Genomic DNA, 143,766 nt, shown 5'->3' on the forward strand with positions numbered 1-143,766 from the left:
CAAGGCCGAAAATCTGGAGCGAGAAACAAACAGAGAACATGAATTGTTAAATGAACAGTTAGAAAAGATGGATCATGATGTAAAAGAATAGAGATTAGTAATAAAGATTAAAACTTATTTAATCATGTAAAAACACCTCTTTGAACAATTCTGAAGCACCTTTTGGAATCTTGACAGTAAGATTTCAGTAAGCGCAAGGCGGAAATCTGAAGCGAGAAACAAACAGAGAACATGAATTGTTAAATGAATAGTTAGAAAAGATGGATGCGTGATGTAAAGATAGAGATTAGTAATAGAGATTAAAACTAATTTAATCATGAAAAAGCACCTCTTCGAACAATTCTGAAGCGCCTTTTTGAACAATTCTGAATTTGGAACGAGAGTTTAGCGAATTGTGAGAGAGTGAGCGATCCAGGTTTTATACTATTAAAGGAGCAACGTAAGGGAAAAAGCATTGTTGTTTTAATGGTTGCTCTAATGGCAGTCAAAGCTGGTTATTTGGGAAGGCCAAATGAAGAGAGGAGTTACGGTCTATGTGAAATTAGACGTTGAGGATAGTCATTTTTTTGAGGTTGTGAAATTAGCCGCTGTTAAATTAATTCCTTTTGTTTCTTTGAGCTTGGAAGGTGGGAATGAAGGAGGAGAGAGGCGAGCGATGCAATTTCGTGTAGTAAATTTGGGGCGGGCGTTTCGCAGCCCAGCCCATATCCATAATTATTTATTAAATTGGTATATTTAGCATGGAAATGAAAGAGGAGAGAGGCGAGCAGAGACGGTGCAATTTCATTTAGAAAGTTTGGGTGTTTCACAGCCCAAGCTCAGCCCAGGTTCCTTTAATATTTATTAGATAAATGCTAATCAGTGGTGGCGTGAGAGGAGGGTGGAGAAGAGAGAGGGAGAGAGAGTTAGGGTTTGGTTGAGAGGGAAAGGGAGAGGGAGAGGGAAGAAAGGAGTGAGAGAGAGAGGGATAGGTGAGGACAGACAGACAGAAACCAACCAACTTAGTTTTTGTCCGCATAACACCTCCCCTCTGCCTAGATCATTCGCTCCGCTCACTTGATTAATTTGGTATAGGCATAAATGTCCATTAAATCAATAATTAAAGCTCTAAAGAGATCAACGCAAATCCCTATGCACACCTAACTCATATCCCAAGATGATTCCAACTTCTCTTTGTCTATCCATTTTGTTTTATTATAATAGATGCTCAGCAACAAATTTCGAATGCTGTGGTTCCAAAGAATATAATGGCAGACCCCCACTAGAGCCAAATATTGCATGCACTTCAAACAGACACAAAGGCATGTGGAATTCCACAAAATATGCCACCACATCAGGTGCAATAGTCTCTATTATTTCAATTCAACAATGTCTTTTATTTGTACTGTGTCAGGACCTCACTTCAGAATTACCTGTCTTATCACGATGGGGACGAGATATATTCCTTGGTGTCCGATCTCATTCACTTCTGGCTTTGGGGTGCATTTGTCTCAAATGTTTCCATCATATTAATGCGTATGAAGTGTGAGGGCAGCAGCATTCATACGGTTAATGCTGGAAGTAGCTTAGATAACATTTGTTAAGAAGTTGGTGTTGTTCCTTCAGTTTAACTCTGTCATGCATTCTGATTTTCTGTATCTTATAACATGATGCATGTCTTCTCATGCGCCCAAGGTAGTTTACTCCCGTGTCTATACGTATGTGTGTCAGATGGGGTGTCTCCTGTTGATCATGGAGGTTTCCCACTATGCGCTTATCTTTTCCTTTCTATGGATTCCTAACTAAGGGCCTGTTTGTTAAATTTTAACTAATGGAAAGGAAAGGAAATAAGTGGTCCACTATGGAAAGGAAAGGAAAGGAATGGAAACAGTTTTAAAATTGTGTCTGTTTGGTAAATTGTGGAAAGGAAAATAAATTGTGCCTATTTTTTTTTCCCTTTTCCTTTCCCTAAAATTTTTAAGTCTGGACCATGGACTCAAAACCATTTCCATTTCCCTAGTTTTGTTTTCGCACGGAAAGCAACCTTTCCTTTCCATGGGCAAACAAACAACAAAAAAACTATGGAAAAGGTGGACCACACCTCTTTTCCTTTCCTTTCCCTAGCATTTCCTCCATAACAAACAGGCCCTAAATTCTCCAACTTTACTGTATTGTTCCTTTCAGTTGATGCAGCATAATACAAATCAAGGTCTCAAATGCATGTCAAGTACATTAAAATTGATTACCCAAGGTATTATAACCCTGGTATTATAAGTCCATTACCACTTGATGCTCATGCCAGTGTTCTGATCCACTTTCAATTCAGAAGCTTGTGGCTAGTGTGGCTTCTGCCTATCCAGAGCAAGAACACTAGGTATATAGTTTTGTCCTTAACGGGGTAAGCGTTGTATGACACTTATTTCTATCTCATTTGCAACTTACTCGTTGCAGTCGTATTATGTCCTTCTGTTATCCAGATCTTGATTAAGTTCACCTACCTATGTGCTTTATTTGTGAAACTTATCCATAACATTGATAATTGTTTTTGCTTTCGCTGGTTCCTTTCTTTTTATACTTTTCTCTGCAAGCGGCTCATGTTAATACTACAATTTCTTGTGCCGAAACTGCAGTTGTTTGGAGAGCGGCGGTCTTTGTCGGAGGAGGAAATTACTGGTATGGTAAACAAGAAGGGGTTCATCTCAAACAGTCCCCAGATGCAGTGATAGACAGTTGGTGAAGCCATGGATGATCCCCGTCCCCAGTTAGCTGTTTGGGATCTGATGCTGCAAAACCAAATTACTGTGATTAACTGAACACGGACTACAGCGTCCAATTTTTATATTTAATTTGGATGGGGAAGCATGGGATAAGGCAGCTGTATTTTCTGTTATATGAACAAAACATTAAATTTCTTTATACAAGCTGGTTCTTGAATATTCTTGCGTTCCTTTCTTGCCATACAGCGCAAGTGAGATTTTAGTACCTTTTTATTCCACAGTGAAGAGTCACACATCCATAGGACTAGATTATCCACAGCACTTGTTATAAATCTCCAACATCACAAAGCCTTCAGAGTCATTGGAAACATGTAGTGTTAAGGTTGTGTTCATTGAATTATCCCCTTCATCATTTGCTGTTCAAGTCGAATGTTTCGTTTTCTATTCTCCGAACGCCCTGGGGTATTGATGCCTTGGCAAGGATTAATGTCAGGCCACCACCGCGTCGTTGTAGTGCACTTGGTGGGGCGTTTTCTATTGAAAGCGTCAATCTGGCGATTAGGACCTTCGGGTCTTGGTTTTTGAAGATGCAGTTTGGAGATTTGAGCATTGAATGGATGGGAGTGGTGGTAGTAAGGTGGATACAGCTAAAACATCCCATGTTTATTGGTGGCGGATTAGATGTGATGCTGTTAGGAGAAGTTTACATGGTTGTAGAATTAATGTATTTGTTATGTTATTTGTTCCTTGTAACCTATTTTGGCTTGTGTGCTTACTGTAATCGTATTAGTTCATGAATGACAAGTATTGGTTTATCTCCAAAAAAAAAAAAAAAAAAAAAAAAGTTTAGACCCTCTAAAATCTGAAATCATTTTTGTACAGGACTACAAATACAATGTGATCAATTAGACTTTGACCCACCTCAATTTAACAAAACACTATCCGTTTATTATTTAAAGATCAATGAGACTTAAAACATTAGAATCTATCATTCTTTTCATATCGATTTTGGTTGGTATAAGCATAGTATAAAATATTACGATATTTGGAGATATCTATCGAGATTTCAGAGAAAAATATATAAATATCATGATATGTTCAAAGATATATACGACTATAAATATCGGCTATATTTTAATGATATTTGCGATATTTGGCGATATTTTATATAGATAATAATTTTATTTAATATTTATCATTATATTTCAAATAAATATAAATAATATATTATAATATATCAAAAAATATCTACAATATCTATAATATTTGCATGTAAAACAATGTCAAATATCCCCAAAGAAAAGAATATATCCACGATACATATCGAGAAATTGAATATCAATAAATACTCATATCATGATATTTTGTACTATGGTAGGTATGAGCCCTTCGAAATCTATTGAATCTTCATTCAGTCAATCGATACAGTTCATAAAAACTAATTTCCGAGTGATTCTGGTAACTTGGTAAGAAACCCAACCGACTTAAAGCGGATTAGTTTGGTTCCGTTATGTGGTTTGGGCCTTCTGTCAAATTTCATGTCCAACTGAATTTGGGCCTAATGTTGAAGTTAGCTAACACATTGAAAACGAGCTTATCTATTTGTTTCATACTTTCATTTTGTAGTTGATTTTCACCAAAAAAATTTAAGCGTACTCAAACGTTTTTTGTGTAGTTGGAGACGTGCCAATTAATTCATTCTGTCAATGCAAGTAACAATTTGTTACCTCTACATAGGCGCTATATAGGACTATTTTCCCTCATCGTTATTTTCTTGGTGAGAAGCTACTAGGGGTTGCCCAATGCAAAAGTGATTTTAAATTTCGGACGAAATGTTTTATTCCGTTTGAATGTAAAAAATGAAAAAATATAAAAAAAAAAAAACACGCCGGACGAAATGTTTTCGCAAGACAGAATGAAACATCCCGTATGAGGGGAACGCAAGACGGAATAAAAGGTTTCGTCTGAAAATCAAAAGTCGGCAACTATCTCGGTAGCAAGTGCTACCCTCATTATAATTTAGTGAAAAACTACCCTCATTGTCACCTTTACATTGGGCTATTATTTTTGGCTCATAAGAATGACAAATTGCTATTTCCCCTTAAAGTAATTTGCATTGGGAATGCTATTATTAGAGATATTGGTGGCACTGTGGCACTCCATAAGACAAATCCACAAAAAATAATGAGACTAACTAAATGTGCTGAATTGCTTTTTGGACAATATATCAGGAATTCAGTTCATCAAATTGAAGGGATTGAGACTACGACTATGTAACAATTTTTAGGTACAGGAACAATCATCAACTCTGATACGTCAATTGGAGTTTACAAGAAATTGGTCCAAGGCCCTTTTGGAGTGAAAATCACTTTTAGAATCAATGTTTTTTTTTAATCACTCTCAAGGACAATTTTCAGGTGAAAATAATTCTGAAAACCAATTTTCGAGTGAAAATAACCTATAAAGACAAATAGTCTGGCCAGATTTGAAATAAATATTTTTTGATTTTACTATTTCTGTCGTTTTAATATGAACAATGAGTGTTCATAACTTATGCTCAAATAGATAAACGTACCTCATACAATATATTAATGTATGAACAATGATTGTTTATATGAACAATGAGTGTTCATAACTTATGCTCAAATAGATGAGCGTATATGAACAATTAATGTATGAACAATCATTGTTTAATTCTTATTCTTGCTCAACATTATGTTGTGGTATGAACGTTGATTGCTCATATCCCATATATATAACGTATTTTCATAACTTGTTAATGATTAAATTTATATTCCAAATAGGTGTTTCATTTCGATTGGGGTACATTTATTATTTAAGCATTAAAAATACATTGATTCAATCATAATCCCAAATACGTAATCTTAACGCGATGTTCATAACTTGTTAATGTATAAATAATGATTGTTCATACTCTAAATGAGTATAACACCGAAGTAATTTGGCCCGATTATTTAACTTTAAAAAATATACTTGGCTCGTTTCGAAGTTTCAATCATTCGATAGTTAAATGAGTTAGCTGGGGAATTTGGCTTAATAAACGGCGGGGTGAAGCTTGGCTTATTATTCAAATAACATCATCAAAAAAATATACTTGACGTTTCAATCTACGTTATAAATATGAGCCCGATCTTTTAAAGCTTCGTTTAAATAAACGAGTTGAATTAAAAAAATATAGTTATGAGAGTTATTCTTTTCCGGATCTGTCGTGGAGTCACTCCCTGTTGGAGTTTAACCCCGATGGTATCATGGTATGACCGTATGATACAATCTCGAGTCTTAAGTAGGAGACCACTCATTGTGCACTGTCGATTGTGAATCGAGACAAACAATATACAGAAATGCTGGGTTGTTGCACAAGTTGTTATGTTAGACTGTTGGTATCAAGTGTTCTAATTGTTCACTGTTGCGTTCTTGATTTCTGGTCCATATTTCTCTATCAATTAAGATTGGGTGCAATGGCTCTCCATTCCTTTAAAAACAGAAAGAGTGACGGTGATTTTTTTCTTCTCTTTATATAACTCTCTGTATATAGAGTATTATTGAAGAATATAATGCATTCTATGCGAGTTGAAATAACGTAATTTGTAAAAACCCAAATAGCACCATTTAAAATGATGTAGAATGCAAAATTCAATTTTATACTGCACTATTTGAAGTGGCGTAGGATGTTTTTTTTTTTTTTTTTTTTTTTTTTTTATTCTGCACTGGTCGAAGTGGCGTGAAAAAAAATGGGTTTCAACCGCGCCAATTTTTTTTTTATTATTATTATTATTTTTTTTTTTTTTTTTTATTTTTTTTTTTTTTTTTTTTCGCTAGCCCGCACCAGTTCAAGTGGCCTAGAATTGTTCAAACCATTGCTCACCCAAACTTATTCTCTATCCCGTATAACACTGTTATTTTAAGAGATAGAAATAAAAATGGCAGACCAAGCCTAACCTGAAATTTTAGTGGGTGCCTGCTGTGCACAGCTCAGATCCAGCATATAGAGCGTTTAAACAAGCTCAAGTGTCAATTATTAAAATCATTATTATACGCGAAATAATCATTCCGCCACACATTTCACCTAATTTTCGTCGATAGACTCCGCCCCACATAACCCATGTAAGGGAATCCTTGTTCAGTTGTTCCAAGTTTCAACTTTCAACCGCAACATCAACATCAACATCAAAACCACGCGGTTTCCCTCTTTTCCCATAAATAAACAAAACCAAAATCCATGCACTGTTGCCAGCAGAGAGTATAATGCATATCAACGAACAACGTATCCATACAAGAACTATATGAGAGAGGGAGAAATGGACAAAATAAGAAAAATCTTGTTGAACGCATTTTACAAAAGATAATTTACAATTTTTGGCTGGCTTCACTATAAACACAAAAAAAAAAAAAATCTTCTTTTATTCCCACAAGGCCACAAATGTTTCTGGTGTTATACCTTTTATTTTCATTTAGAGTGGGTAATAAGACTCCCCCCACTCCCCATCTCCATCATGTCTCCATCACATATGTCTTTCTTCTAGAACAAAACCATACAAAACCATCTCTTTAGTAAAAAAAATATCATATATTTACTTTGAAACATCTTTTCATGACTAATTAACAATGACTTTTTTGTTTTTTTACTCAACGGGAAGGCGGAAACTTTGCAAGGTTAAAGCCAACCACATAAGGTAAACTCATCATCCTTCCTGACTTCCAAGGTTTCCCACAGCTGTAACGCCCAAAGAACGAAAGAAGAAAAATAAGAAAAACCACTTTTCCTTGCAAGCCTTCTAACCGTCTGAGTGTTTATACATACTTTGGTTTCATCAAATATGGAAGAACTGCTGTAAAACATACACACGGATGAACAAGTTAGCACAAATGAAGGGTGGGCATGAACTGTTTTGACCAACTAGCTATTAGGACTTTGTGGTGGTAACATATTGTCTCGACTCTCGACACTATAATTGGTAAGAACGGCGAGTCGGTGGTAAGATTTTTGTGGCGAAAATACTTTAGCTCCACAGTAATAAGTTAGTACATAAGACTATAACAGAGTTAATACAGTAGTACCATTACCATGAGAAGTGGGATTTACCTTTGGTATGCGTTTGGTTATTTAGAAGTGGGATTTTCATTGGCAAGTAGTAAATCGAGAATCTTGACCAAAAGCTCCTAGCATACTACATGCTACTTCCAGCAATTTTCCTGTAGAATAAAATAGTAAAACCAATTAAAATACATTATGACAGCAATAAAAGAACATTAATAAACCAAACTCTAGTTAGTTTGAGATATAACTTAATTAATTTTCTTGTAGAAGAGAATTTTAATAGTGGATTATATACTATTAAGTAAAGAATGTAACTGTAAAGCACATGCATAATATATTATACCTATAATTGAACATCAACATTGACAATAAAGCTGAAGCCAGTATAATACAAAACAAAGCATATTTAAGGGATAAAACAAAACAGATCATGGAAATTATAATTTAATAATAAAAGTAAGACGTCGCTGTTGGAGTTGGCGAAAGGCTAAGTCAAGATTCCTCCTACAATAACCTCCATACTAAAACTAAATACCAAATTAGTACCATCCACTGCCAGAAGTTTGTGTCTGTCAAACTGCTCTGCATGGCTTTATTTATTTTGCTCCCAGCCTTTATTTGGTTCCTCACCGACAGCCCCTCAAATCTCCATTGCTGGAACTACCCTAAAGTCTTAACCGTGACATATTACAGGTTTATATGAAAAGAATATTGCTGTCGCTCCCTGACAAATTAAATCTGCAAAACTCAGCAAGTTGGGTCTCTACTCTCTAGGCCTAGAAATGTCTAGTGTGGGCTATCTGATTATGTTGCATTTAGCTAACGAAAAAACTTAAATCAGGCAAACCCTCTTCAACGAAATTAAAATAACAGAGAACCATCTTAGATGGCAAGCAATCAGGCAATAGGAATACTACCAAAGCTAGATTAATTGCGCTGCATACTTTTTATGTGAAGAGTTCAATTTGATGTATTCAGGGACCATTAGGATACTCAATGAAAAATCTAATGAGCCTACAAACGACTATACAGTAACATATTAATGAAATGGGCATGTCATCTACTAACGACTATATTTACATACTTGATTATAAACTAATATTCATATAAAATTTAGTAACATACTAATGAAATGCATGTCATCTGCATGTCAAATTTGCTGATTACTTATAAACATTTTCTACTAGGTAAATTCAAGAAGTAGTTTTTAAACAAATTCTAGATGATGCATGCTATTGACAAAATATATCATTCTATTATGCATTTATTATATCCAATGGAAGAACCACCTTCTCCATTGAACTTGACATCAATAGCATGCATCATCTTAATAATCATACATGTACCTATCGTACATAAACACCAACCTAATTGACAAATATTATGGTCCTTGGGTCCATGGCATTGCTGTACCGTGACTCTGTGAGAACCATGTGAATACCATAGAATCATTCCTTCAAACCAAAGCACAACCCTTAACTACAGACGGGATTCCCAACGTAGGTCCCAAAAACCTTATAACTAAATTCTTAACTTAGAACTGAAGGCACATAATAGTAATTCTTAGTAAAGATGAAGGATATTTATGGTAATCTCAAATAACAGTGATGTATAGTCACGGACTAAAAACAGACAATACTAAACAAACACCACAATAAACCAAAAAAGCAGAGTTAGCTTTTGCTGCATGTGACTGAAATCTGTCCCACCGACATTATTCGCTACCGGAACACAAACTATACTCGTAAATATCAAATTCCGGTCGCTGCGACACCACATTTCACTCTAACAACAAGAATGATCCAAATTTAACAAAAAGAAGGAATTAAATTTTAAAAATGCAACAAGAAACGCACCTCTTCTCGGCTTCAAATCAATCTTACTAGCTTGCACAGATTTCGTCTCCGATTTCGGCACTTGAGCCTCAATAGGAAACAAGACCCCATCAATCCCTTGAACAGAAATCCTCCCATCAGTATAAATATCAGGATCAAACAAATAAGCCGCTCCATCCCCTTCTCCAAATTTGACAGATCCATCAGCTTCTTGAGCCACAACTTTATTAGGCACCCTCAAAGTATCATAGCTCACTTTACCAAATCTCCTCACAGAATTATACATACTTTCCTCTGTCTGATATTCAGGTATGATATGGTAATACATAATCTGTTCTGGTGCACCCGGTTCGCTTAGCTGATCTGTAGTCAATTTCCCCATCGCTTCGTCGTTGGGTGCAAGAACTGTAATCACATATCCCTCTGATACTAATCGACCCATCTCTGTCGCTAACGATGTTAAGTTTACAAGAATATCTGCCATCTCATTATACCCACCGTAATGTAGGAGGGTCTTAATGAAGTCCTTCACTTGACTCTCTCCATCGAAATGTCCGCGTGGTCCACCTGGACCAGGCGCTGGTGCTGGGGCTAGAGAAGGCCCTGGGGCCATTGCGTCGAAGATGGGCAGGGCTGGTGGAGCACCAGCAGGTGATGGAGGGGCTGGTTTCTTCAACCTATTAGTTCTTGGATCGACTTCAGGTGCTCCTTGAGGTAAAACAGCTGAAATGGAACGTAAACTACGTCGACGATTAAAATCTTCTTGAACAGATCTTGGCACTAAAAGCTTTTCAATCCCATGAATAACTCCATCAGGTCGGATTATAGCATCTGGGTGAATTACCATTGCGGACTCTACTCGTTTTCTTGAATCTTTCATTACAGTAAGCTGAACATTCTCTCTAATAAGTGTCGTCTCACGACGATGGGGCTTTTCTGGTTGTAGTTGCCAGCCATTTGAAGAAATTCGCTTAGGAACGATATGATACATTAACAGAGTTTGTAGAGATTTAACATTCCCAGGTTCAAGTAGAAATCTTTTGAATTCAGGATCAAGATCTCTTTCCAATGCTTCATTCCTTGGTGCAAATATTGTAATGTTATGTTTACCTACAGCATCTTCTAATGTCTGTAAAAGAAGAGCTTTCTCAACTAGCTCAGCTAGTTCAGTGTAATGTGAATCCAGTAACGCCACCAGAACTGAGTTTGAGTTAATTTGGGTTGTGGAATTTAAGGTTTTTGTTGAATTAGAAGAATTTTCCGGCAATGCTGAGGTAGAAATGAAGATGGAGATAAGGAAAAAGGTGGAGACATAGACATGGAAATGATTTTCCATGGCTATTGAGAAAAAAAACAAGGAAACTATTGGAAATGAAGGTTTGGTTTGTAAATGAAACCGATTTTGAAGTGAGGATATTAATTTGGGTTGGTAGAAACTCGTCGGTTCCGCTAAGGAAAGGAAGAATAGAGAGAGGGTGGGTGTGTGGCAAATTGAAGGGTGAAATGCGGCACTTCAAGTTTTCCAGAAACAGGCTGTTGTGGGGTCCACTCATTACTGTCTTAAGGGTACATACATTACTTTGCACTTCACTCGTTTGTGAGATGTAAGTTCGTGTGTGTGCTGGATGTGTTAATGTGTTTGACTAATCACTCTGGGTTTTGAGTAAATGACTGTTGTGGACATTGGTGTTACTTGGGTAACTGAGTAATAAGTCACGTGGGAGTACAGTGTATTGGTACTGTTGTGAAATACTTTGACGAACCATGTGTTAAGCATTTTCAGTGTTTTTATTGTACAGGGAAATGTACTAAATATTGGTATAGTTTGAAAATACTCCAATAAACATGAATTTCACGCGTTTATCCATGTTTTTATCGTTGTAAAATTTTAGGAAAATGTACTACAATTACTATCATTTTGAAATACTCCAAAAACCATGTATTTTCAGCGTTTGCTATGGATTTACTATATCGTTGTCATTTTCACTTTTGTTTGATTAAAAAATATTTGTGTATTATATTATCGGCTTCAATTAATTTTATTTTATTTTCCATCGTAAAACTCTTTTAATTTCTTGTAATTTGGTAATGTTCACTTTGAAATAAGTTGGTTTACAAACATAAGAAAACAATTTCAGCGTAATTACCTCAAACCAATGCACATTGAAAATGCCATATTTGTTTGTGTTAAGTACACATGTGCAAAATGTGGAAACATATACAAATAATATGTGATCATTTCTTGAATTTTGTTATCAACCAATAACCTCAAAATGCTTCTTCACTGTAAATTGCTCATGCCACCAAAATACTAAATGACGTATTTACAGTTTTTATTTGTCATACTAATTTTTGTAGTTTTACTGTGACCTATAGTTCGTGATTCCGAACGAAACTCTGGAATTCCGCTTTGAATTTCGGTTTTTAAAAAAAATGGAATTCCGAATATAGAGTCGAAAAATCTGAAATTCCGAAATTATCCGAAATTCCGAATATAACAAGGATCGAAATTTAATGAATTTCGGTTTTTAACTATGCTGTGACCTAAAATGAGGATACTTTGGTCTTTCACACATTTAGCTAAACGTATTAGGCTTACCAGCTCAAAGTAAAGCCAACAAAAAGGTTGAGTAGGGACCAAAAAAAAAAAAAAAAAAAAAAAGGTTGAGTAGGGACCAGCAGTCTTGCGTCCCTTCTACTTTAGAAGATGAAAGCTGAGTTGTCACTGTCTACCATTTTCCCATGACAATAAGCTTACCTTCACATTTTTATTTTTAATTCTTGTTTTTTTGATATTGTCAATTTTCAATTCTGAAAAACTAAAAGATATAATAAAAAACTAACGGAGCTACTGACGGCGACGTTTCTCCTGCTGGTAGACCGTTTGTCTCCGTCAGAGTTTAAACCATTGTTTGATTAGGTACAGAAAACCAAGGTTAAAAATCACCTTTGGTTAGGTAACAGTGTTCCATGGATTGTCGGTGAGGTTCTTGTTTGTGGCATCTTGTGCAGTTCCCTCTTCTCTTTCTTATTAGCACTTTAGGGAAACTTCTTAATGAGACTTGAATCTTTCATTAGTGGTCTTTAGTAAAGCCAATAGTGTCTTGCTCAATGACCCTACCATCTTAAATAGTGATGTGGTTCATTCATCTTGTTGTGATTATGATCAATATTCAATTTGATCTTTCATTCGTAGCCATATGATTGGGGGAAATGATTTTCATGAGCCCATTGACTTACATTATTCATGTTAAAAAGACACAGTACCTAATGTAGTTGGTATTATGAGTCGGCATAACAAATTAGTAAGTTTTGTTGCAATTGTGTTTTATGGCCAAATTATATTTCCGTTGCAAAATGCAAAACTTTTAGCAGCTTTCGTTTTTCACTAGTTGTATATGTCAGAGCATTTTGAAGACATAATGGGAGATTTTAGAACAACCCTACACTATTTAATTACTTAACGGACCCGAATCTGACCTGAATCAAACTGAACCCGATCGGATAACATTAAAAATTCAAAAAAGACACAAAAATTATATCCGAACTTGAATCCAACATATCCAAATCTAAACCCAAACCCGAATAAATAAACCGATGTGAAAATCGATCTGAACCCAAACTATTCAGGTCAAGTCATATTCGGGTCAAACCCGACCCGATTTCCTGCCCTACTCAAAAGTCATCCCTTGTAGTTTGGTTTGGACTCCCTTCGAGGGAAGAGTCAAAGCCTAAATTTTGAAGCCTTTTCAACTTTAACTCAGCCCCAACCCGTCATCTTTTAGCTTATTTTTATATCATCTTGAAATTTTCTGTATGGTGCATACCATAAATTCATAATGCCAAACATTTTCGAGAGTCCACAGTCCAAACCTTCTCTCTACCTATTTATTAGCCATATAAATATGCCAACATTTAGTTGCATATATATATATATATATATATTGGTGTCAAATGGCCCGGCCTGGCGCACAAACAATGAAGCTCTTATGTTTTGAAGGTCGGGTCAGCCCTACTCTCATTTACTTCGAGAGTCGGGTTAGGTCAGGCCAATACTTAAATCTCGAAACCTTTACCTGTCTCTCAACTCTCTCGAGAGGGCTTGAGGGCCAAACATGAGGGTCAGATACTATGTTATACATTTAATTTACAAAATAAATTTAGAAATATTAGTTAAAAATGATAAAATTGAATGCACTTCACAATTAAACCTTCAAACTAGTGTAGTCAAGGTAACATTGACCAAGCGCATAAGGCGTTTTTTGTGTTTTTTTGCACTTTTTGTTGGTACAAATAAAGGCCTTTTATTAACCTATTACAGTTTTTTCGTTTTTTCTTACAATTTTTGCTATACGTGACACATTTACACTCGATCCAATTGTTGTATGATATAAGAAATTGTACAAATTTAATAAATTTCATTGTGAAGTACACTTTAAACTTAATTTTGGCTAGTTTTTGTTAAATTGTATGGATTGAGAGAAGACATAAAAATGGATTAAATTTTAAATGAAGTTTTACGGGATTCTAAAATTGAATCATGTATTCTATTTTATGAAGAACTCATTTGACTCAATTCGATCGGTTCATTATTTTAGTCTATTGAAGTTGAGCTAGATTGTATTGAGAGATACGAGTTTTATTTTGCTCTTTACTTATTGCTTAAGATTTTTTTTTTAAATGACTACAATAGTTTTATGTTTACAATCACATAAAATTAATTTTAAAGTTTGGCTAAGCAAATCAGTGATAATTCATGTCATATTTAATATTTATTTTATTTTTTATTTGATATATCTATTTTTTTATCACTCTCCTCACTTCAATCAGGCCCGCCACTTTTACTCCTAAGGTACAAGAGGGTGTTACTTTAGGAAGTTTTTTAACGCTTTTACTACTACATCGCTCAAACTACTAAAAAAACTTGTTAAAGTTGTATTAGTCAATTAAGATCAGTTAAATTTATTTCATAAAATATTATAATGAAATGATAAGATTAGCAAACTTAATAGATAAACGTTCTTTTAAGTGATTTTTAACATATTAATGTTAAAATGAAATATATTATAAAAAAAAATTATTAAAATATATGTAATAAATGTTGAGGGCCCAATGAGAGTCGGGCTTAAGTTTCAAAGTCTAGGCCCTTACCCTCCCCTCAAAGGCTTGAGGGCCGGGTAAACCCAACCCACGAATGTATGATGACCTCATTTTGAGAGTTTTTCAGCCCATAGGCCGGGTCGGGTCGGGCGCTCAGAGTTTGAGGGCCATTTTGACACTTCTCTGTATATATCTATATCTTAATATTAAAGCTCCCACAAGGAATATGTATTTTTCGAACTCTATTAAAATTTAACGTTATCAACTTAATAATTAACTTAAAACGGGAAACTCTTTTTCTTTTAGAATCCAACTTCAAACGAAAATCTCTTTTCATTTTAAAACCAAAACTCAAATAGTAGTATAAAAACTCTTTATTTCTAAATTAAAATGATATCCCTCCCCCAACTAAAAAACACGGGTTTTTAAAACATAATTAAAATAATTTGTTAAGAAATTAAAATGGGTTTTTAAGACTTGATTAAAACAATTTATTAGGAAATTAAAATAGGTTAGCGACGAAAATAGAAATTACGATTTGTTATGATTGTTGAGCAAATTTTTAAAAATAGCCGGTGCGTATGCACGGTTCTACCTTCTAGTATATAGTACTTTTGTTGAAGGGACTTTTCCGACGAGATTAGTAAATATGTTTAAAATTTTAATACGATGCTAAATGCTCCAAGCCAGCTGCACGGAGATGCTCACAATCAGAAAGAGGATTGTGTCGCGTTGCTTGCAACTTGCATGGCACATGATCATACAATAATCACAGACCAAATAATGTCCACCAAGCAATTCATACAATAAGATCTTTGTCAAAAAAAAAATTATACAATAATATGCATATTATATATCTCTCTTTCTATATATGCGCCTGCCGAACAAACCAAATCGAACTACAATGATACATCTGTTCAACAGAAAAGTAACAAAGTAAAGGGCCGATAGATTTTTTTTTCTGAATTTTAAGCAATTATTGATCAAGATCTACTGCTACGTGGAACAGAGTCGATCTTTAGTTATTATTAGGAACCCTTATTATTATTAAGTGGCAATATAAGTTAAAGTTTTTGTTAAAGAGTGGTACCAGTGTACAATTGGCCCACGAAATCACATTATTTTGTTAATCTAAATAAGCACTTGATTCGACTTTTGATCATCATTAAAATGTAGGTCTGTGAAAATGAAGTGATGGAAGTGGTGGGTTCCTAGTTCCTAGCCTCCTACTTATACCGGTATATACGTGGTTCTAAGTTCTAACAAGCTAGAGTATTAATTGAAACTTGCTCAGCTCACTCTCATTGTCTCAATTTAACAATTCTAGTAGTGTTGTTTACATTGATCTTAAGTACTGATTTCACTTTTATTAGACGTGTAATTCCTCTTAATTAGAAAATAATTTTTTGTTGGCAATTTGACAAATCTGGCGTCTTTCAAAATGATATCAAACACTGATTTTACTTTTATTAGATGTGTTGAGCTTAGAGAACAGTTTTTTTTTGTTCCAATTTAACAAAATAAGTATTGTTCATAATGAACTTAAACACTGATAGTACTTCAATTAGACGTGTAATTAAGCTTAGAAAAGCACATTTGTTGCGCATTTGGGGTGCTTGCTTGACCTCTACTTCAAGAGATTGATTGAGTAGCATTAGAAAGTAAGAAAAAGACAAAAGGCAACTTGGAACAAGAACACCTATTCTCTCACTTTCAGTCTGTATAACACATGGTTCTGAAAGACTCATACCATTTCCTCAGGAATAGATGCTCTACCCAATTTTCTTCAAGACTTCAGAGTTATCTTTCTCTAATAATTCTAGTTTCTCAATAAACGAATGTTTTCATATAACTTGTGTTCTTTCTGTGTTTCTTTCATTTTTATTATCTTTCATACCAAGTCCAAAGCATGCATCATACATGCAAAAGGAACCAAAAAGAAATGGGCCCTTGGTTGTCTAGGAGTGTATCTGAGCCAGTATACAACGAAGCATGTAAGTCCACTAATAGCCTCTAGGCCCAGAGTTTTAGTTCCCCTTAAGATGTCAACTCCCTCTTCAAAAGTAACACCTGTACACTAGATTTATACTGGCATGTCTGCTCAATTTCACAAGAATTTCACAAATTGGATGTAACCATCTTACGGTTCATTGAATGAGGCCGGAGATATTAAGATTTTGAATATGCTTACACAGTCAACAACATTAGGCAAAGACATGGTCTACTCCTCCTTTCCTGCTTTCCTTAGGTGAAAGTGTGAAACTTGAAAGCATCTCTTCCAAGAAACTATGTCCATACCCACGCTTAAATTTTCACCAACATCGATTTCAATAGACTTTATTGAGCACATGGTCGCAGTATTGTTTGCTTCAGAAGCATTTTTGGGACCAGTAATTTTTATACCAACCAACCTATTTAGATTTGTATGAATGTCTTTAGATTTACTTCAGATCTTTCGATGTATCAATTTTTATAGCAAAGTTACTGGCGAACAATGTGTCCTTTCAGAATGTCTCTAGGAAAAAGTATTCAAGGATTTCATATCTAATTGTCTGTATCATGTATGTTGGGACTTGGGGTGCCTTACTACCTTAGTTACTTCAGTTGAGAATTTGGATTAACAATGTTAATCACCATTTCGGTTTGGTTGTTATCGGTTATCACCCATTTAAAAGAAATCAACCAAAAACTGTTGCATGGGAGCAAATTGATCTAAATTTTGAGTACCAGTAAAATGAAATCTTTAATGGTCCAATGTTGCCGCAAGGTTGAACAACAAAATCACACTCCACAACCCAGATGCCTAAAATCGGCCAATGACAATACATGTCACTCCACGCCTAGGCTAAGAGGCTATAATCTCCCAATTTTCTTGTACTTATCAGGCAAAGTATTTCTATACATACCAAGTATACCACAAAGCCTGTAGTCTTATAACTTATATTATCGCCAAAAACACACCACTTCAAAATCACTAGCAATATCGTGCAGTCACAGAATTGATACAAGTACAAACAAGTTGAGAAATCATCATACTACAGTATATCCTAAGGCGTGACTTTGATAACAATATAATAAATCTGTTGGCTATAATTCATATCACAGAAGAAAGGACCGTACAACGATATAAGTTAGCGTTCATATAAATATTTGATACGAAACCGTCAATTCAGTTTTAACAATCTTAGCCGTTGCACTTTATTCAGAGTGTCTCTCCAGGGTAAGTGTTGCTACACTTGGATACATCAAAATAAGAGTATAAACAACTATACAGGTATATAGCAAGTCCGAAAGTTATTTGGAATTCTATTTCAAGCGTCTTACTGAAAATATAGTTGGCCACTGCCCTGAAAGCAAGTAATGTGCGTCCTCAGCATACCATTCCTGGGAAAGAAAGGGTCCCACCTGAAAATTAATAACAATGAGTTGAGAATATGTCGTTCTTTTTGTTGGTTTTTCTTCCTAGGAAATTAAGAAACAGCACTTGGATCAGTTCAAGAGCTATTGAGATTGGAGACTCAGAACTTGGAGCACAAAAATGGCTATCAAACTCAGGTTATACTAGGGTTATGCTCCCTTGTGCTAATGGCGATCAAACTCTGAGAACTCAATGAAGCTCTCTGAGCACACATACAACTGTCAACCAACGTGAAATCATGCCCTTCAAAACAATTTCCACAATTCAACTTTCTCCAGGGTGCTCTGTCAGTCACTGATTAGTCACTGACTCACTGCCCTATCAATCAAAAGAGATAATCAGACCTAGATTTATAAATCACATGTCCACTTATAATGCCCATCTTAATCTCTATCCCACCAACTAATAAGATTGTTTAAGTGTTTAAGTCAAGGATACTCTATTGAATTCTAGAGAGAGCTTGCATGTCACTCCCCAATGTAGCTCAATAAGAGGATCTTTCAGACCGCAATAGTTCAAAACTCTAAGGGTAGGACACCTTGTAGAACTCCCCAAGTTCCAGAGACAGCATAACCTGTAGCCAGTCTAGGACCAATTTATAATTAAACCAGCATAAATCAAGTGCTTTCCTCAACCAGAAGAATCCAAAAAGATGAACCCCTGTACATCACACCATATTCAATGACAGCACAGATGACTTCATTATGTCTAGCAATTAAGTGAAAAAATTCTCTTTTTTTTGCAGCAAGGTCTGCCTATTGTTCTAGCTTATCTGGAGTTCTGGACATGCCATTAAAAAAAACAAAAAACCTGTGTCGGATACATATTCACGCGTCCGTGCCAGACACAACACGGACACATGTTGTATGTCATATACCTCAATTTTTGAAATTTCACCGTGTCAGACACGTTGCATCCCTGTCGGATATGGACACACGTATCCAAGTCAATGTAACTTGGCTATTATTCACTGATCCCCGTGAAAATCTGTTAAATCACTTCACTCACCAAAAGAGGGTGCACCAACCCCACTCTAGATCCTTTCAAATCTTAATTTTTTCCTACTTGGGGGGTAATAAAAAGCTATAGCAGTCTGCTAAATCTATCATATACTGAAACACTGGAGAGAGAGAGAGACTCACAAAATTATGGTCTTCCCAATTACACTTACAATGCAAGACACATCGGCACAATTTTATTTTATTTTTTTGTCATGAGATTATGGAACCTAGTTAGACACCAATAGTCACTTTCCATTTTCCAGCATTAGATGGCAAAAGAAAAACCGACTATTACATGGCTACAAAATTAATTCACTTTTACAGTTTTTTCTATTGCATGCTACTATGCTAGCCTAGTAACAATAGAGAATTTATTGAAAACCTTGAATAATTAGTTATACATGATTTTCACAAAGAACAGAAATGCATTCCAACCAGACTGCATACCAAGAGATTGTACCAATAGTGTGCACCAAATGATGTGGACACCTATTTTTAGAAATATTCCCAACTAACAAGTGTTTTTTATTTTCTAAAAACAAGTAGCCACATCTTGGTACAATCTATTTGTATGTGTGTACTATTATTCTTCCAAACAGAACAAGACCAAAACGTCCCAGACTAGTAAGCCAATAAGTCCGGCAAAATGGAAACTTTAGTTTCTTAATAAACTCATATTGTGAATACTCTGTAAAACTATCAATAGAGAATAAAGAGATTGAAGCAAATATAACTAGACTCACCTTAAAGCTGAAATGCTGAGGAGGCACAATATTGCTCAGATAATCGATGATAACTTAATTTTGACCAGAGCTTGCAGCACAAGAAGGTGAATTATTGCTATCATTCAAAGGGTTTCTTACATGAGTCTCAGTACTTCTCTGATTATCCGGTTCTGTAGCTGAATCCACCAAATTATCCGAACCAGAAGAACCAGTGACCCTACTATTCTCTCTAGTGTCAAGACGCTCCATAAGGCGAGACACACTAGCAATTCCAGCATTGACCTCTCTCCTAACTTCCGAGCCAAGATCAGACATGGAAGTGTTTCGGGAAAACAACCTCTCTTTCCATCCCCTTGTGTTCTTTGTAATCGACTCTTTGTATCTGTAATTAAAGAGAGAGAGGGGGGGGGGATTAATAAAAAAAAAAAACACAGACAAAGAAAACCTGTATCTTAACCACAACAAAAATGGAAAATATAATTGACTATAAGCAAGGTTCTAGAGGGTAAAGAAAAGAAAAAATAAATATCTCCATACAGACTATACCTTGTGGAGACAGCACTAAATCGAGATTTTAGAGATTCTGAGATGGACTGGAGTTCAGATGGTCCTGCTCTATCTTGATTAATAGGAGAAGATTGACTAGCAGAGTTCCTATGAATAAATTGATATGCAAGATAATCTTTAGATCAAGTTGCATTCGGGAACTGAATAGTGCGAAATCATCAGTATCAAAGCAATGGGTTTCATTCTTTTGTACCTGTTATTAATGGAAAACCTAGATTGGTTTGAAGCCAGAACACTGGAACCAGACGCAGGGGCAGGACTCGGTTCAGTATGAGCATGAAGCAATTGTGGGATGCCTTGTGAGGTTTCTTCTCTTTCCGTGTAAGTGGAGTAGATAGACTAGTTGAAGTGATTGTGGGAGCAGGTTCATTCCTTCCTCCCTGATCTGGAGGGGAAGAGATTGGACTGGTAGGAGAAGCATTAGGATTGGCAGAGAACACCAAGAACTGAGGGCGACCCTGAGCAGTTGACCTACTCCGTTGACCCTCCCTTCTAGCCATGTGATGTGATCTTCCCATTGCAGCAGCAGCCAAATGCTGGATTATACGTTCTTCAAGTTCAGAGTCATTGACCCCAACTGGTAACTGCAGTAAATAGGGAGGAAACAAGTGAATGTAAACAAAATCTTATGTTACTTCTAAAGGCTATAAGAAGCAAACAAGTAAAGGCTTTGCAGTTGAAAAAGTGCACTGACATGTTGTAACTCAAATTCTCCAAGGGCGGGATGATGAAATATTGTAGCATTTCGTGGGGGATTAAACCTAAGTTTTCGCTCATGTTCCACAGCGTCGAGCAATTCTTGGCTGCATGACAAGCAGAGAGATAATTCCCACAAATGGTAAGCCCAACATTAGCATAAAGTAAGATCAAAGAAAGAAAACAAGTACAAACCAGGTGGGATCCTTCAGGCTTATTGATTGCCAACACATGGGACACTGTGAGCTCCTTTGGCACCTATAACATGGGAAAAACAAAGATACAATATTACTTCTTTTTATGCTCCACCAGTATTAACTTCAATAAAAACGGTATTTTCTTTTCCTTTATCTTGCTTTTTGATTGGTGATAACAATTGTGGTAGTCAAAAACATGAAGAATACAAGAGGACTATGCATTTAATTTTAATTTGTTGTGGTTTGATGATCAGTAACCGTGAGCTTATTTTGCAAACTCCTCCAAGTACACCAGTCCATTTCATTCTTTCTTTCCACTCTTTCAGCTTACTGTTGCCAATATCGCCATGATCAGTCTACGTAACGCATGCAATGATGTGAAAATCTACTCATGGGCAGTGATATTAAAACTAAGCAATTCAATTTTTCTATTGGATCCAACTTATGCAATAACATCAACAAGTGGACTCTCACGCTTTCCGCCTAATCAACTTCAACTTGAGGAAATATTAAATATAAATAAAATAAGGAGAAAAACCTATTGCACAACGACAAATCAACCAACTCATCATTGTAAGAAATGATACCAATGGTTTGCAGATGTGTATCATGGCAACTCATCAAGTGCACACGGACCTATCAAAAGCTAATGATTTGTCCCTTGAAGGACAAGATAATGTTCCACATAGGTGCAATGTTTTTCTTTTTCTGCTGGCCCGTAAAAAGAAGGAAAGTTTCCCCTGAGAATCTGAGGAAAATCCCTTTAAAATTCATTACTAGCAAGTAAAAACAAGAATCAAGTACTTATATCATCCTAAGTTCCTAACCTCCACAAAACTACAGAGGAGGCCTGATTGCCGAAAGAGTGAATGTGAAGTCAGTAGTCTAGACACTGCAACCACATATTTGCAAAAGTATACGTCGAGATCATGTATTTTAGGTAACCAGCTAAAAATTTATGTAGGAAAAGTTAAACAAATAGGCATGTAAAAAGACCAATTATCATGAAATTATCAAATCACGTGGTCTCCATAAGTCCATAACAAAAACAAGACCAAAAAGTTTCCAATTTGAATATAAACAAGCAGATTATATACCATTCCAGAATGCACTGAAGATGAAACTCGTGCTTGCAACAAGTCACCTGCACATAAACAAAAAAATTAGTTCTCAAAACTTCTCAGACTGCACATAAAAACGCACTTATAAATAAGGAAACGGTATACCGTGGAAGGATCGCTATCGCAGAAAGCTTCAAGGCAAATGCTACATGCATCATCACATGCATCTTGTATTCCTCCTTCAACAAAAGCAGCAGCAGATGTCAAATGATTCTCTTTCATCTTGCCCTCATCCATCCCCGAAGCCTACCAATACCCAAAAATCATGTACTTTCAACCACCTTTAACATATCTATTAAACATCATATATATATATATTTCATCCTAAACACTAAAGATAACACCTTTAACATAATTCAACCATACAAAATCTCAAAAATCATGAAATTAATGAAATTTCAATTGAAAAAAGGATAAAGAAAGTTTATTTACCTCCATGAGATGAGATGATGGGGAAATTGAGGGGTTAAATAAATCGAGAGAAAAATCGACCCAAGATAGAAATTCAAGAATCGATTGAAAACTCGATGCCCATCACACCCAAAAATTAAAAGAGTAGTGAAGAGCGAAAATGATAATAACCCCACCAGAGCCTTGATTTCAGAGACACGGTGAAATAAAATGATCACCTTTTTCCACAAAACTAGTCTATAGCTTTATACTACTGTAGTCACGTATGTAGGTTACTTGGTTTTCGTGAGAGAAACGTGGATTTATTGTCCTTTTTTGCCTTGTTTTGAGTGTCTCAGATGAGGGTCTCAATGTCTGATTCCTCCTTAATGTTTTTGTCTGATTTCAGAGACTTAGAGACACACCCATAAAAACACTATTGTACCCAATAACTAATTAAAGTTTTTGTGGTACTTAACAAATGTAACAATCACTTCAATCCAATAATATTTTTCAAAATAATTTAGAATATTTTTAATAATGACAAAAAAAAAAAAAAAAACTCTTTTTTTTTTCCGACAATCTTCTTTTTTTCTCTATTTATTAATATTTTTTATTTTTTTTTTTTTTATTTTTTATTCTCATTAGAATTAGGTTGGTATTCATCTCCGTTATTTTGGTATGGTTGATTCAAATTAAAAATAGGTGCTTGCATATTTATTAGTGAGAGAAATATTACTAAAGAAAATGTTATTGGAGAAAAAATCAATATTATTTTTTTTAATAGAAAAAAAAAAAATATTTTTGTTATTTTTCAATTACAAATGAAAAACTTATAATATCTATAGTTAAGTATTGGGTTCTTAATATATTTTAATAAATAAATTGTTTTGTTTTGGGTACGCATAATGAAAAAAAAATAGGAATATAATGTGTCTAAAATAATTTTATTTATTTATTTTAAAATTATGACATAAAATTATTTTTATGAGTGTGTCTAAAATCACTCTAGCTTTTTGCTTTTTTGTTTTTGTGCTTGTGTTTGTGTTAATTACCCATCTTTACCGATGTAGGGTCTATGAAAATGTGGAGCCCAACTATGTTTGTCAAATTCTTTCCATATAATTACAAACAGTTGATGTTGATTGGTTATGGGTAGTGGTTATATATTATTTTCAAGATAAGAGAGTTCGTTTAGTGCGAAAATAATGTGTTCTTGGTCAAGAATTAAGAAAATATGTGCTTCCACTATCGCGACTCTCAAACTCACCACTATTGATTTGTATCAGGACTCAGGAGACGCAATCAATTATATTTCAAGAGATGCAAACCAACAGTATGAATATAAGCATTCGGACAACTTGACGAACGATCATTTCCACTATTTTCTTCTATGTTTTAAAATCGTTATGTAGTATATGTTTTTATTAATTGGTGGCTAGATGCAAATAATGCTTGACACTTGTACACACCACAATGACCACATTAGCAAAGAGGGGTATAATCCAAGCAGCAAGTGGAGGGCCGGTTCAGATTCAAAAGGAAGACTTTTTCTCTGGTCCAACATACCCGTGAAGAAGAGCACTCAAAGTCTCGGACAAGTCCAAAACTCTTTATTCTTTGCTTTCGGTGTCCCCCGTGTTAAAGGGGCAAAAGACCACATTATTTAAAGTCAAAATTTCTACATTCCACAGTACTGCCCTTTCACACAGTGGAAGATCGATTGTACCCCAACCTATAAATTCCTCTTCTCCCACGCATAGTTTGTGATTCCGAATGAAACTCTGAATTCTGCTCGGAATTTCAGTTTTCCAAAAAACCATAATTCCGAATATAGAGTCGAAATATCTAAAATTTCAAAAAAAATTTAAATTCTAAATATAATAAGGTTGAAATTTAATAGATTTCGGTTTTTGGATTTATCGAATTCCAAAAATTCCAAAATCCCGAACTATGCTCCCACGTATAACTGCCCAATTGTATAATCAATTTTGGTTAATATATTGGTACAGGACACAATAAAGACACAATTTCTAACCTAGAAAAAACATAAATATTGGGAAAAACGATATCAATCGATCCCCATTAAGATAACTTGCAGTTAAAGAATACTTTTATGATATCTATACTTCTGATGAACCTGATATTAATAAAGATATTTTTAATCTGTTCTCTCCTTGCATAACTAACAGAGAAAATGAAATTCTCACTGGCTGCTCTATTAGGTAAGATATTTGGAATGTGGTTAAGAATATGGGGGTTCTAAAAGCCCCTAGACTTAATGGTTTCTATGACTGTTTCTATCAACAGTGTTGGGATGTTATTGGTCCTTTCATTATTGATTGCGCTAAAAAAAAATTACTCAAGGTTGCATGAACCCTAGTTTCAATGAAACTTTTATTACTTTAATTCCTAAAATCTTTAACTCTTATCATATGTCAAAGTTTAGACCTATTAGTCTATATAATTTATGTTATAAGATTATAGCTAATATGCTTAAAGCTCATATAAATAAGATTGTCTCTCCTTTTCAATGAGTTTTCATAAAATGTAGGAGTATAGGTGACATTATTGGTTTAGCTAGTGAGATCTTTCACAATATGAATCATATGAAACCCAAAAAAGGTTTTATGGCCCTTAAAATGGATATGGCTAAAGCTTATAATAGAGTAGAGTGGTCTTTCATAGATAATATCTTTTAAAGGTTAGGGTTTAGTGATAAGTAGAGACTCCTCATCTTCCAATGTATCTCAACTGTTTCTTATAGGGTGTTGTTGAATGGTTCTCCTCTCGAGCAGTTTAATCCTGATAGAGGCCTGAGACAGGGAGATCCTCTATCCCCATACCTGTTTATTTTGGTGTCTGAAGCTCTATCAAGGATGCACTTTCACTAGAAAAGGTGTTTACTAACAGCTATATCCGTTACTTATATTTTTACTAACGCTTATATCTGTTAGCTCTGGGGTGTTACAATCACTTAGGCTAAATTTAGTAACGGATATAACCGTTACTTAAAGTAATCTTAGTAACACTTATATCCATTACTATAATTCTTTGTAACGGATAGCCAATTGTTGAATCTATTCATTTCTAACGGATGTTAGTGTTAGTAACGTTTGGCGCTTCTTTAGTTACTTTTCTAGCGGGAAATCAATTTTCATATGTCACGGATATATCCGTTAGTAATAGGTGTGCCACTTGCTATTAATATCGATTAGTGTAACGGATATATCCGTTAGTAATAGATGTGCAACTTACTATTTATATCGATATTTGTAACGGATATATCCGTTAGTAATAGATGTGACACTTGCTATTTATATCGATGTTTGTAACGGATATATCTGTTACTAAAGTTTTGTTAGTAAAAAAAATATATATTTATTTATTTTGCAGATCAAAATGTCTAAAAAAATTCACCCTGCACATCTAACTCTAGCACATATGAATATTCCATCTTATAGAGATATCACATTCCACAAACTTAATCAACATATAATAACAAAAAACAAAACCACTAATCAATTAAACATTAATTAGTATAAAAATATAGACACCAATCCAAATCAAACTTATATAGAAATGACTTCACCTAACCTAATCTTGGGATGTCTAATATGCCGTCATAGAATATCCCATTGTATTGGTCGTCACTGCTCGCCTGTTATTGCTCTCTCAAGTGTTCCCCCATCAGTTTCAGGGGTGCACATCTGCAATTCCCATAACTTCTCCCACAATATCACCACTTATTTGACAAAGCCTAGCAAGAACTGAAAAAAGTGAGAGAAACATTACAAAATTTCTTAAGAAACTTTTCATCGGGTTATGAGAACTAAAGAAATTATGAGTAGGTTAGTGTGGTGGGCTAATGTCAGCTCTTGCAGTAGCACTTCCTCAGCTATTAGACCACTATTTGAATAAAGCTTATGGATAAGAACAACTAATTTCTATGGACAAAGGCATACTTTAAGCCCATACAAATCACTTCAAGCTGACCCACAATGGTTTTTGTGACTTTACTAGCTCTAGTAAAATGTTTTTTGACAAAGGCATTAGGATGGAATACTGGTAAAAAAATGTCATAGAAGTTAACTAAACGGATAGTATTAGACAAAGATAAACACCTGGAAGAGAAGAGACCGCTGCTTTGTCTCCAGATCAAATTGCTTAGTTACCCGGTAGCCAGGCCGTCCAATTTTGACTGCAAGTGAAAGAAATAAGTCAAGATTATGTTAAGGATACAAATTAATAAAGGTTTATTCATGAACCACACAAGGGTTACAAGTAGACACCTACTTATGCCGACCAATTTTTTTGCACTGGGATTATGACCTATAATCTCATTATTGTCACTGAAAAGCACGTATCTCGATTTGAATGGTGCACTGGTAGCTCCAATAATAGTGTTGAAAGCAATATCTTGAAAAGGACCACGCTGATGAGGTCATTTTTGCTTATAAAACGTGGCTCAGGAAAGCAATAAGATACTACGGTCCATCATAAACAGCTACTGATGCTATCTCACCGGCAGGTGACGGCGTCCCTGGTGACTATTTAATCTAAGACATAGAAAATGCACTCACCTTTAAGATCCCCAGCAAGAAGAAAACGACTCTGCAAACTATGGACAAACTTAAGGCAATCAACAGTCTTTGATGCTGCAACCAAGGCTTGCAAATCGCAGAACATTTTAGAGATACAGTGCATTAAGAATTCTGCGAAAAAAACTATCTATTAATAAAACATCAACTAGATATTAATGTATTGGTAGCGTTGATCACTTAGGCAAATTCATTTGAGAAATTATCGCTGCCATGTGCACCTTATGCAAAGAATCACTAAATCTACTACTGGCTCACTATAGTTTACTAGATCTGTATAGTATTCTTCTTCTATTTTAAGGATCTCTTTGTTTCTGCCACAAATCTTTGGCAGATGATCTAAAATGGATTTTGTTGCAGATAAAAGCAAAAAAAGAGTTTGTTGCATTTGTAGTTGTTCCTGATCTAGGATTTGAAAGAAATGGGAGGCACTCTAAAGGAAGGTTCAAAAAGAATCTTATTGTGTCCATTCAAGCGTTGAAGTTGTCATTCTTGTGAAAGTTAACTCTTCAACAAGTTTAAGTATTTTTATATCAAAATTTTCGGTTCTTAGATGGAAAATGGATTATTTTCTTTGTTAGATTTTGAAAGCTACTTGCATGTTTTTAAATTTTAATATCGAGTTTCTTCTCAGATCAGACTATACTCCAAAAGATAAGATTGAAAAGAGAGATATACATAGTTGAGACAAACTGAAGTAACAAAAACGAAGACTATAACAGACCTGCCCAACCAGTTGTCCTCCAAAAACTTGTGCAAACCTCGGACCATCTCGCAAAGTGAATCCATGAAAAGTGTTGACCTTAAAAAGACAGAAACAAAAAGGATGAGTACAAATCACAATACTGGTAAATTATATCTTACTCATGAAAAAGTTGTGTTCATCTAATATATAAATTAATTAGATTGTGGTTTTTTTTGTATCCTCTCCTAATACCGAGATGGTAAAATAATCGAATAATGAAACTTTACGCCTATTGGCCCCAACCGCAGTAAATGTTCCAACATTGAGCATAGTGTATCATCAACATTCCATATCGATTTTGGCTTCATTAAAGAATCAGATCTATTAGGGCAACACCAAGCGGTGAGCTGCCATCATCAAATTACAATGCATCGATCTAATCTATCTCGTCCCTTGCTTTTCGGTGTGCATGTGTTGGTGGGGGTGTAAATATGCTAAAATTGACATAATAACACCGGTATTGAAGAAAGTAAATACCTTAGACAAAACAATTACATCCGCCTCGTGAACAGAGTTACAATACCTACAAGATCATTGATTTAGCAACATCAATAAACTTGAACAGTTACATCAATAAACAACAACATGTTACCTCTCCATCCCATATGAAGTAACATCTTCTTGAGAGATGAACTAGGGAGTCTCTGTAGCAACGGAATGTGTCCCAGAAACTCCAGTACTGAATCTGAAAAAAATGGTAAGCATCAATTGAATCAGCAATAATAATGGCGGCGATGACGGAAGCAAATTCTTTCGCCTCAATACCCAAATCAACGGCGGTCTCTCAAAAAGCGGTTTGGTTTCCGACATCTCCTAATGGTGATATCAAAATGATGTTTCCAATCATGTGCCCTGCATTTGTGCCAGGTTTAATTCCTATGCAAAATCAATAACAACAGACTAACCTTGGTGCTGGTCTTTATGATGTGCCCACTTTCCCATTTATGCCTCCAATGTCTGGAATTCCTTCCAACACACTAATTCCTCTTAACTACACTATACCCACAAGGAGAACTACTGCTGAGGGTGGAGCGATGACTGACGAGCATGGATAAGAGGGGCGGCAACAACATGCACCACAAAGACAAGTTGTTGTAAGGAGATTTCACTTCGCATTCCAACTTGACTTGCTGCTGATACTGAAGTTGGCTGCTGTCATTTTTGTGTTCAACCAAGATGGATCAAAACAGAGACTTGCCCTGCTTCTGGTTTTCGCAGCACTGGTTTATTTCTATCAGACTAGAGCTCTCACTCCTTTGATATAGTGGCTTTCACAAGGCATGCATAGGGCAGCGGCACCTCCACAACCACAACCTCCTATTAGGGCTGAGAATGCTCTTGGTGCTGCTAGGCGGATGGTGAAAATGCGCTCTCGAGGGACAACCTGGAGATGAGAATCAGGGAGAGAATGAAAATTGACCAGTTGAAAATGATAACCAAGTGGAACCCGCTGAACAGAACGGCTTCAACTGGAGGGTAATTGTAAAGGAGATTCAGAAATTCAGAAATACTTTGGGAGGTCCCTGGCGTTCCAGAAAGAAATGCTGCAAGATCATCTCTTTCGTCTTCATCTAAATGTACCCATTGAAGTGATTGTTTCTCCTGGTTGAGTGATTCTCTTAAGGCTTTTTCAACTCGAGATATTTGATCTTCCATGGCATCAACAAATTGCCTGTGCATGTTTGTTGTATTGTCTTGGGAGCGATATCCATGACTCAATTGAACGGCTCTCTCAAATTCCTCCAACTAATTCATCAACCATATTAAAATTAGTACAAAGCAATTAAGATATCACAACAATTCTAAGAACAAAGAGACTTGAGGTGTAAGATTAACCTGCCATTTTGCAGTTCCTAAGGCCATTTGAAGCTCCCCACGTAAGTCGACTGAATAATCAAGTTCTTGTCCTTCCCTTCCTCCGCGTAACCACATCCTATACATGGATTCCATTCTAGACCAAGAAAACAAATTAAATTAATGACCCCAAAAGATTATTGCTAATTGAAACCCCGAATATCAGTTATTGAAAAATCAAGACGCGTTTCATCATCCACGGTTGAAAATTGCATTTAGAACGGTGGGCGGCTTAAGATACATATAGTTATTGAAAATTGCAAGGAAGTTGACAAGGCTAAGAATTTCGAAATGACGGGCTTACTTTTTGGTCCTAAAATATTAAAATCGGGCCAAATAAAATTTCATGTTATATGCTTTTGCATCCAAAGAAGTTGGAAGCTAACCTAGAAACATTCTCAAAACCCAAAGGACAGAAACTAATGAATGAAACAATATGCAATTAAATCAACAAAAAGAGAGACATGAAAAACAAGATAGGCGGAACATACATATCAACGGATTGTTGGACCTCCTCGGCAGCAGAGAAGAAAACATCCTTTTGCCAGAGATCAAAACTGTTATTGTTAGCGACCAACATCATCACCTGACCCTCCCAAACAATATTCAGTTCGAGATGGAGGAAGGGTATTAGTTCGAGATGGAGGGAGAGGGAGAAGGTGGGCTGCCTATTCTCGTGCCCTTCACTACCCGCTAAAAAACTATTACTTGTGTTGGAAGGTTGACACTCAACAGCATTTCTCCAACATTATGAACCTCGCATGCATCAAAAAATTACACATTTATTAGTGATATAAATGAAAATAAGAACTTCATATTAAAATAGCTAATAGAAAAGAAGAAGAAAATAAACAAAACTAACTAGGGGTTTACGCATCCCCCGGGTGACTACTAATTGCTCCAAGTATCTCGACATCGCCATCTGCACTTAAACTTAAATACACAAAAGGCCTTGGTTTGTTTACAACAAGGCAAGTCCGACATAAAACCAATAAAAAGATTTGACAGACTAAAGAGTTTGTTATATTATTACAACTACCCAAGACTAACCACATAAAAATTTCAAGGCATGACAACGCACCCAAAAGTTCCAAGTCATGGCAACCACAACCACATAAAAATATATGTCTTGAGCTTAAACTAAAACAGAAGAGCAAAAAAGTAGAGAAATCCACAAAAGGTCTAAAACCTACAAACATCAATCCTACAAACATCAATCATACTTCAATCGCCCCATCAAGCCAAGCTATATACCCTCCTTCAAGCCAAGCATTCAAAGTTTCATTACCATCTTGTGGACCATCATAAACAAGAAAGATCGGGACCATTATTTCATCAATATACACTCTTCTCTCTCCACCAACCAGAATTCTGCCATGACAAATTTTTGCACTTACATCAATAGACCCTTTAGCAACTTATGTACCAAACTTATCTAGTAATGTGACTCTAGGCTGTTCAAGCGACCCAAAAGCAAGAGTCAAGTTCTCGAGGGGTTCTTTGGAGAATGGCGTTGAGCGGAACTAGAACCAATTTCAGTTAAGGTGTAGCCACATCCATATGTGGTTCGGCATTGGTCATCACATTATTACCTCTTTGTAGTATTGCCTAGTTGTTGTTGAAGGAGAACCCGTGGGTATAGATGATGACATGATAATTTTAAAGTGTGGATTACATATTACTAACTCTAACCATTAACCGTAATTGCCAAGAAAAAACTGACCTTGAGCATTGATTTGACCTCAGACATGTCTGTCTCGACCTTTGATTTAAATGTAGCCACATCGGCCTCAACCTTTGCAACTGATGTAGTAGCCATTTGGTTGAGTAAAGCGCTTGCGACAACAGCATGTTGTAGCTGCTTCCTAGTGATATTAGAACCAACTCCACGAACACGGTTCTTCTTATCCTTACCAAGTACTTCAGCCAATGCATCGGAGTCGATGTCTCCCGTGTCAGTCTTTCCAGATGCTAGTCTTCTTTCTTTAACTGCTTTCACTTGATCCTGCATTTATTTGTTTGTTTTTTTTAAATGGCAATCAAATAGCCCAAAATATACCCGGTAGCAATCAAAAACTGAAGTTATCAAATAGATAGCAGTAAAACTTCTACTCACATATTTTTCCCGAGCACTTTCCAAAACTGTTCCATCACTGCGTTCACGGCCCTTAAGCCAATCATCAACTCGAGTTATTTTTGCTTGAGGGTTTTGTTGTTGCTACAGGCAAATAATCATTGCTTAGTAATAGTGGTTCAAAAAGGACAACAATAGTATTCATATCTATATACATAATCAAAAGGCTTAATAATTTAGAAAATGATACATACCAGATCATTATGCCTTTGGGAGAAGGTTCTCCTACCATTAGTACTACCAATAGTATTCATGGCCCTATTTGCTGCATTTTTCGCATTCCTTTCTTTTACTTTAGTTTAAAGTTCATAGTCGACAAAATCTACCCAAAGAGCTGGATTAATAGCAGGTGGGCAGTTTGCCTTAGCTGCTTCAATGTTTTCAGCTTTCTCCAAAAACTTTGACCTATATGTCGCTTTCTGTGTCCTAAGTTTTTGAGAATAATTTGTCTCGACCAACGGACGAGCTTCAAAGTTTTCGACATTAAATTCGAATTCCTCCTATCATGAGTACAGTTGATAAGAAACAATATATTAAAACATAGCTAAATGGTAAAGTTGATTATTTAATTAACACATTAAATAAATAAATAAAAATAATTACCGTCAAGGCTTTCCAAATTGCATCCTTAAAGCCATCATCCACTAGTCTCCAATCCTTGGTGTTGATAGGGATATTAAGCCTCACTTCGTTCCCTATTGCAGTTTTGAATTTGCTTGCATTTTGTCCAACAATTTGGCCATTAGGCCATAACTCAACAAGCACTTTCCCGGAGGGACCCATTAATTGTGTCTTCTTGGATGACTGAGAAGTACATTGACTTGCGGGAGAAGAGGCATCTGATGCACTAAGGTGTGCAGTTGTACCACCTGATTCCATTATTTAAAAATAGCCTAACAATTTCCAACAATATTTGAAAATAAATTATTAAGGATTTCATAACACTTAAAATATGACATAACCAATTATTCAAAAAGAACGAAAAGAAATAAAAGAATATGCACTATCAAAGTAACCATAATATCCAAAATTAATTTTCCAAACTACTAGAAAATCTTAAGATGATCATCAAAAAAGGAAGACAAGCATTTGAACATATTTTCAAAATTATTGCACACTACAATCAACGACGTGGTTCTAACAGTGATCTCAAATGAGGTTGCTCTGTAAGAGTAGATTGGAAGTCTTCTGGTTCTGGTGCTTCTAGCTTGTCCACTTCGCTAGTCATTCGCCTTGGTGAATGTATGACCACCCACCAATCAGGATATTTCAAATCCCTTGAATAGAACACTTGATGGGCTTCTTTAGCACAAATGGCCGGCTCATCTAACATTTTGTTGGAACTCTTAAGCCGATTAAAATTTACCACCACCAAGTTAGAGTCTGGGCATAGCTTACATCCATTGGTCTTATCTTCCACCCTAACCCAGTCACAATAAAACACCACTTCCTTGAAATTTGTGTAATTCACCTCTAGTATCTGTTTGATGACTCCATACCACCTAGCGAGGCGATCGATAGGATTTTTATCTTTCCTACTTGATGTAAATGTAGTAATTGCACTCATGCAAACACCACAGTCTTGCGTAAGAACGGTTTCATCGTGAGACTTAGTAGAAAATACATAACCATTTATGCGATACTTTCGAAAAGTTTTAGCTTTGAACAATGGCCCTCTAGCAAAGAACCACAATTCAGATGAAGTGTCGCCATTCTCCAACAACTACAGAGAGAACATACCACAATTCAAAAAGTGAAAATAACATAAAAGCATAACTTACTATCCTAATTAACAAAGACCTTATTATATAACCAGTCGATAAAATCTGTTTGTATCTCTACTTTTGTCTTTGCTATTCCTTTTCTGCTACCTCGGGAACTAGATTGCAAAGACTCACGATACTCACTATAATTTATTCAAAGAAGTTAGTATATATGTGTGAATTTATTAATAGGGAAGTAAACATTCATGCCAAAAACTAACACCTGTAGTGATCATCAAGTCCATCGACTTCCAAACGGAAAAGTAGCCATCTACGGATTTGTACAAATTGCTCCTTCGACAAAATCACATCTTTACCTTCAAGCACATAACCCTCATCGCTATATTCATCATTTTCATCTAGAAACACTTGACCAGTGGTTTTGTGATTATTGGGCTGTGAATTTGGAATGTACTCCATTGCATACCTAACAGACTCTGAGACAAGATACGACTCTGCAATCGATCCTTCAACAAATCGTTTGTTACTGGGTATATTTTTGCACTCCTTCATTGACCTAATTAAGTGATAAACCCATGAATGCATTTATTAATTTTATTTAAAAGCAAGGAAAAAAAATTGGGATTGAAAGAAGAATTATTTACCGCTCAAATGGATACATCCAACGATCTCGAGCTGGTCCACACATCAATGCCTCATCAGCTAGATGCATAACAAGGTGAATGCTAATATCAAAAAATGATGGTGGAAAGTACTTTTCCAGCACGCACAACGCCTCTGCAACCATGTACTTGGCATCTTGGATTTCTTTCCTAATTACAACTTTCGAACACAAAAGGTTAAAAATAAGCTTATCGATGAAGAGCTTTCCGCAAATCGGGATGAGTTGGAAAAGCATGTTGAAGTAGCACGGGCAAAAGATATTGCATAATCACATGATAGTCGTGTGACTTCATTACAAGCAAACCAAAAGCGGATCAAGGCCGACAATGTTACTTTCGAGATTAGATGAAAACCCGAAGGGAGCCTCAAAGTTTTCAAAGTTTTAAGGAAATCCATCTTCTCGCCTTATCTAGGAAGAACGGTCTTTGTAGGGTTTAACTTGTTTCCCACTTGTGGTCGGTTTGCATCCATCGATCCCGGTGTATGCCAAGTTCCCTCATATCCTCTCGTGCACGGATCAGTATCTTTCGATTTGTCTTTCTTATTAAGGATCATGTCTAGTATGTGCTCTCTGCAACATTCTTTTCAATGTGCATCACATCAATAACATGACGAAACTTTGTGATAGATCCAAGAAACAAGAAAAATAATATGGACTTTCTATACCATGCCGATGTAACTTCATTACCTTCATTGTCGTCAACCACAATTTGACCACCTCTCTTCCGCTTCGACCCGGTTTTATACTTCACATAACTCAATGTTTGCAAAAGTACATCGCCATTTAATCGTTGAGGAGGAGTTCTACGCTCTTCTTTCTTGCTACCCATTAGTCCCAAGTACTTGTCGTTCCTGAACGGGTGATTACCTTTAAGGAATATACGGTAATCTAAGTATACATTTTTCCAACTATACTTCAAATATATGGAAGAAGTATTGTCACCACAAACAGGACAAGCTTTGTAACCATGTGTTACGCAGCCCGCTAAGTTTCCATATGCAGGCAAATCATGGATACCCCACATTAGCATAGCCTTCAAAGTGAAGTTTTCTCTTTTGTTCATGTCATAAGCCGGCACTCCTTCTCCACAACTCTTTCAACTCATCGTACAATGGTTCAAGAAAAACATCGATGTCTCTTTTTGGTGCCTTTGGACCGGGTATAAGTAAAGACAACATCTGAAACTCTGCTTTCATGCACATAGAAGGGGGGAGATTGTAAGGCACAGTGATAACAGGCCAACAACTATAACTAGTAGACTGAATGCCACGCGGATTAAACCTATCGGTTGCAATTGCAAGCCAAACATTGCACTGCTCATTAGCAAAGTTTGGCCACTTTTCTTTACAAATTTTCCACTGACCTGAATCAATTGGATGACGCATATAAGTCGTAGAAGTCTTTGCTCGTGCATGCCATGTCATCTCATGCGCTATCCACGGTATAGTATACAACCGCTTGAGTCTTGGAATTAAAGGAAAATGTCTTAGTACCTTGTTATGCTCCTTGGAATTCTTCTTCCCTTTACTCCCCTCCTTAACTTTAAACCTTGGTGCTTGGCACTCGGGACATTCTGTCAAATCTTTGTTCGTCTTCCAATATAAGATACAATTGTTCTCCTGCGCATGAATGCACGTAGCCTTCATCCCTAAGTCTTTCAACATCTCCTTCATTCTTGGATATTTCTCGGGGAGGGTGTTACCTTTAGGCAACCATCGCCTCAACAAGGATAAAGTATCTTGTCATACCGGTTCGGACCAACCAAATTCCTTCTTTACATTATGAAGTTCTACAAGTCTTTGAGAGAGTTGTCTCAGGACCCTCACATGTAGGATACAATTTTTTCAGTTGCTTTTTTCTTATAATCGTAATACCTCTTTCCTAAGTCCGGTTCGAGAACATAAGGTTCATCAAATTCAATTCCCAAACTGCCATCACCACACCGCATCACCGTGTAATCTAAAAAAGCGAGTTGACAAAATTTCCCATCCCAATCCCGACATCCCCAATGGTTTCTTCCTCGGTGTCCCCCATCTCAAACCCATCATCAACCGAGGTTTTTTCCCCAATATTTGCAACCAATGGAGGATGAACAGCAGCGTTAGATAAGTTCTCACCGTGTAAAGTCCATACACGATAGGACTTCTCTATACCTTTTGAGATTAAATGGTATCCAACCTCTTTATAAGTCAACCAATACCTATTCCGACACTTCTTGCACGGACAAGGACACTTCTTCCCGCCCAACTTCCACAATGCAAATTTAAGAAAAACCTCAACTCCCAATGAATAGACTAGACTACCCTCTTTTCGTTTTCACTCATCCATTCTTTGTCTATTGGTTCTGACATTCTATACTATATTTAGAAACCAGGGAAAATAATAGTCAACATAAATACCAATTAGCTAGTTTTCCAACTATGTATAAACAAAAAATAAGAAAGAAGCGACATCATAAATATAAATAATATACACTTTACATGTGTAAAATAAAAAACTAAATAAAAACAAGTAAATAAGTCCATTCAATCCTAAATACGACATGTTTTTATTATAACTAAGGAATAATACTCTTCAAAGAAATATACACGGTCCCTTTCACCAAGTAAATATTTTTTCAGTTGAAAAGATAAGATTCAAATGTAGGTAACATTGTTTTCAATCCATATGGGCAGCAACAGTTAGAACACTAATTAATTTTGCAGGTGTATAGCTCGTCGCTTAATGCAACATATAATTTCCACCATATCTACAACTCAAAACTAACAAATACAATGAATATATATCATGCGCCCATATTTTCAAAATGAAAGAGGCACTAGGAAATTGTATTTGTGAGTACAGATGCTACTTTAGCACTACCTATTGATTTGCTTTATTCTAGTGGAAGGCAACTAATGCAATTAAAAATGCACCGACCTAAAAGAAAAGGTCTAGCCTAGTTATATTCTTATATCCTCAACAACTAATTATCACATTTCAAATAGTATGTAATCCAGGAGCTATGTACATAACCAACAAGGAAGCAAACTTTTATAACCACTTCTATTAAACCAATAAAGATTAATATTTTACCTCAAAATTATACTTAGCTGCAACAAGTGAAACTTTTGAGAAAATCAGTCAACCCTTCAAAAAGGAAACATATCAAGTATGAGAAAAAAAACAGATACACAATAGATAAGTGTCATACCCCAATATTTTCAGAAAATTGTATCCACTACTCCACTAACACATCTCTCTTTCTCAATGAATAAAAAATAATAATTACGGAATCACTAACTAAAAGAAATTCTATCTTACGTTGTTTCTCTAAGCCAACCGCCTAGTATGCACTACTCCCACTTACAAATCACAGCACAACAACAAATTGAGGGTGCTATGAATAGATTAACATACAATCAATCAAGTATTTTCCAAAGAATTCTCAATCAAATTATGCATACATTCGACTAATCTGAACAACAATCAACAAATCCAACTTAACGGTATTCTCTAAACATGAAGTTCATTGAGTATTTCAAGATTAATTTCTATTTAATCTTGAAATTAGCTCAAAACACTAACAAGGATCTCTATTAGAAAAATAAAAACAATGATTTCATTATAGTTTCTCATTAGTGCAAAAACATGTTTACAAACAACCAAGAGTAGAGAGAGAGAGAGTCAGCAAAAAAGTAACTTTTTTAAATCAAGAATCTATGAAGAGATTGACTTGGTTCGTCGAGAATGAGAAATCGTAGAAGATGCGAATAGAAACTAGGGTTCTTCAGAGAGAGAGAGAGTGTTTTTTTTTTTGTTTCCTGCCGTACGAAAAAAGAGGCGAGATTAGAATTCCTTTTCTAATTGTTAGCCGAAAAAAATAAGAAAAAAGAAGGTGGAAATGTGACCGCGTTACCAAATTTGCCCGCTTGTGATATTTGTTTTATTTTTCAATTTATTATGCATATTTGTTTCCTTTTCTAACGGATATAAATGTTAGCATATCCCAAAATAACTGTGAAAACATTATTAAATATTAATTCAAGATTTTAAGTAACACTTGTTGTAGTAAGTAACGGATATAACTGTTACTGCATCAGTAACAGTTATATCCGTTACCTATTGAAAATTTGCACTGTTACAAAATGGCTATTATGGTGTAGTGATGATAGCAAAGGCTGAGAGTAATGGAGATATCCATGGTATTAAAATCAAGAGGAATGCTCCCCCTATTACTCATCTCCTGTATGCTGATGATCTTATTTTATTCACTAAATCTAATATGGCAGAAAGTGGAAAGCTTAAGATCATCCTTGAGAATTACTGCAAAGCTTCTGGACAAAAGATAAATTTTGGTAAGTCTAGTATCTTTTGCAGTAAAAATGTCCATAAAATGCATAGTAAGATCTTAAAAAGATTTTGGAAGATGAAATTCTTTGATAGAAAGGACAAATATTTTGGGGTTCCTATTGTTCTTTCCCAAAAGAGGAAAGAGGATTTTGACTTCCTGGTGGATAAAGTGCATAATAAGATAAAGGGGTAGAGGGCAAAAGTCATTGCTCAACCTGAGAGGACTACCCTCATACAAGTTGTAGCTCAGGCTACACCTCCTTTTGCTATGGCCACCTACAAGCTCCCTCGATCTACTTGCCAGAAGGTTGATAAAGCTTGTAGAAATTTTTGGTGACATGGGTAGGAAAATAGCAACAGTATCCACACCACAGGGTGGGATAGTATATGCAAACCTAAGGCCTTGGGAGGCCTAGGGCTGAGGAAAGCTGGTGATATGAACAAGGTTATGCTTGCAAAACTGGCCTGGAAAGCTCTTATAGATAACACTTCTATATGGGCAAAAACTTTTCTAGTTGTTTATAGGAAGTTCTAGTTTGATATTAAAGCTAAACCCCCACCTTGGGCCTCCTGGTTCTGGAAGGGAGTCCATAAGACTGCTAGGGATCCCTGACCAACTAGCAAATCTAGGGCGAGTATCAGCAACCATGTCTATGTTAGGACAAAGACAACGAAAGTACTAATAAAACCAAATCTCTAAAAGTCCTGTGAATCCTGCAATATGAGGACTTCTACTTTCGAATGTCTATGAAGATTTATCTAACGCCGATATCAATGTGGCATATACTGAGCTACTAAGGTCATAATCTCTCATATTATGCAAATCAGAAATATAAGCATAATATCCAAGTCGTACCATAGAATGACCATTTGGAAACAGAACATGCCCAATAAAAAACATAAAAAAAGTCCTAACATACACCAGCACCCTTACTACCAAGTAGAACAGTCAAAGCTAACTCCGCTCGTGTATCAGGATCCAAGAGGGGTTCCATATATGCATTCTTAATATGAGATAACTTAATACCAGAAGAATCATAAGCATCCGTATCCAAGCGAGAAAAAATCACAAACATACTATCAATATTCTCATAATTTGTATTAAAAGGTATCGGTTGGCCTATACCGATACTCAACCCAGAAATCATAGTGAAGTCTAGTGGTGTGAATCCTAACCCCGCACAAGGAAAATGAAATGTATGAGTTGCATTCCACCATCTTTCTACTAAAGCTATGACCAATGTCGAATTAGTCTTCTCATAATCTACAACAACCAAAAAACCCAAAAGTGTACACAGAATACTATCTCTAATATGTACAAACTCATCCAAACTCTTAATAACCTTTCACCAAGTAAAGCCGATCTAACACCAAGTAAAACTGATCTAACTTGGTAGTCAATAACTTGGCGATATTATGAAAAAATAATAATACATATAAGATAAATAATTAATTGGTCCAACTCAACTAATTAATGCATAATATTCAAAATATTTAATCAAAACTAATTAATTACCCGAGAATTAGTCACATCACTTTCGACACGCGTAGAAAACACAATTTGCATATGAAGTGTTGCACCGGGATTAAATTGCCAATCGAAGTCGTTCATTTGATACTCAAGTACATAGGGATGTTCATCAGTCGGTAGCGACATCCTCGGCTTCTTCTCCCCCACCGTCTTGTATTTCCTCGGGTTCTTCTACCTCTACTTCATCGCCAATGTCGTTTGTATACTGCCAATATATATCGTTATCACCGTCGAAAAGTTGAAAATGATCCATATAAAATTTCAAGAGTTTAGGTAGGTTTTTTTTTTTTTTTTTTTACTAATAAGAGGGTTTATAATTGAGAGAAAAATTAAAAGTGATTGAACCGTGCGGTTTTGGTCATCTTTATATAGAAATAGCACGCGGTGTTGAGAACACCGCCCGGTTTTTGGAAAACCGCGTGAGCTTGGGCTTGTCAGATGAGCTTTAGTGGTGCGGTTTTGAAAAAACCGCGTAGGCTATATGACGCGGTTTATCCAAAATCGCGTCATTTAATGTTGAAAATTTGATGTTGCTCCTAAAAATTGTTAGTGTTTTTTTGGTTTGGTTAAAAAATTTGGTGTTTTTTTGGTTTCTCTCCTACAAATGCTCTAAGTATCATAAGTCATAACCTAAGTAGTGTTATGTGTCCGTTTTATCTAGAGAGAATGCACATTTTTACGTCTATATTTCTTGTTCTTGCTTGTTGGTGAAACCTGCTTCCATCGGAACCTTTGTAGCTGGCATTAGCATAAGCTTGTGTTTCCTCTTTTTAATGTAGAAGTTAGAACCACTAGCTATGGAAATGATCACCACACTTGAGAGGCAGACACATGAGGCTAAACTTTTAGCACCTTTCGAATGTGCAGACTGTCTCAAAGAGAGCCTCAACATTTCTTAGATAGACTTCTCCTACTCCATCAGATTCTTCTGTTGCAGGGAGCCGCCTGGGCCCTCACATTTAGGTCTAGAAAAAGGCCCTTGGAAAGACAGTAAAGACTACTTATATGTATCCCTTATGCTAGTCCAAGCCCAATACTTAAATCCTCCTATATTAATTAGATTATAAGTCTGCATTTTTACATCTCATAGCTTCGGCGGACCGCTTCCGTTCATCTTCGGCATAAGAGCACTCGATCAGTGAGCTATTACGCACTTTTTCAAGGGTGGCTGCTTCTAGGCAAACCCAGTGGCTGTCTCTGCACCCTACCTCCTTTATCACTGAGCGATCATTTAGGGAACTTAGCTACATGGCCCAATTCCAATAATCAAACCCACTAAACCAAACGCAGCCTACTTGTCACAATATAACCCCAAAAAAATGAATAGCTTTATTTAAAACGAATTAGAACAAAAGAATATTGAACGTGCATGCAAATGCAAAGATAAGAAGTGGCAATGCTAGTATTGTTGTACGTTTGTGTCTTGCTATTTTGTTACCCTTGTAGTAGGTAAAAGACATGCTTGGACACAAGGCAATACACCCTTGGTCCTCAAGACTCAAGAGTGAGATGTCTCTGCCGCCAAAAAAAAAACACTCTTCTCTCTCGTTTCTCAATAACTCCTCTCAAGTCCGACAACCAAATCATTTTCTATGAGATTTAGGTAAGCCGATTATTTAATTATTGTTTTGTTCAATTTCAATTATTATCCTTTGCTGTGTTAATCTGAGTCTCCAACTTGGTTTTCTTAGTTTGCTTTTGTCATTTCAATTTATCTTTCAAGTATTGAGTCACAGTATAATGTTTTGAACGAAGAAGCCCCGAGGAATCCGACGTGATAATCTATAATGCTGCTGGAAAGCCATTATGTAAACCTTTCTTTTCTTTTTCCATTGTCTAGTGGTGATAATCAAATATGATTGAGTTGTATCTTGTTGGCTGCAAAGTTGCTCCCAACAACTTCTCTTCTGCCCAAAGAGTTTTTACTAACTTTCAAAAGGCAGCAGCTTGTCCCCATAACAGTAGAAGATTTTTTTTGCGCCATTTTGGAGGTGAGCTACAAGAGGGGTCAGAATATTCAGTTCTTGAATCTAGTTGCCTACAACATTGGTTCAAGAATTGGAAAGAATTAAGAAAGAATAAGCTCACTGCAAGTACTTTTTTGCTGGGGCTATTGGTTTCTGGCCTGGAAGGAGAGTTCAACTCTGGAAAGAGAAGATTGGTGCAATCGAGCCATTTTCAGGAAACCTGGCCACCATTTGGGGTGATATTAAGGAACACGAAGCGCTCGAAAGGTACAAGCTTTTAACAGGAAACACTGTCTTGTTTACCGATTTTCAGGTCTATCGTAACAATAATCTTAATGATAATGATGATAACTGGCTTGGATGTTCACCGGACGGTGTTGTTGATAATGTTGTTTATGGATTGCCGTATCGTGGTGTGCTTGAGATTAAGTGTCCTTACTATGACGGAGATAAACAAAAATCTTACCCATGGTCACGGATTCCACTACGTTGTATTCCACAAGCACAGGGTTTGATGGAGATATTAGATAAAGACTGGATGGATTTATATTGTTGGACTGCTAATGGGAGTAGTTTATTTAGATTATATAGAGATCAGGCGTACTGGGAGCTAATGGAAGTAGCCTTATCCGATTTCTGGTTCAAGCAGGTTCTCCCTGGAAGGGATCTGTACAGGAAATATCCATTCATTAATCCTCTCATTCTGTTGAGATCACTTAGGCCAGCTCCCAGACACGAGCTTTGTCCTTCCATTGTTATTGCGAGCAAATACCTTGTTGACAACTCGGTGTTATTGATGCGGGGAAATACAGGGGAGACTGCAATTGGAACCATCTCGGATTGTCCTCAGTTGAGATATGATCAAATGCAAAGTAACGAGGTGAGAAGGCAATACTTGCAGAGGAGCTAGTACACTGCGGTCTAGGCTTGTTATTCTCCCTTGCTTCCAAGTTGAATTGATTACAAAGTTAAAGGCAAAGGCAAATCTGGTAGGAGTTGAGAACTCTCCTACACTTTGTTTCATTTTGAATTAGATACTAATTTTTGACAAAAAGTAAATCCAACTAATTTCAATATGTGGGAAGATGTTTTCCAATTTAGTACCATCGAAAGGACTAAGTTGGTTGCATAAACATCAATTGTATGCAAAAACTTTTACTAGATATTCTCTTATTTATATCTGAAGATGCAAAAACTAGTTGGTGATAATCCCTATTTTTACTTCTTTTTTTGTTTTTAATTCTGTAGAGAGGGAGCAAGAATGGAAGTACACCTGCACCCTTTATACTGAATTTTCTTAGCTTTCTCACTGAAAGTGAACCTTCTCTATATGGATCTATTATTACTTAATTCATGGTCTTGCATCGTTCTTCTTCTGTAGCCTGTTGGTGTCGTTGGAGTGATTACAGCTTGGAACTTCCCTTTAGCAAGGTTCACTCCCAAGGTATTTCTACTTTAATCACTATGGTGTTGCAGCTTGAGATTTTGAATATGGATGACTTTTTGCTTGATGCATTTATGCTTTTTTAAAGATCATAAGCTCCTTATTTATGTTGTTTCAGGTCACCCCTGCTCTACTTGTGGTTGTACAGCGGTTATCAATCCCTCTGAACTTACACACACCCCCTGACAGCTTTAGCAGCAGCCGAGCTTTCTCTTCAAGCTGGCATACCACCGGTAAACTTTACTGCATATATATTAAAACAATGGCCAGCATTGTCGTCCTTATAGTTCCATTATTTCTTTTCACATTACCGTTTTTTCTTTCCACTGGCCATTTTATTTCTTTTTAGTCAATTAGAAACTTTGGGTTGCAACTGAACCATTTGAACTTCTGGTGTATCAATTCCTTTGGTTTTACTTGATATTATGAGTTTTGCAATTGACATCAACTGAACTGTTTTGGTGGCTTCAAAGAAATCCTATGTTTAATAATTCTCATATCTTATGTTTTGAATGTTCTCATTCTGAGTGACGGCTTTCGAACTTCATGGACAGTTACTTCCTCATATTCATTTGGTTTCATATTTTCATGAAAACATAATATTTCCCTTCACTGATACCATTATAAAGTTTCCACTGTGAATTCATGCACCACCACCCTTTATCTTTTTACTGCCTCTTGCAACTCATTAACTTTGAAGTCATATAAACCAGGGTGAAGTATTGGGGAAATGCTTCTGAAATTGGAGACACTATTCTTGAGAGTCCACAGGTGAAGTACCTTTCGATGCCTGAACTCTCTCTTTGGATTGTGACTTGAACTAGTCTCCTTGTGGAGTTGCAGTTAGTATTTCAACATTGGCATTTTCTTTTTCTTTTTTCCCATTTTAGGCGAGGAAGATCACATTCACAGGCTCAACCGCTGTTGGAAAGAAATTGATGGCAGCTGCAGCAGGAACAATTAAAAAGGTAGATGCAATATATGAAGAAAAACTTCAATGTACTGGATCCTGCACTTTTATGATCGATGCATATCATAAATGTGCGATATAAATCACTTACCATATAACTCTTGTTAAAGGATTAGACTTGTTCTGAGTACGTTGAAGTACAAATGATACAATAGGCCTTGAATCTTAGACGTTTAGTAAGCACTGCATATATCTTTTTGGTAGAATACACCACATTGCTAATTTGGCAGTGAGAGGAAGTGTAAGTTCTAACTCGAGTTAGCATGTGAAGTATAAATTATCATGCATATTTGTTCCTCAAGTATTCTTCAATTTGCATGGGTTCTCAAACCCTTGGATCTTTACATATGAATTTATGTAGGTTATGTATACATGCTCGTGTTGTTACTAATGTGAGGCCTGGGACACTGGGATGTTGTTTTAGATTCGTACATCATGTATATGAGCTTTTATATCTATTAAATGTAGTCACTTCTAATTAGATTTCTATTTTCTAGTATGAATGATCTTTGTTACTCTATTGTACACTTTTTTGCTATCAGTACAATAACCTTGAACAAAAAGAAAAAACAGAAAAAGAAAAAGAAAAAAAGGTTATAGTATAATTTCTTATTCTTGATCCCCATGTTTTTGTTCAATTAGTAATGCTATGGATGTAGATGGTACGCTTCCTTAATTTGTGTGTGAACTTGCCCACTGAAATTGGTACGGTTAGATACTAATCCTATTATCAGTTTTAGTCTCTGATATTTGAGTTTGCGGGGACGTTTGGAATGGATTTATTTTAACAATGAGACTTGTGCAACAGTAGCATAATGGTTAGGAGGTGTCTGCGTTGGTGCTCTTTCTTGTTAAAGTTGATGTTGGTAGAAAACTAGAAACTCTCGTCGCATTCTAGAGGTTGTTGAGGTGGTGATTTATTTTTTTCACAGTAATTTTTTTTTAGTTACTGCATGGTAACTTAAAAAAGGATTACAAGCTGCTTTCTTACCCTTTTTCGTTAGCGCACACTGTCACTTATATCGGTCGAGTCTCACTGATCTGGGGAATATGAACCTTGAACCGTTTCAAAGCTTAAAGTAGTTCAATTTCCTTTGTCTAAGTGAGGGTGTTTTTTTTGTTCTTCTTTCTTTGGAGCAATCTCGTACAGTGATACACCAAAGTGACCAAACAGTCATACACCATCCCAATACACCATCCAAAATCGAATGCCCACTGCCCCAAGTAGCCTAAAGTCCTAAACAGATATCACATTGAAAGTAGTTACATGTCCTCTACACTTTAGGTCAATGCACAATGCCAATATGCCATGTCCAAAGGGGAGATTATCAGGTGGTAAGATCCACACACTTCCCTTTTTATGTTGTTTTTATTTATTTCATTTTAGGCATCCAGACCCACATCGAAATCTCGATGATGGAAGATATCATTATTTTGACGCTTTGAAAGTGTTGGTTTGACTAGAAACAATTTGCTTTCAACGATAGAATCTGAATGAAAGTTTAAAGGGTGTTTCATTTTTTACGGATACTCTTTTCATTTAAATAAAAATCTAAAACGAAGTGCTCATTTTCATTGCCTTAGTCAAAAAAAAAAAGAAAGGGCAACTAAAACCGAAGGAGTAGATTCCTTATTTTCTTCACACTTTCTTAGCTTTTGTTGGGCCATGGCAATTGGCAAACATTACATCTTCCGCTCCTATGATCCTATCATGCATTATTCATGATGAGGAAAGTTATCTGACTTGGCATCCATTTGCATTACAATACGCTACTTGACAATATGTCGAATATAATACATAGTAGTGTAACGATTTGTGAGGCATACGCACAAACGTGCAGTTTATATTGTGTTTCTGTTTCTCTGTGTAGTGGATTACAAGTAGACTTGTAGTAGAATTAATCATCATGCTAATAGTTATTTATCTATCTTGAATTTACAAGTAGCCTGGTAGCATAAATCTATCTTGAATTTGTCTACTACATGTAACGATTCAAACATTTTATGATTTTATCTAAGAAAATTGTTACTTCTTATGGTTGTGCACCAGATAAGGAGGCGAACTGCTTGCAGCTGGAGCTCCAAGTTTCCATGTAGTTGTGTTTTTAAAGTATGCACATCATCCAAATGGCCATTAGTTGGGTGCAAATCTAATTTATGTTTTTAACAAGCATGCTTTTTTTTTATATAGTCAGACATTATTGGACATGATTCAGTTATTGAACTCCGTCATATCACTGTGGTGATTCAAATGAAAGGACTAAGTTCTCTAATTTTACCAATTATACACCTAATACCAAGTTATATATACCTCAGTCTCTATCATAAATTTGAATATATATACATATATATAAGAAAGAAAGTTGAGCCAAATGCAGAAAAATTGAAGCAATTGATCGACTTAGTCAAGATTATGATCAAATTATCCAAGAACAATTATGCTAATGATGCCCATCGCATTCTTAAATGAATTATAGATAATTGACAATTATCTCATATATAGGCAATTATAATTGACTAGGGAATTGGGAACCCAGACACTATATTAGTATATTGTACTTTACGTCTTTACCAAAAAAAAAACACACACACTATATCGTACACGCCCCACCAACTATGAATCATTCAAAATCCACCATGTTTTTTTGGCCACGATGGTTTTGGAATCTCATGTGAAGTTAGGAACAAAGATAAAAAAAAAACAAAGATCAAGTTCATATGAATAAGGGCCACGGAGAAATACTAAAGCCTAGAAAAGAGAAATTCATATAGTGGCCTAGTGGGAGAAAATCTCCCTTTGATATTTAAAAGTCATTTTCCAGTTTCCATTGTCTTATTTGAAATGCGCGCAATTGTTTATTTTGGCTTATGTGTACCATACGTCGACTAAGCAGGTGTAGTGGTTATGAAAAGAATACCATAAAAAAATGTGACTCGAGGCCATTGTTTTTCCTGATTAGAGATCCAATTGATAAAATATAAATTATCATGTGGCGAACATCTCGTAGATAGCTTTCAACCAAATACGAACATAAGGGTTTATGTCCGTGTCAGCCTGTCAGGCCCTTAAGAGAAGGGGACGGGAGAAGGTTCGACATGTTTTGAAGTACCATGGCCTCATGTGTACTAAATGGTTAGGCCGGGGACCCATACATGGCCTGGTGTGTACCCGTATCACTGTGTTCTCACATGGTTATGCTATTCCACTTTTCAGTCGAAGCTTGTTACTTGAGACCAATAATCTGTACTCTCGTAAGATCCATAAGTGTCAATGTGTCATGGTGTACCATTGTAGGACCTTAGAACAGTTTTTCTTTTGTTTTTCTTGTCCCTTAAACAACTCACATTTGCTACATAATTCAGCAACTGTGGGACGAGCAATCTGGATAAGGATTAAGGAACATCATATAGACAAAACCTGTAAAAAATTAGGGTTGCACATAAGCCTCTAACTGCCAAAATGAAGCATGCAAACCCAAGAAGGTACCTTGTACGCACATAAAGTTAGTATAGATGTACACTGACTTCTTTCAAGGTTTGCATATAGTTCTCGGAGTTCTCTACTTCCACACGACGCCATCTCTCATAGAACATGTAGAATTTCACCACTTCATGACCGGATGAATGTTTTCTGTATATGGCATCCTATACAAAACCATAGCTAAAATTTCATTGTTTCAACTTCTCGAAAAAAATAAGTTAATGGTGTATAATCTTACTCCATGTTTTGCCAAAATATCTGAAAGAGCCTTCATCACTTCTTGAACCTTATCCTTCTCCACATAAAAACTAAACTTATGTGGTTGCTGCTCCGATTCTGCCTGCATTATCCACAATTTACATAAGTTAAGGTTCCAACTTCCAACTATAAAGAAAAGAAAAAACATCCAAGTAACTAATATATTGACACCTGAAACTTCAACTATGGAAACTTAGATGTTTCCTCCATAACAACATTTCTATCCCATTTCTAATTCAAATATTGCTCCCAACCATCATCTGGTACCATTGCTTCACCATAAGTTATCTCAGTTCCTACAGACATTATAGTTATATCAGGGGTTAACATTGGTTTCTCCTTCCTCAACTCTTTATAAAGTGTACACGAACGACCAGTCGAGAATTGTGACGGTAATAAGCTTCCCATAACACATTGAAACTAAGAATTGATAGATTCTCAAGATCATGATGATCAACCTGCAAATACCAAACATTATTACAGTTCCATGCTATGCACAAGGCAAACAATTAAAAGTCTCGTACCATCGTATGGTCAAGATCCGAGACTATCATAAGATGCGGGGGACCATTGAGTCCATCCATACCCGACCACATTCACTATCAGAGGCTACGCAAATTTTTGTTTAGTTTTGTTGTCTCTATTACCTTCACAAATTGTTAGATCTAAATCCTAAGGATTTTTCTTCATTTTAGTATTTCACAATGCACTCAAGTGGCCACATTAAACTGAAAGTATCCTACAGCTAATAAGTGCGGATGGTTGCAGTTAAAAGCCCTGAAACATAAGGCTTCCTCAACATTTCCCAAACTAGGGCGAGTAAGGGATTCCCTTGGTGCACTCTTTAGGTAAAGTATTAGGACAACAACATTCGTTTTCTAAATGAAGTAATGCCCTATGTTTTTCTCAAAAACAATATCAAAATGAAACAAGTATGTCAGTAAATTCTGTTATGAATCACACAATATGATAATAAATCCTTCAGAATAAAGCAGTCTTAACTCTTAAGTGTACTCTAAGCACCCCAAAAATCATTACTCATTAATAAACTTATATATAAATAGAATATAAACTTATAAATACCACACACATAGATACAGCAAACCCAACTTCATCATCAAAATGAATTTTTAAAGTATATTGACCAAATTTCTTGATCTATACATCAAAAACAGAACAGGAAAAAAAAAAATACCCAATCTCCCAATCAAACCTCTTCCTTCCTCAACAATTACACAGTAAAAGACATATTTACCAAGGTAAAGACATTGAGACATTTGCCATTTTTTTTTACAATTATAATCATTACTCTCTTTGTGAAGGACTTCTCCAAAACCCAGTACTGTAAAATTTATCCCACATCTCTTTTTCCAATTCCATAACTTCTTCTTCATTCAATTTCTCCACTTTATTTTCCACTTTAAACATCTCAACAGAAACAGGATGTACTTGAAACTCTCCATCTTCTTCACAACCACACCCACAAGTTTTCCTCTGAGGAAACAATCCAGCATTCATTAACCTCTTTCTCCTCTTCTTCTTCAAAGCCTTTCGACACAAACCAGCTGGAAGCTTATAAACAGCAAGAACAAGTAAATTCATCAATCCACATGGACAACAACAACACACAGCTGCACATTCCGCTGTAGTCCCACCGGCTACTTCTGCAAATCGCATGTTGTTTCCAGTTGCTGAAGGAGGAGGGTTTTTCAATAAAAGGGGTTGTCTTCGATTTGATTGCGAAGGCGTTCGTAACACAATTTGCCTTGTCATCGCAATTTCGATGAAAAAAAACAATCTTTTTCACCCCCAAGATTCCAGAATACTCAAGAACCTTCAAAAAAGAAGATGTTAGAGAGGAAAAGAAGAAACCTGCTGCTGCTCCATGTATGAATGGAGAGAAGCGAGGTTTGAATGTATGGGCTAAAAAAAAAAAACTAGGCTTTTCAAGAAAGTGATAAATGGAGATATTTTTTAGACTTGACCTCAAAAATGAAAAGTTGTGGATTTCGTTGGTTTAAAAACGATTCTCTCTCCTGAAAACTCGTTCAAAATGACTTCCAAGTTTATTTCGTTGTCTTTCAAAGTCTCTAAATATAGAACGAGTCCTCAACTAAAAACCCTGGAGAGACAAGGAAAAGAGTTGTGTTTGTTTGGTTTTAAATAAGCGTGGAAGGTAACTGATTATTAGGAATATGATCTGGTGCGACTCAAGTGTTATGTATAAGCCTATAGGGTTAGGTGTGATGGGTATGGACGGTTGTGATTTGCGATTGGGTTTGTTGGGTGTACTAGACAGAATGGGGAGTCTAGAATGCTCTAGAGAGAAGGTGGGGGTCCATGACGATGTAAAAGGTTAAACGTTTATTTTGTTTTTGTGTACTTGACTACTAGTGTCGTTTGTAATTACGAATTTGAACTCTATGAAATTGAGCTATTTTTTAAATAACTCCCTTAATTAAGAATATTTAATAAATACATCTGAAAATTGAGTACGGAAAAGAAGAGAGAATATTTGTCGAATTTGGAAGTTTCATTCTGGAGGCGGTTTTGTTATGTGATGATTTCCATGGCATTGTTAATTAAGATCATCTAATTTGACGAAAGAAAAATCATGACTTAATCTTGAAGGTTGTTTGTTTGATTTAAATTTAAGTCCTCATTTCATGTATTTCTGTCCAACGAAATTGGACACTAGAAACACTCATTTCATATATCATTTACATTCATTAGTCTGTTTTATAAACCTTTTACTCAAAACGGTGATAAGTTCTTTCCATACACACATACTTACATTGGAAAAACAAAGAGCAATGGTGCTCTACTAAAAAAATGGATTGAGCGCCGACTTAGTGAAGTGAAGGATGCATGTGCTAGTGCGTAGGTGTTAATCCAATTGAGAAACGGTGACATTCCAATTGAAGCCATATGAAAAAACAAGTATAATGTTGCAAAATTGTTCAGCGGAAATGAAAAAATAATAATAATAACGCTGTGAAATTGATGAAAGAAAAAACAAATGGAAAATAGAAAATAACCGGCCACTTATGGGCCAAAATTAGTAAATACTATGCAATGCTTAGAATACTTGGTTTTTTGTAGTTTGTTCAATCTTTTTCTTTCCTTTTTTTGTTTTCCATTTTTATATGAGCATGTCTTCAGTGCGCGAGATGTATGGTGCGTAGATAATGTAGGTCTTTGAATCTGTATTTTTGCCATACAATACACACGCACCCCTTAATATAAATAGTCTAGATTTAATAGCATACCATACGACCTGCGCACCATAGATTTAGCCTTTTTATATAACAATATTGAAGGAGTTCATAAACTTCATTGATAATCCAATGATTTCCAAGATTTGACTACCTATTAAATGACAAATCAATATAACTGTCAACCATGACGTCAAAGGCTCAAAGCAAACACTCTAAAGAGATATTATTATTTACCATGTCCAAATTTTAGTCAACATTTGTAGGAGTCAATAAGGAGGTCATTTTCAGGGAGGTCTTTTCAATTCACTTCTTTATGAAGGACGTAATTAACAAACAACCAACTATGACTGTTTTAGCTGATAAGAATGCTGAGCTGGCATTAGAAATCAAGTGGTCACGTTAGGAACACGGCGGTGAATGCGACATGCCACACCCAGGTGTTAACAGTTCAGAGAAGCCCGACTCTTTTCTTGTTCACACGTGTCATGTCCTACTCGTTTCACATTACCTCTGACTGAAGACTGAACTAATAAAAGATTTTAGTACAAATTTTTCGATAGTCTAGATTCACATTAATAAGTGTTTGCGGCTTTCCAATGATCAGCTCGATGTTCCACCTATCATGCATTCATGCATCATCACGCCGTTGATCGTCCTGGATGTTTGTGATTTTAGATTTTTAGTCATAGTTTTTGCCAATGGTCTTCTCTGTTGAAGACACCTGAACTTTGTAGGAAAAATAATTTCTCAAAGGTAGATGTCAGATATGTAAACGTGCCACCCATTGTGATGGCCCAAGTCCTTATCATCAACTACCAACTAGTCAACTACTATAAAAAAAGACCCCTCATGAATATCAAATCATATAGATTTAGAAAACACTTTTTGTTGAGTGGCTGCTAATTACTTTTTTGCTAAACGGAACATCCACTAGACGTCCAGACCATAGCTAGTAAATTCGTAGACGGCAAAAGTTCGGTACGTCAATTATTCGCCTAAGATTCGAAATTTTCAACAATAATACTTTTAAATATTCGGTCCAATAAAACGCTAATGGTAAAAATCGATATAATGTGTTTTAAGCGGGTATATCTGAATATATTTCTTTAAAATTAAATATATATTTTACATTTAAAATTTTTGATATATAAATATATAACGCGTTTTATTTTTATTTTTACAATTTTATTAATGAAAAAATAATACAAATGTCATTTTATTAAGCCAAACCTTATAATTAAGTGAATAATTAAAGAATTATAAAGCCCGACCCAACCAATTCGCGAATTAAACCGTTATCATTCAAAAATTAGCCGAATTATTCGTTTTATTAATGAAACCTTATAATTCGAATAATTAGGTGAATAATTCGGTGAATTACTAGCTATGGTCTAGACCACTACCACTTCTTGGAAGAGGTAGAGAGAGAGGTTCATTTTTCAAGCTTGTCTCATCTGTAAAACGAATTTCTATTATAGAAGCTAAGATTGATGAGCTATCCGTACCAAGTCCAAAGTTTTTTTTTTTTTGGGTAATCACTTTCAATATTATTAATATGAACAAGAGGTTCATTATCATTTTCTTGTTTCAAGATTGGTTGCATCGATATTGGAGCTATATCAGTTGGTAGCATAGTTCGTGATTCCGAACGGAACTTCGGAATTCCGGGCGGAATTTCGGTTTTTCAAAAAAACGGAATTCCGAACATAGAGTCGAAATATCCGAAATTCCGAATTATCCGAAATTCCGAATGCAACAAGGGTCGAAATTTAATGAATTTCGGTTTTTAAATTTGTCGGAATTCCGAGAATTCCGAAATTCCGAACTATGGTTGGTAGTGCATACTGAAAATCCCCCTAAGCTCCAGCGCCGTTATAAACCAAGTTGGAGAGTCATTTGTCGCGTCATCGGACTGTGGGTTACATGAAGCATAAGCTGCTAGCTTATGTGCTACCGTATTACCATTTCTTTGAACATAGGATATTTTTACATAGTTAAAAAGAACAAAAAGACTAGCTACATCCGATAGCATTAGCTGTGTTGGCCACTATGCAGTTAAAATCGGTTTACAAAACTAATCAGTTGATGAGTAATATACAATTAATCGGTGATTTAATCGGTTATATCGGATGTATATATTTGACGTTTTCAAAATATATAATAGTATAATCATATCAAATATTTCTAAACAGTGATCCGAAATACAACAAAAAATATCAAATTCTCATAATCACATATAACTAGCTCAATTTTAGAGTACTACAGATATGTCAAACACAAAAATTACATTAAATATTTAAAGGAATAAGGGATTGAGAAGCGATAATATTTATTAGAGAGATAATACAATAATTTGTATATTTAACTTTCGTTAAGGAGGGAAAAATAAGTTAACTCTTAGCTTTGTGTATTGATCGAGTTATATTATTATTAATATGGTTTAAGAACCCATTTCGTTAATTTTACGTATTTTTTTGATGGGGAACCGAAATTTTTAATAATTTTTTTTCTCGGTTTAGCGGAAAATCGGTCGTCTTGGCTGATTAATCGGTTAATTCGGTGATTAAATCGGTTCGGTGAAAAAAAGTTAAAAAATTGGTAAAAACTAATCGGTTTACAAGCGATACGCGATTAATCGGTCGAGATATCTGATATTGATAGCATAGGCTGACCATGCTATATTGCAGGGCTTGTTTTCCAAATAATCTATTGCAGCCTTTGCATCCATTTCCATTAGTAGATTGTCGGAGTGATAGTTTGAGCACCATCTGAGGGCTCTGAGTAGTCCGAAACATTCTGATTTCTCTACACTTGTTGACCAGCTGGTGGATGTACCTGCAGCCACAATTTTCCCTTGGTGATCTCTCAATATATAACCATAGCTTGCTGAATTTTGTTTATCATTAAAACTGGCATCCACATTTAATTTAAGGAACTCAGGTGGGGGCGGTTTCCATTGGGCAGGAAGAGTTAAGTTCTGGCAAGTCATTTCCTGATGTTGGTTGTTTTGAATGTCAAAGAACAAAGAGATGAAAGAGATGAGTTTACAGATTTTAGTAAGAGATGGTTTATTCTTATGATGCAGGATGTTGCACCTCTCCAACCATATATTGGAATAAAACAATAAATATAACTTAGTCCATATTTCAATCTCTATAAGTTAATATTTTGGAGTTTTAAACCAAAGATCAATCCAACTCTTGGTGGTGTAGTGTTGATAGGCTTCCAATTTAAATAACCGTGGTGTATGAAACCATAAAGCTCTTGTGAAAGGGTATACAAGAAGAAGATGGTGAACACTTTCTTTTGTATTTCCACACAGTAAACATGACTTATCCTTTATATACATATGATGCATGCCAAATGGTCCCTAGTTGGTGTAATGTCATTATAAAATTTCCATACTAGAAGAACTTGTCTTAGTAAATTTGAATTTTTCCAGAAAAATAGGGTGGTATTTGGGTTACCTGTATGACCTATATGCATGCTAAATTTATAATACATGAATTTTACACTATAGATACCTTTCCTATAGATACCTTTTTTTGTGAGATTCCAGTGAACATAACCCACCAAATTTCTACGGGAAAGATATACATTATTTACATGCATGGCGGTGTTTATATCAAAGATAGAATGAACAACAAGTGCAAATTTAGCACAACTGCACAACTTCTTTAGGAAACTGGTATTTAAGAGGAGTCAATTGAGCTTCCTACGTTTGGGCCTGCTCGATTCATTTTATTACTTTAGCCCAGGCCAAAAACCTGTACGTACTTGTCTAGCGCAAAACTGAAAATCTGATATAAACAGTAGCTTGAGACATGAAAGCGAGTGTTGTATATTCATTTTTGTGACAATTCGTCTTGTGAATTGTGGTGTACGTGCATGATGATACACATAACATATCAATTGGGAAACTGAGAATAATTGTAATACATTATTTTTATTAGGTTTATTTTTGCTTTTTTGCATTCCGTATTTTAAGAAAAGTATTCAAGAATCTGATCTATAGTTAATTTCGTTCCAAAACTACATTATTAAACAAAACACAAAAAGTAGTAGGTTAATTTACTTGGTGTTCTTTCTAAAACCCAAGGGACGAATAACATTCTGTTTTAGTTTATAATTCAGATAATGGGTTTAATCTCCCTGGTATTTAAATGGTTGCACAAAAATCAAAATGGTTGCACAAAAATCACTTGTAAGCGAACAAATGTATAAAATCTTCCTATTATTTAAAACATAACATCAAAGCCAAAACAGACCAAAATACCCCTGTGAAAACCGGACTGACGTTATCAATCTTTATTTATAATTTCGGCTTAAAGACAAACCAGGGTAAATTTGTATTTACATATGACAATATAAAATTACACAGTTTTCTTAACCTATTTAAATTTAAATTTTCATATGAAATTTTTTTTCATAGAAAAATTTAAATTTATATTCTGTCTGGTGTCGTCGGAAAATTTTCAATCCCAAAAGTTACTATGTAAATTTAAGTTTTCATAACTCCAATGACTATATAAATATAGTTTTACATATATATAACTATGTAAAAATACATTTACATATATTCTGTCAGGTGTCGGAAAATTTTCAATCCCAAAAATTACTATGTAAATTTAAGTTTTTATAGCTTCAATGACTATACAAATATAGTTTTACATATATATATATGACTATGTAAAAATACATTTACATATAGTCGGAAAATTTTCAATCCCAAAAGGGTAAAAAACGAAATAAGATAAAATGGGAAATAAAAACAGACCAGATTTTATCTTTTTTTTGTAAAACATGGAGGTTATTTAACGATACCTAAATAATAGGGAGGTTATGTGATATGAGTCGATGGGAGGGAGTTTATATTCAACCGAATTAGAACCAAGGGGTTGAGCCTCATTTCTTGGTTTATAATTACCACAAAATATAGATATCTCTATCACCTCGATGTAGGGGTGGGAAATGGGCCTGGTCGGGCAAGCCCGACCCTAAATATTTAAAGCCTTTTAGTTATTAGGTCAGGCCAGTCCGACCCTAAAGTCCCCATAGGGTCGAGTCGGGTCGGGTCATAAGTTTAAATCTCAAGCCCTGACCCTACCCTAAGCCCTTTTTAAAAGTTTTAGGGTCGGGTCGGGCCTATATATTTTCTCATTTTTACTGCATCAATTTTAAAACTCATTTATATTACAAAAAAAATTCAAAGATTTGCAAACTCAAAGTCCCACCACTTTGAAATTTGAATAACAATAAATCTAGTAATAATTCTTGCTAAGTCTAACAATTTAAAATGCATATCCACAATCTAATAAAATGAAGTATATAGAGACTCATACTTATATTTCAAAATTACAGTTAAAATGCACAAGACACATTTTGGAAGGAGCTTTCACTGATATAATTAAATCCGTTATTTCTTGTACTCAAATCTCACCAAAATTACATTTAACATTGAAGAACACAAAGACAAATAAGAGTTTGGAATGAGTTTTTATTGACGTCAACCTGTTTTTTATTAAACTAATGCCCAATATTCATTATTGTTCTTGGCGACTATGTTAGATGGGGAGTTGTGAGGTGTACATGAGTTGTGAGATATAAACAATTAGGTTTACAAGTTTTTATGATATAAGGCAAGTTATTAGAAGTACCCATACAGTAAGTGATAAATTACAAAGGATAATGTTATTTTAATTGAAAATATGTAACAAGGAGTTGGATAGTTATAGTATGTGTATTTTATAGTGAAATTATAACTAGGGCTTGGTTAGGGTCGGGCCTATGTTTCAGAATCTTAGCTCTGACTCTATCTTAGAAGGCATTAGGGCCAGGTCGGCCCTGCCCTAAATTCTGTGAGGGCTTTATAGGGCTAAGGGTCGGGTCGGGTCGGTCAGGGCCGGGTTAGAATCGTTAGGGCCAAATTCCCACCCCTACCTTGATGTCATCATGTATATTCTATTTGGTATTTAAGACTGTAAAGTTTCAATGATAGACGTATAACTGATGCTATATTAGAGCATTTTTAGGAGAAAAAAAAAAAAACACCAAATATTTGAACCAAACCAAATACCAAATCAAACTAACACCAAATAACTTCAAGAGAAACATCAAATATTTGACACCAAATTACGCACGATTTTCACAAAACTGCCCAAGAGACTAAGCCCAAGCCCACGCGGTTTTCGGTAAACCATGACACATCAAAATTTGGTGTTCGAAACACTACGAGACAGAGGCCCAAACTAACACCAAAATACATGCAGTGTTCGCAAAACTGCTCGGTTTATCCAAAGCCACGAGAGAGATTTGATATAGCACCAAAGCAAACACTAAATTTTTGTCGATTTGGCATTTGCTTTTGTGTTTTTTTAGTGTTTTCATCAACATGTGTTTCTTCTAAAGATGAAAAAACACCAAATTATTGAAAATTTAGTATTTGATGCTAAGATAGTATCTCTCCTAAAGATACTCTTAAGTTTACTATATTTTATTCAAATTATTGTACGTAGAGGGAAATTGAACTTTTGTTTTTATTTTATAACGAAGATGCTTGTGTAAGCATCCAAAGGGAATGAATTACGGATAAACCAGATGGTAACAATAACAAGCTAAACAGCATATATACAAATATAATTGTACACATGTAACGATCAAATATTGTTTTTTTATTTTTGGTAAAACGATCAAATATTGTTTCATACTGCTTGTTCAGGCGGCATGCGTGTATTATGTATTTCGACACATTATAAGATGTTTTGAAATGGTTTGTCTTATTAAAACTCACTCACTTCAATTTGTAACTCTCATTTGCGTCACGCAGGCGGCTTGTAACACTGTATTGTCATAAATAACACCGAGAAGAGGGCGGAAAAGAAATATAAATGATTAGAAAAACCTGTCTTCTATAAAAAGAAAACGACATTCCATTATTCTGTTTCAAATTATAACTTAAGATATTTGATTGGCAAGCCTTTGATGCTTGCAGGGTTCGAGCCCCAAACCTCGAATATCATCACCCAAATTTTTTGCCGACTTTGCTAGTTAAGATATTTGTTTCGACCAAATATGATTAAAATACTAAGTAGTGACGAAAGAAATGAATTATATAGAAAAATAGTGATAAAAGTGATGGTGATCGAGAGAATGATTAGACTGTACCTTTCGATTGCCTGCGTATCCAAATAATCGATGAGATCAAGTCTCAATAACGTAGTTCTGTATAAAAAATAGTTTAGTATTTATATGTGTAGAATAGAGATTTCTTGTAGCTCAAGTAATTGTAATGGAATATGACTCTTAGTTGATGATTATCTCTTTGATACGAAACGAATTTAGACATAAATTAATGTACGTAAGTGGAAAGTCATGTGACTAGGATTCTGCCCTAGACACATGAGTTAATGAGTCTGTACATTGATCTATATTGCAAATTGGGTTTTAGCCCTATCGATTAAACGAATAAATAAGTGGAAACCTCTACTAATAAACATTTGCCACGTAGGTAGGAGTCGAAACAATATTCATTATAAAATTATATTTTTCAGTGTAATAGTTTTCATGGTAACATTACATATAATTTTAAAGTATAGCAAACAACTTTAAAGATATGGTTTTCCTTCACATATAATCAAATAAAATAATTATATATATCAATATTTGAAAAGTGGCAAGTTCTTGGGTACTTTTTTATAAGAACAATGAAAAGATGTGTGTAAATTAAAGCATGTCCTAACTAGTAAAGTTGGTAAAACTTTTAGGTTATGATACTAGAGGTTTGGGGCACCAACATCAATGAGTTAATGATCTCATTTAAAACGGGTTTGCCAATCTAAAAAAAAAAAAAAAGTATAAGAGTGAATCTTAGGAGCCTAATTGAAGAACCCAAACCGGGGTACACAAAGAGGAACCAAATTACTTATGATAAGGTTTCATAACTTTAAAAATCGTAGAACCAAAACGGGAATTGAACCGCAAAATTAAATGATTCTTAGTGAACAGCTAATAACCGGACCACTGACACCCCTACTTAAAATAATGTTTATTGAAGATAAAGCATGACTTACACAGTGTTTCTACAGCAACTCACACTTTTGAACCGAATTTGTGAACACACTGACGTGGCAAGCAGAGAGACCTTGATTTTCAGTACTTCTTTGACCAATACACACGCACTCCCTGCCTGATGAGTGCCACGTCAGTGTGTTCACAAATTCGGTTCAAAAGATTCGGTTGCTATAGAATTTTGGCTTACACATCATATGTATTGTTTGCAATAAATTAAACTCATATGTGACGACGTGGCGTGAATGAAACTATAAAATGAAGAAGCTACTCTCGTCTATTTTCATATACTACAGTTTGAACATTTCAAATTTTTACTTTGTCAAATAATCAATATTGAGATACCAAAAGATGAAAAGAAAGATTTTGAGATAGTATATATATATATATATATATATGATAGTCACTCTTGAGCCACTTCATAGACTTACAAATTGAATTAATACTCTATTTTTTGTGGATATAATCTTCTCACAATGGCTAGTATGCCCACAAAATTTCATCATATTTAGATATGTCCATGGACGGAACCAGGATTCTGGCCAGGAGGTGTGAGATTATATACCCCGAAAAAAAAAAAAAAAAAAAAAAAAAAAAAAAAACCAAACAAACAAAAATAATACACATTTTTTTTTTTTGTAGTGTCTAAGTATTAAAGATCACCAAAATTATATATATATATATATATATATATATATATATATATATATATATATATATATATATATATATTTTTCATTTCAATCCACACAAACTTACAAAAGAGAGTAACTTACATTTTATGGCTCTTCCCTCAAAGATATACTACTTAAGTTTTGCATCTGAAGTTGGACTCACCGCCCTAGCTTCCACCATATTATCAAAAACATTCACAATAGAATCCATATCGAAACTCCGAGCAATGTCTTTCTCAATGTATACAATCATAGAATATCATAAAATGTGCAAGAAAATCATTTTCCATCCTATTATGCAATCTAGTCTTGATAATCTTCATAACTAAAAAAGCACACGCATTCCGAGGTAGCAGTTGAAACTGACAAAGTTAATACAAGACGAACCAACCTGTCGATAAGAGGATAAATTATTGATTTGTCCATTTTTGCTAACATTTGGCACAACTAATTAAGAAATGGTTGACAACTTTTGGAATTAAGGGTGTACAAGAACATCATATCAAGCTTATAGTTTTGCAATTGAAGTCCCAAATGTATCTTCTCTTGCTCAGTAAAATCCATATATAGGATGAAATTTATTTGCAAGCTTGCAAATCCCATCAGTTTTGAATAATTTAAAACCATCCCTAGGATTTAGAGCTGAGCTGAGAATAAGTAACTCGATCACATCCTCTTGAAATCAGTGGTTTAATTTTTGCAATTGTGAATCGATCGTACCTATAAAAATTTGAACCCGAAAGTGATGCTCATTACTAGTGTCTTTCTGAGAACGGGAGCGACCTTGACTTCTTGTATAAACACTAGCTACTCATATCAATAATATCTATGCCATGATCTCCACAAAATAACTTAACTTTCTCCAATAAAGGAACCCATCCATCTTCCCTCAAATTCTGAATAAGTGTTTTTGTTGTAGACACTAAATGCATTGCACGCAATATGTCTTGAGACTTGCGCTGCAAAGCTTGAAAAAGATCATCCATAATCTCCATGATTTCCCTCATAAGGTGCAAGATGAATACAAACTCAAAAGTCGTCATAGTATCATAAGCTCCATCTGCCTCTGCACGCACATTACTAGTGGCTCCATCCTCAATTATATATATAAGGATTGTAAGCGTTGCACTATACATATATACTCATCAAACTAGAAATGGATCCCAAGTGAGAACCCAATCGAGTATCTCCAGGTCATTTCAATGTTTTAATATGATTTTTCCATGTACCAACTTCCGAGTCCAACTCATCATTCTCTGTACCAAATTCCAACTCATCAATAATGGCAAGTTTTTTCTGCAATTTCTGTAGCCTTATCATCTCCCAATTGATCACTTCTTTTGCAAGAAGCTCCAACAATATTAAATATGAGAGTCAAGTTAGAAAAAAATTGCCAAACATCCTTAACATCTTTGGCAACTGCAACCAATGCTAACTGGAGCCTGTGAGCAAAGCCGTGGACATAGTATGCAAAAGGGCACTCCTTTGAAAACAAGGCTTGCAACTTGGCCCATTCTCCTCTCATGTTACTACCACCATCGTACCCCTGACCACGAATATTATGCACATTAAGATCATGACGAGAAAGAACCTTACATATTTCATCTTTCAATGTTGCTGACGCAGATCCTTGACATGGACTATGTCAGAAAAATGTTCTTGTATAAAACCATCTTTGTCAACAAATCTTAAAACAATTGCCATTTGCTATCTTTTTGATTTATCTCGAGCTTCATTTACAAGAAGGCCAAAAATTTCCATCACCAATCTCTTCATGAATATATTTCTGTGTCTTGTGTGCAAGAATGCTAAGAACCTATTTTTGAATAAGAGGGGAAACATATGTTGCATTTTTAGGAGCATTCCCTAACACGGTCACATCTACATCCACATTGTAAGAAGCCAATAAGCTTACCATTTCAATAACATTCTCTTTGTTACTAGAACCTTTGCTTTCATCATGACCTCTAAAAGCACATCCTTGGAGTGTAAAAAATTTAAGTACCTGAGTCGTTGTCATCACCCGCAAATGGTTTCTTGCAACCTACTTATAAACTTGTTTATGAATAACATTCTCGATGTGTTGCAATTTATTTGTTAAACTGTGGTAGCAACTAAGAGCAGCCATGTGATGTGAATTAGGATTTTTTTTCCTATATGAGATAGGAAAGCACACTTCTTCCTTCATTGACTTTCCTCCAAGTAGAAAACCTATCAACTGTGAAAGCAATAGGTCCTTGTCATCCGGATGAATTTGCAAATAAAAAATAGGGAAAACAAAACGCGCGCACAATTCTTTTGTGGAGAGTATTCAAGCCAGTCAGGAAATAACTTGTACCAATAAGCTAGAAAACGTCGACCAAACTTGTCTGAAGGATAAGGTTTGGATTTTGGAGGCTTGGGCTGATAAGGACCACATTTTATATAAGCACACCTGATCTCGTCTTGTTTGGATGGCGGGTAACTCAATATTTGTTGTCTTAACCCCGGATCTCGTTCCAAAGTTGTATCAACATTTTCGACAATAACTCCGGAAGATTATGATGTTCTTCCTCTGACTCAACTCCAAGAGAATTTGGAATATGCTGTTCAATTTCAACTTCTTCTGCATCAGTTCTTGGAAGTTCGGAAGGGCGATGTTAAACTTCAACCTCATCAGACTTGACTCTTGGAGTTTTGGAAGGACGACGTTCATGACTAGTAGATGCTTCAACACTATGGGGTGGAGGCATTGTAGGAGTACTTAGTGATTCCGCATTTCGAGATTTTCTTATAGAATGAGAAAAGTGTTGCCACCATGATTAACCACTTCTTATTTCTAGACAAGAAAAAAAAAACAAGATCAATTTATCAAACCAAGAACAAAGAATTTTTTTTCCCCTAATTCCATTTATCAAAACCAAATTTAAGTGATTAACACCACAATTTAACAATTCCATATAACAACATTTATGAAAACTTGGCACCAATTCACCAAATTAGAAAATAAATCAATAATTCAATGAAAAACCTAAAATTGCCAAAAACTTAACTCAAAAAGTCAAGAAAGAGAGAAAATAATGGAATGCAAATATAATGAAGTTAAGCCATAAATTGATACTATCTACATATCCTAGCCGGCTATTCCACATATCATGTATTCATGTGGTCACGTGGAGAAAAGATTACCTTTTTTTTTAAGTGGAATTTTTATTGATACTGATAAGGAATTTTATAAATAATAAGGACAAACGTGCAACAAGCTGCGCCGCAAGTCCTTTCTGAATAGAAAATCCTATTCTTCTAAAAACAAACTCGTTAGAACCAGCTGTCATAACGTTATTGTCCAAAACTTTCTGAAGTCTCTTGAGAAGCTCAACAGACTGTTGTTCCAAGAAACCAAAAATGTCGAAACTAAACGGAATGAAACAATATTAGTTAGCCGCGCAAGCTTCCTCATGCTTTTCCATCTTCCCTGTCGTTGCTCTCTTAGCTGCTTCTCCCACCTCAAAGACTCCATTCCCAAGCCCTACCAACGGAGAGGCTCCAATTACATCAACACATGCATGTCTCCCCTCAGACCAACTGTAGATCAATACATCCGCAGGTCGAAGTGTAGATCTTCCCTCATTCGGATCAGTGAGAAAATTCACAGGAGCCTCCTTCTTCACTTGTACTCCAGCCCTCCAAAATGCATCACATAAAATATCTCTGACATGATCATGTCAGTATTTGAAACCTGGAAAATGTTTATAATGTGCTGCATGGTCCCCGAAAGTATCTAGTCTATTTTTTTGCAAACAGGGCATAGACTACCATTAGAGAACAAAAGAATCATGAGACAATACCGGAGAATAGAACGATACTCCACCGGCGACATACGCTGTCCAAGTCCCTCCATCGGAATAGCAAGTAGAAAATCCTTTTGCACTGCTACATTTTGCAAGCATCCAATAACCGTTTTTCGACGAAGCGATATAACAAAACTCCCTCTCAAGACCTGCAACAATCTTACCATAGAACGCTTCCGCTAAAACTTTTTGTGGTTTTGAGGGGACGGTAACATTCACAGCCATAGAACTGAGGTCAAAATCGGGTAGACAAAGACTCAATGCACTGCTAGCAACATCAAGAATCTCATCCAAAGGCACTGGCCCACAACTCCTAAGAATGTGGTTCTGAAGCTCAGAAGTCTGATAACGGGAGGCCACAAAAGCAAAAGTAGAGACATCAATAGCACAATAAATACTTAACCCACCAAGACGTAATGGGAGTGTCGATAAATGCCACTGCAAATCACTGAAGTTAGGACCATCAGAAACCACAATACCCTGGAGAACACTGCGAAGATGCTGATCAAAAGTCTTAGCTGTCTCTTTAAAAATGGATGGTGGACAAGTACGAATCGCAAAAACCAACTTAGAGAGCCTAACACAAGCCTGTAAGAGAGCTAACTCATACTGTGGATCTTCCAATATAGCTAAACGGTCCATCAAAGTCACAACCTTTTCAACACGCTTGTGAGCAAGGCCCATGACAAAGGATGAATCAGTGCTTACCGCATCTCCAAGCAACCTGACTCCTTGTTGAGGACGGGACAAATTTGAAGGAAAGAGACCAGGAGTGGAGCGACATGGATCCAGTGATGGAAAAAATATTTCAGTTTTAGCCACATTAAGAACCAGCCCGTAAGAAAGTCATTCTTCCTGAATCATACCCAAAGCTGTCGCCACCTATTATGTATCTTCGATCAGAGTCCCATCATCTAGATACCAAACCTATAGTAACAACTGACAACTGGACTAGATTCACAGAATTAGGGGATGTAACACCAGTGCAAATAGAAGGGGACCCAAAGGGTCACCTTGCTGAACCCCATGCTTGACCATATGTAGCCACCCCCCATATATAACCTCGCAGGTTGACAATACAAGTACTTAACCCAAGGGGCAATAGCTGGGCAACGGATACGAACCTCTCTCAACATGGTAGTCCAATCAACCATGTTAAAAGCATTCTGAAAATCTACAAAGCGATCGAAAAGAGAGGTCTTTGGCTGATAGCATACACTATCGCGGTTGACAAATAGGTAAAAATCGCTTCTGCTCCACTAGAAACACCAACCCCATACTGAAAATCCTGTAAGTATCCTACCACATCTTGGGAAACTCCTTTCATTGCAATCTTAGAAACCAGACGACGCCAAACCATCCCCACAGCTATAGGATGAATACTATTATCCGGCTTAAGAAGTGGAGTAAGCGGAGCACTCGCAATAAATTCCACTAACGGCGTGGACATCGTCCCTGTAACCAAAGATTCACCACAGGGGCCCCCAATGCATCTAGCAAATCAGACAATATAGCTGTTGCAGCACCACTCATGGCATCCAACAAATGTTGAGCTCGAAGACCACCATGACCACAAGAAGTGCCTTTCGGAAATAACCTAATACATGACAATAGGGCGTCTCTCTTTACCACTAAAGGGGGCTCATCAAAAGGAACAGTCGATCTCATAGGTGGTTGTCGCATTGGGTGCTTCTCCTCTAATGCACATATAGTCTCTGCAGTATTGGAGGCAACTCCTGATGATGATAACATTTTAACCGCTACAACAAAATGTCCATCAACAACTTTCTGTAAGCATCGACACACATTCTGAGTGGAGGCAGATTTCCTTGTTGACTGGATTGAAGGAGGCTCTATTACAGACTCTAAGAGATGAAACATACCGACAGGCTCATTCCATGTCATCAAAGCATGGAGAATCTATTTTTGCTAAAAGTTTTTCCTAGTGCCAAAACGATGTTCCTGACAATTCTGTGGTTGGAAAACTTGTAGAGTGCAATGCGGCAAAAGGAGGAGACGAACCCAAGGCATAACTGAACTAGGATTAGTTGTAATATCCCAGAGAGCCGATTTCAGTGCACCAGAAAATGCCAATCGACAAGCACGTGGTATACTTTTCACAGTTCGGAAAGTTATATGAAATGCATTATCCAGTAATTTCTCATTAAGAGAAGAAGGAACAACAATCGGATCAGGGGTATCACCACCACCCCTCTGTGTCGTGGATGCAAGATATATAGTGTCGGGCTTAGAAGGTGGTTGTGGTATGCCCACAATGAAACATGGGGATTCCCCATTCTCCATCAAAACAGGCGGTGTTATAATAGCATCTGGATGACGATACGGTATACCAAGTGCGTAGATACCAAGACAACGACCACACATCCATTTGTCTATAAACTTTAAGGAATTCTCCAATAACAAATACAAATCACAATCATCCTTAAGTTCATCCCGTACCCTATCAATACTCAACTGGCAACCTACGTGTTGTTTATCAAAATGCATGAGAAAGTAGGGAATAGTAAAACCATTACCGTTGACCCCATTAGTGCATCCATGACGATCTTGGAAAGGGCAATGAACACATTTCTTAAGAGGCAAGGCAATAGAACCAGAAGAAACGACTTTCTTCTTTCTCATATCCAAATCCTGTCAATGACTCAACAAAACCCAAATCCAATCAAACAAAACCCAAAATAAGCAAATCCCAAATCCTGTTGGCAAAACTACAAATCCCAAACCTCATCCAACCAACAAACAAAACCAAAACCAAAACCTCTCCTGCAGAACAAACCAGCCCAGAAAAATTTATCTCCGACAACCACAATAACCAAACAAATGAGTTCACCAAACCAACCCAAACCTAACGAACCTAATACAAGTCATTTCCTACCTTAAACCAACCCAAATCAGTTGCTGGAGGTAGTGGTTGGGTGTTATGGTGGAGAATGAGGGTGCGAGTTTTACAGCAGCCGAGACGAAGGTAAGAGATGGCGGTGGTGGGATGGGTTAATAGATTAGAGAATTAGAGATGGTGGTGTGCTGAAGGTGCTGTGAATAGCGGTGGAGAAGATGGCAGTGGTGGGATTGGGGAAAAGATAAAAGATGGTGGTGTAGTGGTGGTGATGTGTGGTGGATGAGATGGTGTTGGATTATGGTGGCCGTGGCAAGTAGGTGTTGGTCGATGTGAGGAATGCGTTTGAAGATGGTGGTGGCAGTAGGTGGTGGACGGTGGTTGTGCCGCGCGAGTGGTGCTGCAAAGGCAAATCTGTTTTTGGTTTTCTGGTTCCGGTGGTGGCACAGGTGTAAGGGAGAAGAATGGATGGGTTTTTAAAGGTGTTGGTGGAGGGTCGCGGAGAGAGAGAGGCGGTGGGTGGTGGTGCAGCACAATTGGTGTTGCTGCAAGGGTCGGGGAGAGAGAAGGTGCGGGGAGAGAGGTGGTGGATGGTGTTTTTTTTTTTTTTTGTTTGTTTGTTTTTTTTTTTTTTTGGTCTTTGGTGAATTAAGGGGAATGGGGATGGGTTTTTAAAGGTGTTGGTGGAGGGTCGGGGAGAGAGAGGCGGTGGGTGGTGGTGCTGCAGAGAAGGTGCGGTTTTTGTTTTATTTTTTATTTTTGCTGGTTAAGGAGTTCGCCTGTTTCAGTTTGAGAGTGAAAGAAGACAAAGAGAGAGTGAGAGACTACGGGTTTGTTATTGACTTATTGGGGAGATTAGAATTGGAACCGATTGTTGGGTTTTTCTATTTGTTTAGTATAGTGAAACCCATCAAATATTCAAAGACACAATTGTTTCTTTCTAATCATTTTGGCCTCAAAATAAGGGCTACTTTTGTAAGGGCAAAATGAGAAGTGGAAAAAAGGCTTTGGATTTTATTTTATTTTTTATAATTACTTTTTTGTCGATTATAATCTCACTATAGTTATGAAAATTTTGAGGGGTGCGGTAGTGGAAGTTTGGACAAAATCTTGGGGGCGTGCGAGTCTTTATAGTTTGAATATTTTTCTTGGCAATGACTTACATGGTAGTGGAGCTTTTCAAAGCTTAGGGGGGTGTGACTGCCCCCACACGCACCCCCCTAGTTCCATCTATCGACCGCAAACACTTTCCATTCAATCTTAATGTGTTCTTATTTTTCAAAAAAGAAAGAAAGAAAAAATCTATCCCAAAGAGTTCTTCATGTAATAAACATAAAGTATTGAAAAGTGTGCCTTTGGATATGATGTCAATTAGTTGAATATTTAATTACTTAATCGGATAGAGAGCTCAACCGATTCCCAAGCTAAACTTTTAATCAACAAAAAACTTTTAGTTCACCACTTTAATTTTTTCTACTAGGAATAGAAAAGGAATTGCACCACAAAGTTCAAAATTATGTTAGTCAATCTATTATTCCAAAAACTTTCAATGAAATTCATGAATGAGTAATTGTTTTTGGAAGTTTTTTTTTTTTTTTTTTTTTTTTGAAAGAAGAGCTTGTTAGATTTTGGAAAAAGAGTTTAATTTGTGGTTGTTTTTATTTTTTGGGGTTTATATTTATATATATTTTAGTTTGGGAGACCTTTAGTAATCTACTTAAGTGGTGGTCCACTTGTTAGTTGGGTCGCCCTTGGTAAAATTGGCGTGTCAAGATTTTAACTTAACCCTTTACATATTTACATAGCCTAAATTGATTAATCTAATGAAAGCAATCTCTATACTATATGATATCCGGGTTTTGAGGAACCCCTCCCCACTATCAAGTAGACTAATTTAGATCTCCTTATTTACTTAATTTAGAAACACCTCCCTCATTAAATTTATCCCTCACTAAATTTAGAATAATCCCCATTTTTATTAATATAATTTGAACAAGGTCCTTTTTGTATTAATAATTTAGAAACACCTATCTAATGTCACTTAAATTAAATAATTACCCCCATTTCCCACATTGAAATTAAAACAAGTCCTATTTTATTCTTGATAATTTAAAATAACCTCCCTAATATCACTTAAATAACATAATTATCTCCCATTTTGTTTAAAATAAATAAATAGATGAGTCTCTCCTATATAATTACAATTACGATTTACAATTATAATCCAAAGAAACCATACTAACTATCGATTTAAAGGGGCAGGTGAGACTTAAGAAAACCGATGTGTATCACAGTTTGCATACTTGTTAAACATAATAAGCTAACCTCTGGTCCAACTTTGAAAACTCGGATCAATATGCTTTCTAAGAGCATCTCTAGGTGAGCATCAAATTGGTGGCCATTATGATATAAACCATATATTGAAGAAAAAATTAGCACTATCGCTCTACATAAACGTTTTTGCTAATCACGAAGTTTTCCTCCGATCCACACCAACCATTTTTCATTCAATTATAATCAAACTACCCATGATAAAAAAAAATTAAATAGTTTTTATTTTGAAAATAGATATGGTTCAATGATACAAAAAATGCAAAACTCAGGTTTTCTAATTTAATTACGATTACCTCCTAAATGCGGCTCTGGGGCAAGGCCAACTAGGTGAACGCCTAGGGCCTCCAAGCTTCAGCCTAACTAAAGGGCCCCCATTTAGACCACAATTAGTATGATTTTGTTGGTATGGGCCTGATCAGTTTGCATTTTGTTAGGCCCATTTGTTAGGCCCAAAGTCAATTTTTGGCAATAAAATACATAATAGTCCTTTGAAAATGTTGTTACAATGACTCGAACTCTCATTACAACCACTAAAATTGGATACACAACTACTACACCACACAATTGCTTATGTTATGATTTCCGAAAATTATATATATCACAAGATACATAAAATGGTGCAAAAAATAAAAAAAATCTGGACTTTTTTGTTATGGCAATGTCTATAGGCCCTATGTAAAAGTTCGCCCAAAGCCTCCACAATCTCAGAGCCGGCCCTGGTTACCTTGATCGGAGTTATCACAGTTATTGTGTAGTAACAAGACGTAAAGTAGACCATGAGTCTACACCTCTAAGGGGACCAGTACTCCCCTACATTTTCTTGTATATATATATATATATAAAAGATTCTCTCTCATCACTCACCATATCATTTCCATTTTGCTTCTAAAGAATATGATTGGCTCCTACAAAATTGGATGGAATAATAATTAGTGACACCTCCCTGTATTTGCTTAATTCTCTCTAGTCTATTATTAAATTACTATAGCCTCCCCAAAATTCTATTTTATCGCAAAATCCATCTAATCCAAAACTTACATAGAAAAATAACAAAAATAAAAACCCTCCTAAAATAAAATAAAAATCTCTCTTTTTGCTCTTAAAAACTAGGAAACCCGAAACCTTTCGTCAAAAGCCAACCCCCGAATTCTGAAACTCTATGGAAAATGGATAATTCCAAAACCTTCTCCATTCAATTGTTCGCGATTAATAGCAATAACCCAAAATAAGATAACCATTCCCCTTCGTCAAACCCGAACCTTTCTTCTCAAAAAAAAAAAAGTCAAAAGCTAATCACTAGATTTATAACCTATTAAAATGAATTCCTAAAAAAAACACATGAATCAAAGTTCTTTTCCTGTTTTCAATTGTTTGAACACCAAATCTAAAACACCCTTCTCTTCAAACCAAGATTCTTTAATAACCCATCAACTTTGTCAACACGGTTGTTTGGTTGAACCAGCGAGGCTGATTAATGGTCAAGAGAAAGCTTCTTATACTGATAGCGTAATTGAATCTCTGCAAAATTCTGGTGAGAAAGCTAGAACTTGCAGGAATCAACTTTAATTCTCTGTATTATGCTTTCAGTTGATTTGGTTATTTGTTGTTAAAAAAATTGTGATTGGCATTTGGAAATGAGAATATGGTTGTATAAATGTGATTGGGGATATTTTGTGGCTGCATTTGGTACAACCGTATTAGTGCTAATTAGAATCTCCAATAATTACTAATGTCAACATTGGTGTCCTTTTACATCAGTTCTTATAAATGTAACACAATTGAAGTATTGATTTAGATTTTAGACAATGTGTGTATGTAGTAATCTGGCTTGATTATATTGGTCTGAAGTAACAATATGCAGATGAATTTAAGTGATGCGTAGCTAATAAAGCAATAGTCGGTGCCACCAACTCTTGGATTATATTGATTTAAGTTTACGGCTTCTCCTACATTTTCTTAAATATTAAGTCACAGTCAATATACGAAATGAATTCTTAGACCTACGGTAGACGTCTAACCCGTAGATAAGTGTGTCTGTGTGTATCTGCATTGATTCATAGAGAAGGGAAATTATTTCCTCTAGCTACAGAGAGGCAAACATTCCTCTAATTATTATGAATAGCTTCTAATTTTTCTTTCACGCTTAAGTTAGTGCGACTGCTTCTTGATGAGCAGTGTGAATTTTTGTAATGTATTTATTAGCAGCCACCAATGAGTTACTCTTGCATTGCCAATTTTTTCTCACTATTCTCACCAACTTATCAGTTTACTAATATTTTTTTTTTCTGGGTAGTGGAAGGTGTTAAAACCCAATTCTCTCTTTTAATTCTTAATTGGTTTCCATTTATTTCCAGCAAAACGAAACGATAGATTGTCACCTTTCCATCAAAGTACTGACTACTGAGTATCAACATTGATCTCCCAAGCTTGAAATCAGCTGCATTTCACTCTTAAATATAATCGAAAATAACAAAAAAAAAAACCCCACGCATTCTAAACACATAACCAACTTCTCCTTTTTGCTCGCCTCTATAAAAAATCTCTAAACCCTTGCCTACTTACAAACAAGAAGTAACAAGAGAAAAAAAATTACCTAAACCCAAAAAGTGCACAGATGCTCCTTCTCCATTAATCGCTCTTGGAAAAACAAAATTCTTATTTTTTCATTACTTCTAGATTTGTGATTTGTTGGGGTTTGTTTAATTTCTTAAATTAATTATGGGTTTTGAATATTAAGTGTGGAGATGATCTTATTGATTAGATTTCAATCTATCTTTTCACCGGCTTTCTATTGATGAATCTCCAACCATAACCATAGAGCGCGCAAGATTGTATATTGTTTAATCTCTTTCAGTTAATTTACTTCAGCTTTGAATTTGTATATATATATATTAAAGTTTCCAAATTTTTTGTTCCACCTAATTGATTTTTATTCTCTATTTGAATTTACCTGGGGTAGGAACGGATTGGAGGACACACTGGATATAATATGTGTTGATTTTCATTTGGTTTCAGTCATCTTGATTTGGAAGTAACGTGCTATGTTTTATGCAGAGACATCGAGATAGGATAAATGAAAAGATGAAGGCCTTGCGAGAACTCATACCCCGATGCAATAAGGTCATTACATCTTCCTCTCTTGCATATATCTTTGGGACTTTGAGTGGATTCTTCTTCTTCTTGATTGTATGTTTACTGTTTTTTTTCTCCTAATTTGTTTCTTCCTATATCAGTCAGACAAAGCTTCCATGTTGGATGAAGCAATTGAGTACTTGAAATCTCTCTAGTTACTAGTTCAGGTACATAATTCTTATATACTTTGTTGCATTCACATATACACGCTCCCCCCTCCCTCCATATTTTCCCCGGATTAATATGTTTTATTGTTGTATCACTTCATTAATGTTGATACCCGAGTTGAGGATATAACAGCCTAAGAGAATGGGAGGAATTCATGCATTCAGTCCAAGCAGAACTTAGTTTTATTAACTCTTAACATGGATAGGAAAGTCATCTTTACGTAGAGTACACAGAGTCATTGTATTCATGATGATGACAGTTTCTTCTTGCTTCTGATTCTTATTTCTCTGTGCTCATAAGTTTATCAAGCTTTCGGAACCTGCAAAATTAACTTGCGAGGGACCTTATTGAACCCTCATTTTAATATATATTGTAAGAATCGTGTGCATGAGAATTAGTAAGTAAAATTTTGATTGTTTGTTCTTGGAATCTATTAAGTTCATGGAAAGTTCAAAATTAGTAAGTAAATTTGAACATTTTGATGTTGTCCTATTCCATTAGGCAAAGCCAAAATCAGTTCAAATGCATTAATAATGTTGTTTGTGGATACTATTAAGTTCAATTTGCGTAGTGATCATATGAGAGTTTGAATTGTCCAGAGAATTAAAAACAAGCGCCTCATTCCCAACTTCAAACCAAGTGGCATAGATGCTTCAAACGGCCGACTCTCTTCTTGGGTAGGTAAGGACTGTTGCAACTTGGAAAGGAGTGGTGGTATGCAACAATAAGACTGGACTTCTTTTCAAGAAAGATTTTTTAAGTACTAGATATGACGCGATTTATAACAAAGCATGCCCTACAGGTGATTCTAGAACTGAAACATTTGAAATCTTTAATAAATAGGACCATATGATCAGTTAGTAATCAAGACTCTTTATTTTGACTGTTTTTAGTTGACTATTATGGTTGGTATGCAGTAATTCAAATTTTTTGTTAAATTGGTTTTTGGTCCTGGTACTTAATCTCAACGAGTTCCTTGAAGTTGTCCAAAAATTACCTTTTTCAAATTCATTATGCGTCATCCTACAACCTAGCTTACAAGGTAACCTACTACTACATTTGCTTATTTGTTATTGATTTTCCATAATTTTGTACTTCACCAGCTACAATAGCTGTTGAACTTATTAAGCAAACCTTGCTTAACCAAGTACTTTTATTATAATGATGATTAGATTGTACCACACTACCACTTGATTGTGTTAGTCAAAGGTCTAATAGTTTCAAATATATGGGTACTTCATCACAATTGTATACCATTGTTTTTCTTAGTTTCAAGTGTATATATTGTTTTAATTTCTTTGTTCCACATATATTCTTCTTTGTACTTTCAAACTTCTAAATGGGTAGAGTCTTGCCATGTTGTCTGCTAGAAATTAGTTAAAACTTTGAATGGTTCTCAGGTACTTTTTTAAGAGCATTTTCATTGTCAGGTTGTCACCTCCTTATAAGTGTAGGGTATGCTCACTTGAAACATATAGTTACAAGAATTATACTTAGTGTTCATATCAATCTTTCATCTTGAGAAATAATTCATGCTCCTCATCTTGGATGGTTAACGGAATCATGGACCAGCTCACTACTTAGTTAGTTACTCACTCACCAGTAACCCATGATTATATCGTATATATCATAGATATCAAACCCATTAGACATACCCATCTACTCCACCATATCAGTTCATAACTACTATCACTATAAGCATTTGTCAACAATTTATGCCCTTCACAATAAGTACTCCACTAATAGGATCAGATTGTTATATGATTTTTTTCTTTCTTTTGACAATCTTAAGAACACTAACCTGGATGTTGTTTTCTTCGATAAATTAATACCTTAGATCCCTTTCATTTTGCAGATCTTCTTTTTGACAATGTGTGAGGGAACATGCAATGGGCACCAATGCATAGTTTATCTAATGTATGTAATTTAGAGTTTGTTCAATCAACTTATGGTTCATAGCTGTCTAATTTCCACAAATTCCATCGTTTTTCCAATACTTTTAAGTTCTTAGCTGGAAGTGGATTGCTCAATTTCTTTTTTTTTTTGTAACCACCTATTTAAGGCCTTCTAATTTCCCACACATTAGTCACTCTGTCGGTCTGTAGTTTGTCCGCATGCACAAAGAGCATTGTGGCTGTGGACAGATGTGTCGTGTAGTTGTGCATAATGCGTAATTTCATTATGAAGTACAGATGCACATTGTCATTGTACAATTGCTCATTGTCATTGTACAGTTGTGCGTAATGCATATAATTTCATTGTCTTATTATCGTTGTTCCTTTGACTATGGTCTCAGTAGTTAAGCATCGATAGTGTGTATGGTGAAGACATTGAACCAAGTTAAGGGAGACCGAATAAAAAGATGGGCACTGAATCTATTCAGTTTTGTTACTCATTTTTAAAATCTTTGCAATTTGAACTATTCTTTTCATAACATATAGGTGCTGAAATTGTTTAAGATATCAAGTGAGCAACAATTGTTTGGTCCACTCACTATGAAAGTCAAATTCCAAATAAGAACATCATGGTTAAAATTAGAAACAAAGTTTTGAAAATTCACAAGCCTATTCTCAAGACCTTATAGATTATCTATGTTAACTAAACTTTCCCTTCGTTATGCCTGGGGAACATAATTTATTTTCATGTCTACCCTCTTCACACCAAGCCACAACATCTATGAACAACCCAGGCATCGTATGCGTCCACCAGGCCATCACATTTAGCTTTTGTCTTTCCAAGAAACACAATTAGAAGTTAATAGTGCTCTATGCTTCTAATATACATAGCTCATATATCTGGTATGGTATAATATTAACTCTCATTTGTTAATATTACAGGTGAAAAGGATTGCAACCTCCAATTTTCTCTTCTTTTCGAGACATACAGAAAAATAGAATGGAAATTTGGAAATTTCAATTAGAGAGACGACAATGAATTTAAATGCTTCTCTGTGAGATGCTATGTTTGCTTTTGTTAATGAGAGATGCTATGTTTGCTTTTGTTAATGAGTAGTATATATATATATATATATACTACTCATTAAATGAGATCAGTAACTCTTTGATGCTAGCGGGGTTCGAGCCCCAGACCTCTGGTATCATCACCCAAATGTTTTACCGACTTTGCTAGTGATAAGAAATAATTGATTCCCTATTTTGTTTCGCACTCTCTCTCTTTCGTTATTCTAAAATGGGTATTCATGACTTCATGTATCTCGAATTTTCAGATTTGAAGAGTTTTGTTATTCATTTGGTTATTTGGTGTGAGATGGTGAATTTTGCTTTTGGCAATAGTAATAGTAGAGGAAGTTATTGATGCACTGCAAGAAAAAAATGATGAGATTTGGTTGGATTACAATTACAACTTGGTTATCTATTAGCATATTGAATGTTTGAAGAAAGTCTTAGAAGTCAATTTGCATATGATTGTCAATGCACAAATGTATTCTACAAACTCATGCAAGTAATATTCTTAGAAAATCAACTATTCTTCTTCTTTCTTTTTTGATTGTTTTTCAATTCTAACTCTATCTCTCCTTTTTCCGATGTCTTTTTTGAATTCATCCAAAGTTAGGCTAATTTGGTTGAATGCTTTGAATTCTCAAAAGGTAACTTCACACCACATGAACTAATTTCGACATCAAGGCTTCAAGCTTCAGATATTTGAATTCTTGGTTAGTAGTTCACTATATTTACACTTTTCTATTTAAATTACTGATTTACATTTGAAAACACGATGCACAACTCTTTTTCTCTCTTTGATTTGAAAATTGATTCTATTAAATAAATGGGTTCGAAATGGGTTCAAGTCATCAAGTTTGTTTCAATATAATCTACCAGGGATTCATTCATTGCCGTCCTCTGCTAAAGGGATTTTTCTGATCAAATTGATTTGAAGTAATACTGCCAACAAATCTGCGAAGAAGTAATCCCAGTTTTATTTTATTATTAATGAATTCTCATACTTATCTTATGTCATGAATTCTCATAGCTTATTATTGAAGTAGCAAAATGATAATGCATCTCATTTAGTCATCCCAGAAGTAATGGGATTTCTTCTTTTGTTTTGGTAAAAGTGATGGGCTTATGAGCTTATTGGCGACCTATATTAGATACCGGTCGACACAAATTAATTGGGGCCACAATCGACAACACGGACACAAATTGTTGCTTTTTTCAAAATATGTACTTCTTTTCTTACCAATACACTTATTATCTACAGCTCTGAGCGAGAGTGAGAGAAATCATGCATCATCTATGGCATATTCCTTCTAACAAGCTCTTTCTAAGAAGCTCCATGCTTTCCAAAAGTAGGCTACCTTCTTCATTTGTTTTTTGTTCAAATATCACTTGCCCATTTTTTTAGGGAAAGTAAGCTTATTGTTCTGTAACTCAAATGTTTGTTCAAATATCACTGGTCTGGACACACCTCAATACCACATTGTTTCATGAGTTATTAAGCTGATATCAAAATGCAGGTTTATTTTCGGAAGGACTTGCACCTGTAATATTTTCTAGGAAAGTACAAACAACCACCTATGAAATTGTGAAAGGAAGCTTTCCTCCCACTCGAGCTAACTAGGTATTCTCTTCTATATATATAAAGTAAATAAGGTGTGTTCATGTAACATAGAAAAACAAAATCTTTTTGACATAGAGCTTTTGTTTATGTATGAATACACACACACACACACACACACACACACACATACATATATATACTATACCCTCCCTTTCAATATTATTATCAAGGAAACAACTCCTGTAACAATGGAAACTGTTGGTGCATTTCAAAGGTTACCTATGGTGAAGCCTCCACTTGATATTCTTTATTCAGCACTGAGGAAGGCAAAAAAGGTCCCTACTTGAAAGGGTAATCACCTCATTAGTAATGACAACATTTTATTATTATATGAAAAGGGGTAGGGGACCTCTATAACAACCCGCCTACATACCCAAAAAAAAACTACATTTCTAAATAACGTTGTGGTCATTGTGTTAGTCGTAAGCAAAAACTTTTACCCAATATTAGTACCGTGCACGTCAATCTATGTTAAATGATATTCAATGGAGTGCATTTATTCTTGCAAGCTAAGGGTTCCTTTGAAAGGACAATACATTTTGACAGTGTTTAAATTTTCGTACGGTGTATCTTTGTAGATAAACCTAATAGTTAATCTCACTATAGGAACTATGCAAATGCTTTACTCCATTTAACATTCGACTCTATGAAATTGTACTTAGAGATAAAATTTGTGATGTTACTTATAAAGGGGGAATGCATATATAATCCCGTTCTTATAGTTTGATATTTGTAATGGATTGGAAGTTGAATTGTTAGGTTCAAAATGTCTTTTTGGCATTAAGTCATGACAACTTGGTTTAGTCTAGACAAAAACTCACATGTTTTAAATAAATAAATTCAATCAAGCCACCCATGCTCTTCAAGGGAAGGACAGCCCTCGGATCATATGACTATGTTAAGCAGGTACAAGTGATTGTTCATTCAATTCACTATAGCATTGAGACCAACCATTTGAGAACGTGATTCATGGAAACTAACCTAGATTCCTAAGTAGATGACGTTACACAAAAAAGAACCATAGCTGTCAGGTACACTCGAGTTTTCTTATTTGTCGTGTGGTTATAGTTTTATAGACATTGCTTAGGAATGGATTCATGTAATAGACGATTTCTTTGAATACCCGATCTTTCCTTTTTGATTTTTGATTCATTTGATCTTATTTGATTCATTTGATCTTATTTGATTCATAATTTATGTTTCTCAATTGAAATTTGACTTTTTTGAATATCCATTCCCTGTTTTTTTGCATTTCATTTATTTGACCTTTGATATTATGTACGTGTCTTCTCATTGATTCTCTCTAAAATCATATCAATTTTTTGGATTAGTGATAAAAAGGTTGAAATTTTAACAAAACAACCCTCTGTCAATTCATTCTCTCACCTCTCTCAAACCATTCTCTATTCGGTTCCTTAATTTCACTGCCCTATTGCCAGTATGTTATCTTTCAGATGGTACCAATCATCTCGAGCACTCCGACACCATTAAATCACTTTCTTGATTGAAGAGATTGTTTGCAAAATCCAACAGGTATTTTTCCAAGCTTTACATCTTTTGAATTCAATTCTATTTATTTCCAACATGCAGAATTTATTTTTCTACTCTTCTTGATTCGTGAGCTCCTTTGCTTTGCATTTAGAATTGTGTGGATTTCCTGTAAATGGTAAATGGTTTCAATACCCAAACAAAAGATAAAAAAACAAAACCCCAAAAAAGAGAACAGATATACCTTTACATGATCACTAATAATGAGGGGTAAGATTCACGAGTAAAGTAGTTATGACTTATGAACGACTAATTTTTTTTTTATCAAATTCAATTGGTCTTTTGAACTTGACAGTTTAGTTGTATTTTTAGGCACTTCGGGAGTCTATGGAACTTTAAGTTTTCTCCTACACTACTACTCATTTTTAATACTCTATCTCTCCCTCTTTCGGTGTATCTGTAGCTTCAAATTTCTTTTAATTTCATCATTGTTTGCATTTGAATTCATCCAAAGTTGGGCTAATTTCGTTGAATGCTTTGACGAGTATCAATAGATGTGTTGTTGATAAGAACTACATTCTAGCTCAGTATCGACTCAAAAGGTAAACTTCACACCACATGAACTAATTTCGACATCAAGGCTTCAAGCTTCGAGATATTTGAATTCTTGGTTAGTAGTTTACTATATTTACAATGCAAAGGTTTAGTGTTGAAACTTACCTCTCCCGTAGTTAAAGAGCAAGTATCAATTTCTTCTCTCTCCCATAGAAGACAAAGTTTAGTCACATATTTTTTGCAATTCATCTCAATCCATCACTGGAAAGTATGTACTCACAAATAAGTAATCTCCTCTTATGTATTTTGTTTTCACCTGAAAGTCCAAACACAATAAAATGTATACTGATTGAACTATTCTTCATTGAACTCATGATTACAAATCTTTTGTTGCAAGAATTCTTGAAGAAAGTGAAAAGGTCCAGGTATAAAATATCAAATGCTTTATTACAAATATAATTCGTGTTCTCGCCTCTCTTTTTCTGGAAAACAAACAGTTCATTGTGTGAAGGTGTTCAAAAGGGCCTAGAATCACTGGCATACTGCACTGGTAGGTATGCTCCCACAGTTGAGAAAGCAATGCTTCATTGCATGTTGTTTGAGTTAAATACTAATTTGTGTAGTTATTTGATGTTTCATTAAGTACATATTCTATGCAAATCACATGTATTATTATAGGGTATATGATTAATTCGTTGTAGAAACACCTAATTTTTGTAATTTTAGTGTAACCCCCAATGCATACCAAAAGTCTACAAAGCTTTTGATACTTGGTTAAGTTAAGGATTTTGGATACTCAAAACTTTTATAGACTTTGAGTTTTGTTTAATTGTCATTAGGGTTGAATTCTTCACACCAACTTTAATTTCTTTAACTTAAATGTTTAAGTACTTTGCTCTTCGCTAGAAAGTTACATTTCTAAATATTTTCCTGTGATAATTTTCCTTCACCATTTTCATCTGCTATTTCGATCATTTACATTTATTTTGGTTCCAATTTGAAATTGCATACATGTAGATGGCTGTGATTTTGATCCTATGACCTTAAGTATATAGGCTTCTTCAGATTGACAAGAATTCATGAAATTCATGCTTTCAGTTGGAGACACTATAAGCAAGGGAAGCAGACACTAATGGTTGTTTGAAGGTGATTTGCACTAATGTGGAGGTTAGTTCAGACTTAATATAAATATGCTTTGTAGGATGGTAAGTATACTAACCTTTTTGTAGGGGTGGATTACCATATAAAGATTTTTGGATAAGGTAAATCTATTTTATTTGTTGAATAACTTTGATAAAAGGATGTCTCACACTGTATAGAGGAACTAATAGTCATGATGTAAATTATATAATGTTTTTAGTACATTTTAGACGCGCTAGAGAAACTAATGCCTTCTAAGGGAAGGAACTAAATTGTCTCGAGGCGTAAGGGTTATTTAACTGTTCTGCCATTTGTCGAGACGATTAAGTAACTGGGTTAAACAATGAGATATTTATATTGTTATGATTTTTAGGTTATGACAGGATTTAAGTTTATGAAATGTTGAAAATACAGAGGAGACTCTGCCGAAATTTTTGTAAGATTATTTTGTCTTTGTTTAGTTTGGGTTTTGCTTAGTTGGTCTGATCACATCCCGAGTTTCATAATGATTGTAGATGCCATGTGTCTTTGGTAATCAGTCATTATGAAATTTGGGGCGAGACATAGTTGATGGCAAATGACATGCACCTTGGCATTGTCTTAATATGGTAAAATATATATGTAGGAAGCTAGTAGTTACATGATTCATCATGGGTTAGGGGGTAACGAATCAAGCAGTAGCTAGACTTGCTAGCAATGTTTTTTAGTGTGGTTGATGATGCTATTTTGAACTTTGCCCCTTTAATGAATGTATAGTGGGAAAAACTCTCTGGGGTATTTATGATACAAGTCATTGAATGCAGTTGACAAGGTGTTCCTCTCTACCTATATTTTCTTCTACTGCAACTTTGGCTATGTGCACGATTAATAATACAATTAAGATTTGATTGACTTACTCTTAACTCTTAGGAACAATTGTTGTACTCAAATAGGAAACAATCTTTCAGAAACAATATTTAGGAAATGTACTCAGAAAAATCCCTTCATTTGATCGATTCAAACATACTAACAGAAGACGCACGCATGCTTTCTCCTTCCTCTTTAGTGTTTTGTTTCTATATCCATCTTCTCTACCGCTCCAAGCCTCTTCAACATGTGTAGTTATTTCACATATTAAATTAACCAACCAGTAATACTATAATTAACTTATAGCTAGGCAGTATTAACCATATAATAAGCTAGCCCAAAGCAGCTGATTGTTTTATTGTTTATCAAATAAACATTATTTGGGTAGTATAACTCATTATACTAAGTTAATGTATAGGTAACTTTTCAATTTTTGGGATCAAGATTAAATAGCACTTTTAATTGCTATGCAGTTGCGTACATGTATTTAGTTACTTTGTACTTCAGACAATTGTGGGTTTGTAAACCAACCATAAAGAGAGTAGGCGGTATAGTGAAGGAGGTATGCCCGCATATCATTTGTGAGAGGGTTCAATAGACCCCTCCAATGGTCTTGGCCACTAAGTTGCCTACAATATTTTGTTATGCTAACTACAATATGCTATGTTCCGTTCTTCAGTTAAAGTTGGGAGGTTGTCAATTGTCATATTATTTTTACGATAACTAAGCGAGTAAATAAAATTTTGTAATTGGAGTTTTCTACTCTTTAGTTATTTTTATTTTAAAATATGTCATGTTGAGATTGTTGATTGTTACAATGCTATTGCCAGTGGTGTTAAGTTATTCACATAGTATAATGACTTTGCGTTTACTATGTTTTTGTGTGGTAAAAGTCTTTGATTATGTAAACTGTGTAGTAAAAGTCTTTGATTATATGTTGTTGATTTTATCAAGTTCTGTTTGATTAAGTCCTTTGCACCCATTGTATCCGACTTCGTACCAATTGTAAAAATAAGGCTACTTTCAAAAAGTAGCAAGAATGAGTTCCTTCTTGAATTGTATTAGAATTGAAAATTATATTAGAATTTGAAAGTTCATGTCCATATACAACTACTAATATCTAGGCGTATGAACTCTCATTAATTAATGATCTCATTGTGATTCGACATAATGAATTCGCTAGATAATAGCACATTCGCAATGAGATGTATTTAGTGATTCTTGGTCGTCTTAAACAATTATAAAGCTTAATTATATTACCTTTGTTTGATAATAGCACATTCACCTAATTAATTAATTTTAGTTATATAGCTTATGTAGATATACATGCACGGTTAGCATCGGCACATTACTTTGTAGATTATTAGTCCATAGTAATTTTTCTCATCCAGATTTAGTAGCTTAAGTTATGAATCATTAGTTTTGAGACTTCAATACAAACATAACTAACAGAGACATCGTCTATTCTGTCCATTCAAGTGATTACATAGCACACTTTAACTTATAAAGGTAACTGCTTTTAAGGGGGTCTGTATATTCATATACTAATGACTAAAATAGTGAATAAGCAGTAGCTTTGAGAGCATGCTAATATCATAACACACATTACTTATGAAGCTAACTGCTTTTAAGGAGGTATGTATATTCATAACATAGATCCCTAAGATCAGTTTTACTTTTTATACCTGATGTAAGTTGATTAAAGTAATTATTACAATCATGATACTTTATTAGTCTTACATTGTCTAATTTTTCGGTTTACTTTTGTACATTTATGTTTTGTGTAGAAAACACAACCTCGCACGTCGGAAGGATCAAATATATATGCAGGCACAGTTGAGTCAGATTCAGGAGGAACTTAAGGACTCGAAAGATCAGTTAAGCATCTGTGGAGAAAGAGAAGGCTTTAGCTCTTGAGGAGTTGAAGGCTATGGAGAAATTGGCTGAGGAGGCTACTGAAAAGATTGGGAAGCTTTAGTTTCTAAAAAACGAGTGGAGGATACTACCGAGATTGAGAATTTATGGGCTACTCACAGAAGTATATGCAACACAAAAGAGGGAAGAGGAATGGCAGAACGAGATTACTGCTGTCCGACTCCAATATGCTATCGATCGATGTCACATCCCTTCTGTCCACTATAGAGGAGCTCAAACGAATGAAACATGAGATGCCCATGATGAGTGATGCAAATAATCAAGCATTAAGCCATGTCGATGATGCGACCAAGATTGCAGAAATTCATGCCGAGAAAGTGGAATTGCTTTCTGCAGAGTTGTGTCGTGTGAAGGCCTTACTTGATTCCAATGTTGAGTTAAAATCCAACGAGAGCACTGAATTGATGAAAGAGCTGAAGTCCGAGGTAAAATTCCTGAAAGAAGAACTTGAGAAAGCTAATGCTGCCGAAAAAAGGGCCACAAAAGCTAAAGCTTTGATTCAACAACTAAAATAAGAAGTTGACTTCATGAAAATGTAGAGTTGGTAATGCTATACAATTACCTTAAAAAAAATTGTTCCATCTTCGACTGCCCAAGTCATTGTCGTGTTTTGTTCATGAACTTTCATTGTTACAATATTTTGTACATTTGTGATTGCAAACTTTCTTTTAGTAATAGTCATGTGGGGAAGAAAGTAAGAGGCCGGGTAGCATATAGTGGATACAATTGGTCGTTTGACTCAAAATTCAAAAGGTCATTGCAACTACTACAAACCCTAAAGGGGACTCAATCGATTGTTCGAAGAGTAGCTCAATTAGAATATTTTCAGCACTTATAATCCGTGAGCGTAGCGAACTCTTGAGGTCGGTTTCAAAAGCCCCCCTAAAATCCACTTCGTTGGTGTCCCCCCCCCCCTCTCTCTCTCTCTCTCTCTCTCTCTCTCTTCTCCGCCCTTCATCTCCCTCATTCATCTTCCTTCTCTCATCTCCTACCCTTCTCATCTCTTGATCTTCTCTTCATCTCCCTCCTTCATCTTCCTCCTCATCTCCCTCCTCTCATCTCCTCCCTTGCTACGCTCACGCCCCTACTGCTATGCAGTTATTCTAGTATGAATTTAAAGTTTTCTTTTTATTATTAACTTGGTATAATGCTCATTTTCGTCTCCTATGTATAAGTTACTCTAGCTCTAGTGCTCAAACTGATTAGAAGAGTGCATGGTGGAACCCATGCATCCAAATTTAAAAAATGATATAAAAATGGTCCCCATTCAACGGGTCCAAAAATCTAGTTTCTACTAATAGCTAACACATGAAAAGAACCCTTGCCCGTTAGAGAGCTAACAATTGCTTGTAAATGATTACTCTTGGTTGACATGATTTTATTTTCAAAATTTATTGGAAGTTGCCTCTTTACAATTTTGTTTCACATGATCTCACCAATCACTACACAATGATTCTAGCAACCACACAATGATTCTGAAGCTAGGTTGTCATTCGAGGCACACATAAATAATATTGTTGATCATCTTGAAGAACTTCGATGCTCTTTTGCTTTGTGGTGATTCTTATAAATAATGCAAAGTTTATGTAGTAGCCATTTTCATAGATGGACCATAATATGTATTGGGCCCAGAGAATAGGCCCAAGACTATATTATGCCCTATAAGTTAAATCTAAGGAGAGAGATATAAAAGGGAAGGGGGAAGGGAGGAGGGAACTCAGGAGAAAAGAGAGAGAGAGGTAAATAGAAAGAGTGGAGGTGAACTACGGCTTGATCTCGAAATGGGTACGTAGGCAACCTAATTGGTGCAGCCAATAAAAAATAGAGCACTAATACTAGTAGAAGGAATAGTCGCGGAATAGGATGCGACAAATGGCACCGTCTGTGGGAACTAGGCAGTAGATGAGGCGAAGATGGTGGGCAGTTACCGCTAATACCATGTTCCTGAAGAAATACAAGAAAAAGGTGTCACCTTTAGTCCTACGGAGTATACTTTCGAAAGTTTGCTTTAAATTAGCCTAAGTTGGAGCTTTTTCAAGGGTTTCAATTGCATTGTTTGATGGTCAAGAATGGGTTGCTTTATAGTGATGCTTTTCCTGGAACGTCGTTGGTGGGTTTGTTTGGTCGGTATGGAAATTTGGATGGAGCTATGAAACATTTTAAAGAAATGCCTTATAGGAACTTGGTGACTTGGAATTCTCGTGATTTCTTCCTTTGGGCATCATGGGTTTGTTGAGGAATCTGTGATTATGTTCTCGTGAGCTACTTAGAGAGAATGAATATCCATCTGAACGTTCTTTTGAAGGTATTTTGTCTGGGTTTAAAGGGTTAGCTTATCTTCAAGTAGGTAAACAAATTCAGGGGTTGGTGCTTAAAACTGGCTCAGAGTTTTACACCTCAGTTGCAATTCTCTTGTAAATATGTACAATGTGCAGATGTTTTCCTTGGTGAGAACGTATTTGAACAGATTCATGTCAAGGATATGGTTTCGTGGAGCATTATTATTAGAGCTTTTGCAAAGAGTATTTATCCAGGAAAAACTTTGGACTTGTTTTTGACAATGCCCCTGTAGGGTTTCTCGCAAGAACAGTCCACATTTGCAAGTGTTATTAGTTCCTGTGCTGGGATGCAAGCTATTAAATATGGAGAGCTTATACACGCCAAAGCTTGATTGCTATGCAAAATGCAATTGTTTGGAACAAGCAGATCTTTTATTTTCTGAACTCCAATCAACAAATGTAGTTTCTTGGAATGCATTGATAGCCGGACATTCAAATGAGGATTCTCATACACCATTTTATCTATTACGGCAGATGATTCGTGCTGATTATCATATCCTAATGAGTATACTTTCTCAGTTGTTCTTAAGTCGTCTTCGACTCAAGAGTTGGACAACTTCATTGTTTGATATTAAAGAAGGGTTACCATCAACATGAGTACGTCTCCAGCTCTCTGGTTGCCTCGTATCACATTAATGGTCTGCTTTCTCATGCATTGTCGTTTGCCACCGATTCAACCCAATCACTAACCACAGTCTCCTCGAATATACTTGCTGGAATACATAACAGAAGTGGCCAATGCCAAGAAACCCAAAAGTTGCTTAATCAAATTGACGAATTTGATATAGTGCCTTGGAATACTTTGATTGCAGCTTGTGCCCGATCTAGGGATTACATAAAGGCTTTTGAACTGTTCAAAGGCATGCAATCGGTTCAAACACTACCCGACTATTATACTTTGGTAAGCCTATTAAGTATCGACTACTAGGCTTTGTGACTGGCTTTTGGGCGGTGCCATACATGGCCATATGATTAAGATGGACTTCAGCCGCTGTGACTTGTTTGTGTGTAACATCCTGGTAGACATGTATGCTAAGTGTGGCAGTATGGAGAGTTCGGTGAAAGTATTTAATGAAATGCCAGAGAAAAATTTGTTCTCATGGACAACTCTAATCTCAGCCCTTGGGCTCCATGCCTCCATGGTTTTCCTTGCGTGGCACTTGAAAGGTTTAGAGAAATGGAATCAGTTGGCATCAAGCTGGATAGAGTTGCTTTTATTGCTGTGCTTTCTGCGTGTAGACATGGTGGATTAGTGGAAGAAGGGTTGGAATTATTTGGAAGTTGGGGACATTGGTTTGGATATACCTGAATCTAGCATAATGTCGGAGGAGCTCGTTTACGAGTCGAAATGTTTGATATTCTTAAAGAAAGTTTAATTGGTGTTAGAATTTTGTGTTTGATTTATGGGAAAAAGGATGAATAGAGCGGAGTCGGAGAAGAAAAAGAAAAAAAAATGAGAAAGAAATTTGGGTTCAATCCAATGTTGTGGTGGTGGTCGACAGGTGATGTTGTCTGTCGGTGGTGGATGAAGAAATGGTGTGTTGACTGTTGGTTTGGTATATGTGGTGACTGATGGGGGTGGGGCTATCTTGATGTCTGTAGACGATGATGGCACATAGAAACGTGGTGGTACTGCCATCTGGTGAAGTCGTTTTTAGCTGTGTTAGTGCTCGTGCTTAGAATTGCTAGAATGGTGAAGTGTGTTTGCTTCGCATCTCCAAAGTGTGCGGTAAAAGTGATGTGTTATGTGTGCTTGAGGTGAAGCAAAATATTCAAAGGTGTTTTTCTACAATTATCAAAATAGGAACAGGAGGTGTTTGACAAAGGGTAGCAAAATGGAGCAAAGATCGAAGTGGCAGCGACCACTGAAGGTCGTCGATGACGGAGAAATGGAAATTTAATGACGGAATCGAAAGAGTAACGTCTTTAACACTGAGGTCATTTGATTAAGTTTATTGTCTCTGGAGCATGGTGGATGGGTGGGTCATAGAAAATGCATAAGTTGGATATCTCAGAAGAGTTCTTCAATGCTTTTACTGCTTAAAATCATGAAGTTTATGGAGGTTGGGACTGAGATCAACGGCTTGGAGCGTCCGAATACGGATGGTAAGATGATTACAAAAAAGGTGGAGAGACATACAACGCGGCCGGTAATTCGTTTCTTTTACCGTCATGTACATAATAGACGGACGAGTAATGACTCGGCCGTCAACCAGAGTTACACTGGGGGCAAGCAAGCCTTGTCCCTGTCCTTGGCAGAGATGTATGTGGGGACATATTGGGATTGCCACTAAACCTCGTGGCATTCCATGAACTATGTGCTCTAGGAGGTCGCGGACCATGAATGAGAAACATGGTCGTACACCTCAGGGTTGCAGAGAAAGAGAAAGACCTGCGGTACCACAACAAAACTACAAAAAATGTGATTGGATATGCTGTTACACTTTCTGAAGGAGAGCAGAGGGGTTCGAGAAAACCCTTCGCGGATATGTCATGGGGCTGTCCGAATGAGTACGGAGGGGATGAGCCCTCCGCAGACCCTCGTGTCCGGAACAAACATGGGGCGGCCGAAATTGTTCCGGATGTGCATTTCGAAGGAGAGTGGGGGTTTGAGAAGAACCTTCATGGATATGCTCTTGGACTATCCGAATGAGTGCGGGGGGATGAGCCTTCCGCGAGACCCTCGTGTCCGAATCAAACATGGGGCAAGCTGAGATGTTCCCGGATGTGCATTCCGAAAGAGAGCGGAGGGGTTCGAGAAGATCCTTCGCGGATATGTCGTGGGGGAATCCGAATGAGTGCGGGGGGATGAGCCCTTTTCGCGAACCCTCGTGTCCGAATCAAACATGGGGCAAGCTAAGCTGTTCTCGGATGTGCATTTCGAAGGAGAGCAGAGGGGTTCAAGAAAAACCTTTGCGGATATGCTCTGGAACTATCCGAATGAGTGCGGGGGGATGAGCCCTCCACGGACCCTCGTGTCCGAATCAAACATGGGGGCAAGTTGAGTTGCCCCTCATCAGACTCCATTCCAGAGCAGAGAAAGCGGAGGGGTTTGAGAAGAACCTTCGCAGATATGCTGTGGGACTATCCGAATGAGTGCCCGGGGGGGGGATGAGCCCTCCGCGGACCCTCGTGTCGAAATAAAAATAGGGCAGGTTGAGTTGTTCCCAGATGTGCATTCTGAAGGAGAGCGGAGGGCGAGAAGACACTTCGCGGATATGTCGTGGGGCAATCTGAATGAGTACGGGGGGGATGAGCCCTCCGCGGACTCTCGTGTCCGAATCAAACATGGGGCATGTTGAGCTGTTCCCGGATGTGCATTCCGAAGGAGAGCGGAGGGGTTCAAGAAGACCCTTCACGGATATGTCGCGGGGCTATCCGAATGAGTGCGGGGGGGGAGGGGACGAGACCTCCGCGGACCCTCGTGTTCGAATCAAACATGGGGGCAAGCTGAGTTGCCCCTCATCAGACTCCATTCCATAGCAGAGATAGCGGGGGGGATGAGCCATCCACGGACATGAGATCCGAATCAAGCTTGGGGGCAAACTGAGTTGCCCCTCATCAGACTCCATTCCAGAGCAGAGACAGCGGGGGGATAAGCCCTCTGTGGACATGAGATCCGAACCAAGCTTGGGGAAAACGGAGTTGCCCCTCAACAGACTCCACTCCCAGTAGAGGCGGTTGGGGGGGGGGTATGAGCCTCCCATGGCGGAGTTCAAATTGCAATTGGGAGCAAGCTACATATCCAGAAGGAACAATACTATTGAGTTCTACAAAAGCGAAATAGAGGGGATGAGACCCTTAGCGGATACAATGTTGAGTTCTACGAAAGGGAAATGAAAGAGTGAGACACTCCGCGGACATGGTAGTGAGTTTTAAGAAGGAGAGCTTATGGCTGGGCTGAGATACTCCGCAGACATGGGGCAAGCTGAGCTGTCCCTGGATATGCTTCGCGCTTTTCGAATGAGAACGGAGGGGATGAGACCCTTCGCGGATACAATGCTAAGTTCTACGAAAGAGAAACGAAGGGGACGAGACACTCTGCGGACATGGTAGTGAGTTCTATGAAAGAGAGATGGTGGTTGAGATTAGACACTCCGCGGACATGGGGGCAAGCTGAGCTGTTCCTAGACATGCTTCGCACTTTCCGAATATAAGCGGAGGGATGAGACCCTTCGTGGATACAATGCTGAGTTCTACGAAAGAGAAACGAATGGGACGGGACACTCTGCAGACATGGTAGCGAGTTCCATGAAAGAGAGAAAGTGGCTGAGGTGAGACACTCCGGGGATATGGTTGTGAATTTTGTAAAGGAGAGTTGACAGTTGGGTTGAGACATTTCACGGGCATGAAGATTGAGTTTGAAGAGTGAGAGTGAAGGGGATGAGACCCTTCATGGATACGCTAATGAGTTCTATGAACGAGAGCCGATAAATTGAGACACTTCGTGGACACGATGATTGACTGTGAAGAGTGAGTGCCAGGGAAAAATGACCCTTCACAGAATGGTAGTGAATTTTGTGAAGGAGAGCTAATAGCAGAGAGTGAATAAGGACTTCGGGTCACGCGACCAAGGACGGTTAGCAAGGAAAACACCACAAAAGTAAGGCTTCTTCAGTCCCAGACTATTGGAAAAGGGATCACGGAGTAGAGATTATGGATTGCTGATGCTCGCGAGATCATTGGAGATTTCCAGAAAAAATCATAGCAAAGAGGCTAGAAAGATAGAGAAAGCGTAATCAAGGAAAGATGTTAGAAGAGGTGTAGTGCACATACACATAACGGAAATTTACGGAGATCTGAGATACACATATAATTTATCGACTGAAGTTGGAGAACTCGGGTAAGTAATGATGAAGGAAGAGCGAGATAAGTGGAGGATTATAATATAATTCGCGGCCAACAAAGTCACATGGTCAAGAAAAATGAGAGCGTAGAGTTCAAGAGTTCGCGGACAAATAGAGTCGGGACTGAGTACTTTATAGACATACAATTCAGTAGCAGGGGACATGGATATGAAACGTCCTGAGGAGAGGAAGACTGCATACAGTCTCTGGATACTGCGGGTATCTAGAGTTCAGAGAGAGAGACAAGGAAGTTCATAGACTTCTCGGGTCCGCCGTCGTCATCGCTGCCGAACCCGAGAGGGGGCAAATGTAGTAGCCATTTTCATAGATAGACCATAGTATGTATTGGACCCAGAGAATAGGCCCAAGACTATACTATGCCCCACGAGTTAAACCTAAAGAGAGATATAAAAAGGAAAGGGGAGAGAGAGAGAGAGAGAGAGAGGTAAATAGAAAGAGTGGAGGTGAACTACGGTGGCTTCATCCCGAAATGGATACGTAGGCAACCTAATTAATGCAGCCGATCAAAAATAGAGTACTAATACTAGTAGAAGGAATAGTCGCGGAATAGGATGGTACAGTTTACTCAACAAAGAAAGTTTTCAACTAATCAAAAAATGTGAAAAATGTACAAAAAACAAGTGGGCACTGGGGACATTGCAACTTAAATTTGGACTGGAAAAAAAAATACAGGTACTATATATGAACATGCGTATTTGCAATTTTGCATAGACTTCACAATTTGAGGTTAGCAACAATTAAGTGCAGTGTGCCCTTTCAGTGCTGCTCTGTATTTTGTGATCCCTTCGTACAAAGCACGCCTATTAGGTGGCATGTTTTCTTTCATTTCCTCCTCTAATTCTTCTAGATTGGCTGGAGTTTGATCAAAGACAGCTCCCAATCTCGAATGTCGCATTCGGTATTCTTTGTTATTCGACGATGGTTCCAGCACATCATCAGCGAACCGAACTCTCCTTTTAGGCTGATATTTTTCCACAGCTACACATCAGATTTAAGCATTGATACATAAGTAATTCTTAAAATAAGTAATTCATTGAAACCATTATGAGAATCCATTTTAGGGTCAATAGTTGATTATGATTCTCATAATCGATTTTGGATATAAAAAAATGTGTTTGGTAAAAATATTTATAAATCATTAAAATTCAAATGAGATAATCTATTAAAACATAAACAAAAAAAACTAGAACTTTTCTCTTGTCTTATTTCATTCTCTTTTATTTTATTTTGACAATTTTCTTTTTCTATTTTAGTAAGTAAATCAATAACTCATTTGAGTTTGATTGTTTTGTATCATTTATTTGATAATCAAAATCATTTAAGTAAGAATTCGTTTTAAAAGCAAAACTCATTATATTTAAAATGGTTGCCAAACAGCCCCATAGTATAGAAAAATGAAACAAAATAAAAATTAATTATTTTAGGAGGGGCTAAAACCCATACTATTTCATTAAAAAAAAAAAATCCTTCAAAACCATTTTGGCAATTGGCATTGATGTTAATTTCCTTCCTCTTACAACAACCAACAGGGAAAAAAAAATGGAAAATGCTGAAGAAACAAAAACATCCAATCAAAGAAAAGAATCAACTCAAGAAGAAGGAATTAAAAGGAAAAAACAGAAAGCAAAAAGAAAACAAAGATATATGCTAAACATACAAACATGAAACATGGAGGTACTGAACCAACTTCCAACAAGCTTGTAACTAAAAAACAAGAAGAACAAGAACAAGAGCTTACCACCCAATTCTGATTCAACTTTCTTCATGAAATCAGAGAGAAGACGTTTATGAAGTTGCATAGCAACGAGAACAACACTTCCTGAAACTGCAAAAACTGCCATAAATCCCACACCAGCAGAACTCTCCATTTTTCTCTCAGTGGTCTCTTCTTCTTTGTCAAAAATCACCAATATCCATTCATCAAATATAACCTTCCTTTAAATTCAATTCACCAACCATTTTAACCCCAAGAATGCAAAACCATGCAAGAAATAAAAAACAAGAAACATAAAATTCAAATGAAGAATTTTGAAAAGATCAATAGAACATTTATATGCGCATTGGAAACATCTCCATTGACTTAAATTGGACCTTTATATTTAGATTTTTATATAATTTGTTTGCTCTTTATTTCTTGGTGAGGTGAAATGCGTTCAAACTGGCCTTATATATTCTGAACTGTTTTATTGGCGGAATTGACTCAAATGCCCTTTGAATCCAAACAGTTTGGTAAGAGTTGTCAAACTTTGATGGCGCCAACTGCGTGTTCTAAATGTTTCTGGTTTCACGTGTGAGGTTTGGGTTGATGTCACAGGTGATGTATCCTGGAACTTCCAGGTTGATACTCGAACTTCCAAATTGGTACACACAAAAAACGTTTGAACTTCTTGAAGCCAGCTCGCCATAGTTCGTTAATTTTGCCAATCATTCTGATATCTTCCAATATATTCCAGTGTATAAAACAGAACCAACCGTATATGTAACACTTAATGAGAAAATTATGAAAAACATGATGGTTTTTGCTTTTACATTTGACACTTTTCAGAATGAGATGAAAACCAAAATCAAATAAACTTTTAAGTTTTTATGAGCTCTTCTTTCTTAGTTTTTACTATATAACCTTTATTTATATATATATATATATATATATATATATATATATATATATATATATATATATAATATATTTTGTTTTTCTTATGAAGGATTTCTGAAGAAGCAGAGAAGAACGATTTGCACCTATTATATATAGAGGTGTGCAATAGGGGAGGTTTCCATAAGTGGACCAGCAAAAGAAGTGGAAGGAAGTAAGCTTAGTTTTTCAGTACACTCGATAAGCTAGCGTTGAGGAAACTTTAGTTGACCCATCTCTACGATTAAGAAAGTGTATTTTCATACATAGATGGATTAGATGGATATAGGGGTGTATGTTGGGGCGGTAACACTCCTGAGATTAAAAAAGCTCAACTATAATATAACTAATTGCCTAGAAAAATCTTCAAACTATAAAGACTCGCACTCTTAAAAAATTTAGCAAACTTCTACTACAACACTCCTAAAATTTCCACAACTATAATAAGAATATTATCAACAAAAAAAATATTATGAAAAAAAAACTAATAAAAAACATTCCAATAAACCAATTTTTTTTACTTCTGGTTTTGTCCTTATAAAATTATCATTTATCATTTATTTTGAGTTCAAAATCATTAAAGAGGGACAAATGTGTTTTTGAATGTTTGATGGGTTGATGAGACTAAAACAAATAGCCAAAGGCCCAACCGGTCAGTTTATATAATTCTAATAACCCATAACAAACTCGTATTCTCTCCTTCCTTTCTTTCACTCTCAATTCCTAATTAAACAAACGGTCAGACCTCAACCTAAAAAAAAAAAAAAAAAACCCCAAAAAACACAAATTCAGAAAGGATTTGCTTTGTAAAAGGTAGATTAGCTTTTGACTTCTTGCGCTTTGCTCTAATTATTTGTAAAACTCATTATCATTATCAATAAAATTTCCACTTAAAAAAAAAACAAAACAATGTAATTTTTTATTTTCAATGTTAATCTTTTATAAGTCTATATAACATTATATATAATGTTATATAGACTTATAACATTATATGAAGTTAACAATTTGTTGAATTGTTGTAGACTTGTTGACTAGATTATATATATATATATATATATATATATATATATATATATATATATATATATATATTATATAGTAGTATCAATTAATAGCTTAAGTGCTTAAATAGTTAACTTCATTAGTCCATATTAAATTATTAGTAGTCAATGTACTCTAGTTTTGTTAATTGAAATAAATACATAATTTTGTTGATCGTTATTATTTAGACCTTTTGACCAAAAAAAAAATAATAATAATAAAAAAAAAAATTGCATTCGTTTTTTTGGAGGGGTGGGGTGGGGTGTGCACATAATCTAGCACCCCCTGGCTTCGAATCCTGGCTCTGTCCCTGTTTGCATAGGTTTTCAAATCCACCAAAAAAGCATGAGCTTTCAAATAGAGAACTAGTCAAAACTACTGATAATTAAACAGGTGATTAATTTTTTTGTTTGTCTTTTGTACGGGGATTTTTGTGTTGATTTATTTATTTTACTATTGTCGTTGTTGGTGGTTAAGGTGTTTTTATCCAAGATTCATGCACTAGATGGTGCCATGAAAGAGAATGCAAAGCTTTAAGGTCCTGACTTCTAGCGTTCAACAGTGACACTCTCTAATGAGATTGTCAAAACTGTGGAAAATTTAGATTATTTGATTGGAGAAGGTAAGTTTTCGATTTTGAGACATTTTTATTTTGAAACGCCTATTTCTACACGGTCGTTCATTTTAACGTGGGTGTTTGCACAATTGAAAAACATAAAGATTATGAACAGAAGTTGTCAAAAATCACTAATTCATTTAGTACTTTGGAGCTGTTGAGATATAACCATGCGTATCGGATTTTGGAGGACCACCTTAAGGAGTGGGAGAGAATTTCGAAAGAAAAAAGTAATTCAGAGGAAGAAGAGAAAGTCGAGGAATACATTTGTGGTAACATTATTTATGGTACTAGTTTAACTATTTCTGTTTCTGCTTTAACTATTATTTACTATTTCAGTTTTTAGAGGAAATTTTATGTTCATTCCTAGACAACCATGATAATACGGTAGGCCAGGTGTAATAAGATAGAAAGAAATCCTGTTTATTTTTTATTTTCTTTAAATACATCTTTCTCATGTTTTTCACTTGATAGTGTTGGTGGCTAAATTTCTTGATCGAGTGGAAGTATATATATACTTATTTTTGGTCTTCAGATATTTCTCAATTGCCTTTGCTGGATTATTTTCTAGACGATGGTGGGAGATGTTTTGTTATAGGAGAGTTAAATAAGATATTCAAAGTTAGATTGTAATATATTATGAGAAAATAATAAAAAAAAAAAAAAATCAATCAAAATTCATTATTATGTTAGTTATCTTTGTTGTTTTAGCCAGTGGCGAGCCACATGGTGGTTACATGGGGCACGTGCCCCAGGTGAATTTGAGGGCAGAGATCAGTTTGTAGTTACTGCCAATGTGTGTTAGTGATGCCATGGACTACTTCCAACCTTTAAGTCAAAGCACAATTAGTCAATTATTGAAAGACTTCAAGTGAATTATTTCAAGTGAATTATCTAGTACAATTACCCAAAATGCATTTTTAACCATGTTGTTGTATATAATTAAGCAACTTTGCACTATTGGTCGATTCACAAGCTAGGATTTCAAGTGAAACATGTGTACAGATCGACTCAAAGATTCTTGGTATGTATTATCCCCAATCTAATTTTACTATATTTTTCAATGAAAATGTAATACTTGATGGTTAGGCCATTCAAAAAAAAAAAAAAAAAATCCTTACTTAGCTGTTTAGTGGCTTAATAATAAGCTTTTATTACTAATAGATCAAGGCGTTTTTTTTTCCGGTAAGGTATCCAAGTGCCCCATGTGCCGGTGATTCCCGGCTGCGCCATTGGTTTTAGCCATGGTATGGTACCGGAATTAGCAATCTTGACTTCTTTATAATCTTGTTCAATACATTCAAATGCATATTCTGATGAATATAATTGATAGGGGTCTAGTTTTCATTCGTGATTGATCACATATGAAATCTTTGTCTCTTTGATTTTACTTTGTCTGTTTACATTCTTTTTAGATTATTTGATCTCGGAGTTGTATGCTGCACTTGAGAATCTCTGTGTATTGGTAGACCAAGAGAAAAATGCACTGCTGGATTACCTTCTGAAGGTCCTTATACAGGATATTAGTGGATTAAAGTCTGCGAATGGAAAGGTGAATGGGGAGGTCGACCAACTGGTATTGAAACAACAAGGGCAGACTCAACTATTACCAATTTGCAAAAACGGAATGAAGATTTTGTATTGGCTTTAAGGAGATCTGAGGTTTGTGTAATTCATTGAACTCCAAATGAACTCCACCACCAAAAGTATATTTATAAGATGAATTGAGGACTGATTTTTGGTGAAGATAGTCTTCTGATAATGGAAAATTTTCCTACCAAAAATCAGCTTAAACGAAAATGTTTAACCTTCTCAAAAGTTGTTTTGAAATATGAAAAATCTAGACCGTGATATATATTGTAGAGATAACATCTCCTCCAAAAATCACCTTCTAATTCCCGTATTGTTTTTTATGGTGGAGTTTTTTTTGGAGGTCATATAAATGGAGTTCCTGAGCAGGAAAACAGAAATTCAGAGAGACTTCTATAGTTGTATGACTTATATCCAAACCATATGATTATTATGGTCTTCACATTTAAGGCCAAGGACATGTCGAAAATACAAACACCTACAAGGCCAAGGGTCTCTACGATTACTTCGTTAGGGATTGCCATAACATTTCAAAATATAATTCCAAGTGGTATTCTGCTTCCCCATTATCGCAAAACGAAGTGTATCACTGTATCCTGCATCAAAAACAAATTACATAGTTGGCTACTCACTTCAAAGTGATGCACCATTTCCTTTCGGAGGAAAGCACCGAACCACAGGTTTTTGTACCTGGTAAAATTATTTGGGACTCTAAAAAAACCACGTCTTTTTTGAAAGGGAAGATGTGTGTTATCTCTCTGAAAGGTTTCTCCTTGGCATTCCGCAAGGGTGTAACGATCTTGCCAGTGATGTATCCACATGAAGCTTCATTCCACACACGATAACAATGAGGAACAGTAGTATGGTTTTTGGGAAAGGACTGATTTCAGATATATACAAGTCAATACTATCTTCCCCTCTTTTCATTCATTAGTGGTTAGCCTCGCGTTTTAAAGGGTCCATTATATTGGACGAAATTGACGTTTTGGACAATGCATAGAACTGATAGAAGTAGAGCCCTCTATAGACAATCTTTAGAGTTTTGGCAATGTTATCAGATTCTTACCAAAAAAGCGCCAATGTTATCGGATTTAAGTTGATAATACAGATAAATGAAGGTGCCTTGTTGTAACAAAAGATATTTGAAATGACCAGGCTGCAGAAACGATTTAGAAAAGCCAGGACTTTTTATCTTCAGCTGCGTATCCATCCAACCATGTTTGATGCACATGTACCCAAATAAACCCACTTGGTACTGCACTCTGTAGAAGTCACAAAATAAACATCTCAACAGTGAAATTCATGTAATCATGTCTACAAAGATGCAAGGTGCCAAGTTTTAAATCTTACATTCGAAGTTAGCAAAGCTGTGACCACACAACAGTTGGGCCCTCCTTCTGCACAAGAGTTGACAGAAATTTATGGTAAGGAAAAAAGTCATTCTCAAACCATGACTACACCTCCTCCAAACACCAAGTATCTAAGATGTCAGATAAGTTCTTACGATTTAAGAATAAAATCTTGGGTATTAAAGCCTTGAGAATAATTCACAAAAAAAAATATGTGGATTGTACTGTCAGACTTGTAACCCTCACCAGATGATTCCCACTTATCAAACTTTACTAGCCACGCATCTGAGCCAATTTGGGCAGCAGAAACTCGATCCACCCATAATCGGAATTTTTTTCCTTGCTTGTCGCCATAGGACTTTTGCATTGCATCTATGCAGTTATGAAGAGCTCGTTCAACCCCAGAAGGATGGACAAAGATTCCAGAGGGGTGCTGTCAGAAGAGATTTTACAATTTAAGAATCACAACTATAATAGAAGTGGAAAGTTTGGTAGAGAAAACTTTGTTGTCAAGACAAGGTCTTAAGAAGTTGATCAAAATGCTTAAGATGTTGATCTAGAGGACAACATATACTTTTTATGTTTTGATACTGATAAATAACAAACTTTAAATATTTTTACTGCATGCCTAGAGCCTTCCTTTCATTTCTTATTCTGTAGAGGCAGAAAGAAAGAAAATGGTCAGACATACTACTTGATTTCCTTTCATTTCTTATTCATTCAGGATGCTCGTTCTGAAAGTGGAATCAGGGAATGAGTTGATGAATGGGAAGAGTCTCCCACTGATCCTTGATCTGAGCCTGGAGACCTCTGAGAAATGAATTAATCCTTTCTGCTCATCATCCGAAAGTCCATGTAAAAAATCTTTGCACATTTCTAAAACATTTTTCTCCTCACAACACTGCACTTCTCTTTCCCTCCTAATATTTTCGTTCTTAGATATCAGTTATGGATCCATGCACGCCCAATCTATCAGCTTGAGAATTGGATTTGTGACTTGTCGTTAGAGTGGTTCGAAATTGATAGTTTCACCTTGCAACTATCAATCATCAGCCCGTTAATTGTGGTATCCTGTTCTAGTTTTAGCATCTTGCTTCTCAAAAATACGTGTTTAAATATTAGCCTTGACTTTGTAGTCTTAGTGTGCACTTGATTTTTGTATGGCTAATCTATATTCTAAAGCTATTTTTGGATCAAGGAATAAAAAATCTATAGAAAACAGGAGTGCAAATAAGAACACAAAAAATATACAACTTATTCATGGCAGATATTAAAATTACTTAAATTAGGAATAACAACTTCCTTGTCAAAATATGAAATTTAGTTTCCTTTCCCAAAATGATGAAAGCAGGGTGGGTATATAGTAAAAACAGTTAAATCTTTTCTTCTTCATTTTTAGTCCTTTTTCTTCTTCAAAATTTTCCATTAAATCCTGGTTCTATGAACCAAACATAGCCTATATGGACTACTAGTTTAAGTGTTTAACTATAGTATGCTAGTACAAAACTGCTAATAAAACAGCAGACTACCAATCACTAAACTACTATAACAGAAAATTGAAGCATAAATATGTAGAGAAGGGGACATGAGACAAATAATAGTGAGGGGCAAAAAACCAGGTAAAAGGAGGCCACGTGATAGGCCTGCCCATAAGCCTCTAACTGCCAAAATTAAGCATGCAAATCCAAGTAGGTACCTTATACTATAGCATGAGCATAAAGTTAGTATAGACGTACACTGACTTCTTTCAAGGTTTGCATATAGTGCTCGGAGTTCTCTACTTCCGCACGACGCCATCTCTCATAAAACATGTAGAATTTCACCACTTCATGACCGGGATGAATGTTTTCTGTTTTGTCCTCTGAGAAGTCCATGACATCTCTTGGAGATTTGTTTATCCCTAGCTTGAAATGACCAATAGCTTCAATAATCCCAGCTGCACACCTCTCACTTGCATGAATTATCTTTGGGTTGTTCTTAGCATTTTCTTCATACCACTGCAATAATTCCTCCTGGGCATTGCTGACCTGTACATCAAGGAGAAACAAAAGAAAGTTGCCGAGACCGGTTTATAACTGTGAAAAGTAAAAAGGCATATCTAATAGATGATAATGGAGGAAAGTTAAAGTCGTTGAAGATACCAACCATGACGCCATATACATCAGGAATGCTAAATAGTTCAGCGTCATTTCCAGAGTCCCCACAAACAAGAGTATTGAGTGGTAATTTACCCTCGGCTGTAAACTTTTTAAGCAAATATGCAAGAGCCTGTCCTTTGCCAGCACCTTGGGGCAAAATGTCTAGATCCACCCCTCCACTGTAAATTATTTTAACATCTAACTGGAGATGAACATAATTAATAAGTTAGATTTTTAACAACCATTAGCACATATATACCACAACAAAATTATTGCAACAACAGAATAAAATAAAATCAAAACCATAGCTAAAGTTTCATTGTTTCAACTTTTCGGAAAAAAAAAAGTTAATGGTGTATAATCTTACTCCATGTTTTGCCAAAATATCTGAAAGAGCCTTCATCACTTCTTGAGCCTTATCCTTCTCCACATAAAAACTAACCTTATGCGGTCTCTGCTCCGATTCTGCCTGCATTATCCACAATTTACATAAGTTAAAGGTTCCAACTTCCAACTATAAAGAAAAGAAAAACATCCAAGTAACTAATATATTGACACCTGAAGCTTCAGCTGTGGAAACTTGGATGTTTCCTCCATAACAACATTTCTATCCCATTTCTGATTCAAATATTGCTCCCAACCATCATCAGCTACCATTGCCTCACCATAAGTTATCTCAGTTCCCACAGACATTATAGTTATATCAGGGGTTAACATTGGTTTCTCCTTCCTCAACTCTTTATAAAGTGTACACGAACGACCAGTTGAGAAAACAAGTAGAGAATTGTGACGGTAATAAGCTTCCCATAACGCATTGAACCTAAGAATTGATAGATTCTCAGGATCATGATGATCAACCTGCAAATACCAAACATTATTACAGTTCCATACTATGCACAAGGCAAACAATTAAAAGTCTCGTACCATCGTATGGTCAAGATCCGAGACTATCATAAGACGCGCGGGACCATTGAGTCTATCCATGTATATAGATCTGAAAAAAAACATAGTATTGGTAAACTGTTAACAAAAGAAAAGAGGCAACATTATATTCACAGTGTTTCAAAGATTACATTAATATGCCTAAACGAAGGAAAAGACTAAACTACCCTTACATATATTTCACACCCCCTCTCAAACTCATTATGCTCGCATAATGAGTTTGCAGCTAGGCAACTAAACTACAAAACACATAAGAAAACAAAGTACTCCAACAAATGGTTGCTATAACGAAAGAACCACTTCGATAAATCATGACATGAACCACCAAATTGCCATGAGAAACCAAATCAAGAAAACTCGAAAGTACCACAAGAAGCACTTCAAGAAATCACAAGAACCATTGTCACAAAATCCACAAGAACCACATAACCACAAGAACCCAGAATCATAAAGAACCCACAAGAACCACTTGAATAAACCACAAGAACTTTGAATCGAAAAGAATGTCACAAGAACCCGAAGAATCCGAAAGATCACAAGAACGTCAAACCACAGAAGAACCTCGAAAGAAGCACGAAAAGAACATCAAAGTCAAAGAAATCAATAATTCAGAAGAACCAGATAAAACAGAATAACCAAGAAGTCAGAAGATCACAAAGCATATCCGGAATCAGAAAATCGAAATCATAAATCATAAATCAAAACGGAAGAAGCGAAATCATAGTTGAAAAATCACAATACGAACCAGAAAGTAGGCAATTCATAATCATATAATTAGAAGTGGAATCACTACAGGAAAACAGAACCGAAAAAGTATAACAGAAATCGGAACTAGAACAGGATAAGCAAATCGTGAACAATATAACCCAAATGGTAAACTTCCTGAGCAACACAAGTTCAAAACTCCATCACTCCCATGCTCATCGACAATTGTAGTAAACCGAAAACTTGAAGTTTCTCTCAAACCAGGAAACTCAACAATAAAAATTCCAAACAATGAAACATAATAAAGACTAGTGATCGGATTAAAAGTAATACCCTTCAAACCAAGCAAACGAGATCGAAAGCATATTCACACCAACAATCTAATACCAAATACATCAACTGAAGTTTTCTATTGCCCGGCGGCAGTACCAACATACCATGTTAATACAAGAGTTCAGAAAATATCCAACAGTACCAAATGTGCTAGAAATCAATAACAAATCAAATGAAGATAGAAATTTACCAGCGAATTTATTGTGAAATGTTCGAGAGAGTTGCGTAAAATTATAAGAGGGTTTGATTTACTTTTATTTATTTGGGCCTTTCAATCCCGATAAATTCGTTGGCGCTTCTTCTGCGTCTTGTCCGTATCTTGTTAACACGTGGACGTCAATTACTTGAACCTTATTTTATCGTCGACATAGCATCATTTGATTCGCATTTTATTTTTGCTGCTACTTGTTGCCTCCAAATTATCTTGCCTCAGTTATTATTGAAGAGACATAAAAAAAACTTTATGGTATATAAGAATCTCTTTAGGAATCTAATATTATTCCCCACCTCTTATATTCTTTTTGCATTCATGCTACAACGAAGAATAATACAATGCAAAATCTATGAATTCGAGTATCCACTGCTTACTTTGAGCCATCCCTATTCGGACATCAACATTAACCTGTTTGTTCTAGAGGAAATGCTAGGGAAAGGAAAGGAAAAGAAAAGAGGTGTGGTTCACCTTTTCCATAGCTTTTTTGTTGTTTGTTTGCCAATTGAATGGAAAGGCTGTTTTCCGTAAAACTAGATAAATGGAAATGGTTTTGAGTCCATGGTCTAGACCTAAAAATTTTAGAAAAAAAAAAAAAAAAAAAAAAAAAAACACAATTTACTTTCCTTTCCACAGTTTAAAACTATTTTCATTCTATTCCTTTCCTTTCCATAGTAGACCACTTATTTCTTTTCCTTTCCATTAGTTAAAATTTAACAAACAGGCCTACAATTTTAAAATTGTTTCCATTCCATTTCTTTCCTTTCCATAGTGGATCACTTATTTCCTTTTATTTCCATTAGTTAAAATTTAACAAATAGACTCTAACAATTTACTTTCCTTTCTACAATTTACCAAACAGACACAATTTTAAAACTGTTTCTATTCCATTCCATTTCTTTCCTTTCCATAGTAGACCACTTATTTCATTTCGAGAAAACACAAAATCAAAAACCTTTGGCCTTCACATATCTTTAGTGCTCATTTGGGTCACATTTTTTATAGAATCCCATTTCAACATCGATTAAGCATATTTTGACACATTATTAATCTCAAAAGAGAGACTCACAGGACTATGCATTCCTATATCTCAGGCTGACATTGTGTATAAGACAACCTTTATCGGCATTTTCAAGCTGGTAGACTAGCTTCAAACTGGTGCAGTATCCAAACCATAAAACAACCACTCAAGTATGGGAAATGTGAAAATAAACATTTTAATACAAAAGCAAAATCACAAAGTACTAGCAAAAAATTTCTCTTTGAGATTAAAAGTCTATTCCTTACATTTCCATCTACATCTCTTTCAGTTCAGTGTCAGAGTTCCGCAAATTAAACAACTCATAGAGAAAATAAGAGATGACACATGCCCGGGGTGGACACATGTAACTTCACATACCACCAACCACTGCCAATCTCTTATCAGCATATCATAGATATGGTATTCTATCCTATTTCTTCTGCACTAAAAGTGTGTTGAAGACCTCCGAGCAATGAAGGGACCAATGAGCCAAATTATCTATTGCTGAGACTAGTAGGTAAGCAAGAGATACAATTGCAATTTAACTACCAACATAGCCTAGTCGATGAAGGATGATGGCTAAGATGAGCATACAGATCGCAAAAATCAAACCAGCTCTACCAAATAACCAGTTCCTTGTCTTCTTTGCAACCTCCACTCCTCTTTGCGCTCTATCAACCCATCGCATCTGAGGAAAATAAACAAAGTTTGGTCATATCAGTATATTCTTGAGGGAGGAGGAAAATTGATTATAATAATTAAGAGAGAGAGAGAGAACTACTACAAATATAGGAATTGGAAAGGAGGAAGTACCATTTTATCCAAGGCTTCCGGTGATAAAGAGGATATGGCTTCTTGAGCTTTTGCTACTTCTTCCTTTGACATATTCATGCCAAATTGCTCACTCATGTTTGCCATCATTTCCGGACTCATATTCTTTAACATGGATGCGAACATCTAGAAAATGCATGCTTCCAGAATATTCAGGAAACAAAAATCGACTGAATATAACATGATAAATGAATCAAGTATTTACTCGAGTGTACCTGTCGCATTGCCGGATGATTCATTTGATCCCGCATTTGCTCTTGAATATCACCCATCGAGGTCGGTAAGTTTGAAGGTGGAGATGGATCTGATCTTGAGTTTGAAAAGCCACGTGAAGAACTACTTTCCCCTACGTCAGGCTTTCGGTTTACTGCAGGTATTCCAACAGTTTCTGAGATGATTGATCCGTTATTTGTTCTGGGACCGAAACTAGATTCATTCCCTTTCATGTTAGAGGCAATTTCAAACATCTTCTGAAGCTCCTCTGGAGACATTTTGCTCATCATATCAGATGCAGTCTTCATCATGTCAGGTGACACACCCTCTGGCAGTGATCCAGGTCTTAAATTGTGGCCATTCGCTTGTGCTGTCCCAGCTGGGAATAAAGGGTTTTTCCCTTGAAAAGAGGAAGCCATCTTGAACATTTGTTGAAGCTCTTCCGGCGGCATATTTTTCATCATATTTGTCGCAGTTCTAATCATGTCTGGAGACAGTCCTTGGGTACTTCCACCACTCAAAGCAGCCAGAGTATCAGGATCAGCATTTGAGATGAGAGTTTGAAATGATCTATTAAAAAATGGATACAGCAATCAGATGTTGGGGATGCACCAAAGTTTCAACAGATGCTATAACAGAATAAAGATTTAAAGACAGCCCCATTTTTACATAGATTGTAGGTACATGGAAAGAAACCATAAGGAGACAGCCATAAACTTCAAATCCAGTTGCATAAACCCACAAACAGTCAGTTTCTTATGAAGTGAGCAATTAAGCTCCCCCAACCTGTATATATTCATAACACTTTACGAAATGGTTAAACTGCATTAGTAACATGGGAATACAACCACAAATTATGTGTATATCACAAAATATGTTAAGAAAAGATAGTGGAACAAAAACTAGTGGGAACACACTGCCATTTCAAACATGTAATGTCTTTGAAAGTTTATTGATGTTTAAGATACCCAGTTATTGATACAAATATGTGTACTGCTATGAAAAAACAAGATCTGTTTTTGGTACATACTACAAAATCCAGGACACGAACGGAGACACATGCCCTTAATCATGTTAATACCATGGAGAACATTTTGTTAAGTACCTTTGTACTCGCATCAAGTTCAATCATACAAAAATTTTACCATCACACCATAGTACAATATTTTTGCATACATTAGGAAAAAGATCCAGATACCGATTAGGAGGTGAGACAATGCAACAGGATACACAAACATATTGGCAGGCGTACCCATTAAATGTTTTCTATCAATATGTGTCACGTTAATTCAGGATTCTGACCAAATGTGTCTACGGTAGAACCTGGGACCCCAAAAAAATCATTATAGATGTATGGTATATTGGAGACATGCTTTATAATCAAAGAACAATAACAACAAACTAAATGAAAGTAAAAAACAACTATAGGCAGATTTTATGATAAAAGAAAAAAAAAAAAAAAAAAAAAAAATGGGAATATTGAAATCTTTGACAAAGTCGAGAATGTTGATATACATAACACACTTTAAGAAAGATTCGTCGAAACAAACCTCACAGATTCTGGACTCATCTCTAAGTCCTGCAAACACCCAGCATCAGTAGTTGGACCCCCTAAGTTCGACCCAGCTTGACTTGAAGAGGATTCAGACTTTTCTTGGGTTTCTGTAACAGAATATTCCGCAGAAGAAGAGCTTTTACGGCTTTCTGGCAGCAATGTTTGGACCTCTTCAGTTATTTCTTCAATTACTACTCCTTTAAGCAAGCAACAAAGAAACCTTCAGAATCTTTTAGAAATAATATACAACTGTATCAGAATGTTAGGCTACAAGAAATAATTAAGAAAGACGAAGAAGAACGTACCTTTTGATGCTCTTCTCCCTCCACCTTCTTTAGAGAGTTTGTCCTCAGCATCCCTGTATCATCAACAAACACTATCAGCCAATACTATGATTAATAAATAAAATAAATTAAAATAAAAATACTAAATGCAGGCTAAAAAGAAGATTTCTACTTTCTTGTTCAAAATTTTTTGGACAGAAATAAAGTTCATGAATCTGAGAGGACCAATTAATGATACAATCTGTCACATAAACTGTTTAAATGTTACTACAGTCCTCGAACGATACTAGGCATAGTTTTTTTTTTTGGCCTACTAGGCATAGTTATAAAGGACAAAGAACTTCACTAATCCAAAATCCATCCATTAGGGAAAATATCCAGACCTTAACATTTCCACAATAGTGTCATCATCAGGAGAAACTGAGTGTGCCTTGCTCAAATCTGAGACTGCATCCTAGTAAAAAACCAGATACAAAAGAAGTCATCAGGATACAAAAAGCGAACACAAATAGAACATGCAATACCATTAATAATTTCTAATTCATGGAAACAGGCTTAACAAGCAACATTCACTAAACTAGTAAGGAACCTTACGAAAATTAAAAATTATAAAAGACAATAAAAGAAAAGAAAAAAGAAACTCACTTCTAAAAGTCTCAATTCTTTATATGCTTGACCCCTACGATAAAGAGCTTTGAGATTCTTGGTGTCATACTCCAAGACCTGATATAAAACAGACAAGTTGCGTATCAGAAAGTATATAACCCGTAAATGAAAACAATGGCACAAATTGAAGAAACTCCCTCCAAAACAATGTTTATATCAATCGATTATAAACATAATCCCGCCATACCTCTACGCCTTCCTTTATGCACTCTTCATATTGCCTTGTTTTTAAGTAACATGACATCAAATTAAGTGAACAAGCCAATTGGACTGCTCTGCCTTTGGATACTGGAATATCCTGCAGGTTATTTTTTGCCTACAGAGAACAGATGCAAGCAACAAAAGGTTAGAAATTCAATGTCCACATAGAAAATATACCCGAACACATAAGAAATAGGGAAATTTAGATTGAAAAAATAGGTCAATACTTACACATATATACTTCTGAGCTGCATCATGAAATTTTCCCTGGTTGTGAAGATCATTCCCCTGATGGTTGACAAATAGATCCAGAATGCATGAGTGTATGACAGATGCAACAAAACTCCGACTAAAGAATAACAAGGAGTCTAGCGATTAAATATTGTAATTTTGCTATTTTACTAAATATTTACTGATATTAGCTGCATATACCTGTTTTTTCAGGTTCTGAGCGGCACTTAACACATATGAGATCTGGGCATCAGCTTGGGCGGTCATTGATGCAATCTCTTCAGGTGAGGCACTAGCAATTTTTTTGCTCATCTCTGCCATATCCTCAACACGAGCATGCTTCATCTGCTCAGCAGCAGTTTTAAAGTCTTCAGGCCTCATGTTCTTCATGCGCTCTGACGCCATTCTCAACAGCTCGGGATTCGACATCATCTGTGAAAAAACAGTATCATCATAATTGTTGCAGTAAACCCCATAAATTTTCATAATAAAAGACAAAGACCAAGGGAAAATAGTACAGGAAAGCATAATGAATAAATTTATGCTGTATAAACATAATGTCAACAACCTAGTTTCCGCAGAATATATGCAAACTGTTCTTTTCAGTTGTCCCAACAACAGAGTTTAAGTCCACATCAACGACTCAGATATACAGATTCTAAAAGGTTCCATTGTAAATCATCCAACACATACACATGCATTCTCACAGATATTCATAAGTCTAACTTGTTAACCTCAATTTCAATTTCATTAATGTTCACTAACTCTAATTTTTCAGCTTCCAAATTCTAACTTCTTCTTCATATTTACCAACTACTTAAGGTACATTCGAGCTAAACACAAGTGCATGCATGGATCATTGGATCACCATCTTAGCCAACAAGCACATTCTCATCAACTCTCGTTTTTCTATTCAAAGTAACAGTTTAAATTCAACACAGGTCCTAAAAATTCTAACTTTATACAATATTCCATTTAAAAGCAATCAAATAACAAAAGCATATTCGAAACAAATTAAAATTCTACTAAAAACTTTGCATGAAAAAAAACATACCTGCTCTTGCATCTTAGCCAATTCACTAGGAGGAATTTTACTCATCTGTTCTTGAGCAATTCTCATCAATTCCGGATCCATCATCATACCATTAAACATTCTATTACCTCAAGTGGGAAAATACTAAAAATTAGAAAAAAATTGAGAGATACGAAAGATAGATAATTGAATGAATTAAAAAAGGGGCGTTGGTGATTTTATATATAAAGATGAAGAAATCGATGAGAGAATTTTTATAGTTGGGAGTTTTTTTTTAATAAAGAGATCTGTTTCGAAACGAAAACTTTTTATATATCAATTCTAAACAACGAGGAGAGAGAAATATGTTTCTGTGTACAAGTAGATATACGTGTAAAACGACGAAAATACCCTTGTTCAAAGACAGCCAAAGTTGAACAACGTGTTCGTTTTTTGTCTATTTTTGGAAGACCGAACTTTGGAAGACAGATTTTGAGCTGGATTTGGAATCATTTTGGTTTTGGGACCAGAAGATTTGGGACTATGTCTATGACAAATTTATTCCCAATCACGGGGTAGTACTAAAACAAGATTGCTCCCGCCGTATATGTCTCTTTAGAAATTACTATTATTTTGGGCACGCTCTATGAGCGTAAAATTGAGAGTTGAACAATCAACCAAACCATTGAAAGCATGCCCACCAAAAGCCCAACTGGCAATGTTGATTTAAAAAAAATTGCAACCAAATCCCAGTCAAAATAAGCCAACCAACCAAATTGCAACCGATGCGCCTGTTTTTTTCGCATTTATTTTATGCTACTTATCCGAAACTGAAATCAATCGGATTAATAAAAAAAACCCCATTCCAAAATTCAAATTTGAATTGATCATAAAAATTTTAATTCCCGACCCGATTTGTTGCTCTAGATGTAAAGAGATCCCACTAACTAATTTAGACTAAATGTGTTAAATTTGTCGGAATAAAAAAAAAAAAAAAAATTCCGAATTTTAAAACATATTGGAATTTTATGGAATTGTTGAAATTTAATTGTCTTTTAAGTCTTGGCGTCTTGTGATGTGTGTGTGTTTTTTTTTTTTTTTGCACTTACTTTATACTACATATTCGAAACCGAAATCAATCGGGATAATAAAAAATCCCGATTCCAAAATTCAAATTTGAATCGAACATAAAAATCTAATTTCCTGGCCCAATTTGTTACTCTAGATGTAAAAATGTCCCACTAACACACTAATTTAGACTAAATGTGTTCGGGATAAAAAATAAAAAATAAAAAATAAGTTCTAAATTTTAAAGTATATTGAAATTTTGTGTGGAATTCCTGATGGAATTGTTGAAATTTCGGATTAGAGAGAGAGAGATGAGATAATGAGGATAAAAAATGAATAGATGAAATGAGATGAGATATTAAGGAGAGAGAGAGATTAGAGATATGAGATATTGAGGAAGAAATAGTGAAAAGAATAGATGTGATAATAAGGAAAGAGAAAAAGAGAAAGAGAAATGAGATATTGATGGGAAATAGAAAAGAAATGAGATGATGTGATATGAGATATAGTATGTTTACGTTTTAACCCTTCCATACCATCCATTATTACACCCTTTTGTTTTTAGAATATTTGAAATAATCGAAAATTGTTAGGGGCAAAATTGAAATTAAAAATTTAATTGACCGGACAAAATATGTAATTACAACAATGAAGTAAGGACAAAAAGGCAAATAAAATTAATGACGTGATGAAAAATTCCTGTAGAGGTGGATGTTTTCTTTAAAGAAGTTAGATATTACAGACATGTATTACTTTTGTCTATAACACATCTTTTTATGCGGATGATTTGTTTCTATTTACTAAAACCTCCCTTAATGAGGCTGCTACTCTGAAAGGTATCCTTGAAGATTACTGTTTGGTTTCTGGGCAAAAAATTAACTTGGATAAATCGAGTATTTACTATAACAATAATGTACATAGGAAAATTCTTAAAAAGTTTTGGAAGATGAGAGATTTTGATACTAAGGATAAATACTTGAGAGTTCCAATTGTGCTTACTGACAGTAAGAGTGAGGATTTCAATTACCTAGTGGACAAAATTCACAATAAAATTAAAGGTTGGAGGGCTAGACTACTTTCACAAGCTGGAAGGACTGTGCTGATCAAGGCAGTGGCCCAACCTTCACCCCTCTATGCCATGTCTCCCTACTCTCTACCAGTGTCTGTGTGTGATAACATGGATAGGGTATGTAGAGATTTTTGGTTGCATGGTACAGAGGAATCTAAAATCCATCCATAAACTCTGCAAACCTAAAAGCCTTTAGGGTTTTGGGATAAACAAGGCTCTTCTAGCAAAACCCAAAAGGGCTTAAATGGGGTTTAGGGTTAGAACTTTCAAAGTACATATGGGAACAAATCATGACAAGGCCACTTCTAATGCTAGCTTCTTTCTTCCGAAAGGGCAAAAAAACCATGACTTGATTGAGAATGGGGCTTGTTGGAGCATTAAAACCACCTCTGCCTTCCAAGATCCTTGGCTTATGCTTCATGGTAAACCTATTATTCTCAAGGACATATGCTTTTATGGAAATTTTTAGCCATCTCTTTAGGCGCATGGTGCTTCGGGATGAAATTAAAAGCAAAATCAAGAATGATGATATCTTATACCCATTTTGTTCAGAGGAGTTTGAAACTCTTGAACATGTGTTCTTTCAATGTCACTGGGCTAGAAGCATCTGGTTTGCTTCCCCTTTAGGTATTAAAACTGAAGTATATAAAGATTTGAGGGCTAGGAGATGGATAGATGAAATCATGGAGTGGAGTAACAGTAAGGAAAAACATATTGCTGACTTGGGTGTTTATGCCTACACTTTGCTGCAAGGCATGTGGGATAGCAGGAATATGCAGAAGTTCGGCAAGAGTGCGCTGGGCAAAGAGGAGATATACTAGCCTCTAATAATATCCAGTGGCATAGAAGACTGAAGGCCTTTGAAAGGGAAGACACCATACCCCAAGGAAGGAGAACTAGCAATCCAGTTATTGCTGGAACATCTTCTAGTCCTCATACACTTATACATACACATAACCACCACTTGAGCATAGTAGATAACATGGAGAACCATAGTTTAACTAATGTTGTGTATGATGTGAATATCAGATTTGATGGAGCTTTCAATAAGGACAAGCAAACTGGAGCAGGAGCTGCTATGGCCTGGAATGCACAAGGAGACCTAGTAGTCGCTGCAGTTAGGAGGTTTAAAGCTCGAATAGCTGAGGAGAGTGAACTCTTGGCGGCTGAAGTGGTAGTCAAGCTAGCATCAACCCTGGAGGGAAGAAAGTATGTCTTTCAGGGAGATAATGTTGCAGTCATCAAATCACTTGTAACCCAAGTTTCTAATCTCAATTGGTCCCTTCAGACGATATTTGAAGCCATTTGTAGGAGTGTCAGTCTTTTGGAAAATGCAGTTTTTAGGTGGTTTAACAGATCTTGTAATGGGGATTCCCATGATTTAGCAAAATGGACAAGTAATTCGTGTAATAGGGATGCCCATGATTTGCAAAGACTATAACTATAATCCAATTATCTGGTAGTAATAGAAATGGGGTTGTTAGCGAAAAAAAAAAATACTTTTGTCTATAAAATCAATGAGGACTCTTAAATTCATCAGCATTTTTCATTTTTCTATTTTACCCCTACAATTTTTTTATTACAAATGCTTGAATATAAAGTAATAAAACCACTCTTTAAGAATATTGGAATAACTTGGGCCACTAGGTCATTTTATGTTTTACCCTCCCCATAAATTAAATCATATCAATCAAATATCTCCTATTCTCCATATATTAACATTCACCTATGATCTTTACCAAAAAAAAAAAATTCACCTATGATCAATTATTGTTTCTAGTTAGATTAGGGATAATTATGTGTTGAGATTATTCCACCCTAATTTCTAGGTGCGTCTGTTTATTTCTCTCCCGAGCCTCCTCTTATATTAATAGAATTTATCATTCACATAAGTTCGAGTTTATGGAGAAATTAAAATTTTAACATGATATTCAGAGCTTGGTTTATAAAAGGTCTCGAGTTCAAATATTTCCAGGTGAAAATTGTACAAAAAAAAAAAAAAAATGTCAAATTTGTGTATATTTTCAGCGTGTCCTGTTAAGGGAGAGTGTTAAGATTATTTCATCCCAATTTCGAAGTGTATCCCACCTATTTCTCTCTCGAGCCTCCTCTCATATTAATAGAATTGACCATTCACATAAGTTCGAACTTATAGAGAAATTGATAATTTAACACTATGGGTTATAGGTGATACTTTATATTTTTTAAAAAAAAAAACTTGTCCAATTGTATTTACCGTTCACATTTCTTATTTAGGATAGTTGTGATAACAACTAAGAAAAAACAATGTTTTAAGTATTTAGTTAATAATAATAATTAAAAAAAAACATGTATGCAGGAGCTACTTAATTTGCCTACTAAACTCTAAAGTTAAATCTTTGAGGCTCTTTTGTTTCTTCATGATTGGGTTTGAACTTTGAACACGATTCGGTGAAGTTGAATTTTAATTCACTGATCGGGTTTGTCCTTCTCAATATTCTCAATGATACTCACATTTGTTATTTTAGTTTATCAAATCAAAACGTTATCCTAACCCCTAAACCCTAAATCCTAATACAGGCCTAACTCCTGAGTCAAGTTCGCTTCCAAGTGGATAATGCAAAATCGAACAAAGTCTCGAAAAAGAGACTACTACACAACTTTGATCACCAGTCAGCACACGCTCCCTCTTTAAGTTAAGGGTGGTGGTTATCGAAAAAATAAAATAAAAAACGTCTCTTTCTACTTAAGCATTTACAGGCTTCCCAAAATGAAACATCCAAAGTGGGATATCTGGATTTAGAAAACCCAAATGAGTTTTTTCATTGAAAAGGGACCCAAATCCACATATTTTGTTTCTCAATGAAAACGCATTTGACGTGCTAATGTCGTGGTGTTGATGGCTGCGATTTTTGTACCATCGCCAATGGAATTCACATATGGTATCCAATTGCATCTTCATCTAGAAAGAGGAGGACTTACATCCAATTGACAATCTTCATTTTTTGGTTAGAGAATAGAAAACAAATGGTTATCTAACGATTTCATAGATTCCAATGGATCTAACCCTTAAATAAGGGCCTGAAAAATGATAGTGGGATGAAAAGAAAGCATTGGGCTGAATTATATTGGGCCCCTTAGGCCCTTTCTTTGATAGGGCCCTATTTTTATTTATATATTGTTATGGCCAAAACCTTAAAGGGATAGACTATAAAGTATGCTATTAGGCCATTAGCTCTTAAAAATCACAATGCTATTAACAATACGAATTTGATTGGTATAAAGCCACTGAAAGCCAAAGCTACAGTAAGAACTACCTTCCACAAGTTTGACAGCTAATGAAACCAGCAGAACAAACCAAGAGTAAAAATCTGTAATCAATCCAACAGTACACCTGTAACCAATCCAACAGTTGACATATGTAATACGTTTTAGGGTTAGAGCATTCCCAATGCAGATGAATATCAAGGGGATGTAACAATATTCATCTCCAAATGGTCAAAAACTTTTGCCCAATACAAAGGTGAATATCAAGATGACTATTTTCCCAAGTCAAAACGAGAGTGAAACCTTCAACCGAGATAGTAGCTGAGTTGGGAACTTTAGACGGAGATGTTTTATTCCGTCTCGTGTGTTTTTTTTTAAATTTTTTCGGTTTTTTTTTTTGGATTCATTCCATCTCTCATGTTTTTTCGACTTTTTTCAGGTTTTTTTTTTTTTTAACTTAAGACGGGATGTTTCATTCCGTCCAACACGTTTTTTTTATTTTTACATTCAGACGGAATCAAACATCCCGTCCGAGAATAATAATCCATTTGCATTGGGCAGCCTTACCTTGTTTTTCACTAAAACGGTGGAAAAGAAAGGAAAATAGAGTTGTCATGGAGGTGAATAAGAGTGGCTTGCATTGGGAATGCTCTTAGGTTTCAGTGCAAAAATGAGATATAAATATGTAATGAGAGAATTCTCACATTAAGCTTTCATAGAATAGAAATGTTCTTCTTCTAAAACATTTTCATGGTATCAAGAGCCATTAACACGCTTTAAAGTGTTAAACATCCTTTGATCATCTTTTTATTCAAATTTTATTCATCACCGAGTTCATCTACAGTAGCCGAGTTCATATACAGTAACATATCTACAGTAACCGAGTTCATCTAGTAACAGATCTACACTATCGAGTTTATCTATAGTACCAGATCTACAATAACCGAGTTCATCTACAGTACATATCTACAGTAACCGAGTTCACTTATTCTGAAAATAATAGAAAATGACGAGAACACCTCAAATAACTCAACCCTCAACTCTCAATCAAACAGTTCCTCCCACCACTTCTAATGAGGTTACAAACCCAAATCAAGAGTTCTCAACTTAAAATCAAAACACCGATCTTCTAAATCCACTCTTTCCTCCAATCGTGGTTCCACCATCAAATACTTCTTACTCCTTTCAGAATATAGCTCATATGGTTCCTCTTTAACTGAACCATGAAAACTATTTAATGTGGAAACAACTCTTACTTCCTATTTTCATAACCTTTGATCTAGAAGGGCTTATTTAATGCACTGATATGTCCACCAAAGTTTCTTGCTACTGAAAACGGATCGGAGTCTCTACCTCTCAAATCAATCCTGATCGATATGTAGCTTGGGTAAAGAATGATTAGATGCTTCTCATAAATGGATGAACGCCACTCTATCTACAGATGTTCTTCCTTATGTGGTTGTAATATCTAACTCTAGGCAGCTTTGGAACACTTTGTATCTCCATATCTCTTGGGTAAAGAATCTAATTCCTTTACATCTCCAAATTCATCACATCTCCTCCATATGAATGATATTTTACATGTTCCTAATATAAAACATAATCTTCTTAGTGTCCACAAATTTGTTTGTGATAATTATTGTGTTCTAATATTTACCCCTCATGCCTGTTATGTCAAAGACATTGGATCGGGGAAGATGTTTTTCCAAGGACCAATTGAAAATGGTCTCTATCATATCCCTTTCATCTCACTTCCAACTCAACTTCAACTCCAACTGCTCTCTTCATTCTCCACCAAAGCTTCCGCATCAACTTGACATTCCAGATTAGGATATCCTTCATCTGCTGTTCTTCTTAAGCTAGTTAAATCAAACAACATTATAGTGCAGGACTATATTTTACCTTTTTGTAATGAGTGCTATTGGCAAAAATCACTAAGTTATCATTTGGAATTTCTTCTTGTAAAACCACTAGTCTTTTACATCTTTTGCATATGGATTTATGGGGTCCTTCCCTTGTTTATTCAGTCAATGGTTTCAAATTTTGTGCTAGTATTATTGATGATTTTACAAAATATTGTTGGTTCTTTCCTTTGTCTTTTAAATATGAGTTCTTTGCCACCTTCCAATCCTTCAAAACTCTTATTGAAAATTCTTTAGATGTCAAAATTAAATGTGTTTGAACTGATAATGGAGGAGAGTTTACAAGTACTTTATTTGAGGAATTTTTGTTGCAACATGGTATTAGTCACCAATTTACATGCCCACACACTCCTGAGCAAAATGGAGTAGTTGAAAGAAAGCATCGCCATATTCTAGACATGGCTCGCACTACCCCACTACTAAAATAAAGGCTTTTTGTGTCATTTTTTTTTATGTCTCATGTCACTTACTAGAAAAAAGTGACACATAGAGTTTTGATGTCACTTTTTTATGGAACGAGGTTGATGCGTTGCTTCTAGGAAAAGTGACACAAGTAATTTTATTTTTTGTGTCACATTATTTGAAAGTGACACTATTGGTTTGCCTTGTTGTGTCACTTTTGGGTGTAACAGAAAACGAAAACAAAATCAACATACTATTGAAATAAATAAGCGACACAAGTAATTCTATGCTACTGAAACTCAAATTGCGATTTAAATCATTTAAAAACTATATTTTTAGGTTCCCTCCAAAAGAATCAACAAAATAAACCTAAAAGTAAAAGAAAAAGAAATAAAAAGAGGATAAACTGAAGTCCGTTGGATTAGGGTTAAGAAAGAAAAAAAAAACAGGAAAGAAAAATTGTCTCCCAAAAACATTGAAGTTTAACATACCTCACCGCTTCTCCATCCCAACTAATTCTCACCGGCGTTCGTTAGACCTCACAGCGCACGCTCTCCCACCTAATTCTCTCGCTCTGTCCATTTCTCGTTCTCCATCCTAGTGCTCTCGATCTCATTCCCTTTTCAACTATCTCGCTCTCCAACATCAAGGCCAAGCAATTTTTTTTAGACTTTTTGTGATTGATGGTAATGGTTTTTTTATCAACAAGATGTTCGCCCTGTTTTGAAAATCTTATCTACTGAATTTGTTAGCAGTGGTGGTTTTTTATGACCTTCCAATACCTTGTTGCCGCCACCATGATACATTGGGTCTCAATATGGTAACTGTAAAAGTGTAGAACAATGTTACTTAAAATTTCTTTAGTGGTGGGAGTGGAAAGATGGGTGCAGATCACCCTTGTCAATTCAAGATGAAAGGAACAAACAAGAGGTCATGCCAATGTTTGAATTTTGACTCTATAGTTTATATTGCCATAGTCGTAGTTTGTTGGCTAGTGAATTGGAACTTTTAAGGGATATGTTGTCATTTCCTTTTTCCATCACTGAAATTAGACCATTGTGATTGTTGTTGTTCAGTTAGAAAGTTGTGGTACTAAGTTTTTCATAGGTTTCTTGTTATCAAGCTTTAGTTTGCGAGTGGAAGTGTCAAACAGTACGAGATTGTGGACGACATGCCTGTAGACGACATTGCTGTGATGGAGATTGCCCACCTTGCTCGGAGGTGTGTATTACTGTTTTCTGTCTCTACCTTTTTCCTCTCAAAATCCTTGGTTCAAAGGTTATATGAAATTTATACCCAATTTATTAAATCTCAGATTTGTGGGCGGAAGCTTCAGTGTAATAACCATAAATGCCCTTCTCCATGCCACAGGTACACTATCATTTAAGTATATTAGTCATAGACTGCTAGTTCAATGTCTTATGTAGCAAATACAATCATAATACAAGCAAAATGTCTAGTCTCATCATTTTTTTTTTCTTCTCTTGGCTATAGAAAATAGGCGTAAGTGCATGTCAGATTGTCTTAGCATTAGCTTGGAGTGTCGCGCAATTGGACTGGATTATAGGGCCTATTTCTCTCCTTGCATTTGCTTCAATCACATATTACACTTCGACTCTCCTAGCAGATTGTTATAGGTGTCCAGATCCAATCACTGGCTCAAGAAACCACATGTATATGAGTGATGTTAAATCATATCTAGGTACAACTAACTCAATACAAATATTTACATTTTCCTTTTCCTTTCTTCATTAATTGGCAGTATCCAATTTACGGGTGCCAACTGCCAACCTTTGAATGAATATAGTCTAACTCTTCTGATGTATGCTCCTAATATGCATTGAATTCTTGAAATCCATATAAATTTATCTTTGGTTCCTGCTGTCGCCAATAACCAAATTGCTCTTGCATTGGCGATTAAGTAAGTTGGCCCTTGGTTCCTTAATTTTATTATTGTTGTTGATTTATGAGTCTAAGTTTCTTCTTATAGTAAAAATAAAGATAACTTTGAGAAGAATCACCAAATGCAGTTGCTCTCAGGTGGTTCCTTCCATGCTTGGGAGGGCTTAGCAATAAGTACTTACCTAAAAAAATAAATTAATGTTATTGCAGATCCTAAGAATGTAATTGCGTGCTTCATAGCGCAACACGCAAATTTGTGGGGAGCTATGGCCAGCTACACGATTACTTCTGCTACCATACCAGCATTTGTGGGGAGCTAAGAACATTTTTTTTTTATGGAGATTCTCATGGAGATAAGATCACTTGTGGAGAGCACATGACTTGGCAAAATGTTCAAGGCAGGTAAGTACTTACTCTAATATATTCTTGGAATAGTTTGCTTGCTTGTTTACTAGCTAGCTTAAATAGTTTGATTGCATGGTGTTGTAGTCTACCCAATCCAATGCTACTGGACTGATCTCTATGCACTACCTATAAATCCCAGTGCAATATGTATAGCACTATTTGCTAACATGATAAGATATGGTAGAACCAGAGTTACTTACTACTGGACTCTCTTGCTACGCATAGTTGGGTTTTTTAGACTTTGGTCCTACGCATAGTTGGTTTATTAGACTTTGGTCCAGAAAAACTTGAATATTAGACTTTAGTCCTAGTTCCGTTTGTTCACCGTTAGTCAACTTAATTGACTAACAGTCAACCTAGTCGTATGTAAGCAGATTGACCACGTTGACTGTTAGTCAACTAAGTTGATTAATGGCAAACAAACAGAACTAGGACTAAAGTCTAATATTCAAGCTTTTCTGGACCAAAGTCTAATAAACCAACTATGCGTAGGACCAAAGTCTAAAAAGCCTTTTTTTTTCTTACTTGTGCAATATACTTTACCCTTCTTGATTCACTTGCTCTTTAATTTTGCATAGTCATAGTAGTAAGAACAATCGACTTTTGGAATTGCTACAGCAAAGTACGCATTTGGTAACCTTGAAAGTTTTAGTATTTAACTATTTATACAAAGGATGATGAGAAGGCTCAATATATTCAGAAGTTGGTTGAAGAACACAACGATGAGAAGGCTCAATATGAAACAAATGCATTTTCAATGCAATTAAGATATCAAATATGTCCAAAGGCAAGAGAAAGATGAATCCAAATCCAAATTGGAACTATGTGACAATAAGCTTAGTTTTTTGGAATACAATACAAAGTATTTTCCAATTTGTTTATATGTATTAATGCAAGTATTAATTATGTGTAGTGCCCACAACAACAAGGGGGGATTGTATGTGGATATTATGTATTGTGCTTTATGCGAGATTTAGTGGAGGATCGATCCTGGTCCACCACTTAAAAAGGTGATTGTAAAGTAGCATTATTTTTCATATAGTCTTAGCTAGTTTATAAATTGGTGCATGTGTAAATATGGTAGGCAATGCATTGCTTGCATTATTCATTTACATAATATATTTTTCGTCGAACAGGTATTGGAGTTCTCTAGCAAGAAGAGTTACACCACTGAAACAGATGAACTTCGTCTTGAATTCATCGACTTTATCCAACAATTTATCTGAGTAGTTAATTTGGGTAAGTGGGCTTCCATATTTTCTCTTTTTTTATTATGTATATATACTTTTCTTATCGATTTTTTTTATTACTTGTGCAATATAGCCTTCTTGATTCACTTGCTTTTTAATTTTATAAACTAGTCATAGTAGAATGACGATTTCATGATATGATGCAGGTGCATGGATCGATTAACAAATGAATAGATGGAAGCTAGGTTTTTTGGTGTTGGAACTGCGCACAACAAGCTAAGATATTGCTAGGATAGCGTTGGCGTGTCATGTATTATTATAATTATTATTATTTTTTGCTTTAATTTATTGTGATTATTTTGGTATTGGAATGACTTATTTTGTTGGGAGTCAAACTGGATAATAGATATGATACTAGGTTTGATCCATGAAATCAATAGAAGTTAATTGTTTTTAATGTTGTTTATTTTTTTCCTGAGTGGATGTTATTTCCATATCATAAAGCAGGTTAAAGTGATTTTGGTTGTGATGTTTTGATAAATGTATATGAATGTTGTTTCTGTCATAAAGCAGGTTAATGAGATTTTGGTTATAACGTATAAGATGCAGGTTGAGAAATGAATACGATCGAATACAAAAATGAGAAAATGTTTTAAAAAAATTATTTTCATTTGTCTCACTTTTGGAAAAAGTGACATAATATCTATTAAAAGTGACACAACTGACCACTCTTATGTGTCGCTTTCTTTTTCATAAGAGTTACATGGAGTTGATTCCTAAAAGCGACACAAGAAGGGGGCTTATGTGTCGCTTTTGACGTACTTGTGTCACGCTCTAGTCCAAAAGTGACACAACTAATATACTTAATGTGTCACTTCCAAACTAGTATATTTAATGTGTCACTTTTGACGTATTTATGTTTCGCTCTGGTCCAAAAGTAACACAACTAGTATACTTAATATGTCACTTTTGACGTACTTATGTCTCGCTCTGGTCCAAAAGTGACACAACTAGTATACTTATCGTGTCACTTTTGACGTACTTATGTCCTGCTCTGGTTCAAAAGTGACACAACTAGTATACTTAATGTGTCACTTTTCACGAAATTATGTCCCACTCGGGTCCAAAAGGAATACAACTAGTGTCACTTTTGACAAGTACTGCGACACTATTTCTTAAAAGTGACACAAGAGGCTATTCTTAAGTGTCATTTTATTAACAAAAAGTGACACATTTAGTAAGGCTTTTGTGTCATTTTTGGTAGAACTTTATGTGTCGGGGGCTGTTAGGTCACTTCATAATTAGTTTCAAAAGTGACACAAGTGACTTCTTGTGTCACTTAAAAAGTGACACAAAAAGCCCCCTTCCTTTAGTAGCGTGCGACCCTCTTTTCTCAATCCTTTATACCACCAAAGTATTAGGTCGAGTTGTTTTCCACCTGTGTATATCTTATTAATAGACTCCCTTCACCTGTTCTACTTCATGAATCCCCTTGGCAGAAACTATTTCACAAACCACCTCTCTATATCAGTCTTAAACCTTTTGGTTGTCGTTGCTATCTATGGCTGAAGCCATATACATCTTCCAAACTTGAGGTTCGATCTAAACCTTGTGTTTTTATTAGTTACAGTTTAAATCAAAAAGGTTACAAGTGTTTGGATACTTCTACTGGACGAATCTATGTCTCTCGGCATGTCGTCTTCAATAATATAATGAGCATGAATATCCTTTTACGTACACTTCCATCCATTTCTCCGTCTTCACCTCAATCCATTTCTCTAAATGAATTTCTAACATCCAAATTTTGTAATGATTTTTCTTCTTCTGACATATCACCCACTCCTTCACTTCTTTCAACACCTTCTAACTCTGTTTCTACTCCCTCTGACATCCCCACCGATATTCCTTCTACTCCTCTCATTTCCTCTAATCCATCTACTTCGCCTACTTTATCTGTTAGAATAGTTGTATGAACACAAAGAACTAAAGTAGAAACGTATGAACAAAGAGAAATGAAGAAACAAGGACGGCGAAGAATCGGGAATAACCAAGGCACGGATTAGGTCGTCCCTTAAGGAAAGATTTCGCCCGCTTCCAATGGTGCGAGAAAGGCAACAAAGGGCGTCTTCCTCACAGATTCAATGGTTAACAAAGCAGCGACTTTGCACTAGAACGGACTACCCTCTGAACAAAGAATATAACTCTCTCTCGGGCGGTGACAGGAAGAAGAGAAGAAGAAAAGGACCGGTTTGAGTTTTCGTTTCTCGAGTTGAGTTTCGATCAAGTCTATTTTCTCTATGGACTCACAAATCCTATTTATAGAGGTTAGGAGAAAGAGAGACCAACTCCTAATAGAACAATCAAACTTGCTGCGCAAGAAAAAGGCAAAACAAGTTTAGGCTATTGGTCAAACCACTACCCACAACAGTAAGCTCAAGCCCAGGCCCGAACCCTACCCGATGTGGTGGATAACCAATGTGGGACTATCTACTATGCACTAAAGTGGCGAGAATATCATTTGTTCATCTCCTCCACTTTGCACACACACACTAGTATTTAGAAATACACAAGAGATTCCAACAATCCCCCACTATTTCAAAATACTAATAGTCCCCCACTATTTTGGAATAGGATATTACCAAAGAAATGGGTTAACGAAATGCCAGAGAGAATCGAAAAAATAATGCATAAGATACTGGTGCTTTACGGGCTTGAACCAGTTATAGGGTAACATGTCTTATAATACGTGAAAGTGGTGGATTAAAAAATCTTTGAACCAACATTCCCTTGTAGTAAAATAGAGGACATGCACCCATATTGCTCTTTCATTATATGCCTGTTCTGCGGTGTTGCGCTTTTTGGCCCTTGCGCTGCCTGTGTTCCATGAATGCTTTAGAGTACTTGTCTGAATACTCATAAGAACCGACCCAGTTCTACATTCACGTAGGTGGATATCCATCAAGTGTACATTGCTGTTAAAATACACTATCTCATTATAAAAAAATGGACTATGGATTCCAATAAGAGTAAAATAACTCATCCTTTCTCATTGCAATTCAAGTTATACTAAGTATACAAAAAATGCTATCTAGTCATAGGGTGGGACGTCTCAAAGAAAGACAATAGCATACCAGAGCGACGAGATGACTTGTTTTTCCCTTTGAACCTAATTCATGGGATCTCCAATCACATAGGTGGGGTTGCCATCGTTAATAAAAATCTATCTAAGGCAAAAGTCCCATCCCCTTGACGATATAACCACTTGCCTCCAAAGAAGTGGTGCGGTTAGACATGTGGCCAAACTAAGTCCAACCTAACATAATCTCTAGCAGTTGCTTGATTAAGTTATATCTCAACTTACATGTATTCTTTTCCCATTGCACATAAGATAACATGTCTTAGCTATTGCAATGAGACAGTTGCAAAGCATATACACATCGAGGTCGTTTTAGAGCCAATGAGAAGATTTGCCAAGAGGTTGCTAACCCACTCGGATCATCACATGCCTTTTTTCTAAAGGCGATTAAAGCTTGGATGATATCCAAGCCACTCAATTTCCACCAAAGGTAAACACATAAACATTCTTTGGATCCAGTTTTATAACATATTACTCTTCTAACAATGATGGAAATCTACTAAATATCACCCATAATCAATGGCTCTCGCTATAAGACTTGGATAATCGACAATATACATCAAAGTTCCTTATAAGGACACAATGGGTTATCACCAAGATTATGCTATTAATGTAGGCAATGTCATGTCTCACATACATTATCCATCAAGTACAATTGGCTACCAATGATATTGACATATTTAGTATGAAAAAACACAATGAGATTATTTTTCATAAGATGGATATTTGCCACAAAAGGTGTTAACACATGCTTACTATCATAATACCCATACTTTTCAATGAAAAATATTTCTACTAAGTGCTATAACAATATAATGAGACCAACATGAGTTTTAATTCCTATATTCACCAGTCATTCAATTCTCAGAGTGCCCGAAATTCCCTATACCATCCGGCGGTCCGGTTTAAGGTACGCTGTGGCCTTCAACCATATTCAAACGTCCAACATCTTGACAACCGAGTATAGCGATTCTGAGAAATGAGTTTAACAACATAATAAACTACCATTTTCAATGATGGTTTATGATGTGTTTCAAATAGGAATTTCTCTGTCTCATGCACATTCTCAATGCTAGCACTCATGATATTAAATCATCTAAACAAAGAGAGATTAACACATATGTCTTGCTTTACTCTAAAGGAAGTACACATTTTTTTTTTTATCAACAACGGTACTTTGACATCCATTTGACACTAATACGTTGCTGAATTGCTCATGCCATTTATAGGCGCTTGAATCAACTCATACAAAGATTTAACTAAATTGTATACCTTCACTTATCACCTGGTACTACTTGGTATTGTAGTTCCAAGACAACTACTCAACTAGAGTCTGTAGAATTTTGTAGAAGAAATTCTAGTTATATGAGCAAGGTTTCAAAATAGTATAAATCTTGTCTCTGATTGAAACCCCTTGGCTATTATTATTAGCATTGTATTTTGCAATACAACTATCACGTTTTAGTTTTCTCTTGAAGATCCAATTCAACCTATAGATCCCCCAATAAATCAAGAGTCCAGTTTAGAGGAGTTGTATCCTTTAAAAAGGACACTTCTCATAGACAGACAACTTCCTTATATGTTAATGAATCTTCCTCAAGAAACATATAAACATCATCACCGTGAATGGTGGAAATACTCATTGATAGTCTTCCAAATTTCTTGTGCAGAAATAATGGGATTATCTTATGTAGTTCATTATGAACATTCAACCACTCTATGCCAATTTCTCGAAGCAAACCTCCTCAAATAAAATTAGCATATAAAACATTCAATAATAGTGTGGTATCTACAAAATTGTTATCACGCATGACAACTAAAACAAACATCACTATTATCAGTTTCACCAATGAACATCTACTAGATAGTTCTAGGTCTCAAAAAAATATTTCTTTTATATTCATTCACAATAGCCTTGGCAAGACACCCCCCACATTTTGAAACATTTTTGGATAGGCCCAAGACCTTTCCATACTTTGTAGTTCAGTGTCTTTCCAATTATCTTGTGAGATGAACTATGGTAAAACAGTGTTATGCATATAGGTCACCACCCCCCACAGTTCAATAGTTACTCAACTTAATCAAACTTACATGCAAAACACATTATACCACTACAAACACTAAAAGAAACAACAACAATAAAATGCACTCTTATGACAAGAATATACTTTACTCAAGTCTATGATTCTGGATCATATTAAACATAGTCATATTATGTTCATGTTATCTATATGAAAAGAAATCCACAAAAGATTCTCATGAATCTTAAAAAATAGAAGAATTAGATGAAAAGGGTTTTACCCGAGATAATATCATTATCATCCTTCTTTTCATCATTCAACATTCCAACTGTCATAGGGAGACAATCCACGCACTTGTACATCACTTTGGCTATTTATCCATAGTCATAGGAGGATAATGCCTAATAAGACAATCTACAAGCGTTACATCTCCTTGTCTAAAATAGTCACTGGAGGATACTGTTTAAGAAGACAAACCATTACCTTACATCTCCTTGACTAAATTAGGTTTAAGAGGATATTGATTGTTTTCCATATTGTTTCCTCTCGTAGACAACGATGCTCATTACTTAATAATATATGACATGGTTAAACTTCATGTCAATGTTAAATAATGCATTCATGCCAAACATGGTAAATATCATATCATAGGTTCAAGAAAAGTAAACTTTAACTGTACCCCTCACAACAAAAAGTATACGATATTTAAGCAAATCTAGCCACTGAATATGCAAAACAACTGAGGACTCCACCTCCTCTTTTTACATGAGCTCAAGTAAGATAGAATACCCTATCAACAAGACCTCAAGTACTACCACAACATCTAATGGCTCAACCCATTAATGTCTTCAACTATAAAAATTTACCAATAAACTATTATCAAGTTTAAAGTAAATCTACGGTGATTAATATCCAAAACTAGCATGCTACACAACTTTAACATATGCTATATTGGATATACGCTACAAGTTACTTCATCTAACATGTATTTTCACAACAAGATACAATTATAACCATCGCCTAACAACACGCTTCACTCAATAAAGGTAAGCAATTATGCATTGAATACATTATAATTACTATCCAAGATTTGAGTGTGGTTGATATTAACTATCTTAAGGTCTCTCTTAGACCATCTACATACATCTACATATGTACAAAGAAAATTAATATCAAACTACTTCTAGTCAAACCAATTAATTCCTCAGTGATAAACACGTATAATTTGTTGACTAGGTTATTAAAGAAGTTTAAGCTTAGGGATTTCCCTCCTAAGAAAAACTAGCATGCAACTCAAGGCAAGAATATCACCATATAATCAAACCAAAAGAATTGCAAAAAGTGAAAGAATACGATACCTAACCGATTGAAAAATCGGATTACCATATTTTCCTCCTAGAAAAAACAGTTCAAAAGAACTGTAATTCTGAACCAGCTCATGAAGAATTGGGTATCAAGCCTTATACCACTGGAAAGCTCTTTGAATCAGCTTTTCAACCCAAAAAACGGATTGCAAAACCGAGTTCTGAGGTGAAAGTTATAGCAGTTTCCGTAACGAGTGACGCAGCTGTCAAAAAGACGAACTTTGACGTTTTTCTTGATAGAAATCTCATATTTGACTCCCATAAACGTAGGAGAAAAGTCTACAACCATATAGGGTTTGATAAACCACAAAAGATCAATAAATATTCAATCTTTAATTGGTTTCCCTACCAAAAATGAAATTATTAGAAAATTTCTAAAGTCATAACCCAATAACACAAACAATAACTCAAAGTAAAAGACTTATCTTTTGATTGTCGTATTAAAGCACTCTCCTTTGTTCTACTACAAAACTCTTTTCTTAAGATTGTTAGAATAGTTGTATGAACACAAAGAAACTAAAGTAGAAACGGAAGGAACGAGAATGAAGAAACAAGGACGCGATGAATCGAATAACCAAGGCACGGATTAGGCGTCCCCAAGAAAGATTTCGCCCCTTCCAATGGTGCGAAAGGCAACAAGGCGTCTTCCCTCACAGATTCAATGGTTAACAGCAGCCTGACTTTGCACTAGAAACGGACTACCCTCTAGAACAAAGAATATAACTCTCTCGGCGGCGACAGAAGAAGAGAAGAAGAAAAGGACTGGTTTGAGTTTTCGTTTCTCCGAGTTGAAGTTTCGATCAAGTCTATTTTCTCTATGGACTCACAAATCCTATTTATAGAGGTTAGGAGAAAGAGAGACCAACTCCTAATAGAACACCAAACTTGTTTGCTCAAAGAAAAAGGCAAAACAAGTTTAGGCTATTGGTCAAACCACTACCCACAACAGTAAGCTCAAGCCCAGGCCCAAACCCTACCCGATGTGGTGGATAACCAATGTGGGACTATCTACTATGCACTAAAGTGGCGAGAATATCATTTGTTCATCTCCTCCACTTTGCACACACACACTAGTATTTAGAAATACACAAGAGATTCCAACATTATCCACTTCAACAAACACTCATTCCATACAAACTCGAGCCAAAAGTGGTATCTTCAAACCCAAATCATTTTTGGCCACCAAGCATCCTTTGCCACTGGCACTAAACATCAGTCTTTCTTCTTTACCACCTACACCCACCTGCTTCATTCAAGCCAATAAAGATCCTATTTGGCGCACGCTAGCTATGGTAAATGAGTTTAATGCACTCATCAAGACCAAAACTTGGGTCTTAGTACTTCACTCTCCAAACTATAATCTCAATGACTCAAAGTGGGTTTTTTTGGCTTAAATAGAAACAAGATGGCAACATTGATAAACATAAAGCCCGCTTAGTAGCCAAAGGCTACAATCAGAAACCTGGCTTTGATTACAATGAAACATTTTCACCTATTGCCAAACCAACTGCCATCAGATTGGTTCTATCCTTAGCAGTTCACCTTACTTGGGATATCCGACATTTGGACGTATCCAATGCCTTTCTTCATGGTCATCTTAACGAAGTAGTCTATATGAAGCAGCCTCAGGGAATTATTGATCCTCAGAAACCCACTCATGTGTGTAAGTTGCTAAGTCTATCTATGGTTTGAAAGAAGCTCCACGCGCTTGGTATGAAGAACTTTTTCAAGCTTTACTTGCAATTGGTTTCAGTACTATAGCTCAAGCTGATCATTCTTTGTTTATTAAGAAGGATTCTCATGCTATTACATATGTTCTCGTCTATGTTGATAATATATTGATCACAGGAAGTTCTTCCAGTGTCTACATGAATATCATTAAGCAACTAAGTGCTACATTTGCCATGAAGGACCTAGGCTATCTTCATTATTTTCTGAGATTAAAGCTCAAAGAGATTCAAGTGGTTTATTTCTATAACAAGCGAAATATACTTATGACTTGTTATCTAAAGCCAACATGCTTTAGGCTAAACCTTATTCAACTCCTTTCTCTACCAGTTGTACATTGGATAATCACACTGGAGAACCTCTAGCTGATCCCACTGAATTCAAATCAATTGTTGGTGCACTCCAATATCTTGTTTGGACAAGGCCTGATATTGCTTTCTTAGTCAATGTTGTTTGTCAATTCATGCATAATCCACGAGCTCCTCATTATATATCTTTAGCAAAAAAAAAAAAAAAGGCAATATTGATCATGGTCTCTGGATTACAAAGAGTCCCCTCTCCATTCAATGCTTCACCGATGCTGACTGGGCAGGATGTCCAATAGATAGAAGGTCAATCACTGGTTTCTATGTCTACTTGGGCTCCAATCTTCTCTCTTGGTCAGCAAAGAATGCTCAATCTTCTATTGAAGTAGAGTATAGGGCTCTAGCTCACACCGCTGCTAAACTGTATTGGATTTGTCTCCTCCTTCAAGACCTCAGAATCCCTCTATACTCCCTTGATCCATTGATTCACTGTGACAATATCAGCGCCATTGCTCTTGCTAATAATCTTGTCTTTCATGCTAGAACAAAACATGTTGAGATAGATTATCACTACATTCGCGAGTTAGTCACCAAGAAGCTCATCGATGTTCAATACCTCAACACCAAGGATCAGTTAGCTGACATGTTTACAAAGGCACTCTCCTCTTCCCGATTCAAGCGATTATCAACCAAGCTCTCAGTCAGACAATCTGCCTTCAGCTTGAAGGAGGGTATAAAGCCACTGAAAGCATCCTACCAAAGCTACAGTAAGAACTACCTTACACAAGTTTGACAGCTAAGGAAATCAGCACAACAAACTAAGAGTAAACATCTGTAATCAATCCAACAGTACACCTGTAACCAATCCAACAGTTGATCGACATATGTAATATGCTTTAGGTTTAGGTTTCAGTGCAAAAATGGGATATAAATATGTAATGAGAGAATGCTCACAGTAAGCTTTCATAGAATAGAAATGTTCTTCTTCTAAAACCTTTTCAATTGGCTCCATGCCTCCATGATTCCGTCTCACATTCACGTACATACACACACACATACTAAGACAGGTCGGTAGTCCAGTATGTATGCGCTAGCGATTGCTTTCTATTTGGGTTATGAGGTTGTCTACACTCTACATGTGGTCGTAGCCAACACTCAATCACACTTGTACAATATACCTCAGGCCGAAAGATACGAAGCATTGTACCAAAATGTTATGGTCGTAGTATACTACTTTGCAGAATATACCTACAGCACATTCACATTTGACAAAACATGAGTTTCAAAAAAATCCAAGCTACCTTCAAGTACAGCCTAACATGGCTATGCCAGACATTTCGCATTCTGCAGTTTTCTGAATCACAATCACTATAACTACTCGTACAAGTCACCTGGAAGTTACTCCTACATTCTTTACCATGTATATAGTAGAAATAATCCAAGATCATCCTTGAGAACGCCCAAACATTCATGAATCTATTTCAATGTACATTCCACACTGACCTCGAAATCTTGTCATTCAAAATTTTCCTTAATAGTAGGATGAGTTCTATGGATTCTTAGAAATATATCACTTTATCTTTGCTAAATCTCATGAATGATCCCAAAAAGTATTTAAGATTTAAGTAAGTGTTTAGGACATTGATAAAACTTGAGCCTATTTAAATCCTTTCCTGCCTTGGTAAGCTCCAGATTATAGTTTCATCCGCCGCAATGAGACATATGCCAAGAGGCGGTAACCGAAGACCATGGCAACCATGGCACCTATTTCCCTGGAACAATTGCCTAGTTTCACTCCAAGAACAGGAGGTACCTGCTGATACTGAATCTTGAGAAGAATCCTGTAGGTGTGGAAGTTGAAGGAAAGATAACGGATCCAAGATATGAAAACTGGAACGTCCTGCAAAGTTATGCCAAATTTGTTGTTAGCTTTATTTTGAGCACTAAGCAGGGAAAAAACAGAAAGTTTCAAACTGAGAAGTGAAAACAACTTGAGACTAATATCATTGAGCACAACTTTTTCATTAATTACCTTAATAAAGTAACCACCAGCCAACATAAAAGTCATCCCAGTTACTGAAGCCAGAGTTGTGGCCTTCTTTATATCCATCAATGTTGCTCCGATAGCCAATCCAAGTCCCTGCATGCCATTGAACTCATCTTACATATCCAAGTATGATATTTCACCGTATTTGATATCCCCTTCACTCTCTACATACAGAGAGACATACCTGAGCTGCTACGATGCTGAGGAAGACGGTAAGCATACTTAGGAAGAATGCATCAGCACTCGCTTTCAAGCCAGCCATGAAGTACACAACCACAAGGAATATTATGGGTAAAAATAGGTCTAGTGGAAGGTCACTAGTGGTCCTCGCTATGAAATATGCACTCAGCCTGTACATGTCAACTGCTCGTTCTTTGCTTAGCATGGCTCTCTCTTGAGGGAATGTGAAGATGGCTGTAAAAACCGGGAAGAATCCCCAGAAGACACCAATAAAGAACAACAAGCCTGCCTGCACAGGTAATTACAAATTTAGATTGGAGGTTTGTTTTAACTTACAACCTAATAGGTTTAGAGTGCAAATTTGTTGACTCCCACCTTTTTGTATGTGATGGGGACATTATTTACTCTTTTTTGTTTTGGTTCCACAATCTGGTGTATATGGCATGCACAACTTGTATGTTGTGTATGTCCACAACTTTGCACTCTTAGGTAGAAGGCCCCTTGTAGAAAATTGTTTATTTTAGCACATTCTCCTACTCATATGCGCCTGCTTTCAGTTGTCAAATAATTTCTGTTCTGATAGTAAATAAGAAGGAAATTGTTTCATACCTGATCCTGCAGGCCTCTGGGAGTAGTACTGTCCGAGTGCCACCATAGCAAACCCAAAATCAATGCTATGACAAGAACCTGAGTGACCCTCAACCAGCTTAAGTAGTCGTGCCGCCTTTCTTTAAGACCTCTGCAGAATAGGATGGAAAACTGCTCAGACCAGCTTGCCCCCCATTCTCTCTTTGGACAAAACACCTTTGCCTTCAAGTCCTCGTCAATTGGTATCGGCACCATAAGTTTTTTCTTCTCATTCTCCGCAACTCGTGTTTCATAAGCCTCCACTAGATACTGCTTTTATCGAACAATCAATTCGTTAGAGTTTAATTTATCACCCATTTTCCATAAATGTTATGCATCTTCCTTAGCAATAAAGTATACAAAGCTTGATCATCCAATTGTTAAATCATTAATTTTAAGAATATTTGCTTCTAGTATAGCTTTATGTTTTACACTCTGAGTACCTCATGCACAACCATTGGAGAAGGCTTCCCGTTCCTTGTTTCAGTTTCCAAGTTTCCCGTCTGGACTTTATCTTCTAACTCTGATGGCATAGAAACGTCATTAATATTTCCATTAGCAAGGTCTAGCAGGAATTCTGCAGGGTTCATGGCAATGAGAGGAGTGCATCCAATGGAAGAGAAATAAACAGAAGCTTCTGATGCCTTTCCAAAGTACAACAAGCCCCCCTTCCCCAATAAGATTAACTTGTCGAACTTGTGAAAAAGTCTGCTAGATGGCTGATGAATTGTGGTTACCACAGTTTTCCCATCCTGCCATAAAAGTCAAACAATGTTGTAACGAGCCGCCAATGCTGATCATATTGCAATAAAATGTATTTCTAAAGTGCATAGAAATGTTCCTTGTGGATTTTTTTAATTTTCCTCATGTTAATATGATTCAATCATGATCCAATGGCCAAACAAGTAGAAGAATATGACAAGTATTTTTATTTGGTAAGTTAATATAGCAAGGTCATACGTTATGCTGTAGGTGGCAACTAAAGTAGCTCCTTCCTTCTGTTGTTTAATTCAAGGAGCATCTAGGTTAAACATTCTCTGTGGTGTTGACGATGGCAAGGAACAGTGTAATCTGTTACTGGGGAAGTGGGAGAATAATTTTGAATTTTGCAGTTCAAATACCTCGGAACACTTTCACTGAGTCTCTTGTGATTTACCCTCCTCAACTCAATGTGTAGCCCTGATGAAATCATGTCGAGTCTAACCTTTTTATTTCAAGCTTGCAATACAAAGACAAACAAACAGACAGCAACAACAATAACAGAAGCAAAACCTTATCCTCAATATCTGGGTATATTTCAGGTGTGCAATCCAAAACAAGCCATATATTATTTACCTCAGCTATGTCATGTAGCATTTGAACTATTCTGAGTGCTGTTGTTGAATCTAAGCCAGAGGTTGGCTCATCGAGGAACAGAAGCGATGGGTTGATTATAATCTCATTGCCAATGCACACTCTCTTCCTTTCACCACCTGAAACTCCTCGCACGAAGGAACCTCCTATCATAGTGTCTTGGCACCTAAAACAAGAATTTGTCCCAAAGTAAGTCCTTGAGAATTGGTACTCTGCCTTTATTTACTATGTTGTAAATTTAATTCAGCTAGTGGTTGATTATATATACATAAATGGATTCAGCTTCTTCATGGGAGGAAAAGGGACTAACCTCTCCAAGCCGAGCTCACAGATGACGTCCAAGGCTCTTTCTTCCTTCTGTTGCTTTGTCAGTGTCTTCGGAAGAAGTAGTAGGGCTGCATACGTCAATGTTTCTCTCACAGTAAGGTGAGGAAATAGAACGTCGTCTTGAGTTACAAATCCTATCCTGCCATTGGTTCATGTTATATATTTATATGTTCTTTCCCGTTGTTTTCTCTTGCAACGGTCATGATCTAATTATCACCTACAGAATCCGACAAGGTTAACTTAGAAACCAAATTCCCAAGGAATATCTCAGCCTTGCGAGGTTCATGCTTGAATTGTACAGAAAGATAGATGTCTTTTAAGGGGTGAAATCAACCAAAATCAGCCTGTCTGCTGTCATAGTTGTTATAATGATAGTGATATTATGAAGTGTGACGGAGGTTCTATTTTTGACGTTATAAACTTCCAAGCATTTAGGATAGTGCAAAAGAAAAGAAAAGAAAGATCTAACTCCTGAAAGAACATAGAACGTGGAATGTTGTACTGAGTGTAGAAAATGAATTGCAGAAGTGAACTGAAGCTCCAAATAGTACGTATAGAACTTTCATGACTTCTTTCCACACTTGTCCTTGAACCTCCGCACCGTGTATATACTACCACTCTTCCTCACAACCACCAATGTGATTTTCCCACAACTGTTAAATAAATATCTAAAACATTAAAGAGAAAGTCTCTTGTACTTGTATATTAAGGTCTGGCGTAACTACCTAGCTACTCATATATTAGTGTGAGGTTTATGTGAGCAAATGGTTTTGAATTGTATGCCATGTTAAAATGGCTTCTAAGAGTCAACTAGTGTACGTTACTGTTAGCTTATCTGCATTTAGGGGGGGAGGGGAAGGATGTGAGAGAGCAGGGAAGGAGATTGAAGAGTTCAAATTTTGTATTTGCAGAAGAACAAAACGAATTAGAATTCAGATTTGTTCTGTGGTAATGCATCCACATGTATGTAGCTGATGTATATTTACGAATTTTCTTTTCAAGGTCAGCCAGAAGCTAGTGGGAATGGTTCTAAAAAGATATCAAGTTGGAGAACTTATGGTATATATATTGTTGGATTATTCGTAAACCTTTCATGTCATTGATAGCTGAGATGTTGATATTTTGGTCTATTAGTCGAACAATCATGAAGTAACACCAAGCAGGAACTTTTGGCTGATTACCCGTCATTCTTTCTCAGGTACATACCAATTTTATTTCCTAAACTCTTGAAATAGATATTCTAAATAAGTGAGTTGAGTTATGGCCAGGTCTAAAAAACAAGCTCTGAACATAAGAGACAAAATACCTGCGTTTTAGAGTCTTGGAGTACGGCTGGTCGTTGTAAGTAATGGAACCACCGGGAAGTGATCTATCTAACCTTCCACCTAGAAGATTAAGAAGAGTCGTCTTTCCACTGCCTGAAGGTCCCATTAGTGCCAAAACTTCTCCTGGACTTGCTGAACCCGTAATTCCATGTAGGATATCCTTTTCTACTGTTGTCCTTACACTTTTAACAACTACCTTGTATTTCACCTCGGTAAACTGCATAGTGCAATACAATTACTACATCAGCATCTAAATATTTGCTTGCGATATCTTGAACATGTTGTTATATACGCTTGTAAAATGTTCAACTAGTTTGACTATTAATCTCAGAGATTTAGTAGCTTGTTGATAATTAAAGAGTGTTCACGGACGAGAATGATCGACGACTGCATTTGTCGTGTTGATCCAGCCTTTGATTAATATTGTTGTAACCTGGTTTAACTCTTGACTTTAATGTTGAATGTAGTGGAAGAATAGAATGTATCCTAGTAATTTTTACCTTGAGAAATATTGGCAAGGTGGGCTCTGAATGGACCCTCTTACATGTAGTGGCTTCATGGTCCTCAGCTGAAAGAGCAGAGCATAGTTTGTAAGACAATATATGATACAACTATCAACTATGCATATAAGTTCATATTAGTTATATACAACAAAAAAAATGTGTCGAGATGTCAACGGGAGCAACAGAAGAATATGTTATCTGTTGTTTCTTAATTTGTATCATAAACTATCAGCAAGATGACAACAGGAGCAAAAGAAGTAGACTGTTCAGCTTGAGCCAGATGCCACGCGCGAGTAGGTACTTGCCAACCATCTACCAAATACTGGTTAAAAATCAATTATGTTGCTTGCATTTCATAGGGAGCAGACTGCAAGGAAAAGTAGCTGCTTAGGTACTACACATACACAACACTAAGGCTGTTGGATACCTTAGGTTAGAGCATCTAATGTTTCAGGGAGGCTGCAGGAATATAGCTGAACCAAGTTCTGCCAACAATTCAAAATGGTTGTGTACACAAGAGCTTCTAGCTCAATTAGTTGAGTACCCTTCTCCTCGTGGGAGAGGTTGCAAGTTCGAATCCCACTAAGTGTTGGTTGGGATTTTTTTCTTGTATAATTATGTGATGGGCCTTTGGGCCAGGTGAGTCTTCGAGCTAGTGACAAGGGTGCTGCTATGATTGGTAGACTAAGGGGCGAAAACAAGTTTTCATGGACAAAGTGGAGGCGGTTGGGTCTACTCACAATGGAGCATCGTCGAGAGCCTTCGGGCTAGGTTCCCTTTGGGGTTGATGAGCCTTCAAACAAAATGTAAACCTTCGAACTAGTGTTGCTCCGGAGTTGATGAGCCTTCGGACAATAATATAAGCTTCAGGTTAGACCCAGTCACCCAGTGGGGTTGATCTGCATTAACCCTCTAAATATTTAAAAAAAAAAAGTTCTGCCAACAACTATAATGCTGGAGAGACTGGAAGAGACAACTTTTTGTAATACTATAGTACGTCTAGACATATGCTTGGGCCAAACTATGCCTAACGAGTAATGTAGACCAACCAAAGGTTAGGCTTGCTGAGCTAGCGTCTCTGCTGATTTGGTGGCCAACGAAGCTATCACGATGGATTCCCACCACCTTTTTCAATATGTAGGTCGACCCTCATGGCTTTATAAATGGGAGTCACATACCATTGAATATTTTAGGATCACGAACTAGAGGATGTGCACATGATTGGTAATGGTATAGAGGATCTACATAGTAGGGAAGTCATACTTATTACAAATTTTACAATGATGCAACTCCATCTATATAGGGTTTTATCTTTTTTTCCTTTTGTTTTCTCATAGTTATCCGTCCTGTACTCTGTATTCTCCCATTCTGTGTTTTTTTCCTTAATATATAATCGTAAGCTCACTTTGCCAAAAAAAAAAAGTAGCTTCCGGATTTGCTGCCCTTGGTTGTGGACTTGGTCATGGTCTATTGGTCTGGTTTTATTGTCTATGAAGACCAAAAAGAAAACATTTGTAGTTGTGTCACTTGTGTGTACATGTGAGTGACTGTGTTGGACCCATTAGTTGAAGCATATGCTTGGGTTTAGTAATGGCTTGCCCAGGTGACGCTTGTATCCGCGGTTGAGTCAGGCCTTTCAATCAAACACGTAATGCTTAGGAGCTCATGACGTATAATGCTCATGTTAGTCCTGGTCTCCTGGACCGACCTAGACACACCACATCAACAAGCGCTTAAGAGGCTTTAATTGTCAGCAATTTGTCTCTTGGACTAGCGCCTTGGCGGCTCTTGGTTGGTGTTCGACGGACCTGACTACTTGAGTCTTGAGTACTACATGTCATGAGGGGAAAATAGACATGAGAGCAAGCTACCGTAGACAATAATCAGCCATGGCACAATAGTTCCAAATCTTGCAAGCGAAACTAATTTTGTTCCTTTAGCTAGAAAACAGCCTGTCTTTGGATGGATGTAATGGGTGGAACGTAAATGTCATAATGGGCTGGAAAATGAACGCTTCAGAGTTGACTTGATCTATGGTTTTGGACGATCCTAACGTTATCCCAGGTCCTAACTCCTAACATGTATCGCAGCTCTTTGAATTTTCTTTCTTTTGAGAACACTGTGAAAGCACTAAATCAGCAGCTAAGATTCGGTAGTTTTTAGTTTAGTTTAGTTTTTTCTAATTTTTCTGAGTTACTTTAGAAATTTTATCTTCTTGATTTTGCATATCACTACAAAGTGGAAAAATGGATGTGCTAGTTCAAAAGTTTAGTCCCCATGCCAAGGTTGGTGTGGATATGTTAGTTCCAAGCCCTAAAACTACATGATTTGAAAATGACACATGCAATTTTCCCTAATTCTTGTCGAATAGGGAGTTTAGAGCTAGCTTTTCTTACTTGTCGTATGGAAAACGTTATAGACAATTCGACCATACAATAAATGAACTTGCCGATATTAATCATTGTTGTTTACTCACTCCATCATTAGAGGTGAAAATTCAATCAGTTAATTTTAGATTCCCTTTCTGACAAATGGAAGCTACCTCCGTCAAATGTAACTGAAGGGTACCTAACATTTTATCGCATTATTTTTTCTTTTGAAACTTTATTTTTAAATCTTGATCCATTTGCTGTAGCTTTATTTTTAAATGCTTATTCATATTGTTATGATACTGATTCTTCATAATCACAAAGCTAAGCTATGCTAACAAATTATCTATCTTTTTCGCCAAAATGGTAATCAATTGGCAAGATTGATGGAAGCAACATTTTAAAACATAGGAGTTTGCTACATTTTCATCAAGTTTTTATATGTAGAAAATAACAAAAAATTTATTTTTCTGCTAAAGAATATATAACAAGAAAATTACTTACGGATATCATCATCGCTAAATCCATGTAAATCAGCAATATCCTCAGGTGGCACAGTGAAGCCAGTGAAAGAGAAAGACAAGCCCAAACTCGCACTGGAGGCTCGGCTTAAAGCAGCTCCGCTACCAACTTCCTCCAAGTCAAGCTTGAGTTGAGCGCTACGTGATTTTCGTATGTGTGTCTTGCGCCCTGGTGAAGGCATTCTTTTCCCGAAACTCGACTTCCTTGATAAGCTGACTCCACTATCAGCTTCATTCAAAAATGTTCTACTCGGCGATTTTCTAATTGCAATGTCCAGTTGATCGGATTGGGTCCTGGCCAATCCACTCGTCGGAGTTTCCATCTTCGTGAAGCCAGGGAAAGAAAAATATTTAGATTCATGATATATATTTTCACATTTTTTTTCCCATGTGATCAAGAATTTTCTTGTAAATTTTGTAATAAGGCACTTGCGCTCTCTTTACCTTACTGCGGTGAATATTAGCATGTTTTTAGCCCCTACATGTTTGGACAGTAACAGCAACAGCTCTAGTTTTCATACCAAGATGAATTAATTTGTCAAGCTAACAAGTTTAGAACTTGAAATAATGTCTTGTTTTCCTCACAAAATTCTTCTCACATATAGGAATAACATACCAGCTATGAGAAAATTCAGTGCATTACATTATTTTGAAAGAAATTTGGAAGAGTGAGTAATCAAATTCAAATCAAAGTATAAGCAGTCTTTCATTTCATATTACGTGCTAGACCCAAAAATAAAAGAGAATAACCTAAGAAGAGCATATATTTTACCAAAGCTAATAAGATATTTTCTAAAAGAAAGGAAAGACCAATAGGAAAAGAATGACAACACAAATTAGCTACCAGATGTGCGGAACCATCCCGTGATTAGGGTGCAGTTGTTGCACGTGGTTCACATAAATGTCAAAGGGTTGTCTGAGTTACACATCGACAAACAAACTAACGTATTATCGAAAAAAAAAAGACGACACAAACTACCATGGAAAAAGAAAAGAAAAAAGGGCAAAGAAAGACCTACTTATAGCACAAAAGCTAGGGACCAATGACTCAATGAGGACTGCGGAGTTGTTGAAGTATTGAATTCACCACATTTCAGTTATTTATAGTTACACCGGGGAAATACTTTTAAATTTGTATTTGTACGTAATTACTGAATTTTCTTTGTTAATACAAAAATGCTACAAGCCTAGCGCTACAACTGGTTGCCTGAAGTTTAATGTAACGGTTTTTAGCTTAAATTGATGTGATTTAATATTTTTTGGAGTGCAATTGAAATATATGAAAAATGACTTGTAGTGAATGCTAATGTTTATGTAGTTTAAAACCTGATTATCGAAAAAAAATGTAGTTTAAAACCAAACCAAAACTCATCTCACTGCATGTCAACATGGTTAACAAAGCTAATAATAGCTGGAAGAAATGAAGAGATCAGAAGAGGGGACATAGACATTATACGATCTAAATAGAATAGAAATGCATTTCTTTGGCTGTTGGTCTCCCTTTAAATTTATTTTCGTACACATGTGAAAATATACATTTGAAGAAAATGGCAGAAGATGATAAGATGACACTCAGAAGGATACTTTGCAAGGGAATATTTCTATAAATTTGTGATTAGAAGTAAACAATAACATATTCTAAATTTCCTTCCAAATATTACTTACATAGTTATATCACATAAGAGCTCAGTGCCCATGAAGATTTATAGATAGTTCAACGACGAAAATCAGAGGAAAGGATTTGAAGAGAAATGCCCACATAGCTGGTGACATACAGAAGGGTATGAACTTACAAGCAAGAAGGAAACAAAGGAGGAGCATAGTACCTTAATTGTAAGCAAAACAGAAGAACCAACGTTAGAGAAGAAGTAGGAGATGGAGTTCGTATGCTTGTATAATGATTTGATTTCACAGCAGCGTTCCATCCCTTTTTATAGATGCATTAAAGAGGGAAGTTGGGAAATGACACAATTGTCCTACATTATCCCTTGCAAAATTCAAATAAGTGAAGTAATTTACTCAGAAGAAAAGACAAGATGGGTACTACCGTACACGTGTACCACCATGTTCTATCATTCTCAGCCACGCCGTACACGTGTACAGCCTTTCAAGGAATTGTACTGATTAGTATTTGACATTTTGACCCCACAGAAAAAACTAAATGTGTTCGCCACTTTTTTATTTTCATTTAATAGATCCAGACTCCTCCAGAGTCTCTATTTATTTTCATTTAAAAAAAAACAAAACTTCTGTAGTGGATAGCAAACAATTATTTTTGTAGCAATTTGCCAAAAACGATGACATCTCCATCCCCATCTCCAAGTGGTAACGAATTGTGACGCAAGTAAAGAGCCACAGTAAAAAATAACATTGTGTAGCATTACTGCATGAAAAGAACATGAAAAGAATAGTTTAAACTGCAGTACAAAATTGAGCTGATTAAACTGCAAAAAGCCTTCAAAAGTTCAAATTACTTTTATATTTCAAATCTTTTCATATAAAACTCAATCATTTGGTAACGAAACTTATCTATCCAAATGGACCAATAAACAAAGCTCTGAATTTTCTTTGTTTGTTGAAAAACCTTTTCCAATCATTTTAGCTTTTTGTGACTGTCTACTGTATGTCGGCTGTCCAAAGATTTGAGTGTGCCAGTCAAGTGTAATTATGGACTGGAATCTGGACAACGATACTCTCAAAAGGACTTATTTGCTTCTTAGCTGGTAAACCGAAAGTGACCAACTTAACAACAACCTGACACGTCTACCTAGTAGAAAAACAAGCACCAAAGTATCAAAATCTTGATACCTTTGTTCTATCTTTCAAAAAAATTCTAGGCCAGTAAACCCACTGGCCAGTGGCCACTACACCCCAAAAAATGCCTTTCGGGCAAACAGACACTAATAACCTTTTCTTAATAAATAAAAATAATCCTATTGCAAGAGTAATTTGAGATAAGCTACAAAAGTTTTAAAGGGAGTGGGGAGCGAGTCAATATCTATCAAACGGCTAACACCAAAATCTGGTGGAATGGGCGGTGCCATCCTTTACAGGGAAACCCACGTGACAAGGAATACAGTGCGACTGATAGCCCCACTCTCGTTTCTTTGTTTTCCTAATTGCCACTTGTATGGTGCAGCTAGTTCTGTTGTATACATTTCGAAGTTCACTGATCACTGTACGACACGTGGAAAACAGTATTGTCTAGCTTTTTAGTTGCTTTCTACGTGTTATACGTGTCACGTACATGAATTCATCTTTCATGCGCTCCTATTGGATATTGAGATTGATAATAACCTGAGATGCCATTCTACAATTCTACTTCCCAAATCGAAAAATTTTGTTTGAAAGCAATTCTGAACGACTAAACTTGAGGACTAGTTAAGGGTTTGATGACTTTGAGGTATTTTACAGAAAGGGAACTAAAATCTAATCCCGGGACTCTAGTGCGTAACCAGGGTTTTGGGGTTGGGGGTGGGTGGGTGGTATACAGGCTCACATCTTAGTATCCATACGCCTCTCTCCATATGTACATTAGTGGCTGGAAAGAAATCAAAGGATGATAAGTTTTGTGATTTAAATAGTACTATTTGTATTTTCAAATATATATTTCATCTTCCTACTATTACTAATTTGAGCTTTGATTATATTGTAACTGATTGTGGAGTTATAGCGCAATTTTGATGTAGCACAGTTGGTCTGGCGTTTGGGTTCTCCAAAAGTCACTAGTTCGATTCGTTTAAGGCCACACTGGCAAGGCAGTACTCAGTCGAATTTCCAACTGTGGTCTCGAGATTAGTTGAGGTGTGCACAAAGTTGACCCGGACACTCAGTTAGCAAAAAAAAAAAAAAAATTGATGTGGCTATTATAAAGATAGTGTGAACCTCTCACATTGATATTTTAATACAATATTGTTTTATCGACCAAAAAAATATATATATAGTTTTGAAAAGAAAGCTGAGGGCCCCGGCCTGTTAGCCATCCCTTGAGTCTCCTCAGACGGTTGCCCGGCAATAATACTAAAGCCTATTCAGGTTCGTTAAGCCCCCAACGTGGATGGACCATAAAAAAAAAGGGAGGGGGACCTTTTTTTCTGAATGAAAAATGTGGGGACATTATATAGAAAGGCTAAATCTATGGTGCGCAGGTCGTATGGTATGCTATCAAATTTGGGCCACTCATACCAAGGGGTGCGTGTGTATTGCATGGCAAAAGTATTGATCCAAAAGCCTACATTACCTGCGCACCATACATCTCGCGCATTGAAGACATGCTCATATAGAAATTATACTTCTAACGAAAACAAAATGAGAATAAATTTGACATTTATCCTTTTTCTCCAATTATTTTATGAAATGGTTGGAGTGAGAACCTCATAGACTCATAGACAAGAGGTACAGCTTCATAGACAAGAGTACAGTACAACTTCATAGGCTCATCCGCTCAGTGTGCCGTATATGTAATTCATTTCACAAATATTTTGATTGATTCTTTAAACGATATATAACAAGTTGCAAAGAATTCGGGAAAACCACAAAATTAAATGCTACTGTTACGACAAAGAAAGGACTTTTGTTTTTGGCGAAGGACAAAGAAGGACTTAATTGATCACTGATAACGATTTAAGAGATAACATCACCAATAAAAATAGGCAACTTTTATATGAAAGAAGTAGTACGTTCTGTTTAAGGTTGAGCTAATTAAGAAAAACATCTCATTAATTACCCTGCATAATATATGATATCATTCTGAGACACTTGAACGTAATTTCCAAGAAGCTTCTATTTTGTCCTCTTTTTGAGTCCGTAGCAAACATAGATGGTATGGTTGCGATTTGGAAGCATTGGAACAAAATTGTTTTTGAAAGATCTACTCCTACTGTGGGTTAGGATACAAGTATGCGAACCGTGCTCGCATCAGTTTTTTTCAAATCTTTAAATATGTCGCTATAACATCTTTAAAAAACAATATAAAAAAATTAGGAGGATTTGATTATAATTTCAGTGTCGTGAAGGAGGTTTTCTAAATTATTTTAAATAATATGAAAACTAATTCTAATTTCAGTTAGGTGAGAAAGTTTTTTGTAAATTAATTAAAACAAAATGAGCTGATTAGAATAATTGAGGGAGGTGCTTATAAATTGTAAGACACGAGAGATTAGAAATAGCCTATTCAGTTGAGAAGTGTGGTTCCTGATAACCGGCTATCATATAGTGTAGAGATTTGAAAAAAAAAGAATTATATCTCACATTATATGCACTGACCATCTCTCCAAAGCCCACATGGACGACACTGCAAGAAATAGACACTTTTGTATGTTTTGGAACATTAATTTCATATTCAAGCCACTAGTTACTCTGAAATCTTGTTTCTGGATCCCTCTCGAGCCGGATAAAGTAAAGTTAAATTCTGACGGTGCCTCTTTTGAATTAGCAATCCAGGTATTTCAGGTATAGGCTTAACCTTCAAAAACTTTACTGGTGATTTTCTTATTACTCTTCATAAGAACTTAGGTGTCAACACCAGTTACAAAGCAAAGTGTCATGTTAGTTATTGTTTTGGGAGTGGAAACTGCAATTGCACGAGGTTGATTAAAAATTTGGGTAGAGTCTGATTCCACTGCAGCAATGACTTCTTTCATTAGCGGAGAAATCATTTGGGAACTACAAGCAAGAAGGAAAACATGTTGGCTGAAATTTCAATCTCTCTCCATTATTCACACATGGAGAGAGACCAACATTGCAGCTGATATATTGTCAAAAACAAGTGCAAGCTTGTAAGAAAATGCTTCAATCATCACTGAAGGAAAGTCTTCATGGCTTATCAAATGGGAAAGACCCTATAGCAAATTTGTGAGAATAGGCTAGTATTGTATGTTGTGTACCCTTGCGTAATCACTGGAATCGTCAGCATTTGGAAATTTTGAAATAAGATTCAATATGACAACGCTAGAAGTGGAAGCATAAACAACATCATGGGTCCAATCAGGGGCGGATGCAGGATTCAACAATAGGGGGGTTACTAATACTAATTCTCACTATTTTTTTTTTAGAGTGAATAGTTACCACTGTATTTTTGGGTTTTGAGCAAAGTTAAGGGGGGGCTACAGCCCGGGTCAGCCAACTCATAGATCCGCCCCTGGGTCCAATAAGCAAAGCTATTAGAGTTGCTTATGGGGAATTAGATGGGCATATGGACAACACAATTACAGATTTGAATACTTTGAAGAACTTAGGCTTGAACACTAAAGCTAGAATGGCGCCCAAAATACTAGAATGCTACTAGTACTTGCCTCCTAGAGGTATTATGAAGATGAATCCAGATGGGGCTGCCAGAGGCAATCCGGGCATAGCAGGATGGAGAGTGGTGTTCAGGGATCATGAAGGTACAGTCAAAGACACTTACATAGGAGGAATAGGAGTGGCAACGAACTATGAGGCAGAATGCACATCTATCATAGAGGGCTTAAACATGGCAATTCAACAAGGGTGACAACACATATGGGTAGACACTGATTCAGTTGCAGCTGCAAAAGCATTTCAAGCCGACAAGGTTCTATGGAAGTTGAGAGCACAATGGGACAAGATCAAACACTCCGGCATTTGGCTCCACTTCACCAGCTCTTGGAGAGAAGTGAACTTT

At 36.0% G+C, this 143,766-nt stretch overlaps 11 protein-coding genes, 4 long non-coding RNA genes and 3 pseudogenes across 48 annotated transcripts; 7 read left to right on the plus strand and 11 right to left on the minus strand.

The window, feature by feature from the left end:
• Positions 1-7,016: 7,016 nt before the first annotated feature.
• LOC147485909 (fasciclin-like arabinogalactan protein 17) lies at positions 7,017-11,446 on the minus strand. 2 transcript variants are annotated; one of them, XM_086570529.1, is made up of 3 exons: positions 9,612-11,446; positions 7,801-7,910; positions 7,017-7,543 (listed from the first exon to the last, which is right to left on the minus strand). In XM_086570529.1, exons 1-2 carry the CDS (start codon positions 10,924-10,926, stop codon positions 7,837-7,839), a joined length of 1,389 nt encoding a protein of 462 aa, XP_086426655.1. In that variant the 5' UTR covers positions 10,927-11,446; the 3' UTR covers positions 7,017-7,543; positions 7,801-7,836. The 2 variants fall into 2 exon arrangements, with proteins under 2 accessions (XP_086426655.1, XP_086426654.1); XM_086570528.1 differs by having other exon boundaries at positions 7,017-7,546.
• A 6,316-nt stretch (positions 11,447-17,762) lies between these two features.
• On the minus strand, positions 17,763-23,065 carry RHF2A (RING-H2 group F2A). Its single transcript, XM_086569785.1, is given in 10 exon segments — positions 17,763-18,095; positions 19,853-20,216; positions 20,381-20,488; positions 20,595-20,724; positions 20,727-20,985; positions 21,096-21,204; positions 21,293-21,355; positions 22,392-22,438; positions 22,521-22,661; positions 22,848-23,065. Coding segments are annotated over 9 exon segments (1,173 nt in total). The 5' UTR covers positions 22,854-23,065; the 3' UTR covers positions 17,763-18,095; positions 19,853-19,906.
• A 3,239-nt stretch (positions 23,066-26,304) lies between these two features.
• On the minus strand, positions 26,305-27,704 carry LOC147485911 (uncharacterized). Its single transcript, XR_015203049.1, has 3 exons — positions 27,389-27,704; positions 26,930-27,006; positions 26,305-26,565 (listed from the first exon to the last, which is right to left on the minus strand). It is a non-coding gene; the product is annotated as an uncharacterized LOC147485911 (long non-coding RNA).
• A 1,794-nt stretch (positions 27,705-29,498) lies between these two features.
• LOC147485912 (uncharacterized) lies at positions 29,499-30,608 on the minus strand. Its single transcript, XM_086573609.1, has 3 exons — positions 30,497-30,608; positions 29,988-30,102; positions 29,499-29,897 (listed from the first exon to the last, which is right to left on the minus strand). The coding sequence occupies exons 1-3, from the start codon at positions 30,586-30,588 to the stop codon at positions 29,499-29,501; spliced, it is 606 nt and encodes a 201-aa protein (XP_086429735.1). The 5' UTR covers positions 30,589-30,608.
• A 1,084-nt stretch (positions 30,609-31,692) lies between these two features.
• On the minus strand, positions 31,693-32,908 carry LOC147485913 (uncharacterized). Its single transcript, XM_086573610.1, has 4 exons — positions 32,743-32,908; positions 32,334-32,639; positions 32,122-32,223; positions 31,693-32,010 (listed from the first exon to the last, which is right to left on the minus strand). Exons 2-4 carry the CDS (start codon positions 32,391-32,393, stop codon positions 31,693-31,695), a joined length of 480 nt encoding a protein of 159 aa, XP_086429736.1. The 5' UTR covers positions 32,394-32,639; positions 32,743-32,908.
• Positions 32,909-33,262: 354 nt separating this feature from the next.
• LOC147485914 (uncharacterized) lies at positions 33,263-35,590 on the minus strand (annotated as a pseudogene).
• Positions 35,591-38,674: 3,084 nt separating this feature from the next.
• On the plus strand, positions 38,675-39,052 carry LOC147485915 (uncharacterized). The gene has a single exon (XM_086573611.1). It carries the CDS (start codon positions 38,675-38,677, stop codon positions 39,050-39,052), a length of 378 nt encoding a protein of 125 aa, XP_086429737.1.
• A 2,948-nt stretch (positions 39,053-42,000) lies between these two features.
• On the plus strand, positions 42,001-47,028 carry LOC147485916 (uncharacterized; annotated as a pseudogene). Its single transcript, XR_015200912.1, has 6 exons — positions 42,001-43,346; positions 43,739-43,801; positions 43,920-44,034; positions 44,515-44,572; positions 44,692-44,769; positions 46,822-47,028. The product of XR_015200912.1 is annotated as an uncharacterized LOC147485916 (transcript).
• Positions 47,029-49,624: 2,596 nt separating this feature from the next.
• LOC147485917 (uncharacterized) lies at positions 49,625-50,683 on the minus strand. The gene has a single exon (XM_086570277.1). The coding sequence runs from the start codon at positions 50,281-50,283 to the stop codon at positions 49,816-49,818; it is 468 nt and encodes a 155-aa protein (XP_086426403.1). The 5' UTR covers positions 50,284-50,683; the 3' UTR covers positions 49,625-49,815.
• A 19,870-nt stretch (positions 50,684-70,553) lies between these two features.
• LOC147485918 (uncharacterized) lies at positions 70,554-76,056 on the plus strand. Of its 8 annotated transcripts, none has more exons than XR_015202269.1 (7): positions 70,554-71,021; positions 72,545-72,610; positions 72,724-72,789; positions 73,390-73,471; positions 74,646-74,707; positions 75,628-75,801; positions 75,920-76,056. It is a non-coding gene; the product is annotated as an uncharacterized LOC147485918 (long non-coding RNA). The 8 variants fall into 8 exon arrangements; XR_015202272.1 differs by having other exon boundaries at positions 73,390-73,467; XR_015202268.1 differs by having other exon boundaries at positions 70,555-71,021; positions 75,628-76,056.
• A 524-nt stretch (positions 76,057-76,580) lies between these two features.
• Positions 76,581-83,982, plus strand: LOC147485919 (uncharacterized). 7 transcript variants are annotated; one of them, XR_015201531.1, is made up of 5 exons: positions 76,600-76,714; positions 77,012-77,099; positions 77,268-77,371; positions 78,811-80,581; positions 80,928-83,982. It is a non-coding gene; the product is annotated as an uncharacterized LOC147485919 (long non-coding RNA). The 7 variants fall into 7 exon arrangements; XR_015201532.1 differs by having other exon boundaries at positions 76,581-77,371; positions 80,928-80,990; positions 83,188-83,982; XR_015201528.1 differs by having other exon boundaries at positions 76,581-77,099.
• Positions 83,983-85,116: 1,134 nt separating this feature from the next.
• LOC147485920 (pentatricopeptide repeat-containing protein At3g58590 pseudogene) lies at positions 85,117-87,101 on the plus strand (annotated as a pseudogene).
• Positions 87,102-91,102: 4,001 nt separating this feature from the next.
• Positions 91,103-92,692, minus strand: LOC147485921 (uncharacterized). The gene is made up of 2 exons (XM_086572654.1): positions 92,281-92,692; positions 91,103-91,520 (listed from the first exon to the last, which is right to left on the minus strand). Exons 1-2 carry the CDS (start codon positions 92,408-92,410, stop codon positions 91,270-91,272), a joined length of 381 nt encoding a protein of 126 aa, XP_086428780.1. The 5' UTR covers positions 92,411-92,692; the 3' UTR covers positions 91,103-91,269.
• Positions 92,693-95,582: 2,890 nt separating this feature from the next.
• Positions 95,583-98,669, plus strand: LOC147485922 (uncharacterized). The gene is made up of 2 exons (XR_015202920.1): positions 95,583-95,855; positions 96,247-98,669. It is a non-coding gene; the product is annotated as an uncharacterized LOC147485922 (long non-coding RNA).
• On the minus strand, positions 97,425-102,397 carry LOC147485923 (sucrose-phosphatase 2-like). Of its 9 annotated transcripts, none has more exons than XR_015202919.1 (9): positions 102,079-102,387; positions 100,833-100,902; positions 100,467-100,766; positions 100,276-100,377; positions 99,916-100,110; positions 99,507-99,797; positions 98,017-98,203; positions 97,772-97,901; positions 97,425-97,683 (listed from the first exon to the last, which is right to left on the minus strand). XR_015202919.1 is itself a non-coding variant. In XM_086574870.1 (9 exons), exons 2-9 carry the CDS (start codon positions 100,890-100,892, stop codon positions 97,591-97,593), a joined length of 1,269 nt encoding a protein of 422 aa, XP_086430996.1. In that variant the 5' UTR covers positions 100,893-100,902; positions 102,079-102,397; the 3' UTR covers positions 97,425-97,590. The 9 variants fall into 9 exon arrangements, 7 of the variants coding, with proteins under 7 accessions (XP_086430996.1, XP_086430995.1, XP_086430993.1 ...); XR_015202918.1 differs by lacking the exon at positions 102,079-102,387 and adding an exon at positions 101,889-102,023 and having other exon boundaries at positions 99,513-99,797; XM_086574870.1 differs by having other exon boundaries at positions 97,772-97,818; positions 99,513-99,797; positions 102,079-102,397.
• Positions 102,398-103,341: 944 nt separating this feature from the next.
• TPR7 (Tetratricopeptide repeat (TPR)-like superfamily protein) lies at positions 103,342-108,502 on the minus strand. The gene is made up of 11 exons (XM_086574872.1): positions 108,156-108,502; positions 107,303-107,533; positions 107,102-107,158; positions 106,857-106,985; positions 106,649-106,726; positions 106,387-106,457; positions 106,025-106,077; positions 105,715-105,916; positions 104,167-104,734; positions 103,934-104,077; positions 103,342-103,808 (listed from the first exon to the last, which is right to left on the minus strand). Exons 1-11 carry the CDS (start codon positions 108,252-108,254, stop codon positions 103,662-103,664), a joined length of 1,779 nt encoding a protein of 592 aa, XP_086430998.1. The 5' UTR covers positions 108,255-108,502; the 3' UTR covers positions 103,342-103,661.
• Positions 108,503-116,180: 7,678 nt separating this feature from the next.
• Positions 116,181-119,781, plus strand: LOC147485925 (uncharacterized). Of its 10 annotated transcripts, none has more exons than XR_015202978.1 (7): positions 116,181-116,506; positions 116,950-117,041; positions 117,136-117,191; positions 117,933-117,978; positions 118,026-118,120; positions 119,264-119,366; positions 119,524-119,781. XR_015202978.1 is itself a non-coding variant. In XM_086574934.1 (7 exons), exons 2-6 carry the CDS (start codon positions 116,992-116,994, stop codon positions 119,355-119,357), a joined length of 345 nt encoding a protein of 114 aa, XP_086431060.1. In that variant the 5' UTR covers positions 116,186-116,506; positions 116,928-116,991; the 3' UTR covers positions 119,358-119,366; positions 119,524-119,781. The 10 variants fall into 10 exon arrangements, 4 of the variants coding, with proteins under 4 accessions (XP_086431060.1, XP_086431061.1, XP_086431057.1 ...); XM_086574934.1 differs by having other exon boundaries at positions 116,186-116,506; positions 116,928-117,041; positions 118,026-118,124; XM_086574935.1 differs by having other exon boundaries at positions 116,186-116,506; positions 116,944-117,041; positions 118,026-118,124.
• Positions 119,782-129,321: 9,540 nt separating this feature from the next.
• ABCG22 (ABC-2 type transporter family protein) lies at positions 129,322-139,086 on the minus strand. Of its 2 annotated transcripts, none has more exons than XM_086570949.1 (11): positions 138,950-139,086; positions 137,107-137,446; positions 134,231-134,298; positions 133,712-133,947; positions 132,389-132,544; positions 132,061-132,244; positions 131,169-131,477; positions 130,708-130,995; positions 130,103-130,387; positions 129,904-130,011; positions 129,322-129,771 (listed from the first exon to the last, which is right to left on the minus strand). In XM_086570949.1, the coding sequence occupies exons 1-11, from the start codon at positions 139,046-139,048 to the stop codon at positions 129,565-129,567; spliced, it is 2,280 nt and encodes a 759-aa protein (XP_086427075.1). In that variant the 5' UTR covers positions 139,049-139,086; the 3' UTR covers positions 129,322-129,564. The 2 variants fall into 2 exon arrangements, with proteins under 2 accessions (XP_086427075.1, XP_086427074.1); XM_086570948.1 differs by having other exon boundaries at positions 130,708-130,998.
• Between the last annotated feature and the right edge of the window lie 4,680 nt (positions 139,087-143,766).

The sequence above is a fragment of the Coptis chinensis genome, chromosome 7, assembly GCF_015680905.1.
Source record: "Coptis chinensis isolate HL-2020 chromosome 7, ASM1568090v1, whole genome shotgun sequence".
NCBI classification, from domain to species: Eukaryota; Viridiplantae; Streptophyta; class Magnoliopsida; order Ranunculales; family Ranunculaceae; genus Coptis; species Coptis chinensis.

Bases quoted from the DNA above. Each gene is read 5' to 3' on its own strand.
- LOC147485909 (XM_086570529.1), bottom strand. From the start codon at position 10,926: ATGGAAAATCATTTCCATGTCTATGTCTCCACCTTTTTCCTTATCTCC. The intron at 7,911-9,611 runs GTGCGTTTCTTG...TTTATTCTACAG, and splicing joins TGATTTGAAGCCGAGAAGAG to GAAAATTGCTGGAAGTAGCA.
- LOC147485912 (XM_086573609.1), bottom strand. From the start codon at position 30,588: ATGATGTTGGTCGCTAACAATAACAGTTTTGATCTCTGGCAAAAGGAT. The intron at 30,103-30,496 runs GTATGTTCCGCC...TTCTTGGTCTAG, and splicing joins GTCCAACAATCCGTTGATAT to AATGGAATCCATGTATAGGA. The intron at 29,898-29,987 runs GTTAATCTTACA...TTGATGAATTAG, and splicing joins TAGGAACTGCAAAATGGCAG to TTGGAGGAATTTGAGAGAGC.
- LOC147485913 (XM_086573610.1), bottom strand. From the start codon at position 32,393: ATGAATACTATTGGTAGTACTAATGGTAGGAGAACCTTCTCCCAAAGG. The intron at 32,224-32,333 runs GTATGTATCATT...ATTTGCCTGTAG, and splicing joins CCCAAAGGCATAATGATCTG to CAACAACAAAACCCTCAAGC. The intron at 32,011-32,121 runs GTGAGTAGAAGT...AAATAAATGCAG, and splicing joins AAAGTGCTCGGGAAAAATAT to GATCAAGTGAAAGCAGTTAA.
- LOC147485915 (XM_086573611.1), top strand. From the start codon at position 38,675: ATGATAGCAAAGGCTGAGAGTAATGGAGATATCCATGGTATTAAAATC.
- LOC147485917 (XM_086570277.1), bottom strand. From the start codon at position 50,283: ATGACAAGGCAAATTGTGTTACGAACGCCTTCGCAATCAAATCGAAGA.
- LOC147485921 (XM_086572654.1), bottom strand. From the start codon at position 92,410: ATGGAGAGTTCTGCTGGTGTGGGATTTATGGCAGTTTTTGCAGTTTCA. The intron at 91,521-92,280 runs GTAAGCTCTTGT...TCTGATGTGTAG, and splicing joins AGTTGAATCAGAATTGGGTG to CTGTGGAAAAATATCAGCCT.
- LOC147485923 (XM_086574865.1), bottom strand. From the start codon at position 101,920: ATGCTTTCGATCTCGTTTGCTTGGTTTGAAGG. The intron at 100,378-100,466 runs GTGTCAATATAT...TGGATAATGCAG, and splicing joins TTCCACAGCTGAAGCTTCAG to GCAGAATCGGAGCAGAGACC. The intron at 98,204-99,506 runs GTACGTCTATAC...CTCTTCTGACAG, and splicing joins AAACCTTGAAAGAAGTCAGT to CACCCCTCTGGAATCTTTGT.
- TPR7 (XM_086574872.1), bottom strand. From the start codon at position 108,254: ATGTTTAATGGTATGATGATGGATCCGGAATTGATGAGAATTGCTCAA. The intron at 106,078-106,386 runs GTCTGGATATTT...TTGATGATACAG, and splicing joins ACTATTGTGGAAATGTTAAG to GGATGCTGAGGACAAACTCT. The intron at 105,917-106,024 runs GTACGTTCTTCT...GCTTGCTTAAAG, and splicing joins AGGGAGAAGAGCATCAAAAG to GAGTAGTAATTGAAGAAATA.
- LOC147485925 (XM_086574931.1), top strand. The intron at 117,042-117,135 runs GTGTGTATTACT...ATTAAATCTCAG, and splicing joins ATTGCCCACCTTGCTCGGAG to ATTTGTGGGCGGAAGCTTCA. The intron at 117,979-118,025 runs GTGGGGAGCTAT...CTACCATACCAG, and splicing joins ATAGCGCAACACGCAAATTT to CATTTGTGGGGAGCTAAGAA.
- ABCG22 (XM_086570948.1), bottom strand. From the start codon at position 139,048: ATGGAACGCTGCTGTGAAATCAAATCATTATACAAGCATACGAACTCC. The intron at 132,545-133,711 runs GTATTTTGTCTC...AACCAATGGCAG, and splicing joins TCCAAGACTCTAAAACGCAG to GATAGGATTTGTAACTCAAG. The intron at 131,478-132,060 runs GTAAATAATATA...CTTTTATGGCAG, and splicing joins TGCTACATGACATAGCTGAG to GATGGGAAAACTGTGGTAAC.